Source organism: Argopecten irradians, chromosome 5, assembly GCF_041381155.1.
Source record: "Argopecten irradians isolate NY chromosome 5, Ai_NY, whole genome shotgun sequence".
Taxonomy (NCBI): Eukaryota; Metazoa; Mollusca; class Bivalvia; order Pectinida; family Pectinidae; genus Argopecten; species Argopecten irradians.
In genome coordinates this window covers 7176927-7321105 of record NC_091138.1, presented here as the reverse complement: position 1 = coordinate 7321105, position 144179 = coordinate 7176927, and the positions used below count along the sequence as shown (strand labels likewise).

Here is a 144179-nt window from a genome sequence, read left to right as displayed (position 1 = left end):
TGCGCCCAAAGGAAAATAAATCCTTTTTGATTATATTTGTGTTAATTAGACATATATATACACGCTAAAACACCATTTATTGTTCAAATGATGAATATCATTTATGCTCTGTCGGCGGCATGGAACATATTTTAAATGATAGCGTTGGGCACGAAATCGAAAAATAGTAAAGCATTACGGTTAAGAATGTATAATATATACGCGGTACCAGTACCCGAGCCAATTTCACGTACGTTAACACAATGAAACACAGAACCACTGACTGCGATTTTAGTGAAATTATTTTTTTGGCAGGACAATTTACCTTATAATGTAAAAACACTACTGTAAGAGCGATTTGAGTAGTTCTTGACAGAAACAATTCCACGAGCAACGGCCAGGGTTTGGCATACAAGATGTCCGGATTTCGACTAGCAATGTGTAATGGCGGACAGCGAGCGAGTCTTGAACATTTCTCACACAATTCACCATAATTGGTATAATACAGTAAAAGTGTTAATGTAATTTGCGTTTGTCACCGATATTGAATGGTCCCTTTAAAAATATATCACGGGCAAATAAAAATGAGACACATATTATGTATAAATCATGAAATCTGAATATTCAATCACTAACCTTTGTTATTGGTGAATGTATCTTTGCGGCTTAGGGACAATGTAGTTTAATTATCCTACACATATACCAAGATTGCACTAGGGTAGGCGGTTTGGGGCCCAATATGAACCTTATATTCTATATCATATGGTGTTGCCGGTGGTGTGGTTGAGTTCAACCAGGAAGGCTTTCCTTAGGCACAGATAAACTGGAATACAAAAGGTACCCGCAGTATTATATATTTAAAAATAGTTACTTGCATAACATAGGTAACACAATACATGGCTCATTTAAAAGCCTACTACCTAATCCGAAACGATTTTTTTTTAAACGGGAGTATCAAGCGAGATTGGTGATTTTTGTAAAGCCGCAAAAGTTATCAACTTACCGCTAATACTACACTTATCACCTTGTAAAATATTTGCTTAAAGTAAATAAAATATTAATTTTCATAATACGGGTCGTCCTCACTACTTTGAGTTAGCTGACTATCACTGCGCTATTCACATAACAGTGAAATGAATCTTCTGTGAACATAAGTTGCGCAAGAAGTTTTACATTTATTTGGTGCAAAAACCTCATTTTAGGACTTATATATCAATTTCATTATGTTCTTTTATTATTGTTAAGAGACTTTTCAATTTTTATTTGGAAAGGTGTTGGGCCTTTAAAGAACGGAATCCATTAATAGGTAATCATGTATGATGCAATTTTCATCTCAATAATTGCATTTAAAAGTATTCATTATAATTAGCTTAACATTTTATGACACTTTACAAAATAACTCCAGAATAGTTGTACGGTGAAATCATTTGGTCGCTTAACATTCTAAATGTATGAAGAAATATTTAAAGTGATTAAGATTTATCGACACCCTTAGATTATGCAATGGCCTGTCAGGTATACTTGTTAAGGGATTTCATTAGTCTCTGTTTACATTTTAAATATATGTTAGAATCATTGTTCAATATAGAGAAAACAATGACCAAGTGTGGATAGTTTGATTATATTTGACATCATTCAGAGTAGAAAAATCGCAGGAACTTAATTTCGTCAATGTGAACCGCGGATATTACTAAATTAAATCCTTCGTCTGTGTTTTTCTGGGCTACGCTTTCTGACTGAATACCTTTGCCGTGTCATCTATCTACCTCCCTACTTTATTTAAGCATTAAAAAATGAAAGAAAAAAAGTTTGCTACTTATCGTCGCAGACCCGCGGCTGGTCACACTATACTTCGCTACAATTATACGTGTAGTGTAGTGCGATCAGACGTGGGTCCCTGACGATAGCTACACTTGTATGAATGATTCTAAAAAAGTAGCAAAAATAAAAAAAAATAATTTAAACTCAATGAAATCAGATATGTTTTTTTTGTGTACAATACATTTGATTTTTAAGGTATTTTTTTTCAAAGTAATATGCAACATCAATGTACTATTGTGAACTGATGATAATTGATATTTATTTACAAGATATATATTTGAAATTCCCTGTGTAAACTATGATAACTATCAACGCGCTTTTAACGCGCTTTATCAACTGTGCTGTTTTTTGTTTGTTCAACACTATTCTGGTTTAATTGTGACCAGCATATCCTTGTCGTGTCACCTCTCTGCCACAGTATTTTGTTCTAAGTTTAAGCATCTAGAAGTATAATTTTCAAAATATCATTCGCCTTAAAGTTGTATGTGCTATAACTGGCCGACCATTTTTAAGATCTTTGTTCTTCAGTGATCTATTGAATGTGATTAAGCTGTGAAATCATTCAAATGAACAGAACATAAATGATTCCTTATGTATAACGTTAATTACAATTAAGAATTTATGCATTGTAAAATTCGTGTTTTAATGGTTTGTTTGTTTAGATGAGAGCAAACCTGCAGCAATCACTTTACAATCATTAATAACGAAACACTTTAAAATGAAATGGTATACCACACTTTGGCTTCGTGGTCATGCCTAATGTGCTCATTTCACCGCACTATATATGAAAGTATAATGTTTGTTTGTTGAACAAAGCTTTACAGCACATATTTGAACGGGTAACATTAAAACTTATGGATTGCACGTAGTGTAATACTAAAAATGTTTGGAAATTTTTGGCGTTCAATATCATATTCAAAGCTTTCCTTGATTCGTGCGTATAAAAAATAAGGCACATATAATTTTAAACAAACTTACTTGTTCGTGCAATGAACACAGAGAAAAGGATTTCAAACGATAGTGAATGCAAAGAATCCTGTAAGCATTTAGTTAATCTAAATCGTGGCTATGAATAGCCGCATAAAAGCATAAAAAAAATAATTTCAGCATTTTTTTTTCATTTCGTCTGAAATCGTTTGTACACATCTAGGACAAACTCTTTCTTCTCAGTGTTGGATCATACTGGTACAACAGTACATAAAGCAGTGGCAATAAATATTCATAAACCAAATTAATTGTGAAATCATCAAGACAGACAAGCGGAGGAACGAAAAGAAACGAGAAAGGAACAGAACTATGTCTGACGGTGATTTTACCATTCAGTGTACAGGTTATTTAAGGATATTCAAGTTTATTTTTATCAAACATTATTTTTCTGATTAACTTCTGAATTTGTTATTTGTTTTTTTTGGAAAATCGATCAGATAATTGTGTTTAACTACTTCTGAAGTAAATCTGTTAAAATTTCTTCATAACTGGATCTTTTGTTGTCAATCCTTTGAATTAAAGCTGTTATTTGTTTACTTAAAATTCGATCAGTTAAATTATTTTTAACTTATAAAATAAAGTTATAAATTTTCTTATAATTCATAAACTGTATGCTACAATTTCATTTCACATTTTGACAGTGTTAGTAGCAATCATAAAGTGATTTTGGCAGGAATGTTTTTATCTAAACATACGTAAGGCATAAAAACCACATTTTTACAGTACATAATTAATGTGTTGGAACTATCCTTTATAAGGCATATGAAACCATTTGAATGATTTTCACAGCTTATTCATCAAAACCTTATGGTTTTCAATAGATTAAATGGGAAAACATAATATGCCCTGCAGGTAGGGCGTTATAATTATACCTGCTGCCCCTATTGCATGATCGTAAAAGGCGACTAAGTTTAGGATCTTATCTTTTCTTTTCTTCCTAACTGACTTGATGTTTCCTAATGCCTCCCTTGGCACCGCCTCACTTTTGGCCTGGAGTTGAGCGTTCGCCCCTGTGAGGAAGGCTCTGGGTTCTGTCCCCTTGCCGAGACACACCAAAGTCTATAAAAGTGGTAGTTTCTTCTCCTACTTAGCGCTCAGCATACAGGGAGTGGGACGACTGGTTCGCCCGTTGTCAGTATAATGTGACCGGGTGGGTTATGTCGCTTGGTGTCTTCGGCCGCATGCTTCAGTGATATAGCACTTTAAAAAGGGCGACAGTTCCACTATACAAGAAGACACAACACGAATATACCACAGTCTCCCAAAAAACGCACCTCGCACACATACACGCAACACACCGCATACATGGGAGGCCGTCCTTACATGGCCCTTGCTGTTAATAGGACGTTAATTAATCAAACAAACAAACAAACAAAAAGGGAAAACATAGCATGTCGAAATTTTTAGCCCAGTTACGGCACATGTAACTTTAATGATTACAAAGAGAAAGAAGGCAATATATAGTTTTGAACGGGCAACTACTAGAACATTTACTGATCCATCTTATCTCCTGCCAGTAGAGGCAAGTATATGTACATATGTGGTGTCGAACATAAGCTTAAACCCCATACTTGTCAAGAAGTTATGAAACATATATTACAAAAATCAATATATAATTGTATCCCATGTTTTCTCATTTACATTATTGCAGTATGTTTTTTTTTACAATATCGCAGTAGCCTATTGCATCCTTCCAACTGTGTTTGCTGTAAAGCAGCAAGTGGAAAAAGGAAAGACGACTCTCTCATAGAAACCCTTTTCATCTTTCATAATCAAATAATTATATAGAATGTATTTTGGTTTAATATTCATATTTTGCAGTGAACCTAGTGTAAAATTCAATTATACGTTAAAAGTGAATAAATCGTCCATACAAAAGTTTTTAATTGCACTTTAGGTTGACTTAATCACATGCATATCAATATCTATGAGTTGTCCTTTTAAAAATCCAACTGTATTGATTATGGCAAGAACTGTAGTGCTAAATAAGCGATATTATTACGGTTTACCATTGGTTGACCTGGGAAATATGCAAATAGGAAATCTCTTCTGCGAGTGCGGTAATTCAGGTTATATAACCAAAATGGTTTATAATGTTAATTCTTATAAATCTATCAAATAAGATAGACAATCTTTGTTTGACATCAAAACCTCTTACATACAGTTGTGTGTACTTTTAGATGTTACCATTTTATATTAGGATAAAATCAATGATGAGGGAAAAAGGTAAATTCCTTCAGTCTGTTACCGACACATAACCTCTGTTGCTTGGCTTTCACAAACCAGGATTTTCCATGTAAATAAAAAAAGAGCATTACAATTTGAAATTGCGATATAGACGGGGTCTTAGGAATTGGTTTATACGATTTTGTTCAATGCCACTTCATAACGGCCATATAATATGGTTTTGGTTAAGATCTGGTGTGTCCTCGGAGGTACTTCTTAAAGGACCATTCCTTAACGCTGTAGAATGTCTTGTTGGTTTGGTTTGGGTTTTGTTTTATTGTTTTGTTAACGTTCGTTTGCTGCTGCAATTGCAGCAATAGCCTACCACTCGAATTAAGAAAATAAATATTATAGGGATAGGAGTTACTAACCCACAATTGGATCAATCAAAAGGATATATTACAGAGTAGAGAGGGAGGTGCGGAGGTAGAGGGGTAGGAGAGGGGGTGAGGTGTGAGAGTAGGAGTGAGAGGAGGAGAGAGAGAGAGGTGGGGGAGGGTAAATTAGAATATTTCCTTACCTTGAGGGTAAGACAGAAAAAATCTGTAACCGAGGAGGATCACGACTATCTAACTCGAGGCTTGCCGAGGGTTAGACTGCCGTGAATCTCCTCCAAGGACACAGATTTATCTGCCCTACAATATAGGTAGGAAATAATCTTCTTTTTCTGTCCCTGTAATTTCCAAGAGTTAAAAACTGCCTTAAACAATATTTAACATTTTTTAGTATTACTAAACTCCAATTTGATACAGTATATTAACCAAATTTATGACTTCGCTTTGGTTGAAATCGCGTATTTGCTCCTTCTCGGTAGTGATTTGTCCGTCGTACCTTCAAGGTATGGAAAGAGCATATAAATGTAATGTCCCCGCGACTTTTAGGTTAAAAACCCTGTTTAAACAACTGTCTTATATAACTTCATTGACGATAATGGAACACGTATGATTTAATTTTTACAAAATGAGCTTCATACAGATAAAAGGGTATACAATTATGGAACAAATCGCATTGCTTTAAAAAAATATATCGCTGCAGATCAATTATACTTTTAACATTATCATCTATATTCAGTTAACAACAGAATTGTAATTCCAAAGTTAGTCCTATCTAGCTATAGAGTTGATGATCTTGCATATCTAAGTTGATAAGGCCTAGTTCTTGAGTAACATGCCACAATTATGTATGTAATGGATTGCCTCACTACATAAAATCCCTATAATACCGCAAAAATATCGCCAAACACTGCAATTTGTCATCTGCGAACTTCTTTAAGTGCAAATTTCCTAGTCCCCCGAACCTAACACCACATGGATCACCTTTATTGACTGAGGTATCATTAATATTTATATCACTCTGCTAGGCCTTCAGCCATGCGTAAATAAGCACTAGACAATAGACTATAATTACCTATATACAATGTATTCACTATTCGTCCGTCGGCGTGTCATTTGTTTTTCAGTAGTGTGGGTTTGCGACTTTGATATTAAGTTCAATACACATGGCGTGTGTTTGCGAAGACAAAGAACGTCTCTCCCTGCATATTGCGTAGGTAAATGTAGAACTCTATTGCGTTCTATTTTAAGACATAAAGACAATTCCACTTGGGAATTTCCCGATCTTGTTTCATACGAGAAAAACGTTCAATCTATATTTATGTAACAGGGCGAGAGTAGTATGCCACCAGCTAGGCCCGAACCCACGACCCTGGTTTTACTGGTCCCCCGATTTACCGAGACATTCCCCCTAGCGCGAAGCTAGAAGGCGACCGTATCACTATTACGGTTTAAATTCAAATTAAATTAAAACCCACTACATTGATGGCATAGATGATAGCTGTTGACATGTTTGTTATTACAAATCTAAGAGGATATAATCACTATTTCAGTTGCATCTTTAAAATATACGACATTTATACACATGTATCTAAATTGTTAAGCTACTAAATTGATACAAGCGAATGTATTATGTGTCGGTCACGTTCTAGTCCTATATTATATTATTAGTTGTTTATCTATATTATTGGTTGTTTTTTTTTCTTTAATTTTGTCTAATATATAATATTAGGCAAAAAATAAGAATAGAAATAAAATAAAATGCCTTAAAGTATAGGAAGGTTAAGCAGACCAGTTGCGTTTTTTCTGCGTAATGTAAACGCCGCTGTGCCGCCACGCCCGTTATAACGGCGAAATCGGCACTGGACAAAGATGGAGGCATATGGGGGAACTACTGTATAGGCATAAAGAGTAGAACAATATCTATATGACCACTACTTCTGGCATTCCCTATCGGACTAACATATTATTACAACTCAATCACTTCGAAAAACAAATGATACAATCTCAACAACTTTGAGCTTACTTTTTTTTATTCAAAGTCGACTGAAAGATGTACCTTGAAAAAACCTTAAAATTTTGAACCATATTTATTAAAAAAAATGTATTTGCTTTCTTTTATTTTCGAAATTTGTTATTTTGACGATTTGGGTTGTAACTAGAATGTATTTTGCAAAAGCAATCGAACTAGGCAGTGCTACACATGAAATGCAACAAATACAACATGAAATATTGACAAATCCCACGTCATTGTTAAGTATTTTAAAGATGATCCACCGCTGACAAATGGTATTTTTTCACTATCAAAAACAGGAGCAGACGATTTAGCATTTTTCTTCAGTTACAAAAAATACTTACTTTACACCATTAACGCCGTTGAAAAGGTTGAGCTTCTAATTTTACTTCAAGTTAAAAATATGAAAAATAATTAATTGCATCCCGAAAAAAATCCGTGGTTATATATCCTATATGGAATGATTGCGCCAAAGGAAAATAAATCCTTTTTTATTATATTTGTGTTAATTAGACATATATATACACGCTAAAACACCATTTATTGTTCAAATGATGAATATCATTTATGCTCTGTCGGCGGTGGAACATATTTAAATGATAGCGTTGAAATTCGAAATAGTAAAGCATTACGGTTAAGAATGTATAATATATACGCGGTACCAGTACCCGAGCCAATGTCACGTACGTTAAACAAATGAAACACAGAACCACTGCGGATTTTGTGAAATTATTTTTTGGCAGGACAATTTACCTTATAATGTAAAAACACTACTGTAAGAGCGATTTGAGTAAGTTACTTGACAGAAGTAATTCCACGAGCAACGGCCAGGGTTTGGCATACAAGATGTCCGACTGCAATGTGTAACGGCAGGACAGCGAGCGAGTTTGAACATTCTCACACAATTCACCATAATTGGCTTTCCTGGCATAATACAGTAAAAGTGTTAATGTAAACTTGCGATAGAGTTTGTCACCTGATATTGAATTGTACCCTTTAAAAATTTATCACGGACATAAATTACGGATTGCAAATAAAGACAAATAAAAATGAGACACAAATTAAGTATAAATCATGAAATCCTGAATATATCACCACTAACCTTTGTTTATTGGTGAATGTATCCGTTTGTGGCTGTCGGGACAATGCCGTTTAATTATCCTACATATGACTACCAAGATTCCTCTTCCGCACTAGGTAGGCGGTTTAAAGCCCCATATGAACTTTATATTCTATATCCTATGTTGTTGCCGTGTGGTTGTGTTCCAACCAGGAAGGACTTTACCTTAGGCTCTGATATAATGGTAAACAAAAGATACTCCACCTTAATATATATTTAAAAATAGTTACTTAGATTAATATAGGTAACACAAAACATGCTTCATATATAAAAGTACCCCCCTACTAACGTATCCAAAAACGAATTTTTAAAATAATAAACAAGGGTGAAAAAAAGGGCTGATATTTTGTAAAGCCGACACATGTTAACATACTTACCGCAAAATACTACACTTTATCAATACTCGGAAAACAATTTGCATAAATTCATAAAAAATATTTACTTTTACATAATGCTGGGTACAGTCCTCACTACTTGGAGATTAGCAGACTCATAACTGCGCTCATTCAACACTAACAAGGTGAAATGAATCATGCAGAGAACATAAAGTTACGCATAAAAAGTATTACATTTATTTGGTGCAAAAACCTCATTTTAGGACTTATATATCAATTTCATTATGTTCTTTTGTTTATTGTTAAGACAAGACTTTTCAATTTTTTATTTGGAAAGGTGTTGGGCCTTTAAAGAACGGAATCCATTAATAGTTAATCATAGTCTGATGCAATTTTCATCTCAGTAATTTGCATTTAAAATAATCATTATATATTAAGCTTTAACATTTTATGACACTATAACAAAATAACTCCTATAATAGTTGTAACGTGAAAACATTTGGTCGCTTAAACGTTCCAAATGTATGAAGAAATATTTAAAGCGATTAAGATTTTGATGCCAAATCTATCCCGTGGATCGACACCCTTAGATTTGCAATGACCTGTTAGTCAGGTATTACTTGTTAAGGGAAAAGACTTGACTATTTTTATTAGTCTTATAAGGTGTTGGAAAGTTTGATATAATTTGACAACAATTCCTGAGTAGAAACGAAGAGGCCACATAGGGCCTGAAACGCTCACATCTGGTTTGTAATGCCTAGTAATGGTTCTGATTTAAGTTTTCATTGATTTCTTTTTCTGAAGGAATGTTGAATATCTTCCACTAATTCCTCCTATTGGGCCCCACGTCAGCTCCAGGGGGACAAAGCCATAAAGTTACAACAATTTCCAAAGGAAGTTTCCTGGGCCAAATTAGGTTAAAATCCAAGCCGAACTTTATCGACTGGCGAAAGTTTACCGATGCTATTTATTCCCATATTAGGGCCCTTGCCCCTTCCTCTCCCCCGTGTGGTCAAGCCAAAATTTATACACAAGTACAGTTAACTCTACCACTCCAAGGATCTGTTTCTGGCACAAATTTGGTTACAATTCCCTGCAGAACTCTTGGACAAGTTAAGGGCCCCGATTTTAAACGATTTACCGGCTATGTGGTGGGGGGGGGGGGGGGGGGGGGGGGGGGGGGGGGGGGGTTTTTTTTGTGTGTTTGTTTTTTTGGGTTTGTTTTTTTTGTGGGGTTTTTTTTTGGGGGGGGGGGGGGGGGGGGGGGGGGGGGGGGGGGGGGGGGGGTTTTGTGTTTTTTTTTTCCCCATATTGGGCCCAGCTCATCCTGCCCCCGGTGGGGTCAGAGCCATAAATTCTATACAAGTTCTGTTATCCCTTCCCCCAAACGAATGTTCTTGTGGGCTCCAAATTATGGTTTACAATCACCAATGCAGAACTCTAGGACAAGTAGCGATTTATAGGATTTTACCCGTCTATTTCCCTTATTGGGCACTGCCCCCTCCTGCCCCCGGGGGGTCAGGGAGCCAAAATTTATACAAGTATCTTTCCCCCCCCCTTCTTAGGTATGTGGGATTACACGTTTGTGGCCAAATTTGGTTACAATCCATGCAGAACTCTGGGACAAGTAGCGATTTATAGGATTTACCTCTATTTCCCCTATTGGGCCCCGCCCCTCCTGCCCCCGGGGGTTCAGAGCCAAAATTTGTATACATGAGTTCTGTTTCCCCTTCCCCCAAGGCTGTTTGTGGCCAAATTTGGTTTACAATCCATGCAGAACTCTAGGACATGTAGCGATTTATAGGATTTTCACCTCTATTTCCCCTATTGGGCCCCCGCCCCTCCTGCCCCGGGGGGGTCAGAGCTAAAATTTACTACAAGTTCTGTTCCCCTTTCCCCGGGGATGTTTGTGGCCAAATTTGGTTATTATATACCATGCCAGTAACTGCTAGGAACAAAGTTGCGATTTATAGGATTTACCTCTATATTTCCCCTATTGGGCCCCGCCCCTCCTGCCCCCCAGGGGGTCAGAGCCAAAATTTGTACAAGTCTTTCACCCCTTCCCCATGGATGTTTCGTGGACCAAATTTGGTTACTATCCATGCAGAACTCTGGGTCAAGTCTAGCGTTTATAGGATTAACCTCTACGTTCACATATGGGGCCCCGCCCCTACTGCCCCCGGGGGGTAAGACCCAAATTTTATACACTGTTCTGTCCCTTCACCCAATGGTTGTTTGTGGCCTAAATTTGGTTACAATCATGCAGAAATCTATGATAGTGAGCGATTAAATGAAATGTGACGGTCGGACGACGGTACGGACGCCTGCGACGACATGACATATGCGCTCTCGGCCATTCCGGGGCCAGATGTGAGCCCTGAGCCTAAATATCCATTTTTTGCACCAATATTTAGCATTTAAATTATTTTTATGCATTTCATGTATTTTCAATGTGTGTTAATTTTGTCGATTTTGGGTGGTTGTAAAATAGGAATTGTCTTTTATCAAAAGCAATCGAAGCTAGGCAGCAGTCGACTATCTTGATTTTGAACATTTCCTTATATTAGTTTCTTAAAGGGACTGTTCCTGTCTGGCGTTTTTCTCGATTACACACAATCACGGATTTCTTTTACTTATTATGTGAGATTGGTTTTTTCCATTCCTGAATGTATACAAATAACTTGATAATATGGACATATTCCACGTCAATGTTATGTAAATTTTTATTTTAAATGATAGCGTTGAAATTCGAAATAGTACAGCATTACGATTAAAAAATGTATAATATACACGCGGTACCAGTACTCCGAGCCAAATGTCACGTACGTTAAACAAATGAAACATAGTATAAACACTACTGTAAGTAGCGATTTGAGTAGTTTTTGACCAGAAGCAATTCCACGACCAACGTCAGGATTTGGCAATACAAGATGTTCCGACTACAATGAGTAATGGCGGACATGGCGAGCGAGTATTGAACATTCTTCACACATATTCACCATAATTGGCTTTCCCTGGCTATCAATAACAGTATAAAGTGTTAATGTAATTTGACAATTTTTTTTTTGATTAGAGATTTGTCACCGATATTGAAGTTGTCCCTTAAAAAATATATCACGGACATAAATTAAGGCATTGCAAATAAAGACGAAATCCATCACCCAACTGACGGATCCACACTATATATATGGTAAATAAATCAGGAAATCTGAATAATTCAAACCACTCAAACCTTGTTATTGGTTATATCGTAATCCGTTTGTAGCGCCCTTTGGGTAACAATGTAGTTTATTTATCCTACACCATTGACTACACCAAGTTTCTCCTCTAGCACTCGGGTCTACGCGCCGTGTTTGGGGCCCTATTGGAACCTTGTATTCTATATCTAATATGGTTGCTTTGCCCAGCCCCCCGGTGGTTGGAGTTCATCCAGGATGGCTTTCAGGTAGGACACACAGATAATTGAATAACACAAATAGCTATCACTCCGCCAGTAAGCTATTTTGTCGTGAAACTATAGCCTAGTATCGTGCATTATATAGGTCCTCAACACTATTAAATGGGACTCATTTTAAAAGCTTACTACCTAATCCTATAACGTTTTTTAAATTTTGTAAAAGGGGAGTATAAAGCAGTGTCTGGGTGTATTTCTGATATAATGCGTCATATGTTATCAACTTACCTCGCAAATACTAAACTTATCAACATTCGTCTAAATATTTGCTTTTAAGTATTTTAAAATATATAATTTTTCATAATGCGGGTCGTCATCAATACTCGCCTGAGTTAGCAGGATCGTTCACACTGCGGTATCCTACATTACTTCACTGTGAATTGAAATCTTCTGGGACACTCTTAGTTGCGCAAATAGTTTTACATTTACCCCCTGCGTCTGGTGCACTCGTTATACCTCATTTTTATGGAACCTTTCTCTTTTCTCTACATTTCCATTTTGTCTCTGTTATTATTGACCTAGAAGTAGGCACTTTGCATATTTGTTTTTGGAAAGGTGTTGCGGACTAGGTTTGTGTTAGAAGTTCGGTATCCATTTAATAGTTAATCATGTCTGATGCAATTTTACATTCTCTGTTAATTGCATTAAAAATAATCATTATAATTAGTTTAACTATTTTATGTGACACTACATTGCTACATGTTATACAAAAAACTCCATAATTGTTGTAACGTGAAAAAATTTGGTCGATTAACGTTCAATATGTTTGAAGAAATATTTTATAAAGCGATCTAACGATTTTGATGCAAATCTATCCCGTGGATCGACCACCCCTTAGATTTGCCAATGACCTGTTCAAGTCAGGTATACTTGTTAAGGGAAAAAGACTTGACTATTTTTATTAGTCCTCAATAGAAGGTGTGGATAGTTTGATATATTTGACAACTTTCCGAGTACAACAAGAGGCACAGAAGGGACCTGTATCGCTCACATGTGTTTGTTAATGCCTAGTAATGTTCTGAATACAGGTTCATTGTTTCTTTTCTGAAGGAATTTGAATATATTCACCTCTAATTCAAAACCTATTGGGCCCCACTCTGCTCCAGGGTAAGGTCAAAGCCAAAATTTTACACAAATTCAATGGATGTTTCTGGGCCCTAAAAAATTTGGTTAAAATCCAAGCAGAACTATATGACTAGTAGCGATTTAGGATTTACCCGCTATTTCCCTTATTGGGCCTTGCCCCTCCTCCCCCCGGGTGTCAGAGCCAAAATTTATACACAACTCACATTCCCTTTAACCATGGATGTTTGTGGTTCACATTTGGTTTCAATCCATGCAGAACTCTAGGACACAAGTTGCGAATTTATCAGATTTACCTCTATTTCCCATATTGGGCCCCACCCCTCCTGCCCCCGGGGGAGTCAAGAGCCAATAATTTATACAAGTTCTGTTCCCCTTCCTCACAAGGATGTTTTCTGGCCAAATCTGGTTACAATTCATGCAGAACTCTAGGACAAGTAGCGATGTATAGGATATTACCTCTATTTCCCCATATTTGGCCCTAGCCCCTCCTGTGCCCCCAGGGGGATCTAGAGCCAACCACTTTAGTACAAGTTCTATTCCCCCTTCCCCAAGGATGTTTCTGGCCAAAATTGGTTACTCATATTCATGCAGAACTCTAGGACAAGTAGCGATTTATAGGATTTATCCTCTATTTCCCCTATTGGGCCCCCCTCCCCTCACGCCCCGCCCCTCCCTGCCACCGGGTGGTCAGAAGCCAAAATTTATACAAGTTCTGTTCCCCATCCCCCAAGGATGTTTCTGGCCAAATTTGGTTAAAATTCATGCAGAACTCTAGGAACAAGTAGCGATTTATTGGATAAACCTCTATTTCCCCTATTGGGCCCCCTACCCCTCCTGCCCCCGGGGGGGTCAGAGCCAAAATTTATACAAGTTCAATTTCCCTTCCCCTAAGGATGTTTTTGTTGCCAAATTTGGTTACAATCCATGCAGAACTCTATGACTAGTAGCGATTTAAAGGAAATATTGACGGACGGACGACGGACGCCGCGCCATGGCCATATAGCTAAAAATTGCAGGTACTTAATTTCGTCACAATATGAAACCGCGGATATTACTAAATTAAATCTTCCGTCTGTGTTTTTCTGGGCCCACGGCTTTCCTTGACTGAATTTTTTTTTATACCTTTGCCGCTGTCAATCTATATTAAATTCTTTATTTAAGCATTAAAAAAGTGAAAGAAAATAAAGGATTTGCCCAGAGGGCCTGTTAGTACGTGTAGTGTAGTGCTCACCTGGTTTGTAAAAAAAGTAGCAAAAAAAAAAAAAAAAAAAAAAAAACAAGAGGCCCAGAGGGCCTGCCAAGTAATGTTCTGAATACAGGTTCATTGTTTCTTTTCTGAAGGAATTATAAATTATCCTCTAAATCCCCTATTGGGCCCCACCCCTCCTGCCCCCAGGGGGTCAGAGCCAAAATTTATACAAGTTCTGTTCCCCTTCCCCCAAGGATGTTTATGGCCAAGTTTGGTCACAATCCATGCAGAACTCTAGGACAAGTAGCGATTTATAGGATTTACCTCTATTTCCCCTATTTGGGCCCCACCCCTCCTGCCCCCGGGGGGACCAGAGCCAAAATTTATACAAGTTCTGTTCCCCTTCCAAAAAGGATGTTTGTGGCCAAATTTGGTTACATTCCATGCAGAACTCTATGACTAGTAGCGATTTAAAGGATTTACCTCTATTTCCCCTATTGGGCCCCGCCCCTCCAGCCCCCGGGGGTCCAGAGCCAAAATTTATACAATTTCTGTTCCCCTTCCCCCAAGGATGTTTGTGGCCAAATTTGGTTACATTCCATTCAGAACTCTATGACTAGTAGCGATTTAAAGGATTTATCTCTATTTCCCCTATTGGGCCCCGCCCCTCCTGCCCCCGGGGGACCAGAGCCAAAATTTATACAATTTCTGTTCCCCCTTCCCCAAGGATGTTTGTGGCCAAATTTGGTTACATTCCATTCAGAACTCTATGACTAGTAGCGATTTAAAGGATTTACCTCTATTTCCCCTATTGGGCCCGCCCCTCCTGCCCCCGGGGGGTCAGAGCCAAAATTTATACAAGTTCTGTTCCCCTTCCCCCAAGGATGTTTGTGGCCAAATTTGGTTACATTCCATTCAGAACACTATGACTAGTAGCGATTTAAAGGATTTATCTCTATTTCCCCTATTGGGCCCCGCCCCTCCTGCCCCCGGGGACCAGAGCCAAAATTTATACAAGTTCTGTTCCCCTTCCCCCAAGGATGTTTGTGGCCAAATTTTGGTTACATTCCATTCAGAACACTATGACTAGTAGCGATTTAAAGGATTTATCTCTATTTCCCCTATTGGGCCCCGCCCCTCCTGCCCACGGGGATCAGAGCCAAAATTTATACAAGTTCTTTTCCCCTTTCCCCAAGGATGTTTGTGGCCAATTTTGGTTACAATCCATGCAGAACTCTAGGACAAGTAGCGTTTTAAAGGATTTACCTCTATTTCCCCTATTGGGCCCCGCCCCTCCTGCCCCCGGGGGGGTCAGAGCCAAAATTCATACAAGTTTCTGTTCCCCTTCCCCCAAGGATGTTTTGTGGCCAAATTTGGTTACATTGCATTCAGAACTCTATGACTAGTAGCGATTTAAAGGATTTATCTCTATTTCCCCTAATGGGCCCCGCCCCTCTTGCCCCTGGGGGATCAGAGCCAAAATTTATACAAGTTCTGTTCCCCTTCCCCCAAGGATGTTTGTGGCTAATTTTGGTTACAATCCATGCAGAACTCTAGGACAAGTAGCGTTTTAAAGGATTTTACCTCTATTTTCCCCTATTGGGGCCCCGCCCCTCCTGCCCCCGGGGGGTCAGAGCCAAAATTTATACAAAGTTCTGTTCCCCCTCCCCCAAGGATGTTTGTGGCCAAATTTGGTTACAATCCATGCAGAACTCTAGGACAAGTAGCGATTTATAGGATTTACCTCTATTTCCCCTATTGGGCCCCGCCCCTCCTGCCCCGGGGGGTCAGAGCCAAAATTTATACAAGTTCTGTTCCCCCTCCCCCAAGGATGCTTGTGGCCAAAAATTTGGTTACAATCCATGCAGAACTCTATGACTAGTAGCGATTTAAAGGAAATGTTGACGGACAGACGGACGACGGACGGACGACGGACGACGGACGCCGCGCCATGACATAAGCTCACCGGCCCTTTCGGGCCAGGTGAGCTAAAAAAACTCAATGAAATAAGATATTTTTTTTTGTGTGTACAATACATTTGATTTTTAAGGTATTTTTTTCAAATTAATATGCAACATCAATGTACTATTGTGAACTGATGATAATTAATATTTTATTTCGGATAAACATAATTTTTTTTCAGATATAACACGTCTGTTTTCGTTTTAATTGCATATCGCATTTCCGAAGCTTCTGTCAGCCGTCACAATAACTTTTGACACAAAAAAGAGAGAAATACTTTACTTTCTATACTAAATAAAAACCAATTTAATTTCCGCGTTTTTTATGTATGATGACTTTTAATATCATGTCAACAGACAAATCACTGTACCTTCATGCTACATGCTTATCTGTGTTTTACTTGAAAACTTTTAGCATTTCCAAAACAAAAGTTAAACGTTTAGAAAATCCATATTGGTGACCGAAAATACTTTATAACAGCATATATATTTGATATTCCCTGTGTAAACTTTGTTAATGCATGGTTTTTAACGCGCTTTATTAAACGTGCTGTTTTTTGTTTGTTCAAAACTATTCCTGGTTTGATTGTGACCAGCATATCCTTGTCGTGTCACCTCACTGCCACAGTATGTTGTTCTAAGCTGTAAGCACCTAGAAATTAAATTTTCAAAATATTATTTGCCTTAAAAGTTGTTTGTGCTATAACTCGGCGACCATTTTACAATTGATCTTTGTTCTTCAGTGATCAATTGAATATGTGATTACTTAAAACTGTGAAATCATTAAAATGAAACAGAACATAAATGATTCCTTTTATTATTACGTTAATTATAATTCAGAATTTATGCATTGTAAAAATTCGCGTTTTAATGTTTTTTATGTTTAGATGGGAGCAAACCTGCAGGAATCACTTTACCATTATTAATAAACGTAACACTTTGAAAATGAATATGGTAGACCACACCTCGGCTTCGTGGTCAGGCCTAATGTGTTCATTTCACCGCACTATATATGTAAGTATAAGGATTTTGGCAGTACTGCAAAAAAATCTTTACAGCACATATTTGAACGGGTAAATTAAAACTTATGGATTGTAAGTATGTACTACTAAAACTGTCTGGAAATTTTTGGCGTTGAATATCATATTCAAAGCTTTCCTTTATTCGTGCGTATAAAAAAATAAGGCACATATAACTTTTAACACAACTTACTTACTTGAAACAGTTGAGGATTCGTGCAATGAACACAGAGAAAAGGGATTCAAATGATAAGGAATGCACTCCCACGTATGTCTTGGTATGCACCATTTACTCCAGTTAATCTTCACATCGCAATCTGAATTTCTTAAAGCATACAGAATCCTTATAACCACTCGGACAGCTTTTACAAACTAGTTCGTCCCCAGTCAAGATTCTGGCAGTGCCAATTTAATTGGCCATTTCCAGAGGTCATCCTGACGTGACCCCTAATGGGATGTTGTCAGATCCTCATATCAAACTTCGTGATAATAAGGATCTGTATTTTAATCAGATTGTCTAAATCGTGAATATGAATAGCCGCATAAAAGCATAAAAATTTAATTTCAGCATTTTTTTCTTTTCTATTTCGTCTGAGTATCGTTTAAACACAGCTAGGGCAAACTCTTTCTTCTCAGTGTTGGATCATACTGGTACAACAGTACATAAAGCAGCGGCATTAAGTATTCATAATCCAATTCATTGTGAAATCATCAAGGCAGACAAGCGGAGGAACGAAAAGAAACGAGAAAGGAACATAACTATGTCTGACTGATTTACCATTCATTGTACAGGTTATTTAAGGATATTCAAGTTTATTTTTATCAAACATTATTTTTCTGATTAACTTCTGAAGTTGTTATTTTTTTTTTGTAAAATCAATCAGATAATTGTGTTTAACTACTTCTGAAGTAAATCTGTTAAAATTTCTTCATAACTGGATCTTTTGTTGTCAATCCTCTGAATTAAAGCTGTTATTTGTTTACTTAAAACTCGATCAGTTAAATCATTTTTAACTTATAAAATAAAGTTATAAATTTCCTTATAATTCATTCAGTTCATGTTCAACTTCTGAAGTATTTCTTTTTTTATAAATCTGTGGTAACACTAATCTATATTTTAAATTTGATAATTTTTCTTTCTGACTTGATCAGTTATTTGGTTTTTAACCATTGCTAAGAGTTATTAATTTTGCTTTATAAATCGATTACTTGTTGTAACAGTAATCTATATATTTTTGTGATTTTTCCCTTCTAGATTAACATGGTATAAGATGATATATCTTTATAACTTGATCAGACGTTGTGTAACCACTGAATTGAAGTTGTTCTTTATTTACTTACAATACGATCACTTAATTGTTTTTATCCTCTGAAATGAATTTAAAGTTCTTATAACTCGACAGGTCGTGTTCAACTTCTGATTTTTTTATGAATTGATCATTTGTTGTAAGTTTAATATACATTTTAAATTTGTTATTTTTTCTTTCTACATCGGCCAGTTAATTGGGTTTCTTTCCGAAGTAATGTTGTTAATTTTCTTATAACTCGACAGGTCGTGTTCAACTTCTGATTTTTTTTTTATAAATTGTTCATTTGTTGTAAGTTTAATATACATTTTAAATTTGTTATTTTTTCTTTCTACCTCGGCCAGTTAATTGCGTTTTTTCCGAAGTAATGTTGTTAATTTTCTTATAACTCGACAGGTCGTGTTCAACTTCTGATTTTTTTATGAATTGATCATTTGTTGTAAGTTTAATATACATTTTAAATTTGTTATTTTTTCTTTCTACCTCGGCCAGTTAATTGTTTTTTTTTACCGAAGTAATGTTGTTAATGTTCTTATAACTCGACAGGTCGTGTTCAACTTTTGATTTTTTTTTATAAATTGATCATTTGTTGTAAGTTTAATATACATTTTAAATTTGTTATTTTTTCTTTCTACCTCGGCCAGTTAATTGGTTTTTTTTACCGAAGTAATGTTGTTAATTTTCTTTATAACTCGACAGGTCGGTGTTCAACTTCTGATTTTTTTTATAAATTGATCATATTCTGAGCCCAAACACTATAAATATCCTCATAGTTTTTTTTAACATAATATTGATATGATTGAAAAGGCTCACAATTTATATAATGTAATGTTGAGTATTAAAAGAAATATTATATGTGCTAACTACTTACATCAGATGACACATATACATTTTTGTATGTATTCATTGTTGTATGTATCACTGGACATGGTTATTAGTTGCTTTTTGAAGGATGTTTTCTTAAGGTAAATGACAAATAAATAATGGCATTTTAATCATAAACTTAAATATTCTCTTCAACCCTACAATGTTTGAAACCTTACCAAAAGCAGTGGTTGTTAAATTGTTCAGCACATGAACTGTCAATTGTAAATACATACAAAGGATGTACACCACATTCGCCGTAATTAGCGCCCACGGCGCTTAAATAATTGTACAAGGGGGGGGGGGGGTGCTTATTAATGAACCAAAGTTGTGGACAAGAAAAGGTCAGCCATATTTCTGCACTCATGGTACATTAATCTGTTACAGTAAACATGCATACATATATATGCCTTTTATCCTTTGAGATGCATTATTATATTCAAGACTCACCAGTTCATGTAATATGAGATACAATGCTGATCAATGTTATGATTAAATCCAAGGAAGGGGCGTTTATTACAATTTCAAGTCTTCTCCAGAAAAGGGGAGGGACGCTTATAGGGGACAGGGCGCTAATTACTGCGGCTATAGTACCCGTAATTTATGTGTACACTATGTAACACTCTTGCGTACATTTTGGACAATACCAGTCCATATTTTATCTAATTAATCTCTTCAATATTCAAAATTCATTTTGGGACTCTTTTGTCTATGAAATCATTACGTCGTCATCGCAGTCAATCAGAAGCGACGTTACAAACGACTACTCAATTTGTTCCTTGATAAAGTAAATTTTTAAGCCAATGACAATGCTCGTAAAAACAAAATTGAATCATATTGATATATACATCACATGTACACAATTATGAACTGAAAGTTAAATATGTATTTACAGTACAGAATCACATTGTTCTTCTTTGTCGACACATCAAACTTTTCAGTTGTCATAGAGATTTATATTATCATGTTGTTTTTATTGGCGAATCCTTTACGTTATTTGTTAACAATATGAAAGTACGAAAAAAATAATATAATTGTACGAACATCATAATTATTTACTGTAATACGAGTAGATACTGGTCACCGGTAAATGCGAAGGTGAATCAAACAAATCGTTTGCACTATGAGTAAACACCTTTTACTGTTCGTATGTGTATCCATTTACCGGCAGGCTTTGCATACGTGGTTAAACAAAAATTAAAAAAGTGCAAACAATAAAAAAAACCGATGACCTATGACGTTATTTGAAGATGGCGAGGCGCGAATGCATTCATGCATGTAAATACTGCTTCTTCATTCATGATTAAACGGCGACCGTAATACGCCACTTAAAATAACAATAAATTGAAATATCTGTTATTATCATTCGGGTTAATGTAAAGTCACAGGAATATAGATTGGGATAGTTCGCGAAAGCAAAGTACATGCAAAAGAAAAAAATGGTTAATATACGGTAATGCGATGTTACAAGGTCATTGTAAATACCAATATGAAGGTTAAAAATATTTATATTATTTACAAGTTGTCGATTATGTATTACAAATTGTTATAATGAATACAAGTACAAAACACTGTAAAAACATTTTGTGCTGGTATTGTACGACAAGATCCCTTTCTGAGCGTTTTATTTACAAAATCGATCAACTAAAATAATCGATAAATATTTAATATTCATGAACCATTTTGTTTTTCTCAAAAATAGCGGTGTATATATTCTGGATATCCCGAGTATAATACGTACGATAACTAGTACAGCTATTGAAACGTGTATCTATTATTCATTTCCACGTATACCTTATTTAGCTCTTGAAACAAGAAATTCAATAACATTTCATAATGTTGCAGTTTACTGCAGATAATGGTTCTCTGGTAATACAATTATTGCAGCGTGTGCTATGTCTATATATTTGTCACTCACTATTCTCAGTAGGTGCATTGGTAAAATATAAAAGAAATTGATATCTGGCAGAACTAGTATACTTTTTACAATGACGATTGATAGGAAAGAAAAGGCCAATTGACGTTATGCCAGACAATTGTCGAACTTCCTCTTTCTTGGAGATAAAAAAATCCAATTACGAAACTATGTGGCACAATATGTTCATATGTATATCAAAAAAAGAAAGAAAAAAAACAAGACTTCGTGCAAATGCCATTCTGTCTTTACAAAGCGTCTTCAGGTGAAACCAGTCTTGAGTTTTTTTTCTTTTTGAATATGTATACCTGTTATCAACACCCCATATACTGTATGCGAACATTATAACTTATTGGCGTTAATATTATACATTTGCATGAATACATTGTGCTTCAACTTAGATACCACACACATATTGTTAAACAAATATTAATCAATATAATATAAACAGTGATTTTTTTTTTGTTCCATTGTAGCACAATTATATTTGGCGTGATACCAATCTATTCATTTAGATGTACACTGTATTTGAATTGTATGCCATTAAATGCTACGTCTGTTTTTTAATATTTCTCTTTCAAAATATATCTATTATAATTGTAACACATTTTCTTTCAAATCACTGATAAAATGGTACATTGGAAATCTCTCTCTTTTCTTGTCTTTATTTACTTTTTTAAGATGTTCCACCACTGACAAATGGTATTTTTATCTATCAAAATATTGAGTAGGCGAATTTTTAATCAGTGACAAAGGTTACATACTTTACAATATTACCATCATTGAAAAGTCTCAGCTTCCTATTTTACTTCAAGATAAAAAAAATTTGCGTTTTGAAAAAAAGCACGTGGCAATGTGTCCTATATGGAATGAAGTACTGATTGTGTCTGTTTCAAAAGCAAAATAGATTATTTCATATAGATTTGTATGCAAATAAGACACATATAATACACTAGTAAAAAACAGTTATTGTTCAAATGATGGGTATTGCTTATGCTGTCGGCGGTGAAGCACCTTTAAGTATATGTACATGGAATTGTTATCCTTCAATATGAAAGATTATATTAACTATTTTAAATATCCGTGAGCAATTAGGATTTGAATAAATGTTAAATCTGAATGAATGTATGTGTGAATTTTGATGCTATGTCTAAATATCATGAATGTTTTGAAATTGTTTGAAAGATGAAAAAAATCAAAAAAAGTTGTGGTCCACAATTTGAAATCACATTGGTACAGTGCATTGTTAAAAGTAATTGCAAAGTGATTTTTGTGGGTATTTTTCCATTTTAATGTACAAAAAAGAAGAATGTTTTACATTGCATAATTTTCTGTGTTTGTCACTTATGTTTACTCTCTCGTCTGTCAATTTGAATGATTTTCATAATTTTATTCAAAATTTCAAAATGTTCTACCTTTAATGGCACATAATATAAGTATGACAAATGTATTTTCATAAAATTGAACGTACTTGTTTCCCTTTGTGTTTTTCACTAAAAATTGAAAATAAAAATGTTTTTCCCAAACGCTAATTGGATTTGGTGTTGTATGTCATAAGTAAATTGAAAAATTAATATTTTACAATGACTCGGAACACAATAAGTAGTTAAAGATACTGTTAATCCACTGACTCAGCGTTTTGGACTCCTGTTGTAATGTTTTTGATCTGAAATAGACAAACTGTCAGTTTGCTACTCACCATTAACGACAACACAACACACGTCTATCCTACACACAATATTACCGTAAAAAAATAAATACGAAACCCAAAGATATTCACACAATTTCTACTTAATGGATGAAATGGCTTATAACACCATTTATAATACAATGTATGAAATATATACTATATATAGAACTTACCCCCGGAGAATATCTGTCCTAAGCAACTACCAACCCGGAAGATTAGCCAGGCGTATTTAATCGATTCGCTGTACTGCTATTATTAGATGACTTTGAATATGCATATCTATTGTATGGTTGTCTGTTGTAGCTCTTTATATATCATAAATGTGATATTTTCTGGGTTTTTTTATGGTTGAAACCATACATTTTTACTTTAGGTTTGATATTACAGAGCAGTGATGCTTTGTTTGATAAGATAAAGATCATATTAACAACCATGGTTGTTTAAGGATGTCCAAGTTTTTTATGATACAGAAAAGCCGAGATATGAAGAGAGAAATTGGTTTATATTATTGTTTTTACTATAAACAAACTAGATTCATTTAAAAAGTGCCAAGTGAAGACGGTGATGAGTTCCCGGAGAAAAACCTTCAACCAACCTGCCCACATTGCATTAGCACTCGCGACCTAGAGACGGAGGGCTTGTGTGGTCACTCGGCCACCGCGGTTACTATAACAATACGCTTTATATTATAATAATACTTAGCTGGAATAGAATTCGGCATCAGCCTATTGATGTCAATGGACCAAATATTCAAACTACCGTAAACAAACGTATTTTCGCGACGAGGTTAGTTCGTATGTTCATGCTCAGTGACATAAAGCACTCTAATGTAATAAAAAGTTTTCAAGGCGATTTTTATTTCGCGAATTTTTAATCATCGGTGAAATATTAAAAAGTAATTAGGAGGCGAAAAAATGTTGGTTTACAGTCAATATCTACATAAATATGACATACACATATAGTAAATATAAAAAATCACCTGTTATTGGATCATGAATATCAACTTCCACTTTAACGGGATTAAGTACATTAAATGCTAAGTAATTCCAATGGGTTTAAATAAATAATGAAAAAAAACCCGAAATCGCCTGGTTAAGGGGCACTATAGGCTCACAATATTGTCTCAAAACATACAACTTCGCATAATATTTACACATTAGCAACAATTGAAACACGAGACGCGATCTGATAATGTTAAAAACAATAGGAATGTAGAATATACCTTCCGGATTTTACGAAGTTGTATTTGAACTGGGGCTTTGACTTCATTTCTTTTTAACTATCTAATTCTTGTTAATAATTAAAAATATCACCTTTGATAGCAAAGCGATATAATTGGATTGATGCAATGATACATGTATGTAAAACACACAATATTGTTACCGATGTTATATGGGAGGGGGCGTTGCAAATTAAAGAAAAGAGGTAATCATGACATGGTAACCAATTCAAAATTATTGTATTTTAAAATAAGCGTAATGTTACTATTTTATATAATCACATATAATATACAAGGAAGGATGAATAAATACTAATGAATCAGGCATTAAACAGCGTTTTAGGCAACGTTTGTAACAAACCTAAGTAACCAGACTTTGTTACGGATGAATGACATGTAGCGGCGCTATTAAGTTTTATTTGTATGTCATACTAACAGACCGTTATAACTAACCAATAAATAACATTTATATATACACTCGGGTGTTCAGTGACATATGATATCACACTATATTTGAACAAAGGCATCAGATTCGCTATAGACTTATTATTCACCGTTTGTGGCCATGGTGGAAACTTAGAAAAAAAACCGATATCTAGTTATTCTTCGAACTGCTAAACCTTCAGGTCATGGGTTCGAGTCCCACGGGAGGCGATGCCAGATAGTGACCACAGATAAATTGTTCCATTCAGGATAATATACTTATAAAATCTGGCACGCCAACTAGAGACAATGCGTTCTATTGTGGTCAACGCAACCATGAAGATATTTGACGATTTATTTAGACTATAGGAACAAATTGTCGTATTGTGTTTGTAAAATAGCGATTTATATATTAGTAACTATATAACATAGGATTCCTACAATTGATACATTGGATTAAAAAAGGTCTCTGATTCTTATAGGCTTGAATGTTATGTGGTTTACAATCATTCCTGTTTATATGTTCCATATGTTTTACAATTTTAGAATTTTGTAATAAAATGTACATGAATTTTTTCAAAGCAGGATAAGCATATTAAACATGGTTTATCAACTAACATTCTATACTTAATCATACGAGGTTCATATCGAAAATCCACACGAATTCATCCATGATAAACCCTTACTTTCGATTCAAATCCAAAATTGCCGCCATTACTGTCTATTTGATATTGATAAAGACTTGAAACTTTATGATATAAAATATTGTTCGTGGTGTCAATCTCAACCACGGTGAAATAGCATTCAGTTTTTTTTACGAACTTATCTTGGTGTTCAACATGTTGTTTTACATGCGATTTACTTTCGCGAATTTAGCTATCAAAGTAAATTTACGAATGCTAATCTCCTCGAATCCATATGAACCACGCTTATATTGACATATTTTTGTATTTAATTTTCATATTCTCAAAAATCAATCTTCGCAAACTTGTTTTGAAATTAAAATGGCGAATTTAATAGCCGCGAAAAAAGGTTCACAGTATTCGGACTCACAAACAATTGTGCGGTACGTTGAATATATGTTGATACAATTTTAACAAATTGTGTGTTTTTCATCTCTCAAAAAGTAACATGAAAAATTTGTCAATAGATAGAATAATTAACGTTTAGTCAACGATGCTTATATTTTCCAGAATCCATTGCTCTTTTTGATAAGTTGTATTAAAAGAAATAATACAAATAAAAAATATTCGTACAACAACACAAAATTTCATTGGATAGTCCTCACAATTAAACAATAAATGATAACATATTCTCATTTTCAGTTACAGCTACATATTTTAGCACACACTAATTCAAGTTAGTGTAACATTTTGTATTTTGTAAAATACTTAATTTAAAAAGATAAAAGAGATAATTAAAGTATGCAGATTATGCTTGTGGGCCTACTATCGCTTTATACGATATGATAGAAGCCGATGTTTTAGCTGATGGGAATGCGCAAAAGACCCCGATAACCGTCACACATCTTGTGCAGATAGCAGTTTGATCTGGAAGCAGCATTCGAAGTACAGCAGCATTATAATGGCGTCAAAAAAAGTAGTTCGGGTCAAATCAAAAGACTGGAAGAGGTCATAATCCACTAGTGGAATATCAATGTAATATGACTGAAGACAAGGCCTTAAAGGACGCAGCCTGATGTTTCAGTTACCATTAATTATGCAATGTTAAAAAGTTCAATTTCTGGAAATAATGGAGCCTATTTTTTCTGTTTATTTTTTTAATTCTTATATTCTCACTCTGATTCTTGTCCCAAAATCCACAATTTGGAGAAGAAAATCCACATAAGAGAAAGACGTAATTTTTATTTCTGTAACAAATATAATCCGTTTTGGGTCAGACTGATTCATATTTCACAAGGTTGGTCTATCACTTGAACGCTTGCAAATAACGGAGCCAATTGTCAAATGAGCTTCATGCCGGGATGAAGATTACGTTAAGTCTGACCAAGAAAGAGCGTTTTTTGAGACCGCTTAATTAAATATAAATTGAGTTGACTTCAATAGATTCGCATATCACGCAGATGTAATTATGATTTTACATTGGTTAAAAAATGGCGGACGCAAACTTAAAACTGGTCAATGTTGTAGGATTGAATTATGCAGATTGTGTTTATTTCTTATATTCTTCATGTAATGCTGTTACCTTAGAAGTGCTTAATCCAACACCCATTACATTGATACAATGGTCAGATAGTAGATGCAAATATACATTGACGTTCTGTGGTAGAAAACTAATAACTTTTTCTCCAAAAATATTTATTAAAATGTAAATAACAAAATAACAATATATAATCCTTTCGCATAAGGACTGTCACACCATTTCCAAATTTCATTTTTCATTTAAGACATTTAAGCTTACATCATTTTCTCTTCATGACAAATCATTAATCCGTTCAATATTAATAAATCCAATAAATAATCATATAACTAAGTTAATTAAACTGATCTTCAGCATTTTTAAAAGAAAAAAATAAGAACCAGGTAAGACATTTCTAATCGCCTTCTAGCACACTCATCTGATGAAATATCACATCGTACACTCACATACTCAATACATAGGTCTCACCGTTCTAAAGATGTTTTTTTTTTTTCAAATGAAACGTATGATGATTAACTGATGTGAGTTCAAATAAAACAACATGTCTCTTTTTATTGTAAACGCCTGTCCAAACTTTGATAATCTCCGACGCGCAGACGACGACTTCCTCCCTACTTCACGGTGTTGTATCGTGACCCCAGAGGAATATTTGGTTCAACACTCTATTTAACACCCAAGGTCATTTGAGGACGTATCAGGTTTGTTATTGGAGGTAAGTTTGGAGTACCTAGAAAAATTGAAAACCGTCCTACCAGCTAGCACTTTCCAATAGCCCCATATATAAACCGAATGCAAACCAGAGGTCTAGGGCTTGTGGTCATATGTCGGGGCATCTTATCCACACAGTCACCACACCCACTCATGATTATATTAAGCTCTGATTGATAATATAACATTGTAGAAATATTATCTTTCGATATTTCAGTTCTTATTAAAAATACGTATACGTCTGGCTGGGTAGAGCGGCCACTTGGACGTCATGCGGTTTGATTTGCTTCATCAAGGTTTCATAGTTCACCTTATTGTACATACGTTTGTTATGTTTGAAAAACCCCAAGCCCGGCTACTGCGCGAGGTTAGGCAAATAACTTAATATTTTACATTTAGCATCAACCAGGCTACTGACGGACTATGGTCGTTGACAGTTTATCTGTAAAACCTTCTGGACAGCACTTGACCAACACAGACTTGAAAGACTTAAACGAATATGAGATTATCGTCTGAGTCAGCTTCTAAAAGCTGCAATAACCCTTATCACCACAAGTCAATCATCTTGTGTTTGCCGTTGTAAGGGTGCTGCGTAGTTGCAGCCTTTGATTTCTTATCCTTGCAAAATGTTTCTGTTACCCAGGAAATCATATTCCATGGATTTAAGTTAACCGATTATCTCTTTTAGTGTTTGCTTATTTATAATCTTATTATTAGTTTTTATTAGGTATATACGTATATAAGAGTATAATTACAAATGCTTCCTGTTATGAGTGTTTATATTTTCAATCAAATTACTTCAAAAGATAATTTTAAAGGTCAACAACCTCGGTCATTGATTAATAATGTTAAAAAGCACTTTTATCACAATTAACATTTCATAACGATTATAATCGACCAATTCTGTATAAAAGACTACCTTGCTTAAATAAATATCTGAGTTCGTGCGGTCCTCAAAATGCATGTATAATAACTAACAAATACGACTCACGTGGTACTATACGAGATCACTTGTTTTACATTGACAGTTACTCCTGAATACCTTCGTCATCAATAAAGTTGATTCCAAGTGACAAAAGTTTGTACTGTGACCATCATTGGAAATCTGGGGATATGGAAAAACGTTATATGGCGCGCTGAAACATATAATCTCTACCATAATATATTCCTCTATCAACTTAGAAGGGTATATGTCATGCGTTACGTTGGTATATATAGTGTAGATATTGTGGCCTGCAGTCCCAGTGGATCCGAATGTGACATCATCTTCCTTGTTTTCTATGAAAGTAGCCTCCCGTTATAAGAATTGCAGTATCGACCTTAAGTAAAATATTTGAAAATTAGTATGCCTGTTAATTAGGTATATCATGCAGTAAAAAAACAAAAAATATTACGATAAATAATTTAATTTTATACTTGGCGATTTTGACAGTTGAAAATGAATATATCAAAACAAGTTACCTTTAGACACTGTTATGTTTCAATAGTGTACTTAACAAATTTTATGAAAAACGTAATATTTCATTATTAATTTTATTATTTTAATCATTTTCTGTAACGATGATACAAGAACTGCGCCAATTTATTTTCTACCTAATATTTGTATATTACTTACAAGTGTAGCTAGTAGATTTATCATGACTGCGTGAATTCATCACTGCCCATTAAACTGGTTAAAGACCGCGATCGCCTTTGCATTAAATAAAATTCAATTGCGCAAAAAAATCACGAGGACAATGTTGCACGTATCGTAGCTTTTTACATACCTATAATGCTTGCGATTGACGTAAAAAGCTGCAGATCGGTTCCAGTTTTCGATCCCAAGATCATATTGAATTTCTTCTCGTGGTCCATCAACACGTGAGTCTTTCCATTGATTAAAGTGACCGACAGTTCGTTAAGATCAGTGGATGCCTCGAAAATTAATACCGATTTTTGGTCAGGAATGTCAAAGACGGGTATCCGTCCGAAGTAAAGCCACTTTTATTGATACCTTCCATAAATGTCTACAAGTAGGTCTCAACTGCATCAGGTTATTACAACTGATGAACTGCAGTTCCAGTTTCCCATTCTCGTTGTCCCCTTTATAATGGCACTGTTAACTGCTCTGGACAGGCTGTGAGATTTGGTATCCCTAAAACAAGCAAAAGAGAATTTGTACTTGTAAAAACAATACATTTTTGGTCCTCGGTAATTTTGTTATTTGCTGTTAAGGTATTATTCTTGCACGGTAATAATCAAAATCGAAATACTATATTGCCCTAAAATCCCATTACAATCGATGACAGATATTTTTGTGCTCGTTGTTTTCATCACATACCATTCTCACCTGGAGCTTGTTATATTTAAAGTTGTGCACCATTTTGAAAAATGTAACATCGCCATATTACCCCGTTGTCCACACAACTGGTTGGATGTCAATCTGACTTCCACAGTTAAGCGATGTTATCCACAAACAGCTGACATCAAAGTGAAATCTCCCGTTCAGAAGAGAACTGATTTGGACGGAAAATACCGTTAAGTTTCTGTTTGTAGCTGATGTACGTCTAATGGGTCCTTCACATGAACGTTCCATGTTATCGTCTCATTTTACCTTTTTCCAGACGGAATTTCGATAAGGGTTGGAATCTTTTTTAAAAAGAGTATAGAAATATTGAACGGAAGGAATACATGTATCCGCCATAACGATGAAAATTGGTTCATTTTTACCAGTTCAGCAATCACACTTGTTGTTGATTGTTTGTATATAACCAGAATACGGCCGCGTAGGCCGAGTAGTTAAGTTGTCTCGACATATTACCACAAGCCCGTCCACCTCTAGGTCGCGAGTTTCGACTTCAAGGTGGAGCAGTTGCAAGGTACTGGAGCCACCACTGCTCGGTGGGTTTTCTCCGGAGGTATACTTCTCCAACAACAAACCTTGGTACGTCCTTAAATGAACCCAATGGGCTAGTTTAATAGGGCTATAAACTAATGAAACCAAAACTTATTAAGAAAGTTCTTCTTTCAAATGATATTTTGTAGTTGAATTGTTGTACATTATTATCTAAAATATAGTTCATTCTTGTTTTGAAATCTACATTAAGTATCAAAACCATAAATGTATTTATTGATTAATAATGATGTCTGCAAGCAAATAAGTTCAATTTTCTACAGGATGAATTCTTGTATCTGTAATCCAAATTCATAATATGTAGTGAACATTTTTTAATAATGGATTGTAATTTTAGTATTTGCCCGATCATTTAGAATATGCTAAATATAAATCCATGTTGATATACCATTCATATATTTTTCATTATATATTTTGAATAACCTAGCCGGTGATTTTTTTTCTCAAAACTCATACACAAGGGAAACTACTTAAAATGCTAACCGTCAAATTCCCACAAAACTACTATTTATTATCAAAAATCTCCAAAACACACATTGACTTAAACATAAGGTTGAAAAACTATCTTACTTCTGACATTCACGGACTGTGTCTGAAACGGAGTGTGGTGTGGTAGACTTAAGCGAGTCTGCCGTAGGCTTGCATCCCTAGTTTGTCTGTTCGTATGAAAATTGTCTACAGTCAATGGAATAAGAACAGACGTAATCCAAAAATGCTCAGTAGCATGCCTTCTAGAGTTCTGTCCTGGTACAGTTTTCAGTGGTATATAATAGTGTGCGAAATCTGCTTTGGTAGTTCCAACTCAATAATGTTTGTACCACAACGATGATAACCATTACCGGTATCTTTTACATAGTCTACCTTGTCTGTGCCGTTGGTAATATGGTGTTACTAACTTATATTTATGTTCGTCGCTCTTAAACTGAATATACTGTTTAGGGCACTCATCTTACATAATGTTAATAGGAAGTCAATGGGTCATTATCGATATGCGATATAAATATAAAACCAGTGTTAAGAAGGTTTTCAATTTGCTCATAGAATAACTCAATTTAATTGGAAAAATTCTGCTTTGTTTTTGCCACACAAATTTTTTTTATTATTCACTTACTAACTTGATATGTTCATAGAATAAAGGAACAAAGTTTGTTTTAGGTGGTTTTTTTTTAATTTACAATTATGTTGTTGTAAAAGATCATTTTAATCTCGGTTCCCTTTAACAACCATCATATTAAGATGATATTGTCGTTAGTAACGTCGCTTTCGGAATCTATAGACTGACATAGAAAGAGTGTGTGTTAGTGAATTTTCGAATTTGAAGATATTTATCTTTTGTAGATTAGATTGTACGAATAGTTTTAATTTTTTTATTTTTTTTTAACTGTAAAGACAAACATATTACATGTACTCTCATTACAGATTTGTAAAAGATATTATTTTTATGTCATATAACATGTATTGATCGTTTTCTTTTCATAGAAGAAACATTTCCTCGTTTTTCGTAATGAAGAGAAAAAAATATTCATGTATAAAAAATCTACTTATTTATTTTCTGGTAATTGTACCTTTCATTTTAAGCGACAACCATGTTTCATCAACCTTAGTGTTGTTCTCTTTTGTAAACGTAATTGGTTGATCTTCTTCAACAGCACATTCTGAGGTTCCTTACGGATGATGATCAGGTCGTTCGTTCACCAGGATATGCTATTCCTCGACTATGGTGTCAGTGTCGTGCTTTAAATCAAAGGTAACTGGTCCATCAACCGTTTTTCGAATTTTTTCGCGGACTCCCAAATATGAACCCTGGAGTATTCTCCGTGTAAGGACATACGACTGTGTTGGGAGAAGTCCGGCATTATATCTGTCAAGAAAGCAAAGAAATAATCGGAGTGCAAAGTGCATTGTCTTAATTGGAATAATGTGATATCGCTATTAACATCCTTAAACAAATTTTGTGTTTAATCCATTACTTTAGTAAACAAATAGACATGAAAGCGCTTATTACAGATATTAAAGTATATGTTGTTATTATGGTTCGATTACCTTCCTCCGTCGATGACGTCACATGGTAGATAACCCCAGCAGCGATGGCTAACACCAGCAGGAAACCAACGACTATCGATATCTAAAAAAAGATGTTTAGGATAACAGAATTATATGTTGATTTATCTATATATAGCTTCCCAAATAAGGCATATCTTTCGGGATGCTTAACCGCCGACAGAACATAAATAATTTTTGTATAGTAATTTGTGTTTAATCGTGTGTGTATATGTTTCTATTTAAAACAAAAATGCATATAAAATTATGTGTTTTCACTTCTGGTCTGCGCAATCAATATCTAATTCCATATAAGTCATGGTTTTCTTTCCGGGGTGAATTTAATTAGTTTAAATATCTTATCAGGTAACAGTTCCTTTATACTTACCACAATTCTTCTTTTACAGCCGCACTGTTGAATATGAAAACATTAACCCAATTAACCCGCAACTCATTATATTGACATGACAACAGTGTAAACGGGAAAGCATTGTTATAGATAATTAATCGCTTTGTTTATCAATTATAAAATTTTGTTATTATAATCAGTAATGTACTATTTTTTTTCTTATTTTCAGGTGACTTAAAAGAAATATACAGTATTGTAACAGAGTAATGTTTATAAATAAAAATTGGCTTTGACTTTGGTTTAATTAGTCCTATTAACTTTTAATTTCGTGGCAGGTATGTTGGTGGAGGAATGTCGGAGAAAAGCCACCGAGAAGTAGTGTTAAAACCATTGTAAGTCCGTATTGTTTTCAAAGTGGGTTGTAACAGACCGGTCAGTAGCCGGCAACTACCCGACATGGGATTCGAACAAGCAAAGGAGAAGTGGAAGGCATGTGGTAATATGATATCTTTTTTTAAATCTTTATTACGTAATTTTTTCGTCGGGACATATTAATGACTTATTGTTGTTGTATTACCTCCCATAAAACAACCAATATTCACGATACATGTGAAGACGGTAGATGTGGTCTTATCTCCCCATAAACCACCACTATTACGATACAGTGAGACGATAGATGTGGTCTTTCTTTAACCTCCCCATTAACCACCCTATATCACCGAAATACGAATGAGACCGGTTGATGTGGCCTTACCTCCCCATAAACCACCAATATCCTGATACAGTGTGACGATAGATGTAGTCTAACCTCCCCTCTAAACCACCTATTATTCACGTAACATTGTGACGGTTGCTGAAGTCTTACCTCCCTTATATTCCTCCAATATATCACGGATACTTTCAATGTGACGATAGATGTGGTCTACATGTGACGGTAGATGTGGTCTTACCTCACATTAACCACCAATATCACGATACAGTGTGATGATAGTTTGTGGTCTTACCTCCCCATAAACCACCTATATCACGATACAGTGAGACGATAGATGTGGTCTTACCTCCCCCATAAACCACCTATATCATTGATTCAGTGTGACGATAGATGTGGTTCTTACATCCCCATAAACCACCTATATCACGATACAGTAGTGACCTGATTAGATGTGGTCTTTACCTCCCCCATAAACCACCTATATCACGATACAATGTGACGATAGATGGTGGTCTTACCTCCCATAAACCACCAATATCACGATACAGTGTGACGGCTAGATGTGGTCTTACCCTCCATAAACCACCATTATCTCACGATACAATGTGACGATAGATGTGTGTCTTACCTCCCCATAAACCACCAAATATCACGATACAGTGTGACGATAGAATGTGGTCTTACCTACCGCAAAACCCACCAATAAAACTATACAAGTTGTGACCGGTAGATGTGGTCTTACCTTCCCCATAAAAACCACCAAATCACGATACAATGTGACGATAGATGTGGTCTTTACCTCCCATAAACCACCAATATCACGATACAGTGTGACGATAGATGTGGTCTTACCTCCCCATAAAACCACCCAATATCACGATACAGTGAGACGATAGATGTGTCTTACCGTCCCCATAAACCACCAATATCACGATACAGTGTGACGATAACGATGTGGTCTTACCTCCCCATAAACCACCAATATCACGATACAGTGAGACGATAGATGTGGTCTTACCTCCCCATAAACCAACTCCAATATCACGATACAATGTGACGATAGATGTGGTCTTACCCTCCCATAAACCACCAATTATCACGATACAGTTCGTGACGATAGATGTGGGTCTTACCTCCCCATAAACCACCAATATCACGATACAGTGTGACGATAGATGTGGTCTTACCTCCCCATAAACCTCACCAATATCACGATACAGTGTCGACGATAGATGTGGTCTTACCTCCCCATAAACCACCAATATCACGATACAGTGTGACGATAGATGTGGTCTTACCTCCCCATAAACCACCTATATCACGATACAGTGTGACGATAGATGTGGTCTTACCTCCCCATAAACCACCAATATCACGATACAGTGTGATGATAGATGTGGTCTTACCTCCCCATAAACCACCAATATCACGATACAGTGTGACGATAGATGTGGTCTTACCTCCCCATAAACCACCAATATCACGATACAGTGTGACGATAGATGTGGTCTTACCTCCCCATAAACCACCTATATCACGATACAGTGTGACGATAGATGTGGTCTTACCTCCCCATAAACCACCAATATCACGATACAGTGTGACGATAGATGTGGTCTTACCTCCCCATAAACCACCTATATCACGATACAGTGTGACGATAGATGTGGTCTTACCTCCCCATAAACCACCAATATCACGATACAGTGTGACGGTAGATGTGGTCTTACCTCCCCATAAACCACCAATATCACGATACAGTGTGACGATAGATGTGGTCTTACCTCCCCATAAACCACCAATATCACGATACAGTGTGACGTAGATGTGGTCTTACCTCCCCATAAACCACCAATATCACGATACAGTGTGACGATAGATGTGGTCTTACCTCCCCATAAACCACCAATATCACGATACAGTGTGATGATAGATGTGGTCTTACCTCCCCATAAACCACCAATATCACGATACAGTGTGACGATAGATGTGGTCTTACCTCCCCATAAACCACCAATATCACGATACAGTGTGACGATAGATGTGGTCTTACCTCCCCATAAACCACCTATATCACGATACAGTGTGATGATAGATGTGGTCTTACCTCCCCATAAACCACCTATATCACGATACAGTGTGATGATAGATGTGGTCTTACCTCCCCATAAACCACCAATATCACGATACAGTGTGATGATAGATGTGGTCTTACCTCCCCATAAACCACCAATATCACGATACAGTGTGACGATAGATGTGGTCTTACCTCCCCATAAACCACCAATATCACGATACAATGTGACGATAGATGTGGTCTTACCTCCCCATAAACCACCAATATCACGATACAGTGTGACGGTAGATGTGGTCTTACCTCCCCATAAACCACCTATATCACGATACAGATAGATGTGGTCTTACCTCCCCAAAAACCACCTATATCACGATAGATGATGATAGATGTGGTCTTACCTCCCCATAAACCACCAATATCACGATACAGTGAGACGATAGATGTGGTCTTACCTCCCCATAAACCACCAATATCACGATACAGTGTGACGATAGATGTGGTCTTACCTCCCCATAAACCACCAATATCACGATACAGTGTGACGATAGATGTGGTCTTACCTCCCCATAAACCACCAATATCACGATACAGTGTGACGATAGATGTGGTCTTACCTCCCCATAAACCACCAATATCACGATACAGTGTGACGGTAGATGTGGTCTTACCTCCCCATAAACCACCTATATCACGATACAGTGTGACGATAGATGTGGTCTTACCTCCCCATAAACCACCAATATCACGATACAGTGTGACGATAGATGTGGTCTTACCTCCCCATAAACCACCAATATCACGATACAGTGTGACGATAGATGTGGTCTTACCTCCCCATAAACCACCAATATCACGATACAGTGTGACGATAGATGTGGTCTTACCTCCCCATAAACCACCAATATCACGATACAGTGTGACGATAGATGTGGTCTTACCTCCCCATAAACCACCAATATCACGATACAGTGTGACGATAGATGTGGTCTTACCTCCCCATAAACCACCAATATCACGATACAGTGTGACGATAGATGTGGTCTTACCTCCCCATAAACCACCAATATCACGATACAATGTGACGGTAGATGTGGTCTTACCTCCCCATAAACCACCAATATCACGATACAGTGTGACGATAGATGTGGTCTTACCTCCCCATAAACCACCAATATCACGATACAGTGTGACGATAGATGTGGTCTTACCTCCCCATAAACCACCAATATCACGATACAGTGAGACGATAGATGTGGTCTTACCTCCCCATAAAACACCAATAACACGATACAATGTGACGGTTAAGATGTGGTCTTACCTCCCATAATCCACCCATATTACACCACCAATATGTGGCTCACGATACAACTACCCTATAACGGTAGAATGTGGTCTTACCTCCCCATAAAACACCAATATCACGATACAATGTGACGATAGATGTGGTCTTACCTCCCCATAAACCACCTATATCACGATACAGTGTGATGATAGATGTGGTCTTACCTACCCCATAAACCACCAATATCCGATACAGTGTTGACGATAGATGTGGTCTTACCTCCCCATGAAACCACCACCAATATCACGATACAGTGTGAACGGGTAGATGTGGTCTTACCTCCCCATAAACCACCAATATCACGATACAGTGTGACGGTAGATGTGGTCTTACCTCCCCATAAACCACCAATATCACGACCCTACAGTGTGACGATAGATGTGGTCTTACCTCCCCATAAACCACCAATATCACGATACAGTGTGACGGTAGATGTGGTCTTACCTCCCCATAAACCACCAATATCACGATACAGTGTGACGATAGATGTGGTCTTACCTCCCCATAAACCACCGATATCACGATACAGTGTGACGACGTGATGTGGACTTACCTCCCCTAATACCACCAATATCACGTTACAGTTGTGACGGTAAGATGTGGTCTTACCTCCCCATAAAACCACCAATATCACGATACAGTGTGACGATAGATGTGGTCTTACCTCCCCATAAACCACCAATATCACGATACAGTGTGACGGTAGATGTGGTCTTACCTCCCCAAATAAACATCCAATATCACGATACAGGGTGTGACGGTAGATGTGCGTCTTTACCCATCCCATAAACCACCTAATTATCACGATACAGTGTGACGATAGATGTGGTCTTCACACATTCCCATAAACCCACCAATATCACGATACAGTGAGACGGTAGATGTGGTCTTACCTCCCCATAAACCACCAAATATCACGATACAGTGTGACGATAGATGTGTCTTACCTTTGATCCGTCTTACCTCCCCATAAACCACCTATATCGACGATACAGGTGTGATGACGCCACATATAGATGTGACCTCCCCATAAACCACCAATATCACGATACAATGATGTGGTCTTACCTCCTCCCATAAAACCACCATATCACGAACAGTGTGACGATAGATGTGGTCTTACCTCCCCATAAACCCACCCAATATCACGATACAGTGTGATGGATAGAGTGTGGTCTTACCTCCCCATAAAAACACCATGTGATGGTAATCACGATACAGTGTGACCGATAGATGTGGTCTTACCTACCCCATAAAACAGTGTGACCAATATCACGATACAGTGTGATGATAGATGTGGTTCTTTCTTACCACTCCCCATAACGACCTTACCTCCATATATAAATCACGATACAGTGTGATGATAGATGTGGTCTTACCTCCCCATAAACCACCAATATCACGATACAGTGTGGTCTTTCCTCCCCATTTATCACCCGATAGATGTGGTAGACCGATAGTGTTACTTACTCCCCATAAACCACCAATATCACGATACAGTGTGACGATAGATGTGGTCTTACCTCCCCAATAAACCCAATCATCACATTACATATGTTGAAACCACCAATAAACACACCTATATCACGATACAGTGTGATGGTAGATGTGGTCTTACCTCCCCATAAACCACCAATATTCACGATACAGTGAGACGATAGATGTGGTCTTACCTCCCCATAAACCACCAAATATCACGATACAGTGAGACGATAGATTTGTGGTCTTACCCTCCCCATAAACCACCAATATCACGATTTACAGTGTGACGGTAGATGTGGTCTTACCTCCCCATAAACCACCAATATCACGATACAATGTTGACGGATAAGATTGTGGTCTTACCTCCCCATAAACAACCTAAACTCAATATCACGATACAGTGTGACGATAGATGTGGTCTTACCTCCCCATAAAAACACCAAATATCACGATACAGTGTCTGACGGTAGATGTGGTCTTACCTCCCCATAAACTCACCAATATCACGATAAACAGTGTGATAGATGTGGTCTTACCTCCCCATAAAACACCAATATCACGATAACAGTGATAGACGATAGATGTGGTCTTACCTCCCCATAAACCACCAATATCACGATACAGTGTGATGATAGATGTGGTCTTACCTCCCTATAAACCACCAATATCACGATACAGTGTGTGACGATAGATGTGGTCTTAAACCTCCCCCATAAACCCACCAATATCACCGATACAGTGAGACGATAGATGTGGTCTTACCTCCCCCATAAACTTAATACCACCAATATCACGGTAGATACATAAACCACCAATAATCACTATACAGTGTGACGGTAGATGTGGTCTTACCTCCCCATAAAACCACCAATATCACGATACAGTGAGACGGAATGTGACGATGTGGTCTTACCTCCCCATAAACCACCAATATCACGATACAGTGTGACGGTTAGATGTGTCTCTCTACCTCCCCATAGTGATAGATGTGGTCTTTACCTCCCCATAAACCACCAATATCACGATACAGTGTGATGATAGATGTGGTCTTACCTCCCCATAAACCACCAATATCACGATACAGTGTGACGATAGATGTGGTCTTACCTCCCCATAAACCACCAATATCACGATACAGTGTGACGATAGATGTGGTCTTACCTCCCCATAAACCACCAATATCACGATACAGTGAGACGATAGATGTGGTCTTACCTCCCCATAAACCACCAATATCACGATACAGTGTGACGATAGATGTGGTCTTACCTCCCCATAAACCACCAATATCACGATACAGTGTGACGATAGATGTGGTCTTACCTCCCCATAAACCACCAATATCACGATACAGTGTGACGATAGATGTGGTCTTACCTCCCCATAAACCACCAATATCACGATACAGTGTGATGATGATAGATGGTCCATACTCCCCATAAACCACCAATATCACGATATCAGTGAGACGATGTGATGTGGTGGTCTTACCTCCCCATAAACCACCAATATCACGATACAGTGTGACGGTAGATGTGGTCTTACCTCCCCATAAACCACCTATATCACGATACAGTGAGACGTGGTCTTATAGATGTGGTCTTACCTCCCCATAAACCACCAATATCACGATACAGTGTGGTGATGATAGATGTGGTCTGGTCTTACCCCATCCCCCTAATATCCACGAGTATATTAACCCCTCCAATATCACGATACAGTGTGATACGATAGATGTGGTTTCTTACCTCCCCATAAACCACCAATATTCACGATACAGTGTGATGTGAGATGTGGTCTTACCTCCCCCATAAACCACCAATAATACACGAATACAGTGATCACAGTGACGATAGATGTGGTCTTACCTCCCCATGAAACACCATATACCACCAATATCAAATATCGATACAGTGTGATGATAGAGTGGTCCTTACCTCCCCATAAACCACCAATATCACGATACAGTGAGACGATAGATGTGGTCTTACCTCCCCATAAACCACCAATATCACGATACACGTGTGACGTACCTCCCCATAGATAGATGTGGTCTTACCTCCCACCCATTAAACCACCAATATCACGATACAGTGTGACGATATGTGATAGATGTGGTCTTACCCTCCCCATAAAACCACCAATATCAATAAACGATACAGTGTGGACGGTTATAGATGTGGTCTTACCTCCCCATAAACCACCAATATCACGATACAGTGTGACGATAGATGTGGTCTTACCTCCCCATTTACAGTGAAACCACCAATATCACGATACAGTATGACGGTAGATGTGGTCTTACCTCCCCACCATAAAACACCACCAATATCACGATACAGTGTGACGATAGATGTGGTCTTACCTCCCCATAAACCACCTATATCACGATACAGTGTGACGATAGATGTGGTCTTACCTCCCCATAAACCACCTATATCACGATACAGTGAGACGGTAGATGTGGTCTTACCTCCCCATAAACCACCGATATCACGATACAGTGTGACGGTAGATGTGGTCTTACCTCCCCATAATAAACCACCTCCCCATATATCACGATACAGTGTGATGACGATATGTGGTCTTACCTCCCCATAAACCACCAATATCACGATACAGATGTGACGAGTAGATGTGGTCTTACCTCCCCCATAAACCACCAATATCACGATACAGTGAGATACAGTGACGGTAGATATCACGTGTAGGTCTTACCTCCCCATAAACCACCAATATCACGATACAGTGTGACGGTAGATGTGGTCTTACCTCCCCAATAAACCAAACCAATATCACGATACAGTGTGACGGTAGATGTGGTCTTAACCTCCCCCATAAACCACCAATATCACGAGTACAGTGTGACGGTAGATGTGGTCTTACCTCCCCATAAACCACCCAATATCACGATACAGTGTGACGATAGATGTGGTACTTACCTCCCCATAAAACCACCAATATCACGATACAGTGTGACGATATGGGTCTTAGATGTGGTCTTTACCTCCCCCATAAACCACCAATATCATGATACCAGTGTTGACGATAGATGTGACGTCTTACCTCCGCCCATAAACCACCGATATACGATACCTCCCTCCCTATAAACCACCAATATCACGATACAATGTGACGGTAGATGTGGTTCTTACCTCCCCATGAAACCACCAATATCACGATACAGTGTGACGGTAGATGGTGGTCTTACCTCCCCATAAACCACCAATATCACGCTACAGTGTGGACGATAGATGTGGTCTTACCTCCCCATAAACCTCGGCAATATCACGATACAATGTGTGACGGTAGATAGTGGTCTTAACCTCACCATAAAACCACCACATATCACGATTACAGTGTGACGATAGATGTGTGTCTTACCTCCCCATAAACCACCCCTAATATCACGATACAGTGTGACGGTAGATGTGGTCTTACCTCCCCATAAACCACCAATATCACGATACAGTGTGACGATAGATGTGGTCTTACCTCCCCATAAACCACCTATATCACGATACAGTGTGACGATAGATGTGGTCTTACCTCCCCATAAACCACCAATATCACGATACAGTGAGACGGTTAGATGTGGTCTCCTACCTCCCATAAACCACCAATATTCACGATACAGTGTGACGGTTTAGAATGTGGTCTTACCCTCCACCATAAACCACCAATATCACGATACAAAGTGAGACGGTAGATGTGGGTCGTTACCTCCCCTTAAAATCACACCAATATCACGATACAGTGGTGACGGTAGATGTGGTCTTACCTCCCCATAAACCACCAATATCACGATACAGTGTGTCGGTAGATGTGGTCTTACCTCCCCATAAACCACCTATATCACGATACAGTGTGATGATAGATGTGGTCTTACCTCCCCATAAACCACCAATATCACGATACAGTGTGACGGTAGATGTGGTCTTACCTCCCCATAAACCACCAATATCACGATACAGTGTGACGATAGATGTGGTCTTACCTCCCCATAAACCACCAATATCACGATACAGTGTGACGATAGATGTGGTCTTACCTCCCCATAAACCACCAATATCACGATACAGTGTGACGATAGATGTGGTCTTACCTCCCCATAAACCACCTATATCACGATACAGTGAGACGGTAGATGTGGTCTTACCTCCCCATAAACCACCGATATCACGATACAGTGTGACGATAGATGTGGTCTTACCTCCCCATAAACCACCAATATCACGTTACAGGTGTGACGGTAGATGTGGCTCCTAACCTCCCCATAAACCACCAATATCACCTCCCCCATACACCAATGTGACGGTAGATGTGGGTCTATAGGCCTCCCATATAAACCACCAATATCACGATACAATGTGACGATAGATGTGTGTCTAACCTCCCCATAAACCACCAATATCACGATACAGTGTGACGATAGATGTGGTCTTACCTCCCCATAAACCACCAATATCACGATACAGTGTGACGATAGATGTGGTCTTACCTCCCCATAAACCACCAATATCACGATACAGTGTGACGATAGATGTGGTCTTACCTCCCTCATAAACCACCAATATCACGATACAGTGTGATGATAGATGTGGTCTTACCTCCTCCATAAACCACCTAATAACACGATTACAGTGTGACGGTAGATGTGGCTCCCCATAAACCACACAATATACAGCCGATACAGTTGTGACGGTAGGATGTAGTCTTACCTCCCAATAAAACCACCAATATCACGATACAGTGTGATGATAGATGTGGTCTTACCTCCCCATAAACCACCAATATCACGATACCAGTGTGTGATGGTAGATGTGGCTCCCCTATAACCACCAATATCACGATACAGTGTTACGATTAGATGTAGTCTTACCTCCCCATAAAACACACCAATATCACGATACAGTGTGGATGGTAGATGTGGTTACTACCTCCCCATAAACCACCAATATTCACGATACAGTGAGACGATAGATGTGGTCTTACCTCCCAATAAACCACCTAAACACGAAACAATGTGACGTAATGTGGACTTACCTCCTCAATAAACCATGTGTATGAGTATGTTACGTGTTGTGTACATGTATATGAAGTGAGTGTGTGTTTTGGGGAGACTGTGTTATGTTCGGGTTGTGTACATGTATATGAAGTGAGGTGTGTCTTTTGAGAAAAACTGTAGTTGTTTCGTGTTTTTTTGTACATGTATATGAAGTGAAGTGTGTGTGTTTTGGGAAACTGTAGTATGTTCGTGTTTGTGTACATGTATATGAAGTGAGTGTGTGTTTTTTGGGAGGACTGTAGTATGTTCGTGTTGTGTACATGTATATGAAGTGAGTGTTGTGTGTTTGGGGAGGACTGTAGTATGTTCGTGTTGTGTACATGTATATGAAGTGAATGTGTTCTTTTTGGGAAACTGTAGTATGTTCGTGTTGTGTACATGTATATGAAGTGAGTATGTCTGTTTTGGGAGACTGTAGTATGTTCGTGTTGTTGTACATGTATATGAAGTGAGTATGTCTTTTGGGAGACTGTAGGTATGTTCGTGTTGTGTACATGTATATGAAGTGAGTGTGTGTGTTTTGGGAAACTGTAGTACTGTAGTATGTTCGTGTTGTGTACTGTATATGAAGTGAGTGTGTGTCTTTTGGGGGAACTGTGTAGTATGTTCGTGTTGTGTACATGTATATGAAGTGAGTGTGTGTCTTTTGGGGGACTGTAGGTATGTTCGTGTTGTGTACATGTATATGAAGTGAGTGTGTGTGTTTTGGGGATACTGTAGTATGTTCGTGTTGTGTACATGTATATGAAGTGAGTTGTGTGGGAAACTGTTTTCGTGTTGTATGGGTATATTGAAGTGAGTGTTGTGTTTTGGGAGACTGTAGAATGTTCGTGTTGTGTACATGTATATGAAGTGAGTGTGTGTGTTTTGGGAGACTGTAGTATGTTCGTGTTGTGTACATGTATATGAAGTGAGTGTGTCTTTTGGGAAACTGTAGTATGTTCGTGTTGTGTACATGTATAAGAATGTGTAGTGTCTTTGTGACTGTGTATGTTTGTGGGTGACTGTGGTAAGTTCGTGGAAACTGTATGTTCGTGTTTTGTACATGTATATGAAGTGAGTGTGTGTCTTTTGGGAAACTGTAGTATGTTCGTGTTGTGTACATGTATATGAAGTGAGTGTGTGTGTTTTGGGAGACTGTAGTATGTTCGTGTTGTGTACATGTATATGAAGTGAGTGTGTCTTTTGGGAAACTGTAGTATGTTCGTGTTGTGTACATGTATATGAAGTGAGTGTGTGTGTTTTGGGAAACTGTAGTATGTTCGTGTTGTGTACATGTATATGAAGTGAGTGTGTGTGTTTTGGGAGACTGTAGTATGTTCGTGTTGTGTACATGTATATGAAGTGAGTGTGTCTTTTGGGAGACTGTAGTATTTTCGTGTTGTGTACATGTATATGAAGTGAGTATGTCTTTTGGGAAACTGTAGTATGTTCGTGTTGTGTACATGTATATGGAGTGAGTGTGTGTGTTTTGGGAGACTGTAGTATGTTCGTGTTGTGTACATGTATATGAAGTGAGTGTGTGTGTTTTGGGAGACTGTAGTATGTTCGTGTTGTGTACATGTATATGAAGTGAGTAGTGTGTGTTTTGGGAGACTGTAGTGTTTGAGTGTGTTGTGTACATGTATATGAAGTGAGTGTGTGTGTTTTGGGGAACTGTAGTATGTTCGTGTTGTGTACATGTATATGAAGTGAGTGTGTGTGTTTTGGGAGACTGTAGTATGTTCGTGTTTGTGTACATGTATATGAAGTGAGTGTGTGTCTTTTGGGGAGACTGTAGTATGTTCGTGTTGTGTACATGTATATGAAGTGAGTGTGTGTGTTTTGGAGCTGTAGTATGTTCGTGTTGTGTACATGTATATGAAGTGAGTGTGTGTTTTGGGAGACTGTAGTATGTTCGTGTTGTGTACATGTATATGAAGTGAGTGTGTGTGTTTTGGGAGACTGTAGTATGTTCGTGTTGTGTACATGTATATGAAGTGAGTGTGTGTGTTTTTGGGAGACTGTAGTATGTTCGTGTTGTGTACATGTATATGAAGTGAGTGTGTGTGTTTTGGGAGACTGTAGTATGTTCGTGTTGTGTACATGTATATGAAGTGAGTGTGTGTGTTTTGGGAGACTGTAGTATGTTCGTGTTGTGTACATGTATATGAAGTGAGTGTGTCTTTTGGGAAACTGTAGAATGTTCGTGTTGTGTACATGTATATGAAGTGAGTGTGTGTCTTTTGGGAAACTGTAGTATGTTCGTGTTGTGTACATGTATATGAAGTGAGTGTGTGTGTTTTGGGAGACTGTGGTATGTTCGTGTTGTGTACATGTATATGAAGTGAGTGTGTGTGTTTTGGGAGACTGTAGTATGTTCGTGTTGTGTACATGTATATGAAGTGAGTGTGTGTGTTTTGGGAAACTGTAGTATGTTCGTGTTGTGTACATGTATATGAAGTGAGTGTGTGTGTTTTGGGAAACTGTAGTATGTTCGTGTTGTGTACATGTATATGAAGTGAGTGTGTGTGTTTTTGGAGACTGTAGCATGTTCGTGTTGTGTACATGTATATGAAGTGAGTGTGTGTGTTTTGGGAGACTGTAGTATGTTCGTGTTGTGTACATGTATATGAAGTGAGTGTGTGTGTTTTGGGAGACTGTAGTATGTTCGTGGTTGTGTACATGTATATGAAGTGAGTGTGTGTGTTTTGGGAGACTGTAGTATGTTCGTGTTGTGTACATGTATATGAAGTGAGTGTGTGTGTTTTGGGAGACTGTAGTATGTTCGTGTTGTGTACATGTATATGAAGTGAGTGTGTGTGTTTTGGGAGACTGTAGTATGTTCGTGTTGTGTACATGTATATGAAGTGAGTGAGTGTGTCTTTTGGGAAACTGTAGTATGTTCGTGTTGTGTACATGTATATGAAGTGAGTGTGTCTTTTGGGAAACTGTAGTATGTTCGTGTTGTGTACATGTATATGAAGTGAGTGTGTGTTTTGGGAAACTGTAGTATGTTCGTGTTGTGTACATGTATATGAAGTGAGTGTGTGTGTTTTGGAGACTGTAGTATGTTCGTGTTGTGTACATGTATATGAAGTGAGTGTGTGTGTTTTGGGAGACTGTAGTATGTTCGTGTTGTGTACATGTATATGAAGTGAGTGTGTGTGTTTGGGAGACTGTAGTATGTTCGTGTTGTGTACATGTATATGAAGTGAGTGTGTGTTTTGGGAGACTGTAGTATGTTCGTGTTGTGTACATGTATATGAAGTGAGTGTGTGTGTTTTGGGAAACTGTAGTATGTTCGTGTTGTGTACATGTATATGAAGTGAGTGTGTGTGTTTTGGGAGACTGTGGTATGTTCGTGTTGTGTACATGTATATGAAGTGAGTGTGTGTGTTTTGGGAGACTGTGGTATGTTCGTGTTGTGTACATGTATATGAAGTGAGTGTGTCTTTTGGGAGACTGTAGTATGTTCGTGTTGTGTACATGTATATGAAGTGAGTGTGTGTGTTTTGGGAGACTGTAGTATGTTCGTGTTGTGTACATGTATATGAAGTGAGTGTGTCTTTTGGGAAACTGTAGTATGTTCGTGTTGTGTACATGTATATGAAGTGAGTGTGTGTGTTTTGGGAGACTGTAGTATGTTCGTGTTGTGTACATGTATATGAAGTGAGTGTGTGTGTTTTGGGAAACTGTAGTATGTTCGTGTTGTGTACATGTATATGAAGTGAGTGTGTGTGTTTTGGGAAACTGTAGTATGTTCGTGTTGTGTACATGTATATGAAGTGAGTGTGTGTGTTTTGGGAGACTGTAGTATGTTCGTGTTGTGTACATGTATATGAAGTGAGTGTGTGTGTTTTGGGAGACTGTGGTATGTTCGTGTTGTGTACATGTATATGAAGTGAGTGTGTGTGTTTTGGGAGACTGTAGTATGTTCGTGTTGTGTACATGTATATGAAGTGAGACTGTGTGTTGTTCATTTTGGGAAACTGTAGTATGTTTCGTGTTGTGTACATGTATATGAAGTGAGTGTGTGTCTTTTGGGAAACTGTAGTATGTTCGTGTTGTGTACATGTATATGAAGTGAGTGTGTGTGTTTTGGGAGACTGTAGTATGTTCGTGTTGTGTACATGTATATGAAGTGAGTGTGTGTGTTTTGGGAGACTGTAGTATGTTCGTGTTGTGTACATGTATATGAAGTGAGTGTGTCTTTTGGGAAACTGTAGTATGTTCGTGTTGTGTACATGTATATGAAGTGAGTGTGTCTTTTGGGAAACTGTAGTTATGTTCGTGTTGTGTACATGTATATGAAGTGAGTGTGTGTTTGGAGTAGATGTGTGTGTACTTTTGTGAAGTGGTGTGTCTTTTGGGAAACTGTAGAATGTTCGTGTTTTGTACATGTATATGAAGTGAGTGTGTGTCTTTTGGGAAACTGTAGTATGTTCGTGTTGTGTACATGTATATGAAGTGAGTGTGTGTGTTTTGGGAGACTGTAGTATGTTCGTGTTGTGTACATGTATATGAAGTGAGTGTGTGTGTTTTGGGAGACTGTAGTATGTTCGTGTTGTGTACATGTATATGAAGTGAGTGTGTGTGTTTTGGGAGGACTGTAGTATGTTCGTGTTGTGTACATGTATATGAAGTGAGTGTGTCTTTTGGGAAACTGTAGTATGTTCGTGTTGTGTACATGTATATGAAGTGAGTGTGTGTGTTTTGGGAGACTGTAGTATGTTCGTGTTGTGTACATGTATATGAAGTGAGTGTGTGTGTTTTGGGAGACTGTAGTATGTTCGTGTTGTGTACATGTATATGAAGTGAGTGTGTCTTTTGGGAAACTGTAGTATGTTCGTGTTGTGTACATGTATATGAAGTGAGTGTGTGTTTTTGGGAAACTGTAGTATGTTCGTGTTGTGTACATGTATATGAAGTGAGTGTGTCTTTTGGGAAACTGTAGTATGTTCGTGTTGTGTACATGTATATGAAGTGAGTGTGTGTGTTTTGGGAAACTGTAGTATGTTCGTGTTGTGTACATGTATATGAAGTGAGTGTGTGTCTTTTGGGAAACTGTAGTATGTTCGTGTTGTGTACATGTATATGAAGTGAGTGTGTCTTTTGGGAGACTGTAGTATGTTCGTGTTGTGTACATGTATATGAAGTGAGTGTGTGTCTTTTGGGAAACTGTAGTATGTTCGTGTTGTGTACATGTATATGAAGTGAGTGTGTGTGTTTTTGGAGACTGTGGTATGTTCGTGTTGTGTACATGTATATGAAGTGAGTGTGTGTTTTTTGGGAGACTGTAGTATGTTCGTGTTGTGTAACATGTATATGAAGTGAGTGTGTCTTTTGGGAAACTGTAGTATGTTCGTGTTGTGTACATGTATATGAAGTGAGTGTGTGTGTTTTGGGAAACTGTAGTATGTTCGTGTTGTGTACATGTATATGAAGTGAGTGTGTCTTTTGGGAAACTGTAGTATGTTCGTGTTGTGTACATGTATATGAAGTGAGTGTGTCTTTTGGGAAACTGTAGTATGTTCGTGTTGTGTACATGTATATGAAGTGAGTGTGTGTGTTTTGGGAGACTGTAGTATGTTCGTGTTGTGTACATGTATATGAAGTGAGTGTGTGTGTTTTGGGAAACTGTAGTATGTTCGTGTTGTGTACATGTATATGAAGTGAGTGTGTGTTTTTGGGAACTGTAGTATGTTCGTGTTGTGTACATGTATATGAAGTGAGTGTGTGTGTTTTGGGAGACTGTAGTATGTTCGTGTTGTGTACATGTATATGAAGTGAGTGTGTGTGTTTTGGGATACTGTGGTATGTTCGTGTTGTGTACATGTATATGAAGTGAGTGTGTGTGTTTTGGGAGACTGTAGTATTTTCATGTTGTGTACATGTATATGAAGTGAGTGTGTGTGTTTTTTGGAGACTGTAGTATGTTCGTGTTGTGTACATGTATATGAAGTGAGTGTGTGTGTTTTGGGAGACTGTAGTATGTTCGTGTTGTGTACATGTATATGAGTGAGTGTGTGGAACTGTAGTATTTCGTGTTGTGTACATGTATATGAAGTGAGTGTATGTGTTCTGTAGTATGTTCGTGTTGTGTACATGTATATGAAGTGAGTGTGTGTGTTTTGGGAGACTGTAGTATGTTCGTGTTGTGTACATGTATATGAAGTGAGTGTGTGTGTTTTGGGAGACTGTAGTATGTTCGTGTTGTTGGTACATGTATATGAAGTGAGTGTGTGTGTTTTGGGAAACTGTAGTATGTTCGTGTTGTGTACATGTATATGAAGTGAGTGTGTGTGTTTTGGGAGACTGTAGTATGTTCGTGTTGTGTACATGTATATGAAGTGAGTGTGTCTTTTGGGAAACTGTAGTATGTTCGTGTTGTGTACATGTATATGAAGTGAGTGTGTGTCTTTTGGGAAACTGTAGTATGTTCGTGTTGTGTACATGTATATGAAGTGAGTGTGTGTTTTTGGGAAACTGTAGTATGTTCGTGTTGTGTACATGTATATGAAGTGAGTGTGTCTTTTGGGAGACTGTAGTATGTTCGTGTTGTGTACATGTATATGAAGTGAGTGTGTCTTTTGGGAAACTGTAGTATGTTCGTGTTGTGTACATGTATATGAAGTGAGTGTGTGTTTTTGGGACTGTAGTATGTTCGTGTTGTGTACATGTATATGAAGTGAGTGTGTGTGTTTTTGGGAGACTGTAGTATGTTCGTGTTGTGTACATGTATATGAAGTGAGTGTGTGTTTTGGGAAATGTAGTATGTTCGTGTTGTGTACATGTATATGAAGTGAGTGTGTCTTTTGGGAAACTGTAGAATGTTCGTGTTTTGTACATGTATATGAAGTGAGTGTGTCTTTTGGGAAACTGTAGTATGTTCGTGTTGTGTACATGTATATGAAGTGAGTGTGTGTGTTTTTGGGAACTGTAGTATGTTCGTGTTGTGTACATGTATATGAAGTGAGTGTGTGTGTTTTTGGGAGACTGTAGTATGTTCGTGTTGTGTACATGTATATGAAGTGAGTGTGTGTGTTTTTTGGGAGACTGTAGTATGTTCGTGTTGTTGTGTACATGTATATGAAGTGAATGTGTCTTTTGGGAAACTGTAGTATGTTCGTGTTGTGTACATGTATATGAAGTGAGTGTGTCTTTTGGGAAACTGTAGTATGTTCGTGTTTTGTACATGTATATGAAGTGAGTGTGTGTCTTTTGGGAAACTGTAGTATGTTCGTGTTGTGTACATGTATATGAAGTGAGTGTGTGTGTTTTGGGAGACTGTAGTATGTTCGTGTTGTGTACATGTATATGAAGTGAGTGTGTGTGTTTGGGAGACTGTGTATGTTCGTGTTGTGTACATGTATATGAGTGAGTGTGTGTTTTTGGGAGACTGTAGTATGTTCGTGTTGTGTACATGTATATGAAGTGAGTATGTCTTTTGGGAAACTGTAGTATGTTCGTGTTGTGTACATGTATATGAAGTGAGTGTGTGTGTTTTGGGAGACTGTAGTATGTTCGTGTTGTGTACATGTATATGAAGTGAGTGTGTGTGTTTTGGGAGACTGTAGTATGTTCGTGTTGTGTACATGTATATGAAGTGAGTGTGTGTGTCTTTTGGGAAACTGTAGTATGTTCGTGTTGTGTACATGTATATGAAGTGAGTGTGTGTGTTTTGGGAGACTGTAGTATGTTCGTGTTGTGTACATGTATATGAAGTGAGTGTGTCTTTTGGGAAACTGTAGTATGTTCGTGTTGTGTACATGTATATGGAGTGAGTGTGTCTTTTGGGAGACTGTAGTATGTTCGTGTTGTGTACATGTATATGAAGTGAGTATGTGTGTTTTTGGGAGACTGTAGTATGTTCGTGTTGTGTACATGTATATGAAGTGAGTGTGTGTGTTTTGGGAGACTGTAGTATGTTTGGGTTGTGTACATGTATATGAAGTGAGTGTGTGTGTTTTGGGATACTGTAGTATGTTCGTGTTGTGTACATGTATATGAAGTGAGTGTGTGTGTTTTTGGGAGACTGTAGTATGTTCGTGTTGTGTACATGTATATGAAGTGAGTGTGTGTGTTTTGGGAGACTGTAGTATGTTCGTGTTGTGTACATGTATATGAAGTGAGTGTGTGTGTTTTGGGAGACTGTAGTAGTATGTTCGGGTTGTGTACATGTATATGAAGTGAGTGTGTGTGTTTTGGGAGACTGTAGTATGTTCGGGTTGTGTACATGTATATGAAGTGAGTGTGTGTGTTTTGGGAGACTGTAGTATGTTCGGGTTGTGTACATGTATATGAAGTGAGTGTGTGTGTTTTGGGAGACTGTAGTATGTTCGGGTTGTGTACATGTATATGAAGTGAGTGTGTGTGTTTTGGGAGACTGTAGTATGTTCGGGTTGTGTACATATATATGAAGTGAGTGTGTGTGTTTTGGGAGACTGTAGTATGTTCAGGTTGTGTACATGTATATGAAGTGAGTGTGTGTGTTTTGGGAGACTGTAGTATGTTCGTGTTGTGTACATGTATATGAAGTTAGTGTTTTTGGGAGACTGCAGTATGTTCGTGTTGTGTACATGTATATGAAATGAGTGTGTGTTTCTGTAGTATGTTCGTGTTGTGCCTTTTATTTAGTCGAACTTCTCTCGTTTTTGAAAGTGCCTTCTTTCTGAAGCCAGTATGCCTATAGAGACACAGAACAAACACATCCCACCTGGTCAAATTATACACATTAACAACGGACGAACCAGTCGTCCCACTTCCTTTATAGTATGCTGAACGCTAAAGAGAAGCTTACACAACCATTTTTTAGACTATGCTGTCTCTCGACCAGGTAACATAACCTAGCTTTATTCATGGCTACATATGAGGCGGTACTATGGGAGACGCTTGAAAAAAGAAAGTAAAATAAAAGATAATATCTCAAATTTGGTCGCCTTTTATGATTATGCAATGAGGCAGTAATTCTAACTCCATGTCTAGATTGAAAGGACAAATTGGTGCCGAATAACAATGGAAAACAAAGTTGCTGAAGTCGAGAGGTACACTTAATACATTATGCGACAAATGCATATGTAAGAAGAGTAAGATATCATTTCTAACAGATACACGGAGTATAGTACAGATTAACATAATAAGTAAGTGATGGTTCTAATGGTAGGTTTTGGTATGATTGACATGTATCGTGTCTAATTAAATTGATTTGAAGAGGTAGCACCACCGGTCAATAACACACAAATTTAATCGTGTGTCTATTCGTGACAAAAGAATATATTTTGTAACAAGGGGGTCAAATGATATATCTAAAATATGACTTATTACGTGCGATAATTTGTGTAAAAATTATTTATGACGACAATTTGTAGATTGGAGAATCAGCTTGCTGATATATATTACATAGAAGAATGCGCTCTGGGCCCTCCCGCATACCTTTCTGTGTGTAGATAGCGATCCACCTTGTCGCCAGTACGCTCGCATGAGCGGTAATTATTTTAGATATCTTTGGCCTGGATTGAAGATATTAGATTATCTTTCAATAATGAAATGTAATATACCTTAACAGAGCTTGGCTTACAATGACTATATTATCTATATCTCTGATTGGCAGGTGTTTGGTACTGGATATCAAAACAGTTCTAACCGAATATGATCTATTGTTTGTTGTAGATGCATGGTATTCCATAGCTAAAGATAAAGTAAATATTGTTTGAGAATGACACGAAATGCATGGTTATTCAAAGAAAATATGGTTTTGAATAAGACGATATAACCAGGGAAAATAACGTTTTAAAACAGAAAATATTACCGTTTTTTTACTGCTCAGTTTATTTTCGATATCATGTGGTTTTTCTACTATTATTTTTATTTTATTGAAAAAATAACATTTTTTTTTTACTTTCTAACCTATTTCTTTTTAGATATATCAAAATTTTACTTTACAACCTATTCCCGTATAGTAGGAGGGGCAATTTATTTTATGACATAACACGTTTCTTTATCCAGAAAGAAATATGTGCTTTTAAGTTATCCATAGAGAAAATTAACGTCATTTACAGAGAAAACGTTTTTACCGCCCATCATTGTTTCTTATCTGCATTTATCTCCAAATTGGCAGGGAAAACGATGAAGTCATCTAGCGTATTCACGTGTTTATGAGTTGAAAGTTAGATAAGGAACAACGAAAGACTTCGAACTTAACCAAATCTGCATGTTCAAATTATATATATAGTGTATAGAAAACATAGCAGTTAATACGCATACATTCTCAATGAAAACTCCTTTTTATTTCATGCTAATTTATATTTTGAGAGACTTTTTCAACTAATGCAGTATTTCACATAATGAGGCATACTCTTAATTTGAGGAAATTAGATAAAGCCACCATTTGATGTTAGGATATGTTCGAGTTAAGCTAGATATTCAATAAAAAAACACCAACGATGTGATAAAGGTATAACCCTCTTACTCTCAGCCGTGTTATCTAATTGGCTGGGTATTATCGGATCATGCAATCAGTAAGTGAGAATAGCAATCTTCTGAGATATACATACTACTCAATATATCCGATATCCTATATATCATTAATGCGATACACACCAAAACGTAAAACATGCATGCTTATTACGGGGCATTATACACCTAACTCATCTTCATAACTCATATCTCAAAGGAATTTCTGAGCATGTCAACTATATAATATGTGCCTTGAAAAGACGCAGCTATCTAAGGTAGATCCTGGAGATCGTCTTACATTTCGATTTAAAGACGATAAATATAACACGTAATTTTATCATATTTATATGAAGGTATATTTAATTCTTGTCACGCATCATAAATGCATAGCATACATTATCACTTGAGAAGAAGTATTTTATCACGGCATGGAGATTGTATAAAGTTTAGGTAAATATGTACATTAGTTTTACGGTGAACGCTAATAATACCTTTCCCCAGTTTTCTAAGGCCTGTTTGTTAAGGTAAAAACAATCCAATACTTATCCGTTTAGGTTTACAACCATTTTTGCACTGTTATGGCAAACCCATGTGTCATTGTTAGCATGTGTTAATCATTTCAATATCTTACATATGATTGAGCTGAAGACGCTCTTTATCCAAAACAATTGCATTATTTCCATGGACTCTATATTAAATAAGTGGCTTTATTACCTTATTGTAGTATTCATCGTTTTCGCTATGCTAGAAATACCATTGACAGAAGATGGTTTGATAAAGAACACACACTAGACGTTTGTTAGCCCACCATTTTGATGGTCATCAGCCATCTTGTTCTTATTTGACATATGGTCTGCAATATTGAAATAGGAATCAGTCTACTATACCATACAACATCGATGTGATTTTAGTTTGTGTCAGTAATACAAAACCAACTATAAATAAGTTTTTGCTGAATCGACGCAGTAAAAAGGTGCTCGCCATTCTAAATAACGCCAGGTAAATTTGCCGTGGGTATGTTTCCTCTTACACACATAGCGATCTCCGTATCCTCTGGGACGCTGCCATACAGAGATGTGATGGAGCGCCACCACATTTGTTACACACGACGTGCCGGTGACAACAAATTGGCTCTGGACACCCACGGACCTTTTGATGTTAAACCTCTAACATTGCATCATTTAAGCCAAGCTCCTGTGTATTTAGCCGTATTCTGTTCATGATTTAGTGAATTTACGACCTTTGCGTTTTTGCATCGAAGGTTAACTACTCCCGCTAAATGTTTTTGTAATTTCAAACAGCTTCTTTACCACAGTCGCATGCAAACGCAACAATTTTTTTGAATGCTGTAAAAAGAATGTGATTGGTGTTTTAAATAAAAATTGCAATGCTATGTACTTTTAGCATATGAATGCAAACTTAAATGAGAAAAAAATATATGTTTATTAATATCTTATATGGAAAAGCATTAATCTGTAAGAATTGTTTATTGTTTTGATTCCTAGTAATTCAGCCCGAAAGGTTTCAATATTTACAGAGATATTAGCTATCGGCGTTTGTATTTACATTAAACAAACCAGGACGGCAACAAACACATGTTTACAATTTCTATTTATTACGTATACGATTTACCACACAGGTAACTATACCTATGATACATTGACCGCTCCTGGTGGTCTATATATATATATCCGTAAGCTTGACCTCAAGGCATCAAAGAAATTCTGCATATAATTAAAATATATTAATATGCCTATTTTCGTTTTATGGTTTTTTTTTCATATTATCACAATTACAGCATAATTTTGATCCTGGAGTTATGAACACTTTGTAAAGCTGAAGGAGTTACACAGCCCTGAAGTAAAACATCAAAACTGATATAACTAACGACAGGAGTCAGAAGCCGTGTACGTGTAGTCAGCCGCCCTGCCCGTAAGCCAACATTCTTACGTCTCTTGGAAAAAATAAGTGCCGTTCTGTTATCTGGATTCATATACTATTTCTTTTGTGAAAACATTAATGAGATAATTAGCCAATCGAGAGTAATCCATCTAATTGCTTAAAAATAGGCCGACAAACAGCATTCTAATTCCTATTATAGTTAAAGGTAATTTGATTAATACGTGATTTGCTCCTTTCAATTTTTATTGTTATTCTATCACATATTTGTAATTTTTACTTGTTTACTTGAAGTTCATCAAATCGTCTATCATACCCAACACAGACGAGTTCTCAATACAGCTGTATGGAATAGTCAAAATAAATCCTATTGGTCTTTCAGGATGTAAAATTTTCAAAACCAAAGCACATGTTGGTGCAATACTGTAAGAAGGTTTGGTGTTTATCAATACTCCCATATTTTTTGTGTATGAATACTAAATATCATTACTGTTCAATGTTCAATGTCATACCATTTAACAAGGATCAATCCAATTTATCTATCTCGCGATTATCCACATTACATATTTAAGAGGGATTTATTAGACCGCTTAATTGTCAAACTGTGAATGGGTTCGTATTCCTGTTAGTATCAATTTTCTCAATATTTGGTATTCCAACTTCAGGAAAAAAGCTATAAGGAATTTAAAAATAATAAATATTCAATGTAATGTAGTGAAAAAAGAATGAATAATTCGATCAAATGGTCTCCAAAAGCAGATTGTTTTAATCCATGTTTTTCTCGTTAACCGAGTGCATTCTTTCCATCCTACAATCACTACACAGACAGAAAAAGGGTTTTTGTCACTACAACTGAACAGTTGAAACAAAGGAACAGTCGTCGGATATGTACATACGTTAACGTAGTGATTTTCGCGGGGGGTAAATTTAGCGATTTTTTAGTAAATTATAGGTGTTTAAACACGATGCAAAATATTACGCATGTGGGAATTTGCGTGATCCAGTGAATTCCGCATAACTGTCCCCTTTGCGTAAAATTCCACGTTTACAATATCATATGCATCGTTTCTAATAAAAAATATGGTAGTCATATTCTTCTTCGTCATGGATTTAAAAAGGACCTCTTTGCTTATGGAGTATTGATTTGTGATTTGATCAGTAAGACAAACTTTTATACATTTAATTGCTATGCAGACAAATTCGAAATTCCTATTCCAAAGTACAAAGCACCAAAGGGACACAGACGTCAGGCAGAGGTCAGCTGTAATACTGATATTGTTTATTAAGTCTCCTACTGAATCTATATATGGGGTAACCTCATACTTGACACAAATACCTGTGGAATAGGTTTAGTACAAGTATCCAGGTGTTCAACACTATTTCATGCGTGAAATGGCTAATCTACTCTAGTTTAAATACTACCTAACCGTCTTTAATTACTTCAGAAAACATTATCGTTAGGTGCCTATCGATATAAGCCTAGGGTAAGTTAAGCCTATCATGGTAGCCCAGCTGTTACTTGTAGTCCTGTCGCTCTCTACGGTGCGTGATTGACGTACTGAGACTTTAAATTACTGTATCGATATCGGATTAGGATAAAATGTTCAGTTTGTGTGAAATAAAGACCTAACACGCGATTTAAAGAAAGTCAACATAGTTGTCACTTTAGCAAATTAATTATATAAAAAGTTTGTCGCACCTACACACAGGTAGTACCAATATTGGTTTTATCAAATCTGATACAAGCCGAGAGGTAACGTAGAGCACTTGTTGATTAATCAAATCTCTTATCTCAATCCGTGGTGATTTCAACAATTCAATGTAAAATACATGGCAGGGTACTTTATGTCATAGTATGATATGTGTATAAGAGACTGGATATTGAATATTTATATTTTCGATATTTGTGCTAAACTTAAATATTGAATACATTCTTGCTATCTAGGAAGTTTCTAGCGGTATAAAATGTATTTAAAATAACTGTTATAATATATCTCTCTGTTTTATATTTATTATATTATTTACAACTTACTGGATCGAAGGCATATTGTATTTGCTCTTATGTATTTTGATTGTTACAAGATTACATATTTTGAAATAAAAAAGTGCAAAGTGTTTCATTAAGGGTATCCTATTACAACGATGTATGTATGTTGGCTGCAATACAGAGCAATATTGGTACAAAGGTCAACACCGGCGTCACCCCAGTAGATTATAAAGACCGAATGTTCAGGACAAGTAGGTACATTATTTCGTCAATCGCCTCATTCGAAATCAAGCCACAAAAGTTTGTCTGATCCTAATAAACATTGTAGTGGGAATTCCGGGTTGGTCTCATTTCCGATCTAATGCCTTCATTAAGGTTCCTTTTGCGTTGTAATTAAGTTGATATGCCGAATCATTATGATGACAAATGCATTGTAAGATTACAGCCTATCGTGATGAAATTGTGGAAATGAACATTTTTTTTTTATAAAATTTGATATATGTTAAATGACATATGATTTGATGTTTCTTTTACAGAATTATATTATACGAATGCCTAGTATGTTATGGTGATTGTGAAACTTTTTGACAACATACAGTAAATAACAAATATGACAGAAAGTGCAAGTATTATAATAGAGACCTCACAAACGACGATGTGTGTACTTTATACAGTACATTGAAGAATTATGAACCCTGTTATATCTTTACCAAATACGGTGAAGATATACCCTGTCTGTCCGATCGGAAACGTTCAGCAGGTAGCTGATGGTTCACTAATAGATCAAAAGAGACAGTTGATAAAAAAAATCAAATAATTGCTTAATGGGTCACGAAATGTTCACACCGGTTAGTTTGTGTGGTACATAATTATTAGCTCAGATCCCACAGACAGAGCTAGGTTAGTGTCCTCTGACGTTCACAATTGGTGGTTTAGAGAGAATTCTTACCAGATGATTTCTTGTTCACACAAACTATTGATAATTCATGCTTCATTAAAAACAAAAAAGAAAAGCTGTTCCTAAAACGATGTCAGATTGATCTTTGGGCGATGTATATCTGACCCTGATCAGACGTAATAGGCTCATTAACATGCCATTTTTACAGATAGAACACCTGTGCTTCTACAATCATATAAACAAGAACAATACCACCAAAACTGTCGCTAGCAGCAGAAAAGTTATGATGCAGATTGCACAAACAACTGAGGATGAAAGATACCAACTATTATCGGAATCTAGTAATGTTTAAATCTTAACCTTTTATAGCCCATGGCGACCATCCTACATGCACAGAAACACATAAAGAACAGAATGCACACCTACTTATGCGTAAAAAGTGCTTGGTCGGTATACCAAAGACATTTGTCACATGGTAGTAATAGATGTTTCCGGCAAAATGCATTCTTGATAATCCAGGTGTCGATCAAGTTTTAAATGATTTCACTCTGCACCCTACAACCTATGTAACGACTGTTGTATGGGTTGGATTGACCTCCCTTATAGTTAAGTAAAGGGTTATAAATAACATTATAGTTTCAATTTTGGCTTTATATACTTGTTCAGAATTAAGTTTACATTTGACACGAATCTAGATACGTACCTTTTTAGGATTGTAGGAATGATTAAATATAGATTATATTTTCTTTAATATCTTTTATTTGCTGTTGACACAGACTTTGACGAATCCGACTACATCACCTATTGAGATTATGCTTGTCATAGAATAAGGAAGGCTTATTCGACCCTGTGGAACAAGAGGTCAGAGACACAGACTCTTACAGGTCTCCATTTGATCATTTATTTCAGCTTACACAATGATATCGATTTCATATTCTTGAATGATTTTTTATGGAGTTAGAATTTATCATATACCAGCAAGATTCGTCGATGAAATATCAAAAGCTTAAGTTCTGGAGTAGCTGGTTCTGTTTTCCACCTGTTATCCATACGTATTGGTATCTGTAAACAGTCTGCTCACACTTTCTCTTGGTTTCATATTGCATTCATGGAGTAATATCAGTGAGTGACGTTACAACATTTCAGATTTACTTATAACAATGCATATCTAAACCCATATGTTATAGACAAAAGCGCTTTGGTTGGCTATTCTAGTGTTGTTTCTTTGATACTGTATGTTCTCTTTTGTGTGTTAGTTTGTTCTTTTATTTATTGTTTCTTTGTTTACCGTGTTCCAGTGCTTCATAAAACAATCATAACGTGAATTTTTGTACCAGTGCTTCATAAAACAATCATAACGTGAATTTTTGTACCAGTGCTTCATAAAACAATCATAACGTGAATTTTTGTACCAGTGCTTCATAATTAATTTTTCTTTGTTTTCATACCAAATCTGGCTTTCTGATTGGCCAATATTTGTTTTGCATACCACTATGAAAAAAAAATCCGAGAATGGCGCGAAACCCCGACGTTATCGTGACGTCACAATAGAGACATTGACGTTGCGTATTGATTCGGAAAAAAGAGTCTCTTGAAAAACCACTGTAATGTTACATTTAAACATACTTCATTTTATCAAATAGAGTATAAAATTAATTATAAGTATTGATGTCACTTTTTTTTAATTTTATCGGGTTATGAAAAGAAAAATTGTTTGCAAACTTTTGTGAGAATCCGCTACGCGGATTCACACAGTTTGCAAACAATTTTTTTTCATACCCCGATAAAATTAAAAAATAGTGACATCAATGCTTAAATAAAACAATCATAACGTGAATTTTTGTACCAGTGCTTCATAAAACAATCATAACGTGAATTTTTGTATCAGTGCTTCATAAAACAATAATCATAACGTGAATTTTTGTACCAGTGCTTCATAAAACAATCATAACGTGAATTTTTGTACCAGTGCTTCGATGTGGTCTTCCATCACCTATGTGCTGTTAACTGCGTTAGAACAGATATTTTAATGAAGAAATTCAATCACAGCCGGCAAGAAGGTATGGCCCAATAAACAGGACACTATTTATGTAGGTTAATCACGCGCGTCTCGTTAATTAATTAAGACGACCCGCGCGTATAACCACTCTGATCCAAATCGACCAAGGTACAAATTCCTCAGCGGATAGTGTAATGACTAAGATCCAACAACAACCGTGATCGGGATCCAATTACCCCAACATCATCCCCTGCAAGCGTTCTTGGCAATGATTCTTCTGTTACGTAAGCGTATGATATAAAAGTTTAATGAGTTATAGGACAAACAGCCGTTAGACATGTAAACAATCCAGGATCAGTGATAGATATTTACCAATCATCCCCACTTTGGTGAGGTATATACACAGTTTGGTGGGAATTAGAGGATCAAACTCCCCAAAAGCAATTATTAACGTTACATATTGCACTTTACGAATACAAGTAAAACATATCTACAGAAATCACACAACAATGCTTAAAGGTTAACATAATTAAAGCTAATAATCATTTGCTACCTCGACAATCATGTCTATCGAACATCGATAATTAAGAAGCATCTCTCTAACATAACTAACACCAATGTTTGACCTACACTTGATGAATTTCATAAAAGCCATGCAATGTATGTTTTTAATATATAATTCGAAGGTAGTATAATAATACTTCGGCCTGTTATTTCGACACATGTTCTATTTCTTGCTGGAACACCCGAACAACCAGCAGCTAATGTTTACCAAGGTTTTTATAACGTTAGAACTAATACTTCTACGTTTTAATTAAATCTTATTAATATGAATTTATTTCAAATGCACATGAACATACTGAATTTCTATTAACGCTGGCGCCCGTTACGGGGCTGCCTCGACTTCAGGTCACCATATTTGGAAAAGCTAAATACGTGCATAAAAATAAACGTTTTGTATAGTCACTTGCATTCCTTATACTATATACAAGTGTGACTGAGCCGGTTTCAGATTACACAAAGCTTAAAACATGAAGCATTTTGTCGTAGACTTTGGCACACACCCCATCGCGGGTTAAGTATTAAAAGGGTCAGAATGTATAAGATCGTTATCTTCGCAAATAACGAAATACATACCAAGGCGTATTGGCGTCACCGGAATCAAAATTATATACAATTTTAGATTGAAGGTGAAAAAATTGATGAATTTTATAGTTGCCAACTCAGAATGATATTCATATTGGACTGGGAATTATTGCTGGTAAAAAGGCAGCTTGTATTTGAAGACAACCATTATCACAGTATTAATATTTTCAAATTAAAACCAAAATGTTTGTTTGCTTCTCTGTTACTTTCAAGATTCTCTCGTTTACCTACAGTATAAATAATATGAACAATATATTTGGAATATCATTTATTCTTTTTTACATAATTTACTTTCACCTTCCTAACTTAGCCTTGAATTATGTGCTCAATCATATAAGGAAGGCTTTGGGTTATTTCCCATCGTCGAGACACATCATAATGTATTAAGTGGTAGTTTCTGCTCCTGCATATCGCTCAGCATAAGCGGAGTGGAACGACTGGTTTTCCCGTTATCGTTATAAGACCAGATTATGTGCATTGTTTGTTGTATTTGCTGTTAAAGTGCTCAGTATAAAGGTGGACAGCAGGTGTATTTGGTGACATGTTTAAGTGAGATAACACTAAAACCAACAATATCCAACTATTGCACGGATACACATCACGAATATATCGCATACAGTCAAATACATACACAACACCTTCACTGACTTTTTGGGGTTAAGTTTGGGGTAAATGTCCCTCCGATAGAAATTTTGCTGTATTTTCCCAATTGCACTTGAATTGTTTCCTATTTCAAGAAACAAGTGTTTTAAATATACCTCTTGAAGGAAGAAAAATGTACTCTTTACCTTATTCAAAAGGCATATGAGATTATCAAGCATGAAAATCACTTGCGTACCTACAGAAAAAGACGTCTTTTAATGACAATGCCTTGTAATAGCCTAATCAACTAACTGACCAATCAAATGCATTGTTAAGTTACGAGAGGGAATACTTTAGGAATTATACCCTCCTTCTCAAATCTTTAACATTTATTTTCTGTTTTTACACATAAAGCCGCTTCTAAAACGTTTTGTAATCAGTTTGTTCTTTCAAACTATCATATATGTATTGCCACACATTACGATGTTAAGATGACAGGATAATCAAAACTACTTTGGCGTTTGAGAAGCACAACAAAATCGGATCCCAATAGTCTAACGTTAAGTTTCCTTTAATCAAACATGTTTGCTACAGAGCACAGACGCCGTGATTGGCGATACAACAAATCCAATGTTATGAGAGTACATCAATTTATCCGCGGAAGGAAGGCACACCAAAGAATGCTTGTACATAGCACCTGGATTCATTCCGACAATACTTCAGTAGTTACCCGAACAAAGTTATACGAACCATCTAATGTTAGGATCGAATACCTTCGCCTCTTCCGGCTATCAAGCAACGTAGACTCGCGGACTAATGTAAAATGTTATAAGCCCTGTGCGTTAAGAGTGTCACACAGAGACATCATAAAGACTCACTTGTTATAAAATATCTCTTTTTTATATTCATACGTATAATATCGTGCACCTGCTTTTAATAATGCACTTCTTAATCTACGGTCACACTCCTGCCATTCTGTGATAGAATAAGACTGCAAAATGAAAATATATCAAAATAAAAGATTTGTGTCATTTTTTTTCTTTTTTTTTCGGCTGTTGTTATATGTGCGCTTGTCGGATTTGATGTTCAAACCATTTTATTTAGTGTAAGGACCAAATTCATTGTGTGTAAATAAAGACTTGAGTTTAAGTGGTAAATCCAAACTGGCCATGAGTGTAGCGCTCTGATGGTAACCAACAGTTGTCACTAGTGAGAGCTCCCTTGTGATAAAACCACAGTATCCTTGAATGTTCTGGCTTGTGAACCTGTTTTAACCATGAATGTTGTGCCCTACAAATTATCTCCACTTTCGGCCAATAACACGAATAAGGAAGGTTTCCCCACAGTGTCCTATATAGAACAGAGTCAGCAGGAAGGTGGTGTAGACAAAACACATGCTCCTGCCATGTCTAGAACTGTTGTCTCTTTACCTCATACACTTCAGTTTTAAAAGTGACCCTTCACCACGTGTTAAACAAACATGCACGACATGTCCTAATTCTACCTATATACGATGGCTTAGTAGTAACGTTTACAACTAATTTTTCCTCTGTCTGGAGTCTTTATGGCGGAAAATGGATTTACAAGGCTGAGATAAAGCACATCTAATTGTCCAATCTACGTATTCTGCTACCCTTCCTTTTTAACAAAGACTACATCGACGGATGGATTAAAATAGAACGTTCTTCGTATCTTTGAGAGATATGTTTCCAGTTGTATTATTTTAATATTAATATAATCCATATAATGGATTTGTAAAATGAAGCCAAACCAAACTTAATAGATATATAAGCTCGTCTTCCCGGCAATACACAAACCTGTTATTTCTTACTTATGTCACCATTTAATGGTAGAGTCAGATAACTTTAATGATTATGTAACTTCTAACATAGCTATTACTGGAAACACACCAACATGTATATATTTTTATGGAGAAGACTTTCGTGACATCAGTTTTTAGAATGCACATGTGTAAAGTGATAATGGTACAAACAGGTCTGTTGACAATACCGACTGTCTATGTAACTATTGCCCGCCTAAACGACGTCAGCAGCTATAGGACTTTTACGGTATATTCAAGCTTTGTTGTTAGCTGATAGTATGATCTAAGGTTTAATTTATAGTATTCTTACAACATATCTCGGAGTAGCAAAACGAACAAACCACAAGCACCACACAAAACATATTGGAAGGAAAGGGAGGAGGGGGTCGTCTTGTCTTGTCGTTTGGTTATACAGTTGTATAGATTAAGGTTACAACCTCGGGCCTATATCCCTCCTCTTTTTGCAACATAGGCTTGGCACCACCTGAAGCGAAGTTGAAGAAGTAGATGGCACCAGCTGTTAATGCCCAGTCCACAAACCACACCAACTTCGGGGATCAAAACTATGAACAGTGTATGTCTAGTCCTGAGGACTAGATGTTCATTATAAAGAAGGGAGGAAGTCATTTGGAAGTCAAATCCTCTCTGTAGGTTCATTCCCACACGGCACGTGTTGCCTGACTTTCATAATGTTACATTTAGAAGAAGAGTAAAATCCATTCTGCAAGATCATTGCCACACGGCACGTGTTGACTGATAACATAATGTTACATGCCTCATATTATGATGTACATCAAGTTAATACAGCATTTAATCTATTATCACACACCTGTATGAACTTCTTTGAGGACAACAGCAGTTTATGTGCATTAATCTGAAATTGTCACAGTACAAATGCATATATAAGCATGCGTGGAAGGGATTCCCACGACACAAAAAGCATTATTTTGGGAGAGAATGTCACTGAGGAAATAATAATACGTGTTATTGAAATCAGACAGTGTCTATAAAAATTATATAACTTTCAAAGCATTAAATTAAACATAACAATGTGTTTGTTACCAAGTTAAGTTTAGCCTTAACACCCACGTAAATATTCTGGTGTATGTAAATGCGTATCAGGATGGAAATATGTTGATGCTTTTTACACGTGTGTTAGGTGACATGTACACAACTGTTGTCTAGAGCTCCTGTTACATTCAAAATACCCGAATATAACAAACGATGAACATCCTAAATAATCATTATTTACCTAATTCACCAGCAGTCTCACCTACTGAGTTACATAAAAAGAGGGCGTATTTTCCTGATCCCGGATAAGTACTCCGACTCCTGAATTAGAATATGATAATCTGATATTAAATACTGCACATAAAGTCGGCGTTAATCCTATACCAACTGATACGATATCAGTTAAATACACAATGGATGCGGCACTCTTATATCTTTATGATTCATATATAGATACACTCACACAAAATATGCTTTATCATCTGCTCAAGGGACAAAATCTTATCAATGCGTTTTATAAATAAAGAACATTTTCAGAAAAAAAGTTTTCTGTATGATTTTTAATTCAGAATAAAGATTATTATTCATGGTCATATAATTTTAATGATAAATTGCGTCGAAGTTCCGATATTATCTACGCCTCCTTTCTGTGCCTGTATATGAAGGACGCGATCTGGTACATTTTTTGAGTTTAATATTCTATTACAGGTAAATTTCAGCATCACAATGTGACATTGGAAGTATTGTAATTGTTTGGTGATTTCAGAATCTGTCGACCATTAACTCCACTACATACTTACATACCTAGTGTTATATATATTAAACAACGCTGTCTGTCATGCGAGAAAGGCTTTGACAGTTGACCACTAGTCAAAGACAGGTTCATCTCCAACAATATAGACAGTTATAACATCGGCTCTATGTCAATAATTCAATTATTTACCCGCATAACATCGTCTTCACTGCTTCGCTCCACCGAAGAGATTGTTCAGAGATTCACTTTATTTTTACAAGGCACTCTATAATCACATTTTTCGAATATATATTATAACAAGGTTTCAATTTTGGTTGTTTTCAATACAAGATGCAATTTTGGTGCCGATGAAAGAGATATACCTGTTTGTTAAATAAATATGAGTGTTTTAGACTTTCAGGTGAAACATTGTCTTGCTGCCATCAGTCATATGATTCAGTACTTTAGGTTTTATCAAATAAATACTTTATTATATGGACTTGATTTTTCTTGCCATGAGTTGTAGAATCCGCTTATATGTAAAACTGCTTGATGAATTCCCTCGAATCCATTCCTTATATTCCTATAGACAATGCATTAATTGAGATCTACAAAGTTGACCCGTATTTTGAAGTAAAATGTTGAATACATATCCCGTAAGCTTGTATAGCAAACTTAGTATCAACCAAAGGGACAATATGTTATTTACATTAGATAATTTGCCCACACAATCTAACATGCATGAAGATGCATGCGGCGATTACATAATGCGTGGAGATTTGTTGAAAGTCAATAGGTTGTATGTTAGCTAATAGATACTGATGGCAAACGTTTATGCCGACCATTCACAATGCACGTCAGAATATCATGGGTCACAACTTATAAAATATATATACCTACACCTAATGCACGAGAGGAGATTTCACCATTGGTCTGTGGTTTACAACCCGCCCCCCTACTCTAACTTCTCGCCAAGTCAGGTTATCGTCGGGATCAACTCTATAGTTTGTGTATCTGTCTGTTATAGGTGTATATGTGCCTCACCTGTACAACTTACCTGTCCGCTTTACCTGCACACCGAAAAAGCCATGTTACCTGGATTTACGCTGTTGCTGTGACATACGACGTTCGATTTATCGATATAGGTGATCAGTTATGAATTAATTACTCAGCGTCCAAATGTGAGGTTGGTCCAGCGCGGGAAAACAAGGAGGATTCCGGACCGTCCGACGGTTCATCTCAGGGAACAGATTCACAGGTGTTAGCCAAAAGGTCTCCAGTTTCCTTGTGAAATTCATGAATATACGTTTTACATAAAATGCATTTGATATCGGTGATAGGGGTTTTAGTGACCCTATGGGGTGCTTGTGCCGGACTGAGAGGAAGTGGCCGGAATGTGAAACTGACCCATGCTGACCGAGCCATGCTAATTAATTACCACAATGACCTTAGACGAGAGGTCCATGCTTCCAATATGCAAGAATTGGTAAGTAACTACCATCCACGTATCTACCCATGTCAGGCGATTTATTCATGTCATTATAAATAAAGAAATGAGGAGTTTTAAAATGAGTTTTTTACGTGAAAGTTTGATTTGAGTTGGTACACGGCATTTACTCATATGTGGCGTCACTTTAAATCTTGTGGTTTAATGGGAAATTTGAAAATTGTCCAAATGGTACTCTTAAGCAATAAGACACTAAATAGTACTTAAAAATTCTAATGTGATTAAGCTTATATATGGGATTAAAACACATGACCTCAAATATCAATACCAAGTATTTAATCAGACTATCATTTATAATTCCAAAACGCCTTATCATTGCTCTGAGGAGGGCAATTCTAATTTACTCTCAGACGGAAGAACATCCTGTGTATTTCCATTTGACTAGGACTATCTACATACTTCTGTATTTCACAAAAGTGTTAGATAACATGCTATTGTCTGACATTATCTACATACTCCAGTAGTTCACAAAAATGTTAGAAAACATACCATTGTAGAATTTCAAAACATTGTGATGACTATGAATTTACGTTTTACAGAGCTCTTTCCTCTATAACTATAGGAGTAACTTCAGCTCTTTTGAAGTTATGTATAGTGGTTTATCTAGGGTTATATTTTCCATTACTCTCGTCTTGTAGTTAAAAGGTCTGTTTGTTTAACAGGTACAGAGGTAATACACAGTTTATAGTGGTGCATGTTTAGTTAGCATGCTGTAAATATTGAATACTAGGCAGAGTTCTCTGTGAATTTAGGGTAGGATTTATGGACATGCACAAAAGAGGACACATTTACATGCTACATGACACACATACACGTTTTTATTTTTTTGTTTCCTTTTTGCTATAACTGCAACATTTAAATGATTCATTAACAGTGTTCAAGGCATGTATGAAATAAATCTTTCTTTATGCCGTTTTAACTGGACTTTTTAACTTTTTAAATGCACAATGTTGTCAGCGGCAGATTCATCATAAACCTAATTTAAATAAGGAAAGACATGGTGCATATCTCTTACCCCAGACAGATTGGTCTAAAAACGTAGATATTTACTGCTGCCAAATACAGCACTCCGTTGCATCAATATTTACACAAGAATTTGCTGAGTGTGTCAAACAAAATGGACACAGGACATTGACAGTCGAAGCGTCTGGACGACCACGACAACAGGCCTAGATAACACACGGGTAATGAGAAGACAATGTTTCAGTAACATTACGACTGCAGCCGCAGACGCCTTATATAAAAAACAACATATTACCGTCTAGGCTGACAATCAGAGACAAATCATGATTTGCGAAAAAAAACACGACTATGGTCACTGACAAATTACATTTTGTGTGATAGCTCCCATCCGTATTATTAACGCTGAAAACACAGTACTATGACATGTATTATGCATCATTTTATCCTTTTCTGGTCTGAATTTCCTGATAGTATTAAACATATGTACTGTCTGATGACACCTGATTTGATGTATAATCTTGTCAAGTTCGAGTAAAATAGTATGGATTGATATCTAGTAGAGGTCAATCCGTCAAAATGTCGACGTCCGTTTTTCGGCCGATTCGGTCGGAATATACCATGGGTATATCAGCGGGTATTAGGTGTTTCACTTGTTGTAGATCAAACATCATCTTTCACCAGCAGATATTAGTCGGTTCGAGATATATGCTTAATATGCAATTGTACTAAAGACGATTTCAAATCCTTTTTCTTGCCTTGCTAGGGAGTGTTAGGCGTGTGATTATTTGCCAGTCTGTGACCAGGCGTGTGATTATTTGCCAGGCTGTGACCAGGCGTGTGATTATTTGCCAGGCTGTGACCAGGCGTGTGATTATTTGCCAGTCTGTGACCTGGCGTGTGATTATTTGCCAGTCTGTGACCAGGCGTGTGATTTGCTTGCCTTTTGCCAGGGAGTGACCAGGCGTGTGATTATTTGCCAGGCTGTGACCAGGCGTGTGATTATTTGCCAGGCTGTGACCAGGCGTGTGATTATTTGCCAGTCTGTGACCAGGCGTGTGATTATTTGCCAGTCTGTGACCAGGCGTGTGATATTTGCCAGTCTGTGACCAGGTTGGGTGTGCCGTTCGGTGTCTTTAGTAGTATGCTTCAGATTTCATGTTACGTCAAGGAAACAACAACACCAATATATGTCATGCCCTCACTAAACATACACTACCATGAAGATCAGTCTAAGGCGACTTTAAATGTCACCATGAAACTGCATGGGACTAAATGATGCCAGTTTCTATAGATTTATATTTTTGTATGTTGGCTTTTCTTACTTTACTTGATTTCCATGTAAGCATCCCATAATATCTATATAATTATTTGTTTTCGTCATATGTGGACATCCCAATACGAACTTGGATAGATAAAACACAATACTAGTTAATTGACTGTTCCCTTCACTGTGGATTTGTAAAATGTTTCGTTCTGGGTGGAATGTATCACGACATCCTTGATAAGAACATTGATCCCTGTATGTTTGATATAAAATATGTAGCTGTTTGATATATCCAGATGGGTTTTGTGGATAACTTCTCAATGGCTGTAATGCTTTGACAAAGACCACAATCAAAATAGGCAACAAATTATTCGTATATACTACAGTGCTAACATGTAATGTGGAGACCAACGGAAATGTACGAAAATGCAAAATAAAAAGTGTATATAATTTCTATTGCAAAACTTTCCTTTTAAATACGTGGCAAACGTGGTCACTACATAAATGTAACTTTGCCTATACAGAAGTGAAGCGGAATAGAGACCTATAAACCATGCAATAAAACGAATATATAAAAATTGCTACAATTTAGTTTAATATATCATTTTAAAGTTTTGTAAAACATATCAGAAGTTTGTATTTATCAAAATATTTCTATATGATAATTAATTTGCATTCTATTTGATAAGAATAAAACTTGCGATTATTATCTTTAAACTATATTATATTTCATTTTATAATCTTAATACTAATAAAACCGATAGGTTTGGCGACCTGTGCAATAAAATTTCGACTTAAAGGAGCCCCATCTTGCTGTTTTGTAACTTGTAAATCTGTTTTAGTACTTGGTGTCTACCCGCTCCACAGAAAACATTCTGATTACGGAATACCTTCATATTCATAAAGATGTATGTTATAACTACACGCCATATGTATTATATTTTCATAAATATCGCTATCACCGGTCTCCTAATTCCCAAATTTACCTTCAGCATGCATGAGTAATTTTACACATGATGAAAGAGAAATCAACTATTAGATATTAGCTTTATTTCACATAAAACTGTGTTTTGATCATGATTCCCGACAATGTTAGGACTATTGACGTCTTATTAGGTAATTTTTTATTATGTTTTTGATAAAATAGAACAGGTTACCGTCACTTTTTAGTCTGATTCACAGGGCTATATGTACCTTTAATACTCTACCGGTAAATTATCGGAATTGGCCAAATTAACATTTTATAATTCAGCCATGTATTCGTACTACCATTCGTTTGTCTACATTCTGAATCAAGTGCGACATCCAGTATTACAAACAGTTTAACACCTACAAGTATACCTCAACCTCTGTTCTGTACAAATATATGGACTGTCGTACATCATCAATGCTCTGAAAATATCTGTTTTGTATGGGAATACTTACTGTTATTGTTCAATAAAGTATGTCACCACCGAAAACAACGAACCTTACCCAAAATAAATGTCGGTCACGGATATATATGTAACAAACAAACGGATTTGTCAACTAAAACGTAAAAATAGAAGGTTTAAAACATGACGTCACTGATGGTAAGATGAGTTGGCCTGTCCCCTTTGCGGGTCGTTACCCTAATCATCAGGGCGGAAAAATGATGAATGACGGCCTTGACCTCCTGTAATTTGTATGTAAGAAGTGTGCATCCAAGGTCATACGCCCCCTCCTGCAGCCTATTGGCTTTGTAAGTTTATTTACCTACCACTAACGGATGTTAAACGGTGAATCCAATTCCTCCTGTTAAACCACGGTCTTCATTAGTATTAATTAAACTCACATGTCCGTCTTGTTATCGCACTACTAAAGGAGATGTTGACAGTAGCCTGAAACGTTTAACACAAATGACACATTTATACACCAAAACCTGCAACAACTGATGTAATTATACTATATATACTTGGTGCGGATGTCGTTATTACCTTACTGAATGCCTATTGTGTGCAACATTGTCAAGTAAGTCAGCAGCAACTATCAATCCCCTGGACAATATTCCTGGCATTAAGTAGTTCCTCAGAAATGGCACATGTCGCTATGTTTGACTTAACAGGAGAATTATTTCAACTTCATTTATTCATATAAATCTGCCACTTCATATACTATGTATTCCTATATATATATATCCTATCTAAAGATCTCATTATCCAAACTAAAATAGATACGTGCAACACAACACGAGTCTTCAAAGAGAGGGTTTATATAGAAGTTACTTATATAGGATAGCCTGGTGTATAGTCGTGTGTGATTACAAAAAAATCGATTCAAATGAGAGAACTTACGAGAGAAAATACGAATCTTATCAAGCAACTATCACATTTGGACGTTGATAGTCTTCAACATTCAGAGATCGCATGTATTTGAGATTGATTATTAACCAACGTTAAGCTATAGTTGAAAATATTCATGTATTCTTCAACTCATTCTTAGATATTTCTAATTTATAAAGTTTTGCAAAAAAAAATGTGTTTTGTAAACAATTGTAATTACCACTTGTAATAATGATATACCGTGTAATTATTCGTAACATATTTGCTAATGATTTGTGCATTGCCAATTACAAAACATGAGAATGGCGCGATTTGAATTGTAAATTTATCTCTATGTTGATAACAATAGGTTTGATTCTTTAAGAACTACCGACAATCTCAAGCACCTATTCTCCGTTACAGTGCAGTAGGTACTTGTAATAAGGATTCAGTCGTTCCTGTGTTGTTGCCAACAACAGATAAGGATATTACATGGGTGCATCTGTAGTACAAGGTATTTTTTATATCAGGTAAATACCAGACATTCCTAATTTATGAGTGTGTATGGATCCTGTTGGTATGCATAATCAATTAAGATGCTAAGAAGAATAATTACACTATACATTCAATAGTGTAGACTTAAGTTATCTATTAGAATGACATAAGACTTATATACATTGTTATAATTCCAGTACATTCCATACATAACCCAAGCACCAGTTAGCATGGTAAACATTAATATTACAATATACGATTTAACGATATGTATCTCATTACAAATTTATGTAAAGTTGTTACGCTTCGAGGTTTTATATACATTTGTATTTAAATATTTACTTATAAATCTCTGGCATGAGTATACCCCGAAATAAGGTTAATCCAATACAATACTCAGATTAGTAAAAGAGATTACGTTGCATAATCCAAACAGTGTATAATGTTGTTGTGTATTAAAGAACGGAAACAAAGACTTGGATTCATAACATCTATACGTTATTTACATACCCTGTCCCAACGTTCACGACCCTCTGATGGTAATCCGTGTCTTCGGTGGCATGTTTCAGTAATAGCACTATAAGAAGGGAAAGAGTTCCTCTATTACAATGAGACACAACACGTATATAACACAGCCTCAAAAAACACACAGACATTCACACACTAATTCAATTTCAATTTCAACAAATTTTATTTGAAATATTATTTTACTAATTACATTCTACACATGGATACCGTCCTTGAATGACCCTAAATGTTAATAAGATAAATAAAATCCAAACGAAAATTACCTTATCTCCACGTTTATGATGGTGGTATTCTTAGGATCTTCCTAACCCTTACCATGACTTTCCAGATAAATAACTACGACTAAAGAGTAAAATTAAACAACTAAGAGGTTCCTATGATGCATTTTGATGAAAACTGTAGATAAGTTTTACAGTGGGCATCATACTTATATACTGAATACAATAAGGATATGACATAGTTGTCCAGATTTGGTTTTATTGTGACTGATGTTTCCATTAACACCATCAGGGTGTTAGCCCAATTTTTACGGTAGGTGTTGGCACTGATGTAGTGAACGGTCTTAAAGTGAACAGTCGGGCAAGGATGGCTAAAGTCGGTAAAAATGGTGTGAATGTATCCAGTATAATTTCTTATGTAATGGAAAAATAAAATCTCTCGTCAAAATCTGTCTGCGTACGAAGAAATTAATTTAAAGTATGGAAATTCTAAAACGTCCTCCCGGCTCACTATGTCCGTGGTTACATTTCCACGCAGCCTCGCTTTCAAAGCTTTCAACTTTTCTTTACTTAAATGGTCAGAACTGGGAAACTAAGCAGAACTTGACCGTCGTATTAATATGTGAGAACTTTTGGAAGGCCAATGAACGCATTTAGACTGGTTTTCTTTGCCCGACTATTCACTTTAACTTTCGTTTAAATTGATTTGCCTGACTATTCACTTTAACTTTCGTTTAAATTGATGTGTCCATTTATAACTCTTATATTTTGAGTCTGCATTGTTGTGCATTATCTTGGTGTTCGTGATTTTGGACAGTTTGTGTTTCTGCCGATAACATCGTTATATCTTCTTATAGTAATAATAATCCAACGACAAATGTTGCATCCAGTTCATAAGTTTGCTCTGTTACTTAGACCACCATTTTTTATGAACATAAATGGTGTTTCTTAGTTTAAAGTTCTCAGATATATGCATAAAAGTTTATTTCTAGAATAATATTGATCAATAACAATTATGGTAATAGTAACAATAATTAGGTTACAGTGAGTTGATGTGAGGGAAGTGAATAGGTAATTATTGAGGAGATTAAATATCCAGGTATTGGACATATTGTTTGGATACATTTCATTGTTTTGATAAAAATCATTAATACACAATACATCCGCGGAAACAGAAATGATTATTTTGTGTTTGCTTACAAGGTATCAATTGGTTTATGTCTTAAGAAATGAAATCTGTTTTCGAAATTAACACTTTATTTTCTAAACGATTAAGAACAGCATACAAGCTTAATCAATGCGCATGGTGATGATGATGATGATGTAATTGATGATGATGATGATGGTGATGTTATGATGTTGATGATAATGATGGTGATGATAATGATGGTGGTGGTGATGATGATGGTGGTGATGGTGATGATGATGGTGGTGATGGTGATGATGAAGATGATGATGATGGTGAGGTAACACGAATGATAAGCTGATTGATATTACTAACTCCTATTACACCGTGTTTCATTTTGAACATTGGCAAGCAGTCACGGGATGTTTTATGAATCAAACTCGATGGCAATGATTGAAAGGTCTGGAGGACTAATCGGGTTATATTTAGGTCAAATCTGCCAATGAATTTTACTTTCTATTCAAACATCAGGTGAGTCCTGCTGTGGTTGTGAAGTGACGCCGGGTTTACCCCTGTGTGCCAACAAAGTGTGACCACCGCCTTAAATATGCTAATTTTTGTTTCAACTTATTTTTATATGCGGCATTAAACAGCGATTTTATACATTCGTCCATACCATAACGTGGATTGAAATAAAGGGATCTGGTTTTAAATTTATATCAGATTTATATGATGTCATCAACGCATTGCTATTGTGGTCAATTAATTTTTTGTATCTAGTGTTGGAAAGACGAATACCACAGTTCTCAATCAATCACTAGTGAAATATGACGTGTTCGTGCATTATCATATTAATCCATTATAGTGTATATATTCGCGAAACATTCCGTAATAAGTTGCATGATCAGTTTCGTTTTTTCTAATACTCTACACACATGTCCGACCAACGACCTTTCCGATCATTTTGACAAGTAAATCTAGCAAACTTATCGTAGATAGTCGATACAATACGTATATGCATTCTAAAGAGTATACGCATCAATCGGGGATCATTCTTCATCAGTATTCATCCGTTATCAGGGTCTGGCTTGTTTCCACGCTACAATCTTACACACAAAGACCAATGTAGAAACACAGTTATGTTGAGTACCGATTAAATAGGCTTTGTCGGTGACACTTAGGTTTTACTAACCTTTTTTGTCAACTTTTAAAGTGATGATGGCCGCTAAGGTCGACGAGGCTGCTATTTGTAGCGAAGGTAAATATTAATGTGGGGACCCCTGCAGATAACGTTACCAACACATTTAACAAACATTTGTTACAATAACGATATTTGTTAGCGAAATCGAGTTTCTTATCTTTCAATGTTCAAATTTAATGTTGAATGATTAAAATAACGATTCTTTATCATTTTGCCTTAGTATTATTTGCAAGGAGGTTATCAGCATGATAAATGATGTGAAAACGTGTTGTCTTTGAGGGGCCGAGTGGTTAAGATGTACCGAAAAAAAAAGATGTACCGACATATTACCACATGCCCTCCACCTCTGGGTCGCAAGTTCGAATCCCATGTGGAGCAGTTGCCAGGTACTAGCCGCTGGTCGGTGGTTTTTCTCCGGGTACTCCGACTTTCCTCCACCAACAAACCTGGCATGTCCTTAAATGACCCTGGCTGTTAATAGGACATTAAACTAATCAAACCCAAACCTGTTGTCTTTGAGGAACATTTTAGCTTTTTCATCGGATTTAAGACATTTGTTTTAGCATCTGCATGTTCTGCTTTGAGTATTGAACAACACTTTCTATAAATATACCTCTGTATAACATAAAGAGTAAAATCATTTAATATGAAAATGTTCAGGCTGATGACCATTACAGCAGTATGAATTGTTGAGTCATTCATGACAAGATCCTGATAAAACTGTGTAAGATTTTAGTCACCAAGCCCTTCAAATGAGTGAAACATATACAGGTTAAATGTGAAATATTACTTTGGGCGTCAACAGCCACGCAACAGATATATATTGAGCAAAGTTTAAAGCAACTGGGTAAAACTTTTGTCAAACAAAAACTGTCCTTCATGTGTTTGACACCAATGATATTAAATTCATGACAATGACTTCTTGTTTCGTTCTAAAGTACAGCGGTCATACGACGGTTATCAGGCTCTGTAGAAGTCTAATGGAATTCTGTTTCACTGTGCCGTATCATGTTTCAAATACACCTGACCCTGAGGGTGAGGTTATTTGTACGGTCCGAACCCGAGGGTGGGGATGATGTATACGCTGTGACTGTACTTTTACACAACAGTAGAATAGTGTTCTGATCAATATGGTAAAATGAACTTTGTACTTTACGGTAGCCTTAAGCTTGCTTTTATGTGACCTCGATATTAATTGCAAGAATCCTGCATAGTGTAATTTCACTGTTAAGTCTTTATCTTGTAAATATATCAATAATATACATAGTAGATATTCAAAGCACTGAATTAAAAAATAGGGGGAAAAACGCTTAATGTGACCAATCGATTACAAAACTAACTAATAAACGTGATAGAAATAATCAATACATTTGAAAGAAAATAGATTTAAATTCAATATTATGGGATCATTCATCCTAACTTCTGAAAATACTCTCACGCCTAAAACTCTCCTTTCCATCACTAGGACAACTGGGGGCGAAATAAACGTAAAACATGGTATTCATATCGCCATCGCTGAGGAGCATCCCTGAAAGCTAATGAAAGGTTACGGGAGAATAGATCATTCTGAACACCTTTGATATTAACTTAAACGTTTATAATTGAAGTTTAATGTACGTTTGATGGCTATCCGCCCCTCCTCTAGATCTACGATAAACCAGTTTTATATACTAAGGTAGTGGCCACAACAATGGTATAACGATTATCACCGCCATGGATATTACGTAACCAGATAAATAGCCACGCGGAGTCTCTATAGGGCTCTGTTGTGTGTTAATGCTAAAAGTAAACCGAGAAAGATCCGTGTAAATTTTACATTATATGTTTCGTGTTCAAATATGTTATTAACCGAAATCTGGTTAAAATAAAACTACGTGAAAACTAACGTTTAGATGTTATATTTACGACTCTGTATACACACGGAATTTCCTTATAATTACTCATGTATTGATCATACCTGTATAGTGTGTATCACTGAAGCGTACTCTAAATATACAAATTGGCAATTTTTTAATGAAAAAGATGAAGAAGAAATATTGAAATGTTTTAGGTTCATTATCTGTAAGATACATTTTGTTCAATAGAGAACTAAATAAGGTGAAGTAAGTAGGTGTAATTAGGTAATCTGTCTACCAAAATGAATCACTTTGCGGATGATGCTTATCATGTTCCAGACAGCATTCTATTTGACGTATCACACTTATTGTAGGTATATATATATATATATAAAAAGCTGAATTTTGTGTTTTACAAGTATACTGAGTGAAGAATAGTATGGTTCTAAATTTGCTACAAAACCATGTAGTGAGATTGTCAATGTGTTCTAGATTTCGGTAAAGCTGAATGGTAATGTTTCCTATCCACCCACACAGCATCAAACACAACTTCCATGGGATACCCGAGAAAAAGGATTTAATAGGACTGAAACATATTGTAATACTCGGTTAAAAGGGTGTGTAGAAATTGCTGAAGTGTTTCTGTAAATGCCGTGGGATTATTTAAAGAACTGGAGTATATGCACTTAATACAAATATGAAGTTAATCAGGCTCGAGGCTGTGGAAAATAGATTTAGTATCGATACCTTAATAAGACTACATACCCTGCTGAAGTGGTTTGGACAAATATCCAATACGACAGCCACAGGGTTTTAAGACTATTTGGTACAAAAGATCATGAAATGTTTAACGGTAGTCGAATTTGTAATGTAAATATATCACTTTGATTTAAAATCAACGTCAAATATTTACAAAAGGTTGACTAAATTATTCTATTTATATATACTTAAATGCATTACGTCATATTGTCGTTCACACAATCTGTGACATACACGACTGTATTGACACAGCAAACCAATGCCCCTGATGTTAGGGGAGAAGACAGATCAATCTAGAGGGGCTGTCTACACCAATCGTCCGGCCTAGCACCCAATCGTTAGATCTGGTGTAATGTGCAGTGTCCGCTTTGATGTGTAGCGGATTCACGTCATGTTCACTTAGCTTCCGTTACAACTCCATACCAATAAACCCGTGTGTATAAAATAAGGTATAATTTTACAGGTAGGCAGCGAAGGTAATCAACATTCTTAGGTCATCTTCTGTAATTTACATTGGTACCTAAACATCGTACCTGTTGTATGCCACTTATTATTATATCTGTTTTGTAATGGGATTCACATTTATTATCTGAATAAATACAGTCACAGCGTATACATCATCCCCACCCTCGGGTTCGGACCGTACAAATAACCTCACCCTCAGGGTCATCTATTATCGCAGCAGCCATCGATAGATGTTTCAAAACTGTCTGATATATCTAACAAATGTACTTTTTTTACCAAAGTTGGTCATTTGGTATAAGGAAGACTTCATACTGCTTGTTTAGATAATAATTCGTTATTTACATTGAAATCAATTATCAACAAAATGAGCGCCATATGGTAGGATATCAAGACCATAGAAGATAATAGGTCATCATTATCTTGCTATAAGTAAGTGAAATATAAATGTAATGGTGTCTATTTTTTCGGACACCCTTTTCCAAACAAATCCTTTAACGGTATCACAATTAGCAGGCTTTTGCCTGCAAGAATAGCATCCGATGCCACTTTACCAAATTATTATTGTCATACATAGTCATGAGACAAAGTCAGATTAAGGCTGTGATGGTGTATATGTCCTTAGTAAATTTATTAAAAGGTGAGCTTAGATTATAATTGTGTTCGTGTTTTCTATTTAGCATGTTGGAGCCGAAGAATCCACAAGTTTTATAGGATCATATCACTAACCAACACCGTGATGTAAGACAGGGATTCGTTCTCTGTCTCCTTACATATATAGTATTTGGTTCTATGTAAGACACTGTGATGTAAGACAGGGATTCGTTCTCTGTCTCCTTACATATATAGTATTTGGTTCTATGTAAGACACTGTGATGTAAGACAGGGATTCGTTCTCTGTCTCCTTACATATATAGTATTTGGTTCTATGTAAGACACTGTGATGTAAGACAGGGATTCGTTCTCTGTCTCCTTACATATATAGTATTTTGTTCTATGTAAGACACTGTGATGTAAGACAGGGATTCGTTCTCTGTCTCCTTACATATATAGTATTTGGTTCTATGTAAGACACTGTGATGTAAGACAGGGATTCGTTCTCTGTCTCCTTACATATATAGTATTTGGTTCTATGTAAGACACTTGATGTAAGACAGGGATTCGTTCTCTGTCTCCTTACATATATAGTATTTGGTTCTATGTAAGACACTGTGATGTAAGACAGGGATTCGTTCTCTGTCTCCTTACATATATAGTATTTGGTTCTATGTAAGACACTGTGATGTAAGACAGGGATTCGTTCTCTGTCTCCTTACATATATGGTATTTGGTTCTATGTAAGACACTGTGATGTAAGACAGGGATTCGTTCTCTGTCTCCTTACATATATAGTATTTGGTTCTATGTAAGACACTGTGATGTAAGACAGGGATTCGTTCTCTGTCTCCTTACATATATAGTATTTGGTTCTATGTAAGACACTGTGATGTAAGACAGGGATTCGTTCTCTGTCTCCTTACATATATAGTATTTGGTTCTATGTAAGACACTGTGATGTAAGACAGGGATTCGTTCTCTGTCTCCTTACATATATGGTATTTGGTTCTATGTAAGACACTGTGATGTAAGACAGGGATTCGTTCTCTGTCTCCTTACATATATGGTATTTGGTTCTATGTAAGACACTGTGATGTAAGACAGGGATTCGTTCACTGTCTCCTTACATATATGGTATTTGGTTCTATGTAAGACACTGTGATGTAAGACAGGGATTCGTTCTCTGTCTCCTTACATATATGGTATTTGGTTCTATGTAAGACACTGTGATGTAAGACAGGGATTCGTTCTCTGTCTCCTTACATATATAGTATTTGGTTCTATGTAAGACACTGTGATGTAAGACAGGGATTCGTTCTCTGTCTCCTTACATATATAGTATTTGGTTCTATGTAAGACACCTGTGATGTAAGACAGGGATTCGTTCTCTGTCTCCTTACATATATAGTATTTGGTTCTATGTAAGACACTGTGATGTAAGACAGGGATTCGTTCTCTGTCTCCTTACATATATAGTATTTGGTTCTATGTAAGACACTGTGATGTAAGACAGGGATTCGTTCTCTGTCTCCTTACATATATGGTATTTGGTTCTATGTAAGACACTGTGATGTAAGACAGGGATTCGTTCTCTGTCTCCTTACTTATATAGTATTTGGTTCTATGTAAGACACTGTGATGTAAGACAGGGATTCGTTCTCTGTCTCCTTACATATATGGTATTTGGTTCTATGTAAGACACTGTGATGTAAGACAGGGATTCGTTCTCTGTCTCCTTACATATATAGTATTTGGTTCTATGTAAGACACTGTGATGTAAGACAGGGATTCGTTCTCTGTCTCCTTACATATATAGTATTTGGTTCTATGTAAGACACTGTGATGTAAGACAGGGATTCGTTCTCTGTCTCCTTACATATATAGTATTTTTTCTATGTAAGACACTGTGATGTAAGACAGGGATTCGTTCTCTGTCTCCTTACATATATAGTATTTGGTTCTATGTAAGACACCGTGATGTAAGACAGGGATTCGTTCTCTGTCTCCTTACATATATAGTATTTGGTTCTATGTAAGACACTGTGATGTAAGACAGGGATTCGTTCTCTGTCTCCTTACATATATAGTATTTGGTTCTATGTAAGACACTGTGATGTAAGACAGGGATTCGTTCTCTGTCTCCTTACATATATAGTATTTGGTTCTATGTAAGACACTGTGATGTAAGACAGGGATTCGTTCTCTGTCTCCTTACATATATAGTATTTGGTTCTATGTAAGACACTGTGATGTAAGACAGGGATTCGTTCTCTGTCTCCTTACATATATAGTATTTGGTTCTATGTAAGACATTGATGTAAGACAGGGATTCGTTCTCTGTCTCTAATATATTGGTTCTATGTAAACATGTAAGACAGGGATTCGTTCTCTGTCTCCTTACATATATGGTATTTGGTTCTATGTAAGACACCTGTGATGTAAGACAGGGATTCGTTCTCTGTCTCCTTACATATATAGTATTTGGTTCTATGTAAGACACTGTGATGTAAGACAGGGATTCGTTCTCTGTCTCCTTACATATATGGTATTTGGTTCTATGTAAGACACTGTGATGTAAGACAGGGATTCGTTCTCTGTCTCCTTACATATATGGTATTTTGTTCTATGTAAGACACTGTGATGTAAGACAGGGATTCGTTCTCTGTCTCCTTACATATATAGTATTTGGTTCTATGTAAGACACTGTGATGTAAGACAGGGATTCGTTCTCTGTCTCCTTACATATATGGTATTTGGTTCTATGTAAGACACTGTGATGTAAGACAGGGATTCGTTCTCTGTCTCCTTACATATATGTATTTGGTTCTATGTAAGACACTGTGATGTAAGACAGGGATTCGTTCTCTGTCTCCTTACATATATAGTATTTGGTTCTATGTAAGACACTGTGATGTAAGACAGGGATTCGTTCTCTGTCTCCTTACATATATGGTATTTGGTTCTATGTAAGACACTGTGATGTAAGACAGGGATTCGTTCTCTGTCTCCTTACATATATAGTTTGTTTTGTTCTAAGTAAGACACTGTGATTCGTAAGACAGGGATTCGTTTCTCTGTCTCCTTACATATATGGTATTTGGTTCTATGTAAGACACTGTGATGTAAGACAGGGATTCGTTCTCTGTCTCCTTACATATATAGGTATTTGGTTCTATGTAAGACACTGTGATGTAAGACAGGGATTCGTTCTCTGTCTCCTTACATATATAGTATTTGGTTCTATGTAAGACACTGTGATGTAAGACAGGGATTCGTTCTCTGTCTCCTTACTATATATGGTATTTGGTTCTATGTAAGACACTGTGATGTAAGACAGGGATTCGTTCTCTGTCTCCTTACATATATGGTATTTGGTTCTATGTAAGACACTGTGATGTAAGACAGGGATTCGTTCTCTGTCTCCTTACATATATAGTATTGATTCTATGTAAGACACTGTGATGTAAGACAGGGATTCGTTCTCTGTCTCCTTACATATATGGTATTTGGTTCTATGTAAGACACTGTGATGTAAGACAGGGATTCGTTCTCTGTCTCCTTACATATATAGTATTTGGTTCTATGTAAGACACTGTGATGTAAGACAGGGATTCGTTCTCTGTCTCCTTACATATATAGTATTTGGTTCTATGTAAGACACTCTGATGTAAGACAGGGATTCGTTCTCTGTCTCCTTACATATATAGTATTTGGTTCTATGTAAGACACTGTGATGTAAGACAGGGATTCGTTCTCTGTCTCCTTACATATATGGTATTTGGTTCTATGTAAGACACTGTGATGTAAGACAGGGATTCGTTCTCTGTCTCCTTACATATATAGTATTTGGTTCTATGTAAGACACTGTGATGTAAGACAGGGATTCGTTCTCTGTCTCCTTACATATATGGTATTTGGTTCTATGTAAGACACTGTGATGTAAGACAGGGATTCGTTCTCTGTCTCCTTACATATATAGTATTTGGTTCTATGTAAGACACTGTGATGTAAGACAGGGATTCGTTCTCTGTCTCCTTACATATATGGTATTTGGTTCTATGTAAGACACTCTGATGTAAGACAGGGATTCGTTCTCTGTCTCCTTACTTACATAGTATTTGGTTCTATGTAAGACACTGTGATGTAAGACAGGGATTCGTTCTCTGTCTCCTTACATATATAGTATTTGGTTCTATGTAAGACACTTTGATGTAAGACAGGGATTCGTTCTCTGTCTCCTTACATATATAGTATTTGGTTCTATGTAAGACACTGTGATGTAAGACAGGGATTCGTTCTCTGTCTCCTTACATATATAGTATTTGGTTCTATGTAAGACACTGTGATGTAAGACAGGGATTCGTTCTCTGTCTCATTACATATATGGTATTTGGTTCTATGTAAGACACTGTGATGTAAGACAGGGATTCGTTCTCTGTCTCATTACATATATAGTATTTGGTTCTATGTAAGACACTGTGATGTAAGACAGGGATTCGTTCTCTGTCTCATTACATATATGGTATTTGGTTCTATGTAAGACACTGTGATGTAAGACAGGGATTCGTTCTCTGTCTCCATGACATAAGATGGTATTTGGTTCTATGTAAGACACTCTGATGTTAGACAGGGATTCGTTCTCTGTCTCATTACATATATGGTATTTGGTTCTATGTAAGACACTGTGATGTAAGACAGGGATTCGTTCTCTGTCTCCATACATATATGGTATTTGGTTCTATGTAAGACACTGTGATGTAAGACAGGGATTCGTTCTCTGTCTCCTTACATATATGGTATTTGGTTCTATGTAAGACACTGTGATGTAAGACAGGGATTCGTTCTCTGTCTCCTTACATATATGGTATTTGGTTCTATGTAAGACACTGTGATGTAAGACAGGGATTCGTTCTCTGTCTCCTTACATATATGGTATTTGGTTCTATGTAAGACACTGTGATGTAAGACAGGGATTCGTTCTCTGTCTCCTTACATATATGGTATTTGGTTCTATGTAAGACACTGTGATGTAAGACAGGGATTCGTTCTCTGTCTCCTTACTTATATAGTATTTGGTTCTATGTAAGACACTGTGATGTAAGACAGGGAATTCGTTCTCTGTCTCCTTACATATATAGTATTTGGTTCTATGTAAGACACTGTGATGTAAGACAGGGATTCGTTCTCTGTCTCCTTACATATATAGTATTTGGTTCTATGTAAGACACTGTGATGTAAGACAGGGATTCGTTCTCTGTCTCCTTACATATATAGTATTTGGTTCTATGTAAGACACTGTGATGTAAGACAGGGATTCGTTCTCTGTCTCCTTACATATATATGGTATTTGGTTCTATGTAAGACACTGTGATGTAAGACAGGGATTCGTTCTCTGTCTCCTTACATATATGGTATTTGGTTCTATGTAAGACACTGTGATGTAAGACAGGGATTCGTTCTCTGTCTCCTTACATATATGGTATTTGGTTCTATGTAAGACACTGTGATGTAAGAAGGGATTCGTTCTCTGTCTCCTTACATATATAGTATTTGGTTCTATGTAAGACACTGTGATGTAAGACAGGGATTCGTTCTCTGTCTCCTTACATATATAGTATTTGGTTCTATGTAAGACACTGTGATGTAAGACAGGGATTCGTTCTCTGTCTCCTTACATATATGGTATTTGGTTCTATGTAAGACACTGTGATGTAAGACAGGGATTCGTTCTCTGTCTCCTTACATATATAGTATTTTGGTTCTATGTAAGACACTGTGATGTAAGACAGGGATTCGTTCTCTGTCTCCTTACTAATGTATTTGGTTCTATGTAAGACACTTGATGTAAGACAGGGATTCGTTCTCTGTCTCCTTACATTAATGTATTTGGTTCTATGTAAGACACTGTGATGTAAGACAGGGATTCGTTCTCTGTCTCTTCCCTTAATATATGTATTTGGTTCTATGTAAGACACTGTGATGTAAGACAGGGATTCGTTCTCTGTCTCCTTACATATATGTTATTTGGTTCTATGTAAGACACTGTGATGTAAGACAGGGATTCGTTCTCTGTCTCCTTACATATATGGTATTTGGTTCTATGTAAGACACTGTGATGTAAGACAGGGATTCGTTCTCTGTCTCCTTCCATATATGGTATTTTGTTCTATGTAAGACACTGTGATGTAAGACAGAGATTCGTTCTCTGTCTCCTTCCATATATGGTATTTGGTTCTATGTAAGACACTGTGATGTAAGACAGGGATTCGTTCTCTGTCTCCTTCCATATATGGTATTTGGTTCTATGTAAGACACTGTGATGTAAGACAGGGATTCGTTCTCTGTCTCCTTCCATATATAGTTTTTGGTTCTATGTAAGACACTGTGATATAAGACAGGGATTCGTTCTCGGTCTCCTTACTTATATAGTATTTGGTTCTATGTAAGACACTGTGATGTATGAGAGGGATTCGTTCTCTGTCTCCTTACAGATATAGTTTTTGGTTCTATGTTAGACTCTGGTATATGAGAGGGATTCGTTCTTTGTCTCCTTACTTATATAGTATTGGTTCTATGTAAGACAATGTGATGTAAGACAGGGATTCATTCTCTGTCACCTTACAGATATAATATTTGGTTCTATGTTAGACTGTGGTGTATGACAGGGATTCGTTCTCTGTCTCCTTACATATATAGTATTTGGTTCTGGTTTTATTTTCGATGTCAATTCGGCAACTGGTTTATGATATATAAGATGCATCAGCATTAAATGAGATAGAAAATCAACACTATCATATACAATACATATATAACATGCATCGACATTAAATTAGATAGTAAATCAACATCATAATATATAATATACATTACAATACAACTTATATTGCAGCTATTTAGTCCCTCATGATATCAACAAGATATTACACCCTAATGTAAATACTTATATTGTCTGAGCGGAACTGCTTACAGCTTGATAACGAAACGAACCTTTGTCACTTTGATATCTGTATATAAAATCTGTAGTAAGGGATGTCTAGACGAATGTTGATTTAAAACACCTTTTAGCAAACGAAAAATAGGGAAGGAATTTCTTAAAGCGATGCCGTTAGGATTGGTATCGGGTCATCAGGGCCAGAGATAAGTATTTCTCAACAGAGTGGTGTCTGTCCTTGTTAAAACTTTACAAACTGCACGAATCTAAGTGATACGTAAATGTCCTTTTCAGTTTTAAAAGGAGGATATTAATTCGGGAAATAAGGTCGTAGTTCCAACATTCCTCGTGGGAGAGCATGAAATATTCATGTAACACAAATTTCATTACTATATAGAAAAGAATGCAGAAAATCGTAATTAGTAATGGATGATTTCAAAGTAACCTGAATTTTCATTAATCAAAGACTCAAATGGTATTCCTCTGTAGCAAAAACACTACATTGCTAAAACTGGCTATAATTTGAAGTGATACAATAGGCATATACAATTATGTGCAAAGTTCTTAAAATCCATGATTTTGATGTAAGATGCCATCGCAGATACGCTGACGATATTATTTGTGTATGAACATCACCATAAAGTATTATATTCATTTCTAGTACATTTGTATATAATCAATGGTTACAATTTCAACATACGTCTGGTATCCAAACGCATGGCTGTTCTATTCAGATGAAAAGACTTAAAATAGCTGATAGAAAAGAATGTTGCTTTTCTAATTATATTATGTAAATTATCCTTAGCTCAAACGTATTCAGATAAATCCTTGAATGAAAATTAATATGAATAAGGTTAATTTATCATTTTGAAGTTGCCACTAGAAATTCATACCCCTATGCACATTTGGAGATGTAGACTCATTTTGACATTCGTGCATGTTTTGATATTAAGGAAATACATGTGCTGCTGTAAATTACTTAATTAAATAATATTTCCTTATAAGTTAATGAATGCATACCTCTAACAGTCGGTTTCCATGCTTCACCTCAAGAACATACTACATCGTGTCGTCCACAGCGTCAGGATGATTGAAAGACTCACATCATTCCATTTCCGTGTAAGGTGTCACACCAATGCCATTCCTTGTTGTCTTTATCACTGTACATTACTTATTTTATACAATCGGTCCCACGCCTAAAGTTATCTAGGTATTATAATTACCTACAAAGAGAAAACACACTATTTCTTCACTCTTTAGGTTATATAATAGATCTATAGGTTTAATGCTAGGGTTGCAAGCATTTCCTCAAAAATAAATATATAGCTAATTGTTAAATCATACTGAATTTATAATAGACATTTGCTTAGGTATTAAATGTAACATGCTAAATTATCCCATCAGAAACTTTGTTAATTGTATATAGGAAACATTTTAACATGTACTTGTACACTATGTATTTTTATTTGCTTTAAAGTATGAAACATGCACATTTTAATAATGATTTATATGCAATATATAAAAAGCACCTGTTCGTCCATTTTACGTGCATATAATTCACTGGGAGATATATATAATTATGTTAGTGGGAGGTTACAAATCATTACTTTAATTTCCATAGCTATGACCGTTATGTTCATTAATAGAAATTCCGCACATTGTGCATTATGTAAATGCTGGAAGGCAGTCTAGCGTTCTGTACCGGCTGTCACTGTATGTGTGTGACCATTGGATTTGGTGTGTGGTATATAATAATGTAATAGAATTCCATTAACCAATTTACATCTTACCGTTGTAAGTTACACTGGTTTTTAACAAGGAGTTCTGGGGTACCACTCTGGGTTTTGTAAATTGATACATTGTTGACCTCTATTTAAACACAGACCTGTAAGCTGGGTGATGTCAATATAATTCAATTTTGCTTGTTACGAGCATTTTCCTTGGCTTAAAAATTTACTTTATCAGCCCATAAAGGAAAAAATGGCGTCGCCGTTTGTGACGTTGCTACTGATTGGCTGAGATGATTTTAAGTATTGAAGAGATTATCTTTAGTAAATTGAATTATAAGGATTAATTTGAATAAATTTTTATGTTATGGAGATATAACACAAAAATCTGAGTGTACTCTCATCATAAACCGCTTCGTGGTTAATTTAGAGTACACTCAGATTTTTGTGTTATATCTTCATGGCATAAAAAATCTATTCAAGTTAATCCTTAAACAACATAAAAAAACGAAGTAATTTCTTCTTCAGGAGCGTATGGTCTCCTAATCACTTAAGGGTCTCGGTCTGAATTCATCAGTTTAGTTTCAGTCTTGTTTGTTCTTACCTACCTTTTCTCTGTTGATATCAATTAATACAGAAACCATACAACTTCGGTAAATAATGTATCTAAAAGCGATAAATGTTCCTTAAAATAATAAATATAATTTACGCGAAATTAGTGTACCTAAATAATATAGATAATCATAAGCTAAAATAAGGAAATAATAAACATAACAATCTATCGATATATTATACTTATAAAAGTAGATAATCCCTGTGAAATAGGGTTTCTAATATATGTATATAGGATCCTACATGAGTGTTCATATCATATGAGACTTTAAGAAACGAGTCTTAGAAGTGTTTATTTTTTCGAGCTTTGGCAAGCAAAAATTAAAACTTCGAGACGAATTTCATAAAATCTCATCTGAAATAAACAAACATTTAAGATTCTTTTAATCAGATATCTAAAAATACCTACCTAACAAAGAATTTCACGTCAAAATGTATTAAGAATATCCAGCAGAGGCCGCCATTTTGTCCCACTGTCCTCGTAATACACGGGCGACATTGGATATCAGGCGGATTATGTGATGAAACTCCATTTACAGCGCATGTTTGTATGTACATTATATTATTTTGTGAAAGTGTATTGTACAAAATGGATATAGAAATTCAAACTTTGATGATTAGAAATGTATATTTTCAAAGTATTGATCATATGTGTGTATTATGTAATTGTAAATAACGTATATATCAAAAAGCCAGCATCATCTGTTGGGTGTAAATAATTCGTGTACAATTATGCATTAATTTGAACTTGTTTTAAAGATGTATTTAAATCTTTGCACACTAAGTAAGATAACGTATACATTAAAACACGTTTATAACGAACATGCTTACATGAGTTCATGATTATAACGTAGTTATAACGTTCCTGAAAGATGTCTGTAATAAGTGTATAACGTAGTGATTTTCATTCCCCGCCAATGTTCCTGAAAGATGTCTGTAATAAGTGTATAACGTAGTGATTTTCATTCCCCGTCAATGTTCCTGAAAGATGTCTGTAATAAGTGTATAACGTAGTGATTTTAATTCCCCGCCAATGTTCCTGAAAGATGTCTGTAATAAGTGTATAACGTAGTGATTTTCATTCCCCGTCAATGTTCCTGAAAGATGTCTGTAATAAGTGTATAACGTAGTGATTAGATTTTTATTCCCCGTCAATGTTCCTGAAAGATGTCTGTAATAAGTGTATAACGTAGTGATTTTCATTCCCCGTCAATGTTCCTGAAAGATGTCTGTAATAAGTGTATAACGTAGTGATTTTCATTCCCCGTCAATGTTCCTGAAAGATGTCTGTAATAAGTGTATAACGTAGTGATTTTCATTCCCCGTCAATGTTCCTGAAAGATGTCTGTAATAAGTGTATAACGTAGTGATTTTCATTCCCCGTCAATGTTCCTGAAAGATGTCTGTAATAAGTGTATAACGTAGTGATTTTCATTCCCGTCAATGTTCCTGAAAGATGTCTGTAATAAGTGTATAACGTAGTGATTTTCATTCCCCGTCAATGTTCCTGAAAGATGTCTGTAATAAGTGTATAACGTAGTGATTTTCATTCCCCGTCAATGTTCCTGAAAGATGTCTGTAATAAGTGTATAACGTAGTGATTTTCATTCCCCGTCAATGTTCCTGAAAGATGTCTGTAATAAGTGTATATTTTCCCGCAATGTTCCTGAAAGATGTCTGTAATAAGTGTATAACTAGTGATTTTCATTCCCGTCAAAAGATGTCTGAAAGATGTCTGTTCCTGAAAGAGTCTGTATAAAGTGTATAACGTAGTGATTTTCATTCCCCGTCAATGTTCCTGAAAGATGTCTGTAATAAGTGTATAACGTAGTGATTTTCATTCCCCGTCAATGTTCCTGAAAGATGTCTGTAATAAGTGTATAACGTAGTGATTTTCATTCCCCGTCAATGTTCCTGAAAGATGTCTGTAATAAGTGTATAACGTAGTGATTTTCATTCCCCGTCAATGTTCCTGAAAGATGTCTGTAATAAGTGTATAACGTAGTGATTTTCATTCCCCGTCAATGTTCCTGAAAGATGTCTGTAATAAAATTGTATGACGTAGTGATTTTAATTCCCCGTCAATGTTCCTGAAAGATGTCTGTAATAAGTGTATAACGTAGTGATTTTCATTCCCCGTCAATGTTCCTGAAAGATGTCTGTAATAAGTGTATAACGTAGTGATTTTCATTCCCCGTCAATGTTCCTGAAAGATGTCTGTAATAAGTGTATAACGTAGTGATTTTCATTCCCCGTCAATGTTCCTGAAAGATGTCTGTAATAAGTGTATAACGTAGTGATTTTCATTCCCCGTCAATGTTCCTGAAAGATGTCTGTAATAAGTGTATAACGTAGTGATTTTCATTCCCCGTCAATGTTCCTGAAAGATGTCTGTAATAAGTGTATAACGTAGTGATTTTCATTCCCGTCAATGTTCCTGAAAGATGTCTGTAATAAGTGTATAACGTAGTGATTTTCATTCCTCGTCAAGTTCCTGAAAGATGTCTGTAATAAGTGTATAACGTAGTGATTTTAATTCCCCGCCAATGTTCCTGAAAGATGTCTGTAATAAGTGTATAACGTAGTGATTAGATGTCTGTAATAAGTGTATAACGAACTATGTTTATAACGAGGTGATTTCGTTTGTCCCTAGAGATTCGTTATAACCGTGTTTTACTGCAGTACATTTAACATTCTTTTAAAATATGCTACGACTTTTTATATGACTCTTTGTACAGTATATATACTCTAACAATGAATGTTGTCATCCAAAGTCATTTTGACCGCTGGTAAACGGCTTTACACAGTACAAAAATATAGCTTGTTCTGTGAATGAAATCCCTGGCTCAACTAATTACACATTCTAGTTGTGATTTATGATGTACAATGGATTTAAGCTCCGACGTTTGTTTATAATTACATAACGTCTGTCAAATTTGATATCAATATCATCATGAAACGAAAATAATGACTTGCCCAAGTAAATGAATGCGATGCGTAAGAGATGCTTTTATCAGAATTGAATGGACATGTCATCATTATAGGACTATCATGGTTGTGACAAGATGTGCTTTAAGGACTTCAACCATATGCGATTTATCAGTTTGTGGTTGCCTTTGTCCTAAAGCTGTAAAGATATGTCCATAGTAAACAAAATAATACTGATGAGATAAAATCCTAATATCTATGACTATATCATATATGTGAAGTAGGGATTGATATTCTTGAACAAGAAATTTCTTAGTATTTTGTTATATTTTTTCTGATATATCCATGTATTCTTGCCGATGTTAGTGTATGTAAACGGCCTAAGAGTTAATTGTATTAATTTCAGAAATGTTATAATTGTGTGTATTTTTGTAGATTATTCCCTGTATATTTATAACTGATTTCTTTCACCACCAATAGACTAAATCCATGATTAATATGTTAAAAATGTTTCTTTACTTGATATAATTGAACTGTCTAAGTTTTACATTTTGTTGACAATATTATCAAAAAAGTAATATGATTAGATTGTGATGATTGTTAAACTGCATAATAATTCTTAGAAAAAATCCTTTCCACTAACTACACGTTCCTTGTAACCCCCGACATCTTTCGAACTTGGGACCCATTAGTGAAGGACCACTACTGTTAACAACACATATTGGTGTTGTCTAAATGGCGAATGATATTTTTTAGAAGTCACTCGTCTGTTCGTAAGACTTCCTTTCTCGTACGGAATATGATGTTTGATTAATTTTTAAATGATTATAACTTACATTTTTTAATATTTCCAGAGTTGGGATAGAGAAGCTGCTCGCGCAGCCAGGAAGTGGGGCCGGATGTGCAACTATGATCGCCCTAGGAATGACGGGTACGGCGAGAATATCTTCTACAACAACCATGACAGCAGTGAACCCACAAGTGAAGTTACCATGGACGCACTCGGAGTCTGGTCAAGGGAAAAGAACGCTTTCGACTCAAAAAAGAGTTGTGCTAAAACACGGTCATGCGAATATCTGAAAGTAGGTATCATAGCTAGCCTGTCTGATAAGTATATTTAACATTTTACAGGAATAATAATTTGCTGACATTGATATGTATTTTTGTGGGATGCGGTTCTAGGAACATTACTCTGCGATCCAATAAACCCCAGTATATACTTTTATGTAGGCACAAATTTGCGGTATCTTAATTTCGTTCTTACTTTGGACAGATGGTGACAGCTAATGTAGAGAGTGTTGGGTGTGCAGTGACCACGTGTTCCGTTCTCAACATTGGAAGAAGACGACAGGCACGAAACGTCAACTTCGTCACCTGTTTCTACACGCCATAGTACGTCATACGGTAGATTGGTGCTACAGCTATGTTATGAATTCATCCTACATGGTTATATGTGTCCTATATTGCTGAAGTTGGATTTGCTGTCACTGCTACAATGCCATTTTGAATTTTGAAATAGCTGAACACATACATCAAAACATTTAGCCATTGCAAAATACTAAATCGAAGTATCAATTCAATTTGGACGACAAATATATATAATTGCCCAATTTAAACATTAATTTGATTGTAAAGAAGTATATTCCAAAAACAGACAACAAAATAATACAGTTTGTCCATGCATTATAGATAATGTGCACATGAAATAATAATATTAAAATTTGTAGATAAGCGCTAATAAATGATAGTTGTAATACTGCAGTTCTGTCTAGTGTCCAAGTGTTTTGATATTTCGTTTTTGATTATTTGGATGTTGTATATTAGTGAGTGATCATTGTCTCCTCTTTATAACTTACACAGTATAGATGTTACTCGGACGGAGCCGTACATGCCTGGATCTCCATGTACTTACTGCAGGACGGGCTACAGCTGTAGAAGAGGTCTATGTTCGCGTAAGTTTTCAACTTTTGTGTAAAGAACATGTCATAGTATGTCAACATCCCTTCCTAGTCTGTGCAATTATGTGATACAATACAACGTTAGAGCATTCGGTTTTATATTTGTCGCACTGATTGGGTGCTTTGCGGTAGAGAAGCACATGCATGTATTAAGTGTTTTGTGAGATATGGTAGGCATACAGGGAACATTAGAATACATAAAGTTACCCAATTAATATTATTCAAATTATGGAAGGTCAGAAGTGTTTGAAGCTAGCATTGCATTATAATCCTAAAAGTCGTCATTGACTCTATATTTGTACTTTTTATTTCATATCAATATAATCACATTGATTCATATTTCATGATGATTCATTTACAATACATTTGTTTTATCATTTCAGCTCCAATTATAACTATACCCAATACGGTGATAGAATTCGGGGAGGAGTACGATAAAGACCGAGAATCCCGAGTGAACCATATAATCCCAGGTAACCCCTTATCTAACACAATCGGCACTAAGGACAAGGCTACTGTAGACAACCATGTGTCTGACAGTGAGAGACTCGGGGAGGTGGCAGAGCTGAGGAGGGGCAGGATAGAGACCAGGACCTACCGAGGACGAGGCCATTCCAGTAACACGGATAGGTTACAGGAGCAGAGGTCATCAAGGGGTAGGCGACACACAATAATAAGATACATATCAATAACTAGGCTAGACTAATTTAATTCTAGTTAATAAGGTATGGTTCTGTATTTTGAAGGGTATTAACCAACATGAAATAAAGCATCAAAAGTGATAAATAACAGTTCATCGCGAATAATAAATTATAACTTGCTTGATTTTTTGTGGTTTGTTTTTGCTGATAACTGACAGATTTTTGTATGAATTTTAACTATAATTAAAGTTCCTAACATGCATGATAACAAATCTTTCGAAAAAAACCCAAGAGCATAAACGAAACGTTGTTATTGGTCAATATTGTGTTTTTAGTTAAATCTAAATATAATAATATAATGCTAACTTTGATGATAACCTACAATGTATCCAAATTTTCGGATCTTTAACAGATTGAGCACAGCGTCAGTCTTTGCCAATGTGCCGTTTAGACATAATGAGACAATTAAATAATTTCCCTGATATCAAAATCTTGCAAATTCGCGGTAAAAATACAAACAAATGTCCAGATTTGGATTAACATGAAATAAAAGGCGCGGTGAAAATTGCCTGATATAATGGCTAAACACTTTCAGATGAATTAGCGTCGACCACAGTAATTATCCGAAAATTTGGAATGAAACAAATGATTGTATAATAATAATACATGCTTGACGTTGGATATTTGGAATGTTTGTACGTGTATGTGTTTAATGTCCGTTTTTCAAATTAACGCTCCTCCCTAACAGTTAGGCGGCAGGCTACCCAATATAGGTCCCGCTACGATAGGTACGCCGCCGAACGTCGGCTTCGTCAGGAGCAGGAACGTCGACGACAGTACGAAATGAGGCGAAAACGACAAGAGGAGGAACAGCGACGTAGACGGGAAGAGGAACGACGACGACGGAATAGAAACAACGACCGACGGGACGGCCAGGGTCAGGGGCCTGTCGAACAACGACTTGCAGGCAAGATAACTGCTGTATTACACAGGAGGATGTAGTCTTCTTTTTATATAAATCTCTACTGATATGTACACTTAGTATGTCTAGTTACTTGGTATGTGTATGTTGCATAAAGAGATAGAATTGTATAGTTAATGCATGCTTACATCTATGTATGATTATTTTCTATTTGATTATGTGCATTGTTTGATCGCTTTAAGCCCACTGGAAGCCACAGATGAAAAACACGTAAACATTTGCTTTTGCTTTTAGACATATGCGGATTCTGGTATTCTTGATGGTGTGTGTTCCTTCAGAAAAAAAATTATAACTATGAGAACAAATCCATCCTAACTGAAGCTTTACAAATACGTTTTAGAAGTTTTGTTTTGAACTTATAAAACATTTGTTATCTGTTGTTTCTTATTACACTTAACATAACATCTAATAATGAGTTCTAAATTGGCCAATTGAGAGTGTTTTCATTGTTGGCAATCCCTCTACCATCGCTTTACTGCAGACGTGGTTATTTCTGCGAGAGATATTTTCGCAATTAGAGCACGTACAGTAATGTGGATGTTTCTCCAAATATACAGCATAACACGTGTGACGGCTTCCAGACCGATCATGTCTTTCTAATAGAACTTTTCACTCTCACATAAATCTCCACGTATGCAGACTAGTTTTTTGTAGTAAACCTTTGCTTTTAGATGCATGTGTAGTATTTACAGTATCTCGTGTTTATTCTTGCGTTCGCTATTTGTTTAGTATAGTACACTTAAATACCAGGTAGCATACACACATTCCCTTAAAGGGTCAGTTGTTTTCTAGCTCCTATGACAGAGATTTTGACTGAACTTGGCGACGGCGATGTCCTTGATATTGTGTATGAAAATGAGACTAAAGATGGGACCGACGACAGCAGTACGACCAAGGACAGTACGGAGATATTGATTGAGGATGTGACGAAGATACTAGCTGAGGATGACAGGGAGGAAGCTAGCACAGACGAAATTTCTAACGACATCCCTCCGGCTGACCTGTATGAAGAGGAGCAACGTCTACTTGCTTTAGAACGAGCATTGTATGCGAAAATTGCAGAAATCAGAAAGAAGCACATGGCGATACGAGCACAGCGCATACGAAAGGAAAAAGAAAACGTCAACGGAACAGGCAAGGCGTTAGAGCGATGGTTTAATAACCGGGTTAAAAGCATTTTTACGTTTCTATTATAATTTGATAAACTCATTTTTTCCTAAACGAGAAATTGTGATAAGTTTGGATGCCATATTGTGTCGCTCTTTCAACACAATAAATTGTATTGCCAAACGTTGATGTCTATTTTAAAGACATGTTTTTATTGTTTTGGGTGAGAATAGGGGGTAGGTTCACTTCAGAGATTATAATAAGGATAATAATAACCTTCACGTTAAAATGATACAGGAAATATACTTCTCATACAGAGTTTTAAGTTTTCCAATCAAATCTATCGTATTAGTGGATCATTTATAGCTTTTGAAACAAATACATAAACCGATTTCTTATTAAAACTGTCAATTCGGTTAAGGTGTATTATAGAACAAAAGGACTAGACTCCTGATTAGACAGACTACTGTAGATACACATGGTTAGTATCTGTGAGCTATAGTGGAGAGATATATGACTCATATCGCCGATGATACAGAGAACTGTAATGTTGGTAACAATGACCTGGACCCTCTACCACACATTACGTGACTCGTCTGAACACATTAACTCATTAAAATCTTTACGTGCGGCAAAGTATATGGCGGAATACTATTGCTGCTAGAGACGCCGTAGCTCCAAGGTTTGTCCGTGTATTGTGACGGGAGGTAAGAGTTGCTACTATTGCATGCTTAGCTTTTTATCTGTTGACACGCTTGGCTTAAGTTTGATCCTCTTTGGCATGCTTTCATAGACACGCATAGAACATATCGCCTTGCTTTAGATGCTAATAAAACACAACAGCTAGTTTTAGAATAATAGCTTACAATAATAAAGTGTACCGCCATCATGATGTGGTGATGGTGATAACATTACAATGTTACAGATTAAATTTAACACCTTAATCTTTTTCATTTTAAATAAAGTAACAAAATAATAAATTTTGTTTTCTAATCAATGTCTTGTAAACATTGATTTAAAATCTTGTTCGCCAAGCTTTAACAAGTTATGGCCCCTGTACCATTAAATTGAGGACAAGGATTACCTCCCTTCTACCACTCCACCACTTGATCCTTAATATTTCCTAAATTCATTTCCGTTTTGTATAACACTGATTCAGTAAACAATACACGTAATTCAATTTTGTTTAAACAGAAAATATATGTGAAAAGAAGAGTGTATTGAGACTTTTTCCTTAAGGGTACTTATTTTTAATCATACCTGTCTGGTATACCTTGATCAGTGTGGCGGGTTTTCCGTAGCACGTAGATTGACTTGACGGATTATCCATTACCAGATTAGACGGATGGGTGGGTTTATAGAAATAGATAAATATAACGCCGTATGTTAGTATTTATTTGTTTTATTTGTTTTGTAGGTGAACTGTCAGGCAACGATGAGTATTACTTACTACAAATGCATAACAACATTAGAACTTCAGGCATACCTAAACTGGTAAATACGTCATCAATCTTATTTATGTATATACTTCTTACAATACAATTTGGCCGAAGATGAACATCTACCTTCATTCATGATTTCTTGTTCAACATAAAGCTACATATATCGTAAGAATGTTCAAAATAAAGACAATATAGATTAATCAAAGAATAAATACTAGTTTATTGATATTTGTTTTCAATATGAATTCTTAAAAAATCAAATAGACTCCTCTTACAAAATACTCAATATCTAATAAAAAAATTATCATATCAATAAATAGTGATTTTGTTGAAGAAATTTTATCTTAATCTTATTAACGAGAATGATGTTTAAATCACACACTACAACACATATTACACAAAATCTGAATGTATTCTAAATAAATCACAAAGAGGTTTATGCTGAGAGTACATTAAGATTTTTGGGTTATATCTCCATAACATAAAAATTGATATTTAGAATTAATCCTTATAATTCAATTTACTAAAGATAATCTATTCAAAATTCCGAATTCATTTTTGGGCTCTTCTATCAGCCAATTAAAAGCGATACTACAAACGGCGACGCTATTTTTTCCTTTATGGGCTGATAAGGTAAGCCAATGAAAATGATTGATACATTGTAAGCAAAATTGAATGATGTCATTATGTTGCTACTGTTATGACGTAGTTTTGTTTTACAGGAATGGAGTAAGAGGCTGGAGAAGTGGGCCAGATACGTCATTCGCTGTGACATCGAGTATCCAGGACCGGCATTCTGCTTCACTAATTTCGGAAAAGTTGACACGGTAACACCTACAAAGTCAGCAATAGATAACAATCTCTGGATGAAATCATCCCCATTTCGATAAGGATTATGTTTCGAGTTCTAAACAAGTTCTGCGTTATTGGCCCTTCAACACAGAGCAAGTACCGTGTAGCCATTTATTTCGGCGTAAAAGCTTTTTCAAGATTTCGCGAGACATTAAAGTTTTATCCGCGAAATATATTAGAGCAACGGGGGACTCCTAAAGATCCTGAATGCCAGATCGCGTAAATCTAAAACTGCTCAAATTCACATTGTTTTCCTTCCGTATTTGTATATTATTGCATCAAATAGTGCCGTGAAATCACAAGTCACAGCACTCATATTAGGTGATGTAAATAAGGGAATTGATGTTAACGTGACAAATTGTTGTAAGCTCTTTCTTGTTTACAAATAACTTTTTTTCTTTTTATGAAAAGATTCTCACTATTGAATATAGATTCTCCGATGATTTGAATTTATTATGTTTAGCCGATAGTAACTCAAGGGAATGTTTTGTTTGCTTGTTTTTTTGTTCCTTTATCTATCTATTTCTAGCATTTTATAATATATTCCGGTATTGTTGTAGATCTGTTACGACTTATATTTGATCTATTTAGAGTTTTGTTTGCAACATTCATGTTGGACCGATTCCGATTTTGAGCTTACATCTTTCGAGCTTGGAAGGCTTTGAAATGAAAACTAGTTGTATGGTACTTTGTAATTCCATCTAATTAAATTACATAACTTTACATTTCAGGATCGTCCTATCTACAACATCGTTTATGACTGGAACGCTGAAGGCACAGACCTGTCTAACAAACTAGAGACGGGGTGTAGGACGCCTTATGACAGAGCTCTATGTAACCATCATCTAGTGGTAAGTGTTGCTGCTTGATTCAAGGTCAACTCAATCTCATTAATTTGATGGTAGTGAATTAGTTCCGAAACCACAATATTTCGAATATTAATTAAGGTATAAGTGTCTAAATGCTACGTTTTGGTAAGTCTTACAAATGTATGCAGCATTACAAGTTTGCTCGAAAATGAAGGCCAACAACTTCAATAAGTCTAGAACTGTATCTGTTTCCGTATTGTTTGTGAAATAAAATAAAAGTTATTTTGATTAATATCTTACTGTTACAGATGAATAACAGAGACATACGAGAAATGGCGTGTGCGTCCTTGGACTGTGGTAGCCAACGACAAGTCACCTGCATATATCAGTGAAATACGTCATTTCAGAACGTCGATGCTACAGGGCGATCCGGACTTATAACCGGGTGTAATTCAGAAGCAGATTTTGATGGAATCATCTTGTAGCATAAAAGCAGTTATATCATGGCAAGAATGTGAGGAATCAGGACAGCATTATCGAGGTGTACAGAGTGCGATTGATGGCGATATTGGTATAAACAATAATAAAACGTGGCGGTGTACAGAGTGTGTCAGTGTGTATAAAGTGGCCAAACGAACTTTGACTGAGAACCATATGATGAACTGAGAACCATGATGAAATACGAAACATTCCAAACTATGAGAGGATTCTTGGCTGTCAATTAGCCTATACATCTAATGTAACACTATTATTATGAGTTCAATAAGTTAATGTTTACTTATGAAGTGTATATTACGTATACCAAATGCCCGTGTATAGTGCTTTTGTGTATGTATGACAATATGCAATAAAAGCAAAACATGAATACTTTACTAAACTTTGTTAATTAGAAAGCAAATGATAGTTGGTAAAAGATAAGGCCAGTTAGTACTCTTGATAACCATATCAGTCCACTTCATCAATTAGAAATACAACTCGCAATGAACTATGAAATCAATATACCTCGACACTAACCCTTTGTGTCTGCATGATATTGTTTAGATATACTACTTATAAATACTTGTAGATAATTGTTTTCCCTTTTCTCCATAGCAAAGTATGTATCCTTTGTTTTCCTTATAGATATGCTCGTATAGACCTTAGTTATTTGCATTCTGTATATTGTATATTTGACTTTAGTTTTACAAGAAAATGGTGCCGACTTGAAGGAGTCTTGTATGTCAAATCGCTTAGTAGTAATGGCAGATTAGCTGTGTTTATAAAGATTTTATGTCATTATAATTTCTACATTAGATAATGAGCCTATAGGATTGGACATTGTTATGTGGTGAGATGTTTGAATGACACGAACATTATATCGTTTACAGAAAAATACAATTAAAAAATAAATAGTAGGATACTAAACCGATACTAAACCAATGTCTGGTCTGTGCTTAACCTGACAAAGTTAAAAACCACATGCGTCGCTCCCGAGCGTAAAGATGCTGTGTATCATTATGTGTGTTTTATGTACATATATATATAATAATATAGCTAATATCATACCTGTTATAAAATTAGCCACGTGTGTCTAAGGTAAATGTAAGATGGTACATGCTGCAAAACCTGTGTTGTGTAACACCCAGTAAGTATGGGCGGTATGTTTACCGGCAGTGTGTACCTGGCATATAATTTTTCAAGTGGGATGTTAATATATTTTATATTTGTATCAGTTTTAAAAATTACTAATGTATGTATATCTATTTGATGACGTAAACTATTTTTGAGACATACCATCTTTGATGGATGTAAAGCCTAATAAATGCATATTGTTTAAGAAATAAAATAATTTGATATGCTATCGATGTAAATGTTTTTGTGTTGTCGTTATAAATATTGCTTCAACCAAATACTCGCATGTCTACATCTGTATACCTAGTGTTGAAAACTTGAATGGCACGACAGTATTGAAACACATGTGTGCACTACAGACAACACCAACAAGATCAATTGCTAATCATCATTAACAATTTACCAAGGAACACTTTATTAGGAAGTTGTAATGTCACATGTCCTTTAACTCGAACCCGCGTTCCTCAAATACCCCCCATTCGTCGAACTGATCACATTGTCCCGACCGTATCCCTATATATACTTCATATAACAAAAATCTTCGAACAGAGAATACACCTTAATATAAGAGAAATATATCCCCGTTTCATAAAAACATAGTATTAAACCATGTATTCATCGGAAAGGTGTTCGATCCCTGAGAAATTATCAAAAGCTCATTTTTATGTAATACATACGTATTCAATTTGATATTGCTATCATAAACCACTTTCATAAAAATTCAAAATGCTGAAAATCACGGTAATTGCCATTGATATACATTGTATTTGTTGCAGCGATTTTTATATCAAATAAATTGAACAGAAATGTCATTTTATTTGTTTCACCTGATTGAAGACTCCCAGACTTCATTATACGATATACATCCTGTATAGATAGTATTTATAATACGATAAGTAATTAACTCCACACTTTACATAATTAAACAAAGCGAAGTTAATCTTATTTGATGCCATATCAGTATCATTCATTTTCCTATATTTGGGAATTCAGCTGTCGTATATAGAGGCTTTAAATGCGGTAATGTGATTTCTTAAAATGACGTTCGGGATAGATTACTTACCTCATACAATCTTAACAACCATGGCTAGATGTTTATAAAATTGTATACTTTTCTCACTCATTTCAGTTGTAATTAATTAAGAAACATAGTTATCCTTACAAAGTGGTTCATATTTGAGTTATGGAAAAGACTGTTAAAACACTGATTTTACATTAATAGTTTGGATACGACACGATGTGTATTAAGTTGATAGGCTGACTTTGTAATTTAGTCAGCATTACCTTACGGCAATACATGTCTTTCTTAAACCGAATGTATTGACATAATTTAAAATGAACCAACTCAGGTGAAACAGCTATTATTGCATGCCACTCTTTCTAAGGACAATTTCACGAGTAGGTCGCTGTGTAATACATTAAAATTTTTGCTTTCGATAGTCGTTATGCAGAGAATGTTTTTAAATTAGTATTTTATTGGAAGTTTGCAAGAAAGAAAGAATTCATTATAACATATAATGTGAATTGAGTTGCTACATCGGATTCGATCCAGTCGTTTATCTGGCGTTTTAACATTATCACCACTACACGATCGGTAGGATTGTAAACAGGCGGGTGCCTCCATTTGAGTTGTTTACAAGGAAGAAAATACAACAGTGTTATATGATAGGGCTTGACCTACTTCGGGATTTTATTAACTATATCCAAAAATAAGTCGATTTACCACACAGTCCATTGTTTGAGAGGGTACATGATTAAGGTCGGTCCTAACTGTTGGTACATGGAAACAACATGGAGATATTAGGAATACTCTATCTTCTGGTGACCATATCTACAGGTAAGTTGTTATCTACCTGTACTATAACGATTATACAGTTGTGTACCATTCGGTTGCACATGCACATGATTAGAAAGATCGGTATGTGAGTAGTAAGAAAGGATATGTTATACAGGTAACGTTGTCGTTAAAGGTGAAATGGTTATAAAACTGAACAATAAAACACTTGTACCTTCCCTATCCCATTTAAATGGTTATTGTGGCCTGTAGCCTTACTGTTTGTTCTACTTTCACATTGTGCTCACACTACACATGTTCTAAACCAAGGGAGATAACATCAGCTGATAATAACTTATAAACTCATAAATCTTTTCTGATTGCTTAAGCTTTAGCCATAACGAAAAATATTGTAAAAATAATCCGATTCACCTTTGATACATATATAGTCAAAACTCGCTATATTTCGCTCAAGTATGCCACCTTTGAAAAGTTCCGATCATGTAACAAATTCTTCATTTTTATTTATTCTATTCTGTTTCTTATTTCTATTGTCGAACTTTTTATGGAGATATAAATTGGAGTGAAATACTATTTTCCCGTAGGTTTGTATTCATTATATACATGTATATTCAAGTTTATATACATTTTGACCTAATATTATTAAGAACAACGATGTACGTCTTTTGTTTTTATTGTTTTAGGAAATTTAGTCCGAGGTCTTATTTACACATCTGGGATTGGAACATGGGACACAATGAGAAATACGTGCCAACTCATTAGCTCTAGTCACCTGTGTGACGGTATCCCAGATATGTGTGATGTGAAGGTTCAGTTACCGGCCGGACAGTTTTGGGTAGGAGCCTACGTCGATGCTACTACAATCATCCAGTACTCAGGTATGGTGTCAACATAATAAAGGTAATGATTAGGTTGTGGTTTATCGTAGCTTTTGAAATGCACAATAAATCAAGGTTGAATGGAGTACAGATACTACCTTCGTCACGGTCTGTTACCTGTGTTTGATGTCAACATTACTGAGACTTTATACATCTACGAAAAATGTAACAGCTTTACCTAATAAAGTTCCGAGTTCCGAGTTCGGCAACTCGGAACCAGTGTAAAACGGAACTCATTTTTTTAAGGATTTTGTTTTTTAAACAAAATTCAAAAAAAAATTCAATTTATGTAATTTGAACATATTAAAATTATGGAAATTTGTATAGAGCTTTTTGCGTTTTTTAACATTATTTTTTAAGTAAAACGGAACTCGGAACCAGTTCCGAGTTCCAAGGAAATTCTCTATTTCTTTTTAGATAAAAGTTGTCAATGTGCTTTGGACATATTAGAAATGTTGCCTGTTGTCTTTTTTCATGGGTTACTAGTGATGAATCCACTTTAATTTAGTTTTCGATCAACACCTATTTCCCAGTTCCGTTTAAGTAAAACGGAACTAGGAACCAGTTCAGAGTTCCGTTTAAGGAAATTTTCCATCATTTTAGATAAAATCATTCAATATGCCTAAGACATATGAACAATGTTGCCTGTTGTCTTTTTTCGTCGGTTACAAGTGAGGAATCCACTTTAATTTAGGTTTCGATCAACTCTTATTTCCCAGTTCCGTTTAAGTAAAACGGAACTCGGAACCAGTTCCGAGTTCCGTTTATTGAAATTTTCTTTCATTTTGGATAAAATCATTCTATATGCCTAAGACATATGAGAAATGTTGCCAGTTGTCTTTTTTCGTGGGTTTCTAGTGATGGATCTACTTTAATTCAGTTTTTGATCAACTCCTATCTCCCAGTTCCGTTTAAGTAAAACGGAACTCGGAACCAGTTCCGAGTTCCGTTTAAGGAATTTTTCCATCTATTTAAGTAAAACGGAACTCGGAACCAGTTCCGAATTCCGTTTAAGGAAATTTTCTATCATTTTAGATAAAATTATTCAATATGCCTAAGACATATGAATAATGTTGCCAGTTGTCATTTCTTATGGGTTACTAGTGGCAAATCCACTTTATTTCAGTTTTCGATCGACTTCCATTTCCCAGTTCCGTTTAAGTAAAACGGAACTCGGAACCAGTTCCGAGTTCCGTTTAAGGAAATTTTCTATCATTTTGGATAAAATCATTCTATATGCCTAAGACATATGAGAAATGTTGCCAGTTGTCTTTTTTCATGGGTTTCTAGTGATGGATCTACTTTAATTCAGTTTTTGATCAACTCCTATCTTCCAGTTCCGTTTAAGTAAAACGGAACTCGGAACCAGTTCCGAGTTCCGTTTAAGGAAATTTTCTATCATTTTAGATAAAATCATTCAATATGCCTAAGACATATGAATAATGTTTCCTGTTGTCATTTTTCATGGGTTACTAGTGGCAAATCCACTTTAATTTAGTTTTCGATCGACTTCCATTTCCGAGTTCCGTTTAAGTAAAACGGAACTCGGAACCAGTTCCGAGTTCCGTTTAAGGAAATTTTCTATCATTTTAGATAAAATCATTCAATATGCCTAAGACATATGAACAATGTTGCCTGTTGTCTTTTTTCGTCGGTTACAAGTGAGGAATCCACTTTAATTTAGGTTTCGATCAATTCTTATCTCTCAGTTCCGTTTAAGTAAAACGGAACTCGGAACCAGTTCCGAGTTCCGTTTAATGAAATTTTCTATCATTTTGGATAAAATCATTCTATATGCCTAAGACATATGAGAAATGTTGCCTGTTGTCTTTTTTCATGGGTTACAAGTGATGGATCTACTTTAATTCAGTTTTTGATCAACTCTTATCTCCCAGTTCCGTATAAGTAAAACGGAACTCGGAACCAGTTCCGAGTTCCGTTTAAGGAAATTTTCTATCATTTTAGATAAAATCATTCTATATGCCTAAGACATATGAGAAATGTTGCCAGTTGTCTTTTTTCATGGGTTACTAGTGATGAATCCACTTTAATTCAGTTTTCGATCAACTCCTATTTCCCAGTTCCGTTTAAGTAAAACGGAACTCGGAACCAGTTCCGAGTTCCGTTTAAGGAAATTTTCCATCATTTTAGATAAAATCATTCAATATGCCTAAGACATATGAACAATGTTGCCTGTTGTCTTTTTTCATGGTTACAGTGAGAATCCACTTTATTTAGTTTTCGATCAACTCTATTTCCCAGTTCCGTTTAAGTAAAACGGAACTCGGAACCAGTTCCGAGTTCCGTTTAAGGAAATTTTCTATCATTTTAGATAAAATCATTCATATATGCCTAAGACATATGAGAAATGTTGCCAGTTGTCTTTTTTCGTGGGTTACTAGTGATGATCTACTTTAATTTAGTTTTCGATCAACTCCTATTCCCAGTTCCGTTTAAGTAAAACGGAACTCGGAACCAGTTCCGAGTTCCGTTTAAGGAAATTTTCCATCATTTTAGATAAAATCATTCAATATGCCTAAGACATATGAGAAATGTTGCCTGTTGTCTTTTTTCATGGGTTACTAGTGATGAATCCACTTTAATTTAGTTTTCGATCAACTCCTATTTCCCAGTTCCGTTTAAGTAAAACGGAACTCGGAACCAGTTCCGAGTTCCGTTTAAGGAAATTTTCCATCATTTTAGATAAAATCATTCAATATGCCTAAGACATATGAACAATGTTGCCTGTTGTCTTTTTTCGTCGTTACAAGTGAGGAATCCACTTTAATTTAGTTTTCGATCAACTCTTTTCCCAGTTCCGTTTAAGTAAAACGGAACTCGGAACCAGTTCCGAGTTCCGTTTAAGAAATTTTCTATCATTTTTAGATAAAATCATTCTATATGCCTAAGACATATGAGAAATGTTGCCAGTTGTCTTTTTTCGTGGGTTTCTAGTGATGGATCCACTTTAATTCAGTTTTCGATCAACTCCTATTTCCCAGTTCCGTTTAAGTAAAACGGAACTCGGAACCAGTTCCGAGTTCCGTTTAAGGAAATTTTCCATCTATTTAGATAAAATCATTCTATATGCCTAAGACATATGAGAAATGTTGCCATTGTCTTTTTTCATGGGTTACTAGTGATGGAATCTACTTTAATTCAGTTTTTGATCAACTCCTATCTCCCAGTTCCGTTTAAGTAAAACGGAACTCGGAACCAGTTCCGAGTTCCGTTTAAGGAAATTTTCCATCTATTTTAGATAAAATCATTCAATATGCCTAAGACATATGAGAAATGTTGCCTGTTGTCATTTTTCATGGGTTACTAGTGATGAATCCACTTTAATTCAGTTTTCGATCAACTCCCATTTCCGAGTTCCGTTTAAGTAAAACGGAACTCGGAACCAGTTCCGAGTTCCGTTTAAGGAAATTTTCTATCATTTTAGATAAAATCATTCAATATGCCTAAGACATATGAAATAATGTTGCCAGTTGTCATTTTTTCATGGGTTACTAGTGAGAAATCCACTTTAATTCAGTTTTCGATCGACTTCCATTTCCAGTTCCGTTTAAGTAAAACGGAACTCGGAACCAGTTCCGAGTTCCGTTTAAGGAAATTTTCTATCATTTTAGATAAAATCATTCAATATGCCTAAGACATATGAATAATGTTGCCAGTTGTCATTTTTCATGGGTTACTAGTGGCAAATCCACTTTAATTTAGTTTTCGATCGACTTCCATTTCCCAGTTCCGTTTAAGTAAAACGGAACTCGGAACCAGTTCCGAGTTCCGTTTAAGGAAATTTTCTATCATTTTAGATAAAATCATTCAATATGCCTAAGACATATGAAAAATGTTGCCTGTTGTCATTTTTCATGGGTTACTAGTGGCAAATCCACTTTAATTTAGTTTTCGATCGACTCATTTCCCATTCCGTTTAAGTAAAACGGAACTCGGAACCAGTTCCGAGTTCCGTTTAAGGAAATTTTCTATCATTTTGATAAAATCATTCTATATGCCTAAGACATATGAGAAATGTTGCCAGTTGTCTTTTTTCATGGGTTTCTAGTGATGGAATCCACTTTAATTCAGTTTTTGATCAACTCCTATTTCCAGTTCCGTTTAAGTAAAACGGAACTCGGAACCAGTTCCGAGTTCCGTTTAAGGAAATTCTCTATCTTTTTAGATAAAAGTTGTCAATGTGCTTTGGACATATTAGAAATGTTGCCTGTTGTCTTTTTTCATGGGTTACTAGTGATGAATCCACTTTAATTTAGTTTTCGATCAACACCTATTTCCCAGTTCCGTTTAAGTAAAACGGAACTCGGAACCAGTTCCGAGTTCCGTTTAAGGAAATTTTCCATCATTTTAGATAAAATCATTCAATATGCCTAAGACATATGAACAATGTTGCCTGTTGTCTTTTTTCGTCGGTTACAAGTGAGGAATCCACTTTAATTTAGGTTTCGATCAACTCTTATTTCCCAGTTCCGTTTAAGTAAAACGGAACTCGGAACCAGTTCCGAGTTCCGTTTAATGAAATTTTCTATCATTTTGGATAAAATCATTCTATATGCCTAAGACATATGAGAAATGTTGCCAGTTGTCTTTTTTTCGTGGGTTTCTAGTGATGGATCTACTTTAATTCAGTTTTTGATCAACTCCCTATCTCCCAGTTCCGTTTAAGTAAAACGGAACTCGGAACCAGTTCGGAGTTCCGTTTAAGGAAATTTTCCATCTATTTAGATGAAATCATTCTATATGCCTAAGACATATGAGAAATGTTGCCTGTTGTCTTTTTTCATGGGTTACTAGTGATGAATCCACTTTAATTCAGTTTTCGATCAACTCTCCTATTTCCCAGTTCCGTTTAAGTAAAACGGAACTAGGAACCAGTTTCGAGTTCCGTTTAAGGAAATTCTCTATCATTTTAGATGAAAACAGTCAATGTGCTTTGGACATATTAGAAATGTTGTCTGTTGGCTTTTTTCATGGATTACTATTGGTGGATCCACATTGATTTAGTTTTCGATCGACTTCCAGTTCCGAGTTCCGTTTAAGTAAAACGGAACTAGGAACCAGACCCGAGTCCGTTTAACACGAATACTTTGCAACGAGCCGAGTTCCGTTTAATAGGTTTCCTACCTCTAATTGCATGTTTAATTACATATATTATATTGGAATCGAACTCTGGATTTTGCTGCAATCATACAACTCAGAATTAATCACTTTAGCACATAATATATTTTCTGAAACATATCTAACACCCATACCCCAGTTCCGTTTAAGCTTAAACGTAACTCGGAACTAGACCCGAGTTCCGTTTAACCTCATGCTTGCATCCTTGATCAGCGAGCGGGGTTCTGTTTATTATTAATTCTACTTATGATAAGATGCGTAATTACAAATGTAATCAATTAATTGTAATTGAAGCATTTATCATCGATAAACAGTGGAAATCTCTATAGCGTTGAGTTTTTAAACGAAGCTGACACACAAACCTGAGTTTCGTTGAACCTTTTACTAAACTAGAAACCAAACCCGAGTTTCGTGCAACAGCTCACCTGACCCGAAGGGCCGGTGAGCTTATGTTATACCGCGGCCTCCGGTTTCCGTTGTCAGTCCTTCGTCTGTCAACTTTTTCACAAAAATCTCTACTAGTCCTGAATTGCTTAATGAATTTTGACGAAAATTCCGCTGAAGCTTCCTTGTGTGAACGGTGGCCCTGGCCCCCAGGAGGCCTGAGGAGCGAGGACTAGTAGTGGAAGTATTGCAAATTCTTTAAAATCCATTTTCTTCTGTAGGAATGAAGAAAAGTTTTAATTTAGTCTAAAGCTTCATTGGAGAGATGTGGAACCATTTTTTTTATAAACGGGGGGTCTGAACCCAAGGACGTCAGCCACACCATTTGCATAATTTTGAATCCCCATCCAATAAAGATGCTACCATTGCAATATGACATATATCCCGTGCTTAGATTCAGAAAAGAAGTCTTTCATATGTACATTTGAGGTGTATCAATGTAAAACCACTCTTCAAGATATACAGTAATATTAACCAATCTTTGTCCAATCTTTGTAGCCTTGACAAAAATAAGATTTGTGAACCCCGTTACCCTACCGTACCTTATCTCGTATTTGACGAGAGTAACATAGAGTGGTATCCCTTCTTCTAAAATCTTTATGTAGCCATAAGAGGAAAATGACTGAGAAGGAAAGGTGATAAACTACTGTGGGACCCCATAAAGTATTACATTGTGAAAATTGGTTTTTCACTGAAAAATCTCAATTTCAGTTCAGCAATACGCTACCACAACTTTAGTATACGAAAGCGTCTTTCCGTAGTAGAGAGTCCGAAGCAAGTCAGCCTAGTCAAATGGCAAATTAACCCCCGAAGGAAAGGAATACAAAATGGATATACCTCCTTGTGAAAAGAGGTGCACCATTGTGAAACCTGCTCGTATACAGTTAAAAACCACAAATGTATATAATGTCTACTGAGGAGGAGCAGTCAGAGACTGAGTCACCACAACCGCACCCAAGGAAATCTGCCCATCTGATTGGGAGGACAGAGACAGTGAAGGTCAGTGAAAGCAGACTGACCACGTCAACCGGCAGATGATGTCATGGAACAAGGACCCATCGAGGAGAAACGACATGATAAGTGAGAATGGTAATGGCAGAGGTATCTCTAGCCCAACGAAGGCGCGAAGAGCGAATAGGCAATGCATATATATCACTATCACTCCCGCGGCATCAGGCATGAGTAAGAAGGAACACAGTCTTAAACGTTACAAACATTATGGTGCCCCCATAACACGTGTTCTATGTTCCACTGTGGAGCTAACTACTGTACCATATGCCTGTCGAGACTGAACCCCCAAATCAAGGCAGACAAAGAAATGGAAGTTTCTACCTCTGGTCTACCATTAAAAGTACACTGGCAGTATATGTGTATCTGTGCGATAGTCTGCAATACTACCAGGGACAGGATGGCGCTCACTAGTCGACAAGAATAAGGAAACTCGCAAGCAGCTGGGCAGAGGCCATGACCGGATCAATGTTTCTGAAGATACACCACTCACAGAAGATCTTTCATCGTGACTGGTAGATGGCAGAAGAGGAAGACCTAATTGATCGGGCGATACGAGCTGACATATCCGAATAAAAGCCTGTCTGAGAGAGGACTCATGAAAAAACTTCCATGAGTGAAGGTAGAGGATCTCAGGACGTCAATGTAACGTCTCGGGCCTAGGCTTGCGCAGGAGAATGATTCTGGGTGGGAAAACCAGAGAACATCCACCACAAACGACAAGAGCTCCGGAAACCAGTGTTGTCTCGGACACAGTGGCGCTATCGGAAGGAGGGACAATGATGCTTTCGATATGTAGAACCCTGTCCACCAAGTTGAATGACGGGGATACATAAGCATGCATTGACGGGACTGCATAAGCATGCAATTCCTACCAATTCAGAGATAGTGCGTCCACAGCCCAAGCCATTTGGTTTGGCACTGAGAGACAAAGGTTGGCAACTGGTTATTCAGGAAAGTGGCAAAAAGGTTTATGTGAGGCATTTTCCAAGCATGACAAATGACCTCGAAGATCGAAGGATTTAGCTGCCGTTCTGTTAGAACCGGCCAGTGGCGCCTGGAGAGATTATCCGCCAGATCATTCAACCTTCCTGGAAGATGCTTGTCTAAAATAGTCAACTGCATTTCCTACAGATGGGAAGAATACGGAAATACGGATAGCGAGGGCACAAAGGACGTGATATCGTATCTCTCTTTCTCTCTATATACGCGACATCTATAGAGTTGTTCGTAGTCACACAAACCCCCCTTGTAATGCAGAATCTTCTGTTAAGCATGCAGAGCAAACAGAAAAGCCATCATCTCCAGCATGTCGTTGTGCTCTGTCAAGGTAAGCCAACAACCTTCACATGAACGCATCCGTGAACATGGTCATGGTTTAAATTGCCTTTCAGAGTACACCACCGAAAAATCCATGCGTTGATATAACACAAAACACTGAAACCAACGAATATGGACGTTGGACCAGCCGAGATGAAAGTAAGAGGCATTTTCGAATTTTTCCAAAGGTGGAAGGACAATACCCTGAATTGTGTTGAAACGGTTTCTGAAGACAAAGTCCTGGAAGGGTACATCTCGGAGTCTTGAAGGAATGAAGTCGACTTTGATCAAACGTTTCAGGACCAGACGGGTGTTCCGCTCCATAGAATAGATGTGAACATGTCTTCCCCGTAGTGCAGAAATCCCGTAAAAACTAGCAGCTTCTGATGGGACGCTCCCAACTTCTTGTGGATAAGAAACATTCTTGAATAGAAGCCGGATGTATATTCTACCATAGGTACCTTCTCGACCGCACCCTTTTAAAGCGTGGTCCTTACTTCCTCCTGAATGGCAAGTGCCGTTTTACTTAAACGGAACTGGGAGATAGGAGTTGTTTGAAAACTGAATTAAAGTGGATTCATCACTAGTAACCCATGGAAAAAGACAACTGGCAACATTTCTCATATGTCTTAGGCATATAGAATGATTTTATCTAAATAAATAGAAAATTTCCTTAAACGGAACTCGGAACCAGTTCCGAGTTCCGTTTTACTTAAACGGAACTGGGAAATAGGTGTTGATCGAAAACCAAATTAAAGTGGATTCATCACTAGTAACCCATGAAAAAAGACAACAGGCAACATTTCTCATATGTCTTAGGCATATAGAATGATTTCATCTAAATAGATGGAAAATTTCCTTAAACGGAACTCGGAACTGGTTCCGAGTTCCGTTTTACTTAAACGGAACTGGGAGATAGGAGTTGATCAAAAACTGAATTAAAGTAGATCCATCACTAGTAGCCCATGAAAAAAGACAACTGGCAACATTTCTCATATGTCTTAGGTATATAGAATGATTTTATCTAAATAGATAGAAAATTTCCTTAAACGGAACTCGGAACTGGTTCCGAGTTCCGTTTTACTTAAACGGAACTGGGAAATGGAAGTCGATCGAAAACTAAATTAAAGTAGATTAGCCACTAGTAACCCATGAAAAATGACAACAGGCAACATTATTCATATGTCTTAGGCATATTGAATGACTTTATCTAAAATGATAGAAAATTTCCTTAAACGGAACTCGGAACTGGTTCCGAGTTCCGTTTTACTTAAACGGAACTGGGAGATAGGAGTTGATCGAAAACTGAATTAAAGTGGATTCATCACTAGTAACCCATGGAAAAAGACAACTGGCAACATTTCTCATATGTCTTAGGCATATAGAATGATTTTATCTAAATAAATAGAAAATTTCCTTAAACGGAACTCGGAACCAGTTCCGAGTTCCGTTTTACTTAAACGGAACTGGGAAATAGGTGTTGATCGAAAACCAAATTAAAGTGGATTCATCACTAGTAACCCATGAAAAAAGACAACAGGCAACATTTCTCATATGTCTTAGGCATATAGAATGATTTCATCTAAATAGATGGAAAATTTCCTTAAACGGAACTCGGAACTGGTTCCGAGTTCCGTTTTACTTAAACGGAACTGGGAGATAGGAGTTGATCAAAAACTGAATTAAAGTAGATCCATCACTAGTAGCCCATGAAAAAAGACAACTGGCAACATTTCTCATATGTCTTAGGTATATAGAATGATTTTATCTAAATAGATAGAAAATTTCCTTAAACGGAACTCGGAACTGGTTCCGAGTTCCGTTTTACTTAAACGGAACTGGGAAATGGGAGTCGATCGAAAACTAAATTAAAGTAGATTAGCCACTAGTAACCCATGGAAAATGACAACAGGCAACATTATTCATATGTCTTAGGCATATTGAATGACTTTATCTAAAATGATAGAAAATTTCCTTAAACGGAACTCGGAACTGGTTCCGAGTTCCGTTTTACTTAAACGGAACTGGGAGATAGGAGTTGATCGAAAACTGAATTAAAGTGGATTCATCACTAGTAACCCATGAAAAAAGACAACTGGCAACATTTCTCATATGTCTTAGGCATATAGAATGATTTTATCTAAATAGATAGAAAATTTCCTTAAACGGAACTCGGAACCAGTTCCGAGTTCCGTTTTACTTAAACGGAACTGGGAAATAGGTGTTGATCGAAAACCAAATTAAAGTGGATTCATCACTAGTAACCCATGAAAAAAGACAACAGGCAACATTTCTCATATGTCTTAGGCATATAGAATGATTTCATCTAAATAGATGGAAAATTTCCTTAAACGGAACTCGGAACTGGTTCCGAGTTCCGTTTTACTTAAACGGAACTGGGAGATAGGAGTTGATCAAAAACTGAATTAAAGTGGATCCATCACTAGTAACCCATGAAAAAAGACAACTGGCAACATTTCTCATATGTCTTAGGCATATAGAATGATTTTATCTAAATAGATAGAAAATTTCCTTAAACGGAACTCGGAACTGGTTCCGAGTTCCGTTTTACTTAAACGGAACTGGGAAATGGAAGTCGATCGAAAACTAAATTAAAGTAGATTAGCCACTAGTAACCCATGAAAAATGACAACAGGCAACATTATTCATATGTCTTAGGCATATTGAATGACTTTATCTAAAATGATAGAAAATTTCCTTAAACGGAACTCGGAACTGGTTCCGAGTTCCGTTTTACTTAAACGGAACTGGGAGATAGGAGTTGATCGAAAACTGAATTAAAGTAGATTCATCACTAGTAACCCATGAAAAAAGACAACTGGCAACATTTCTCATATGTCTTAGGCATATAGAATGATTTTATCCAAAATGATAGAAAATTTCATTAAACGGAACTCGGAACTGGTTCCGAGTTCCGTTTTACTTAAATGGAACTGGGAAATAAGAGTTGATCGAAACCTAAATTAAAGTGGATTCCTCACTTGTAAGCGACGAAAAAAGACAACAGGCAACATTGTTCATATGTCTTAGGCATATTGAATGATTTTATCTAAAATGATGGAAAATTTCCTTAAACGGAACTCGGAACTGGTTCCGAGTTCCGTTTTACTTAAACGGAACTGGGAGATAGGAGTTGATCGAAAACTGAATTAAAGTGGATTCATCACTAGTAACCCATGAAAAAAGACAACAGGCAACATTTCTCATATGTCTTAGGCATATAGAATGATTTTATCTAAATAGATGGAAAATTTCCTTAAACGGAACTCGGAACTGGTTCCGAGTTCCGTTTTACTTAAACGGAACTGGGAAATAGGAGTTGATCGAAAACCAAATTAAAGTGGATTCATCACTAGTAACCCATGAAAAAAGACAACAGGCAACATTTCTCATATGTCTTAGGCATATTGAATGATTTTATCTAAAATGATAGAAAATTTCCTTAAACGGAACTCGGAACTGGTTCCGAGTTCCGTTTTACTTAAACGGAACTGGGAAATGGAAGTCGATCGAAAACTAAATTAAAGTGGATTTGCCACTAGTAACCCATGAAAAAAGACAACAGGCAACATTTTCATATGTCTTAGGCATATTGAATGATTTTATCTAAATATGATAGAAAATTTCCTTAAACGGAACTCGGAACTGGTTCCGAGTTCCGTTTTACTTAAACGGAACTGGGAAATGGAAGTTGATCGAAAACTGAATTAAAGTGGATTGCACTAGTAACCCATGAAAAAGACAACAGGCAACATTTCTCATATGTCTTAGGCATATAGAATGATTTTATCTAAAAAATAGAAAATTTCCTTAAACGGAACTCGGAACTGGTTCCGAGTTCCGTTTTACTTAAACGGAACTGGGAAATGAAGTGATCGAAAACTAAATTAAAGTGGATTTGCCACTAGTAACCCATGAAAAAAGACAACAGGCAACATTTTTCATATGTCTTAGGCATATTGAATGATTTTATCTAAAATGATAGAAAATTTCCTTAAACGGAACTCGGAACTGGTTCCGAGTTCCGTTTTACTTAAACGGAACTGGGAAATGGAAGTCGATCGAAAACTAAATTAAAGTGGATTTGCCACTAGTAACCCATGAAAAATGACAACAGGCAACATTTCTCATATGTCTTTGGCATATTGAATGATTTTATCTAAAATGATAGAAAATTTCCTTAAACGGAACTCGGAACTGGTTCCGAGTTCCGTTTTACTTAAACGGAACTGGGAAATGGAAGTCGATCGAAAACTAAATTAAAGTGGATTTGCCACTAGTAACCCATGAAAAATGACAACAGGCAACATTATTCATATGTCTTAGGCATATTGAATGATTTTATCTAAAATGATAGAAAATTTCCTTAAACGGAACTCGGAACTGGTTCCGAGTTCCGTTTTACTTAAACGGAACTGGGAAATGAAAGTCGATCGAAAACTAAATTAAAGTGGATTTGCCACTAGTAACCCATGAAAAATGACAACAGGCAACATTATTCATATGTCTTAGGCATATTGAATGATTTTATCTAAAATGATAGAAAATTTCCTTAAACGGAACTCGGAACTGGTTCCGAGTTCCGTTTTACTTAAACGGAACTGGGAAATGGAAGTATATCGAAAACTAAATTAAAGTGGATTTACCACTAGTAACCCATGAAAAATGACAACAGGCAACATTCTTCATATGTCTTAGGCATATTGAATGATTTGATCTAAAATGATAGAAAATTTCCTTAAACGGAACTCGGAACTGGTTCCGAGTTCCGTTTTACTTAAACGGAACTGGGAAATGAAAGTCGATCGAAAACTAAATTAAAGTGGATTTGCCACTAGTAACCCATGAAAATGACAACAGGCAACATTTCTCATATGTCTTTGGCATATTGAATGATTTTATCTAAAATGATAGAAAATTTCCTTAAACGGAACTCGGAACTGGTTCCGAGTTCCGTTTTACTTAAACGGAACTGGGAAATGAAAGTCGATCGAAAACTAAATTAAAGTGGAATTGCCACTAGTAACCCATGGAAAAATGACAACAGGCAACATTATTCATATGTCTTAGGCATATTGAATGATTTTATCTAAAATGATAGAAAATTTCCTTAAACGGAACTCGGAACTGGTTCCGAGTTCCGTTTTACTTAAACGGAACTGGGAAATGAAAGTCGATCGAAAACTAAATTAAAGTGGATTTGCCACTAGTAACCCATGAAAAATGACAACAGGCAACATTTCTCATATGTCTTTGGCATATTGAATGATTTTATCTAAAATGATAGAAAATTTCCTTAAACGGAACTCGAACTGGTTCCGAGTTCCGTTTTACTTAAACGGAACTGGGAAATGAAAGTCGATCGAAAACTAAAATTAAAGTGGATTTGCCACTAGTAACCCATGAAAAATGACAACAGGCAACATTTCTCATATGTCTTTGGCATATTGAATGATTTTATCTAAAATGATAGAAAATTTCCTTAAACGGAACTCGGAACTGGTTCCGAGTTCCGTTTTACTTAAACGGAACTGGGAAATGAAAGTCGATCGAAAACTAAATTAAAGTGGATTTGCCACTAGTAACCCATGAAAAATGACAACAGGCAACATTATTCATATGTCTTAGGCATATTGAATGATTTTATCTAAAATGATAGAAAATTTCCTTAAACGGAACTCTGAACTGGTTCCGAGTTCCGTTTTACTTAAACGGAACTGGGAAATGAAAGTCGATCGAAAACTAAATTAAAGTGGATTTGCCACTAGTAACCCATGAAAAATGACAACCGGGAACATTTCTCATATGTCTTTGGCATATTGAATGATTTTATCTAAAATGATAGAAAATTTCCTTAAACGGAACTCGGAACTGGTTCCGAGTTCAGTTTTACTTAAACGGAACTGGGAAATGAAAGTCGATCGAAAACTAAATTAAAGTGGATTTGCCACTAGTAACCCATGAAAAATGACAACAGGCAACATTTATTCATATGTCTTAGGCATATTGAATGATTTTTTCAAAAATGATAGAAAATTTACTTAAACGGAACTCGGAACTGGTTCCGAGTTCCGTTTTACTTAAACGGAACTGGGAAATGAAAGTCGATCGAAAACTAAATTAAAGTGATTTTGCCACTAGTAACCCATGAAAAATGACAACAGGCAACATTCTTCATATGTCTTAAGCATATTGAATGATTTTATCTAAAATGATAGAAAATTTCCTTAAACGGAACTCGGAACTGGTTCCGAGTTCCGTTTTACTTAAACGGAACTGGGAAATGAAAGTCGATCGAAAACTAAATTAAAGTGGATTTGCCACTAGTAACCCATGAAAAATGACAACAGGCAACATTATTTATATGTCTTTGGCATATTGAATGATTTTATCTAAAATGATAGAAAATTTCCTTAAACGGAACTCGGAACTGGTTCCGAGTTCCGTTTTACTTAAACGGAACTGGGAAATGGAAGTATATCGAAAACTAAATTAAAGTGGATTTGCCACTAGTAACCCATGAAAAATGACAACAGGCAACATTTCTCATATGTCTTTGGCATATTGAATGATTTTATCTAAAATGATAGAAAATTTCCTTAAACGGAACTCGGAACTGGTTCCGAGTTCCGTTTTACTTAAACGGAACTGGGAAATGAAAGTCGATCGAAAACTAAATTAAAGTGGATTTGCCACTAGTAACCCATGAAAAATGACAACAGGCAACATTATTCATATGTCTTAGGCATATTGAATGATTTTATCTAAAATGATAGAAAATTTCCTTAAACGGAACTCGGAACTGGTTCCGAGTTCCGTTTTACTTAAACGGAACTGGGAAATGAAAGTCGATCGAAAACTAAATTAAAGTGGATTTGCCACTAGTAACCCATGAAAAATGACAACAGGCAACATTATTCATATGTCTTTGGCATATTGAATGATTTTATCTAAAATGATAGAAAATTTCCTTAAACGGAACTCGGAACTGGTTCCGAGTTCCGTTTTACTTAAACGGAACTGGGAAATGGAAGTATATCGAAAACTAAATTAAAGTGGATTTGCCACTAGTAACCCATGAAAAATGACAACAGGCAACATTCTTCATATGTCTTAGGCATATTGAATGATTTGATCTAAAATGATAGAAAATTTCCTTAAACAGAACTCGGAACTGGTTCCGAGTTCCGTTTTACTTAAACGGAACTGGGAAATGAAAGTCGATCGAAAACTAAATTAAAGTGGATTTACCAATATAAATCCATTAAAAAAGCCAACAGGCAACATTTCTCATATGTCTTTGGCATATTGAATGATTTTGATCTAAAATGATAGAAAATTTCCTTAAACGGAACTCGGAACCAGTTCCGAGTTCCGTTTTACTTAAACGGAACTGGGAAATGGAAGTCGATCGAAAACTAAATTAAAGTGGAATTGCCACTAGTAACCCATGAAAAATGACAACAGGCAACATTATTCATATGTCTTAGGCATATTGAATGATTTTTTCAAAAATGATAGAAAATTTACTTAAACGGAACTCGGAACTGGTTCCGAGTTCCGTTTTACTTAAACGGAACTGGGAAATGAAAGTCGATCGAAAACTAAATTAAAGTGATTTTGCCGCTAGTAACCCATGAAAAATGACAACAGGCAACATTATTCATATGTCTTAGGCATATTGAATGATTTTATCTAAAATGATAGAAAATTTCCTTAAACGGAACTCGGAACTGGGAAATGAAAGTCGATCGAAAACTAAATTAAAGTGGATTTGCCACTAGTAGCCCATGAAAAATGACAACAGGCAACATTATTCATATGTCTTAGGCATATTGAATGATTTTATCTAAAATGATAGAAAATTTCCTTAAACGGAACTCTGAACTGGTTCCGAGTTCCGTTTTACTTAAACGGAACTGGGAAATGAAAGTCGATCGAAAACTAAATTAAAGTGGATTTGCCACTAGTAACCCATGAAAAATGACAACAGGCAACATTTCTCATATGTCTTTGGCATATTGAATGATTTTATCTAAAATGATAGAAAATTTCCTTAAACGGAACTCGGAACTGGTTCCGAGTTCCGTTTTACTTAAACGGAACTGGGAAATGAAAGTCGATCGAAAACTAAATTAAAGTGGATTTGCCACTAGTAACCCATGAAAAATGACAACAGGCAACATTTCTCATATGTCTTAGGCATATTGAATGATTTTATCAAAAATGATAGAAAATTTACTTAAACGGAACTCGGAACTGGTTCCGAGTTCCGTTTTACTTAAACGGAACTGGGAAATGAAAGTCGATCGAAAACTAAATTAAAGTGATTTTGCCGCTAGTAACCCATGAAAAATGACAACAGGCAACATTATTCATATGTCTTTGGCATATTGAATGATTTTATCTAAAATGATAGAAAATTTCCTTAAACGGAACTCGGAACTGGTTCCGAGTTCCGTTTTACTTAAACGGAACTGGGAAATGAAAGTCGATCGAAAACTAAATTAAAGTGGATTTGCCACTAGTAACCCATGAAAAATGACAACAGGCAACATTATTCATATGTCTTAGGCATATTGAATGATTTTATCTAAAATGATAGAAAATTTCCTTAAACGGAACTCGGAACTGGTTCCGAGTTCCGTTTTACTTAAACGGAACTGGGAAATGAAAGTCGATCGAAAACTAAATTAAAGTGGATTTGCCACTAGTAACCCATAAAAAATGACAACAGGCAACATTATTCATATGTCTTTGGCATATTGAATGATTTTATCTAAAATGATAGAAAATTTCCTTAAACGGAACTCGGAACTGGTTCCGAGTTCCGTTTTGCTGAAACGGAACTCGGAACTGGTTCCGAGTTCCGTTTAGCTTAAACGGAACTCGGAACTCGGAACTCGGAACCAACTTCAGCCTCCCGACGGAGCATGCTTCTTTGGCTGAGTCGGTAGAGCCGTAGATTTCCACTCCGGAGACCCGGGTTCGATTCCTGGTCGGGGCACTCGTCAGGAATGTGTATTTTCCCTGTTCTTCTACACTATAAACGGCATGTTTCATTTTTTAGCTTATAAATTAAAAGTATCATTATTGCTGGGTTTTTTTGTTTTTTTTTTGCCAAAGTCAGCACATGAAAACACAGAAATATGTTCTACCTTATGAATTTATTTTAACACTGGTAGTGTACTTGTTCACTACGTAGTTGATATGTTTATGTTTGGTTGAATCTGTCTCACCTGATTATATTACACGGCCTAGGTAATGATACTGTTAATGGTACTATATTAGCAAATAATTCACATGCAGGTGAATAGTAAAAGTCTATCTTTTTGTTTTCGAAATACACATATTCGACATATTTATGCGTGACAATACTGCATATTTGTGAAAAATAGTTTCTTTTATTCCATTGTTGATTATATAATTATTTGGTGTGTTAATGTGTGGTAATCTTTTGTAGGCTGCAAGCGTATTACTGGTTCACTGAGTCCAGATTTTACCTCAGCGAATATAACACTAAAAGACTGCACACAGACATGTCATACTATGTACCAACAAAATCACAACGTGGATACTATTGGACTTCAAGTAAGTTTGCCACGCATAGAGCCAATAAAATCCTACAAACGTAACGCTTTTATATAAAGGTAAAACAACATACGTTGATGTTAAACAATACAAAGCAATGAATGGTACAAGACAAAATGACAACCTCATTAATATGTAAGAAAAATTCCATGAAATACAATCATTAGTAAGAACCATATTGAGGAGAATTATACAATGTTTTACAGATTGATTCCTGTTATTGTACAACACGTATGAGACAGGAATCAGATGAATATGGATGTGACAGCCCTTGTACTGGTGACAGCGGTACTATATGTGGCAGTACACAGTATATGTCTACATACGAGTTTAACCCGGGTAGGTTATCTACGATCTACGTGTGATAGCAGGGTAGGTATTTTACTGTCTACATATGGCAGCTGGGTAGGTAATCTACTGTTTACGCGTGACAGCTAGGTAGATAATCTACTGTCTACGTGTGACAGCTGGGTATGTAATGTACTGTCTATGTGTGACAGCTGGGTATGTAATGTACTGTCTATGTGTGACAGCTGGGTAGGTAATCTACTGTCTATGTGTGACAGCTGGGTATGTAATGTACTGTCTATGTGTGACAGCTGGGTATGTAATGTACTGTCTACGTGTGACAGCTGGGTATGTAATGTACTGTCTACGTGTGACAGCTGGGTAGATAATCTACTGTCTATGTGTGACAGCTGGGTATGTAATGTACTGTCTACGTGTGACAGCTGGGTAGGTAATCTACTGTCTACGTGTGACAGCTGGGTAGGTAATCTACTGTCTACGTGTGACAGCTGGGTATGTAATGTACTGTCTACGTGTGACAGCTGGGTAGGTAATCTACTGTCTATGTGTGACAGCTGGGTATGTAATGTACTGTCTATGTGTGACAGCTGGGTAGGTAATCTACTGTCTATGTGTGACAGCTGGGTATGTAATGTACTGTCTATGTGTGACAGCTGGGTAGGTAATCTACTGTCTATGTGTGACAGCTGGGTAGGTAATCTACTGTCTATGTGTGACAGCTGGGTAGGTAATCTACTGTCTATGTGTGACAGCTGGGTATGTAATGTACTGTCTACGTGTGACAGCTGGGTAGGTAATCTACTGTCTATGTGTGACAGCTGGGTAGGTAATCTACTGTCTATGTGTGACAGCTGGGTAGGTAATCTACTGTCTATGTGTGACAGCTGGGTAGATAATCTACTGTCTATGTGTGACAGCTGGGTAGGTAATCTACTGTCTATGTGTGACAACTGGGTAGATAATCTACTGTCTACATGTGACAGATGGGTAGGTAATCTACTGTCTACATGTGACAGCTAGTAAGGTAATCTACTGTCTACTTGTGACAGCTGATAAGGTAATGTACTTCTACGAAACTGTGACAGCTTACAAATTAAGGCGAAGACTCGAACATATTTCTTAGTTCAATAAAAAGTTGCCATGTAATGATTGCCAACGTGATTTTTAACTCGTTTATATACCTATTATAACTGGCATTTTATGTTTTATATTGATATTTCGGTTTTGAAGACATCGTGAACACAGTAACATATTGAATGATACTAAATTAAATTCAAACTCTCTTAAAGCTGACAGTGCAAGTTAAAATTATTAAAATGATTTTTTTAAAAATAAGTATACTCTTTGTTCAAGAATCGTTTATGAGACGTTCCCCGGTTGAGGACAGCCATTTTTGTTTTACATTCCGACGACTCGCCGACCCCTATATAAAGCGCGTGAATCGACACACGTGCGCTCATTCATGTACCTATACACCTAGCATTCCACAGTATATATCATCTACAAATAGGTAAACAAAACCCTCACCTGTAAAACTATATGGGACCTTTTTTTAGCGATTAACATGTCAACTCCTCTTAGTTGTCATTTAGATGTTTCTCAAAATAAAATTTCAACGCAAGTGAATAGAAATCCAAACAATAATCCGTCCACATATCTCCACGTATGTCATCGTACCCGATGCACTCAACTGACCGTATACACGTGACTACGTACCTGACCCAAACGAGCGACAACTATCAAGGACACACACGTGTCGATGTACATGTACGTGTAAAACTTGGTGTATATTGAAGTGTTTTATTAGTTCGTATTGGACATATGTTGGGATATAGCTGACAACACATTCATCTATTACTTCAATGAAATATTGGCAGGTTAGTGCAATGTTTATTTTCAATTTGACATTGTTATTTCCAATATCGGGGCATGTGTATCTGAGACAAGACATGTTTAGAATGACACACGTGTGTCAAGTGTACCGTGCTTTATATAGGGGGTTGGCCAGTGAAGGTTACTAGGCAGAGCAAAAGAAAACTGGCTGCCACTTCCTTAGATACCACACTGTCATAACTAGGGGATGTCTCAGAAACAATTTTTGAAAAAAAATATTTCGTTAATAATTTTTTTTTAAATTTCAAATGCATGTTTTTAACTTGCATTGTCAGCTTTAAGCAAAAGCGTTGTTTTGAAATGGAATATGAGCACATGCTTAAGATACATCGTGGTCCTGCTATTTCTAAAAATTAAAACTGTTTAACAACAAAAATAAACACTAATTGTTATTATTGCAGTTTTAAGTACACAAAGAGGCGGTTCTCTCTCCTTTACACCTCAGTGTGGTGTATGGAATAACAGATTCAGGGATTGCCAGGAACGTCGCAAAGCTGTTTGTTTAAGTAAGTGAACGAGATGTCTCACCATTATGTTTTACTTGTATGCTTAGCATTTAATTCCTCCCCAAAAATGATAATAATAACGATTTTGCTCAATTATGATCAATTGCGTATGGATGTCTTTAATTTCAATAATGGTGAACGTCGTCACATAATGAAGGCATATATGGATTTCATTGTTTCAAATAATGGTAGTGCTTTGGTTTTTTGTTTTACAATGAATATTTGGAATTCCACATGATCTTTTAATCAAAAAAGAACTTTTTACATTTTCAAATGCTTAAAGTCGGCTTTTTGCTCTTTTGCCTCAAAATCACCATGCTGGATTGCCTTCTTGTACATTTCCATGCAGATGATTTAAGGTCTTCCACTACCATGACGTGGTCTGAGGCCAATAAATGGTGTCAGGATAACAATTCGCAGCTCAGTATAACCAGTCTACAGATCACATTCCCCAACAATATGGAGCCCTGGATCAATCTCGTCAAACACCGATTTGTTAAATGGACGGATGGTCAGTTTTGAACTTTTTCACGAGAATTTTATAACATTACACTGAAGTTCGGTATTAAACGTGATAGAATTGATTAGATATTTAAATGACTTATAGGCCGAAAGTGATAAAACATTTTAATTCAAAATGAATAGTTGATATAAACTCTTTAATTTATAATATAAAATGTACATGATGGGGATGGGAAATATATATAGTGTCACGTTACGGTATATATCTCTGTAAAATCAAAACATATATCTGTTAATTCAAAATAAAAAAAATCAATGCTATTAGTTGAGACAACTGCCGTTGAACCATTCTAGACCTAATTGTGTTTTGTTACCAGAGGCCCTTCCTGTAGATGTTACCAACTGTGTGTCACTTCTGTGCGAGGACGACGATGGATTGTGTTCATTTGTCTCTGAGAAATGTTCCAGACAGTTTCCTGGTCTTTGCTGGAGGACGCACGGTTTGTAAACTATTCCTGTTCCTACTCCACTTTAGTACCATACTGTATCACTGTATTGTGGTTGTGACTTATGGTACCTTATAAATGACCAATGTAAGGCTTGTCCAGGGTCATGCACATAATTCACAAATCCCCCTACGGGTTGAAATGTTGTTGTCACATCCCCAAAGTAGGGAAAAATGTTTTTTCTCTAACGCCTTAAAGAGGTTAACAGATATATATATAACTGCCAAAACCAGCTACATGGCAGGAGTCTGTAAAATCATAAGTATGTCGCGTTTACGAAGGTTTTAGATTATAGTCGCTAATGCTGTGATATTTGTTTTAGATTCTGATAAAACGTTTTGTTCAAATGACTGCTGTTGTGTTATATTTCCATTGCACTCATTATATAAGGGTTTTGTCAAGATTTGATACTTACACTGTGCGTTATCCATCATTCACTGTATTAAATAACTTTCTGTTCCTCATTCCTTAGATGTAAACAGCCCGATCCATGATTCCAAAATAACTAATTCCTCTCCCACAAGTGTGATGCCGCCGGAGCCACCACTACCAACCTCGTCCGAAAAGTATAACTCTTCTATTCCAGCTGTCGGTATTTCCCACTCAGAGGATGCTGGTGACGACGGAATGCTGGGTAATATTTTATTTCGTTTTCCAGAACATGTCTTCTTTAGCAGTTTTTTTTTTAATTAACGAAGATTTTGATATTTTAAGAAATTTCAGTGCAAGTCGATGGTTTGTTTGCGTGTTTCCGAAATATAGGATTGTAGTCATGTTCTCTTAGACAAAATATAAAGCATTTAAAGCCATTTCAGAAAGGAGGATTTTTTTTTCAAAACCATGTGCTTTTTAACAACGTGTTTCAAAAGGCGTCTTGTAAATAAGACGTATTCTTCAATGGATTTGTATGTTGTCTCTGTCACATAAAATGGAGCAACGCTATGTTTGCTGTACAATCTACACAATAATAATCAAGACCGTCATGTGTTGATGACCTCTCCCAATTTCAAGTTTTTATATATAACATAATAATTCAAGTATGCTTTTAATGAGCATTTTCATAGGATTACAATTTACTTGATCTTCTCATAAATGAAAATGGCATCGACGTTTGTAACGTTGCTTCTGATTTGATAAGATATCGGCGTACTGATTTTATAGAAAGAGAAAAGGAGTTTGAAATTTAATTTAAAATTTTGAAGAGATTATCTCTAGCAAATTTAATTAAAGGGATTAATTTGAATATATTTTATGTTATGGAGATATAACACAAAAATCGTAATTTTTATTTAAATTAAACTCGGATTTTTGTGTTTGATCTCCATATTTAAGTTAATTCTTAAGCAATGTTATTGACATACATCAATTAAACAAGATTTGAGAAAACATATTTAACTTCAACAGCAAAGGTAGGGTACAATATAAGCATAAACAAGTACACATCTATGTATCATATATCAGTACAAAACAATAGAAGATTGGCATCAAATACGAAAAATAAATCGTGTATCTGATCCCAATGCTGATTATTTACATCTTGTTTAAAGAGTGGTAATACAGAATTAGACTGAAAAAATCATTCTAGGTTAAAGTTAGACCAGAAATTTCATTCTCGTCATTCGGATTGAAATAGCCAGTTGACTTCATTGAGTCAGGCAACATGTAATAATGTGCCACATGTGTCTGTACAGGTCAACAACGAAAACGCACACTCACAACACACAAATGCGTTTATGATTTGTTTTCATGCTCTATTTATGAAAAATGGTATTTTAAAACAACATATAAAAATAACCCTGATTAGCAATATTCTGTAGACAGAAATTATTATTGTTTGATTTCAGTATATATCCTGGTGGCTGTAGCTGTGGTCGTTGTCATAATCATTACTGTCCTGATTGCCTGCAGGTTCTGTCGTAAAGGGTAAATATGCATTAAAATGTATCGATGATTATACCAGTGAAATGTACTTTGATTAATAAACCATCTTTGTTATTATGGTTTAATCTGCATTAGGGAGTATTCAATTCATGGTTGTTGTTGGGTTTGTTTTTTGTATTTTGAAATTGGTGTTGATTATATTATCACCATTCTTGTCCTCTTCTCTTGTTTTGATTATTCTATATAATTTACTGTTAATTTGTAATATTTCAGAAAAATGAATCCTAGCAAAGCGTCGTCCACATCTAGCCCGAACAGTATCGAGGAACCAGCCCTGCCTCTAATTGAACAGTCTATCATCGAAAACAGAGGAAGCAAAAACTACGATCAGGTAGAGAGTGATTACGACAAAGTTCGTGAAGACGACAAAGGCAATGGTATATACGACAGAATCAAGAGTGACTATGACCCTGATTACGCCCGTGTCGAGAGTTTTGCGTTACAGAATGAACCGGAAGTAGGTGAGGACGTGCCATTAACCGTACGTGATATTGATGACTACGATCTGCTAAGAAACACCAAACGACCGGAACGGGAAATAGACAGTACATACGATCACCTACCAGCCGAAACGGAGGATGATACATATAATGTTTTACAGTCTCAGGAGGACTTGAACAAGGACAAAATCGGCGATTTTATGTATGACGTCACTTCCGCTATAAATGGTTTAGGCAATTATGATACGTTTTCCACAAATAGAAATGAGGACTTGAGTGGGGAGTATGACACGACAGAATCAATATTAAACTCCAACTCATAGTATTAGTACGATCTGAAATGATGATTAAATTGTGCCATACATGATAACTCTATGAAAATCAATAACAAATATTATGTGTAGAAGTGAAACATACTTAGTCATGCATGTCATGTATCAACCACATTCCCTCAAATATTTTGTATTAATGTTTGTAAAAGAAATCAATTAATAATTCGTTATTAGTTTTATCATTAGTTTTATGCTCCAATTTGTATGCTTACAACTGGTACTACGGGGCACCGTTTGGGACTTTATTTCTTTTTAATCAAATTCGATTTTGTGTACACAAAATTGATTTCTGTCATAACGAAATCATTTTCTTCTAACTAAATTATCTTTCAGAAGACAAAATTAATTTTTGTCTCCACAAAATTTATTTCTGTCATGACAAAATTCTTTTTTTGTGGACAAAATTGAGTTGCGTTAGACAAAAATGAAAATTGAACAAAAAAATCATTTCTGTCATGGCTAAATTCATTTTTGTGGACAAAATTGAGTTGTGTTAGACAAAAGTGAAAATTGAACAAAAAATTGGATATAGTGACCGTTGGTATAGTAGTATGTAATAAATTTTGTTAATCTGGACTCATTTTTGTTGAACAAAATTCATTTTTGTCTACACAAAATTGGATTTCGTGTACAAAATCACAAGTTTCCCACTTGGCGCCCCGTAGGTACTGTATTAAGACGCTTTTCGTTTTAAGTAAAACAATATAGGCCTAGAGATTAATTACGAAATTAGCTGGTCAGTATAACAAGTAAAGTTTTGTTTCTATTTGTATTGTAAGTAGATCTTCGTTATTTTGTTACCCTTTATTTTTCTAGATGTAATATATTGCCTTGTTATTCAGTAATGGTGCAAATCAATGACATTTTTGCTAACGTAATCGTGCATTGAACAATCAACTGCGCTAAGGAACGGCTGTATATTGACTGCTATTCTTGGGGAGATACGTATGACACAAAATACCAGGACTCGTGCAACTGTGTCAGATTGTAGTCAGTGATGCTAACGTCCTTATGACTATACGACTATATATAGACTTAAATATAAGGTACCGGTACCGGTAAAAGGATATATTTAAGGCGACTAAAACAATACATAAATAGGTTATATGATTAGACAAGGGTCAATACTTTCGATAGAAAGAAAAAAGTACCTATAAGTCAAGATTCTAGAGTTTACATTTGTGCCATCCTTTTCAATATTTGTAATTGATGTGTTTGACTCTCCTTTTCTATTTGATGCATGCTCTTTATAGTGTCAAACAAAGCGATGTCAAGTGTTATCAAGTCAAAAGTAATCGATCGGAAGACTACCCAGTTGAAGCTGAAATCGGTCCATCCTACTCCAAGTGTAGGGACTGTTTGTGTAATACATGTAATAATCATGGGACTCTCCAAAGTCTTTGTGTTTACCAAATTTCGACTATTATATGCCTTGAATAGCTATTTCTATAAGTGATACAAAACACAAAATTGTAATCAACATAAGTTTTATTACTTAGCAAAACAAATTTAAAATAAGATTAAAGCAGAATCATGCATTTGAAGAATAACACAGTGTTGCTTCTATTGTCACGTGACTCAACATACAGTTCGTCTGAGATATTTGGAAATGTAATTTTTATTAAATGACAAGTAACATGGCAGACATGATAACAACAATGTCAGCCATGCTGCATAAACATATATACATGTACATCATAAATAATATCTTATAACCATAAATACGGAGCATCAAAACGCTGATTTATGTCCACGCTAACAGTAATAACGGAGCATCAAAACGCTGATTTATGTCCACGCTAACAGTAAATACGGAGCATCAAAACGCTGATTTATGTCCACGCTAACAGCTCATAATTTATACTTTTATTTGAAATTTTCGGTAAGACTTGACTGCGCTGAAATAAGTATGTTTACAGCACATACACATGTAAATGTATTAAATCCGGTTTTCATTCCTTGTTTAACATTAAAATATTCTATTGATTAATGAAGAAGCAGATCGCAGAAATAGTGATATTTTCATAGATAAATACATGTGTACAATAATTAATGTTTGCGCTTATTTTCTATTTATATATCTATTTTTGTATATATGTATCTGTTACATTTTCACATCGACACATAAGGTTTCATCATGAACATATAAGTGGTATTATTCACTCGAATGAAAATGACTTTTTAAATTTTCACTTAGTTCAGATTGCGTCAGGCGAGGGACTCATCCCGATCTTGGGAAAGCATTGATGCGGAGTTATGGCTCACCTGTCTAAGCACTGGCTTTTCTACTGTTCCTCAGAATAAAGGTTTCCAAAATACCCATACCAGCAAGGGATCTGTCAGTGTAGGCCTTGTAATTTTGCATATATCTGTATGTGTTGCGGGGGTTTGCATCCCAGTTCAAACTGTCCAATCAAACATTAAGGTTGAAGTTTTGAAGCAAAAATTATCATTGTATCCTTTGCAAAAGGTAGCAGAGGAAATAGTCAATTTCAAAATGTCTGCTACATTTCAGAGTCTAGTAGGCTGACAAATTCTGACTTGCAGTTATAAAGTGATAACCAGGAAATGCGAACCTGGGTTGTGGAGCTATTTTAGGTAAACAATGACTTACTCTAGCATGGCATGGCCTATGGAATGGAAAGACTGCGATATCATGCGTGATATCACATTTTTGTGAATTTGTGCCAATAGTTCTAGCCTTGCATATGTGGTCTGATGTGTTACGCAACAACAAAGTGGTTTTTCATTGTGACAATTCTGCCGTTGTGAATGTGTTGAACAACAAAACTTGAAAGTCAGATTGTTCGTCCACTAATCATGTTTGCCTTAAAAGATGTCCAATTTAAGGCTCGGATGTTCAGGTAGTCTGCAACTCTGTTGCTGATGCTTTTTCTCGATTTCAGTGGCGCAGATTCCGACAACTGGCATCTTGGTCCTGTCCAGCGCCTTGTACAGTTCCTAAGAAGTGTTGGAACAGTTTCGAGTTAAATTTCAGCATCCTTAGCAGAAAATACAAAATTTGCTAACGAGGTTCTAGGATTTTTGTTTTCAATTTGAGTTAAATAGTGTATGGCAACCACCTCTAGCAACAAATGCATAGCCCCTTCGACAGTTAGGACATATATTGCTGGTCTCAGTTTTTATAGCAAATGTTTTGAAGGTGAGAATCACACCAATTATTTTTGTTGAAGAAAATATCGGAAGGCATGAGAGGTACTGTGTCATCAATGTTAAGGAGTCCCATATCATTGGATATGCTTAAGAAACTGTTCTTTGCCTTGCAGCAAATCTGCAGTTCACATTTTGAATCCAAGTTATTTTTTGCTTCAGTTTATTGGCATTTTTTTTGTTTATTATGAGTCATCGAAATGGTAGTGTGTAGGGGAAATTGTGGATCAGTAATACAAATTGGGGGCATTTCTTTGAATTCTAATATAGTAGAATTCAACATCCGTTTTTCAAAAACATAGCCCCTTTGATAGTTATGACATATATAATGCTGGTCTCACATTTTATAGCAAATGTTTTGAAGTTGAGGATTACACCCATTATGTTTTGTTAAAGAAAATATTAGAAGGCATTAGACGAACTGTGTCATCTTTGTTTGTCGTTCTTTAGGCGCCTCTCGTGTTATCACGTTGGCGATCGTTTCCTTGTCTTGGTTCTAGAAAATGAAACCATTTGGCGGAACTTCGACAAACCAGAATCATGGTATTCGGATTGTGACCTGTTGTGGAGAGCCTCGGGCATATCAGTATTGAACTATTTGTGATTAAGGGCCTGTTGTGGTGAGTCTCGGGCATACCATTATTTGAAGTATTTGTGATAACGGGCCTGTTGGGGAGAGCCTCAGGCATATCTATAATTAGTGAACTGTTTGTGAAAAATGGCCTTTTTGAGAGCCTCGGGCACACAAAAAATCATAGATAATTAAAGAAAAGAAATGATATCAGATTATACTGAAATCAAAATCAAGAAAGTTTTCTGAAACGGGAAGGTGATGTAACCGGAAGTGACAATATGCCGGAAGTGATATTCCGGAAGTAGGTATGACAATTTGAGATATTGTTGTTGAGTTAACTTCTGGAGGAAGTAGTTTGAGAATTAATTGTTGTATTTCGACATTGCCATTAATGCTTTGTCAATAAAACCGTGTCCATGTACATGTACTGTCTCTTGGTGTGTCTGTTATCTTTTATCATTATCTCCATTACACAAAATGTTCGGCCGCCATATCATCCCACAAACAAAACCAATGTGGGGCAATGGTAGCAAGTCAACATCAAGATGGTCATTCGGTGTGCGTGGGATGAGTGTAACGTGGACGAAAGATATCCTGAAAAGGCTATATGGAGGACGATTTATATTGTTTCCGAAACCCAAAACATAAATGCGTGCGGCAGACCACCCGAACAGCTGAATGCAGACCGCATTAACAAAGACAAAGCCGTGTGCTCAAAGGTACGTAAACCGACATAATTTGCACATGTGCCGATATCTATTTCGGTCAGTTTGTTTAAGCGTGATGAAGTCTGTTTACTTATAGTCTATATTTATGGAATATGACTGAAGGCAAGGTAGTTTCCCTCTTTTATTTCTAAAGGAGATAAAGGACTCGATTTCGTCCATTCTATAACCTTTAGTTAATTATTTTCTAGGTTGACTTCAATACGATAGCATCATAATGCAAGTCAAACTCTGTTTTAGCTATCTGCTCTTGAAACAGCGTGTTTAGATCTATTGGGACGGGTTGTCATCAGTAATATGTTCAGTACTATGTCGTGACGTCGTTCTACTTTAAATACATCTGAAACAAAATATACCTATAATATTGCCGTTATCATAGTAATGCTTCAGCTATGACAATTCTTTCTTTACGCAATCACAATAGTTAGTGGAAGATCCTGTCCAAACCGTTCATCCATGGAAACTGATTCTGACTGAACCTACAAAAAAACAAAAACAAAAAACAGATTTTCTATTTTAACTTTATATTATATGTCAAATATCGCACATCTATGTAAGACATATGTTCGTATTCCATCAGAACAATGTATTGTATACCTCAGATATCTTAACGCTAAAAAATGGTTTTCTACGAGGGAAAGACGTTTAACGTTTAAGTAAAAATACATGTTGCAAATACTATATATGCATTAATAAAATGGCATTTCGAAAATGATTTCCTTCTCAGTCTATTCGATTCTTATCAGAAAAAAATGAAATGAGCATGTGTGGCATAATATCTTTTGTATAAAGACCACAAAGCAAAAATATTTGTAAGCAAACCCCAATATAATGTAGATTTTTGCTTTTCTATCACACAACATATAAACGCCTGAAATGTCTGATGCTGAAATGCTATAAACTTTTAACGCGTTAAATATTAACGCGTTAAACATTTTGTAAATTTTACGCGTTAAATATTGCATATATTTTTAACGCGTTAAAGTTGAAAAACTAAGCTAACCAATCAGAGACGTCGTTTCATGAGTTCGTCATATCAACAATCAGCAGCAGACCACAGATCATAAAATTAGCCATCTTAGTGGGCATGTTATATGATGCTGACAAAAAAGCACGCTTAATTCAAATACATCACATATTTGTTTAAACTGTATAGAAACCAGACGTCGAATCACAGCTTCAGGCGCTGGACATATACAGAGACATACAAAATGTATATAACGCACAATATTCGGTCACTTTTACGTCACGCCGGAATTCACTGGAAAAAGCGTTGAACAGTTAAATAATATAAGTGCAATTCTATTTTTTTTTAATTGAAAAATAGAATGGATATATTTATTCAATTACGGCAGGATTTTTATCAAAATGTCTGTAATATTTTTTCTTTTATTCATGCGTTTTTGGTGAGAAAATAATTTTTTTGTCGCGACAGATGTAACACGCATCTCTATGCGGTTTTAGTCAAAGTGTCTCTGAGGTCAAACTGAACACCACATGACGGTAAAATTTGACACAGAGATTCCCCGAAAACGTACTATTATGGAGTCTTTACGTTATAATGAATTGTGACGTCATACTTCAAAATGGTGCACTTTACAGACTTGCCGATTAACAGATCCGAAGAGAAAAGATACCAAGAGAAAAATCACAAATACACACAGTACAAAACGGTGCAAATTCATGACATAGAGACATGAATTGTTAATATAAAAATACATTTTTTCTATTTTAATAACATGTGAGAAAATATAGTCTACGACGTCGTTTTTCTTTTTATAGAACAAAACCTTTGACTTTCAGAAATGACACAAAATGCAATTTTTTGATTGACTGCTCTATCACGCAAGTTCACGACGTTGAAAAATGACTTTATATTAGAAATAATACTTTCTATTCAGAATAAAAAATACGTTTTTGCTCAAATATACGTGTGCGAAATTTCTACTGAAAATTCACAAAAGTATTCGAAAAATTGCGTTTTTTCTTTGTCTAGCAGGTTTGTAGAATATCGGAAATGACGTCAATTGCGGTCGTCACCAATAAAAAAATGACGTTTTTTACATTCAATGACGTGACATAAAAGTGACCGAACATTATGCGCAACGTCATTGTTATATTTTAGTTGAGTCATTGTACGATGACAATGACGTCATCAATAAAGAGAATAACTCTACATCTACCGTGTCCATCTCTTTAGACCTAATATTCGTTTGAATGATCAGGGTTTTTTTTCCATTTTATGTCGATGGTTTATAAATAATTACAATTATAGCGTTGCATTTTATGTTCTGGTATCTAAAATTTCATAACGAATCAGAAATTTAAAAAAAAAATGCAATATATGACTAGTGAAATCCATTCCCAACGATGGGCAAATAATAAACATGTACAACAATATTTTGTATACTGTATATTGCGAAGATTGATAACACACACTTCCTTAAATTGATTCTAAAATTGCATTCATTACGGTACTTTAGATATATAAGATATTAATCATCATGTAATATATATGCTTTTGTAACTTGTATTTCATCTGACATGACGCCCTCTCACTATAGATGTAACATTTACAAACATAACAGTCCAGATCGACGTACACGTCATGTGAATATTTATCAATGCCATGTTAATTATTTTAAATGTACGTATAACATAAAATACAGTCGAGGTTTTCCAATACTATAATATCTATTATCTGAATTGTATAAATTAATTTACATCATTTTTTTCTTAAGACGAAAACTGTGAAGTTATAATTGTCTTCCTCTCAACGTTTTGCTTGGTTTGTTTTGGTTTTGTTTTCGTACAGCATTTCAAAGTCGACCATTAAGTTCTTATGAAGGCACGGCCTTTCTCAAAATGAAAACATGAATTTTGAAAAATATGGCCGTTATAATCGTATGTATATATGTAGATAATGACTATAATATAAAACTAATAACTCTTTCATAACAACAGAGTTCCGATAACAGATAAGATACATACGTTAAAATATATATATACTTAAACGAATGTGTCAAAGACAAATAATTAAGATTTGATACGCAAACCTTTCCTCGAACCAACTTCAGCTACAATAATTTTCCTAGTTCTAAGTTTATTGATACATGTAAAACAAAAACAAAAACAAAAAAAAGCGTTCCACGGCATTCCGAAATAATTTATTAATATTTTTTCTCCATTAGCAATCTCTATCTCACTTCCATATTTAATTTTTGTTTCTGAAGAATTCGATTTTGGTTTAGAAATACGAGGCCAATAAATCATACGGAGACAAAAAGCGAAACCAAAAATCTCTAAACCACAATTCAAACCACAGATCGCTCTCTCCCTCTCTATCCGTCATGGAGTTTGTAAGAAAAAATGGAAATGTACTTTGTATGTTTAAAACTACTACGTTAATTCTATGTTTATATTGATTTTGAGTATGCATGAGATTTCGTTTCTGAAAAATGTTTTAAGTCTGCCATCTTCAAATGTTGATTATGTATATATGTGATATTGTTGGAGAGGGCTTGATATAAGTTGAAATAATTTGTGCCCAATCCTTTTGTTTCAATAAAATATGTTTAAACTAATTAAACCACATAACATATTGGCCAAATTAATAAAATGACTTAAGTGAAGCTAATTTCTTCTCCTCAAAAAGTACGAAGCACGAAGAAAATAATGCAAGAATGACGCATCGTCGGGAACCCATAATCATCGATATAGTTGTAGTGTTCACCACAGGGATCTGAGAATTAGTTACAGATTAAATCATTGACCCACCAGCGTACTAGTACTATGCAGAGTATGATTTTTAACGGTTTTTCTTTCTATATCTAGATCTATAAAACGTCTAAAATGGTCTAAGGGCACCCTAGCTGGTGGGCCCATGATCATATAATCTGTAACTAATTCTCGTATCCATGTGCTGTTCACAAGTGGCTGTGGGTTTTCGACCATATTAGTCTATATATGGGAAGGCGAAAAGCGCACTTTCCTATATGCCAACATAACGACGATTCTGATTGGTTGTCAAGTTTAAGCTCCTGGTGGTGTAATAATCCTAGACAAATGCCACCAGGCTTTGTTCCAAACTTCAAACTGACAAATCTACGGTGGCTGATTTATGCCATTTCGTCTTTTCGTCTTTTCGAAATTAAATATCTTAATTCTCGTCTTTTCGCCCCGAAAAGACGAAAAGACGAAAATTAACAAATTTAAATTTAGTCTTTTCGCGGCGAAAAGACGAAAAGTCAAACACGAAAAGACGAAAGTGATACACGCTAATTAGCGCCTTTAATTTTCGTCTTTTCGCCTTCAAAAATCTCGTCTTTTCGTCTTCCAAAACAAATTCGTCTTTTCGTCTTTTTCGTCTTTTCGCCTTTTCGCTCCGAAAAATTACAAATTACAGATATACTTTGTAATCTTTCATATACGATGGAGATTATAAGTGTAATTTCTTATGTACAATTATGATGAAGACCATGTCATGTATGTAGTCAAATTGTCTTTTCAAATAATACACAGTACATTGTACCTACTGATTGACTGTTATAATTAACTGGATTTGAGCAATTTCTTGGTACAAGTCCTTCCTTTAAACTAAAAGTCTTCACGAGTTGTCTTTCATAAAAAATATTTTGTTAACAAGTTGATCCGTGGTTCAAACGCTTTCAAATATTACCCGCCGACAACTTTTTTTTCAAGTTGTGTAGGGGAGGCAACTCCTGTAAGTACTATGTTTAGCATCTTAAGTTCATTATGTCCTAACATATACACGGCAATGTTTTGATAAGCGTAATTGCTAAATAGGGCGATTAGAACACAAAAAATAAGATATTAATGAATTTTAGAAAATGTATCAATCACGCTAAAAGATTTGCGGAATGATGAATCTGTTAGTGGCACGTGGCATATGCCACGTGTGAGAAATCTACGTAACTGCTGTAAATATACATGTTGACTTATGTTTTAAAACTTCTAATCTTAGTTATTGATGAAGATACTTGTAATAATATCAATTTAATAAATCGATTGTTATCATAAACTACTTTGATGCTTCCATATTGAACAATTAAGTCAATATTAAGATAAAAAGATTTCAAAATGACTTCCACACCGGACCGGAAGGCGAAAAGACGAAAGACGAAAATGAAATTTGTTAATTTTCGTCTTTTCGCCGAAAAGATGAAATTTAAGGTTTGTTAATTTTCGTCTTTTCGGGGCGAAAAGACGAAAACAAGAAAATTAAGGTTTGTTAAATTTCGTCTTTTCGGGGCGAAAAGACGAAAAGACGAGAATTTTGAAGGCGAAAAGACGAGAATCAAAGTCGCTAATTAGCGTGTATCGCTTTCGTCTTTTCGTGTTTGACTTTTCGTCTTTTCGTCTTTTCGCCGCGAAAAGACGAAATTTAAATTTGATAAATTTCGTCTTTTCGGGGCGAAAAGACGAAAAGACGAAAATTAAGGTTTCTTAATTCTCGTCTTTTCGGGGCGAAAAGACGAAAAGACGAAAAGACGAAATGGCACAAATCAGCCACCGTACTATATAGACATGTTCCTCTCTATTATATATATATAATACCGTGACACAATATTGCCTATATTAAGAGATAGAGATAAAAATATCTATAAAGCCAAACGCCCGTGCTTTATACCGTATCGTTGTACAACCCTTCGCTTGTTCCGTCCAGCCACCGAATATGATCGACCGCTATCATTTATTTACCGAAAGGATATATTTCGGTGGCCGACCGTCTGATTTGCCGGTATCATTTTAAGTTTCTTATACATTTTAGAGTCATACAAATGTGCGAATACGGTATGTTCAAGGTATTTTCGTAGAGTACATGCAAGACATATGTATACATGTACAGTTGACGTCACGAAGAATAAATGTTGTTTGGTTTTCTGTTTGGAATAAAATGTCATTTGAGACGATACATTTTTTTTATTTCAACGATTCATATCATTCAATTTAAAAACTTCCGTTCAAATATCTAAAAATAGACATATAGTACATGAACTTAAACGCTACATCAACAGTTTCGGGTCAAAAGTCTTTCCGCATTGTAAAATTTTCCGCTATATTTGTTTTATTTTCATTTTATCTTTGAATTTCTCTGATCTCTCTATTAGTGGATTTTTACTTAATTCATCTAAATGTTCAGCTCATTATATTTGCATAGTTTTCCAATGTTTATTTTCTTAGATATGATTATTTTTGTGCACAGCTCAAAGCTGTCACATTCCTTTCCTTGTTATGCTAAACATAGCGTTGAAGATGTTTTCTTCTTTATAAAACATGGTTTTTTTCTGAAAAGAATCAGTGACGAGAAACTATGCAAATATCATGAGCAGAAAGAGTAGAACATTTCCCATGCGTATGTCAAATTTGGTAAAAATTCATTTGACTAGGAATTGTTCACAAACATGTACCTTTATTAGTTGTGCACAACAATATCCGTTTTGTGACGAGAGGACTTCCAGGCTTGCCGTGATAATGACGTGACGTCATCGCTGGGTCTATTGTTCAATTGTACTACGTCATATTTTTTCAAATCACATTTTGATCGAAACACGGCTTGGCACTCTCTAAGAGGAATCCTGTGGCACTCAAAGGGTTAAATTATCTCGTTTCTGACATGAAAGGCCTTTCATAATCTACTTGATTTCTATGATGTCACGTATCGCTGGCGTAGTGATGACGTCATGACATGTTGTGATGACGTTATGGATTCAAAGGTTGCCAAAATCCATCGATATGAGAGCCATTGAGTTCAGAAACACTGCGAATTTTTTAAAATCTTTCTTATCATAATGTGTAACTTTGTCAAATGCTATAGCAAAGTCCATGGTGTTGTGTTTCATATGATCGGGACGCTCTGAATCCGTGTTGTAAATCATAGGTAGATCTAATGCTATTGCTTTCGAGGTGTTTCATTGTAGAGCTTGTTATGAAATCATGATATGTTCCATGAGTTTGCATGAGATTGAGATGAGTGAGACTGGTCTATAATTGGTAGGGTTTTGTTCGTCTCCTAGCTCGCCTCTCTCCAAGAGTGGGCTTGTGGAATCACTCTGGCGTTGGCATCATACCCCAAATACACATTATATATTTGGGAATTACAAAACTCCTGGAAAATATCAACCCGTATACAGCTACAGCGCCAGATCAAATACAAGGGGAAATACTCAACGAAGACGTTCAACACCTATTCTCGCAAAAATATTGACGGTATATAACTACCACTTGTCTGGAAGCATCCACACGCTCACACTCTAAGTTTGAGAACAGCAAAGGTCGCCTTTGGCAGCCATAAATGACCTTAGAACTTATTATGGATGTCATGTTTCCCATTGGGCCTCTTAAAATTATCAAGATCCTGTGTTTACCCTAAAAGTGAAAGCCTATATCCATGACAATTATTGACATATGTAATCCTAAGCCCCAAACATGTAATGTGTATTTGGGGTATAATGTAGTGTGGTGGTTGACCTATTGTCATCATACTTCGTCCGTCGTCGTCATCCGTGCGCCGTGTGCCGTGTGCCGTGCGCCGTGCGTCGTGCGTAATCTTTTCGTTCGAACGACTTCTTCTCAACCGAAAAGCCTAGGGTATTGATATTTAGCCTGTAACATGCTGAGATGAAGGGCTACCAAGTTTGTTCGAATGAATGATAATGACCTTCATTCATGGCCACAGTGGTCGAAAAGGATAAAATCTATAAACGACCTTTTCTCAAGAACCGAAAGGCCAAGGGTACTCATATTGGGCCAGCGGCATGCTGGAATGACCTCGCACTTCATTCAAGGTCACAAGGGTCTAAAAGGCTAAAATATTTAAACGACTTCTTCTCATTAACCGAAAGGCCCATGGTACTGATATTAGGCATTCATCATGCTGGGATGAAGGGCTACCAAGTTTGTTCGAATGAATAACCTTGAACTTCATGCATGATCAAAGGGGTTGAAAAGGCTTAAATCTTTAAACGGCTTCTTTTCAAAAACCGAAAAGCCCAGGGTACTTATATTGGGCATGCAGCATTCTGGGATAAACGGCTACCAAGTTTGTTCGAATGAATGACCTTGTCCTTCATTCAAGGTCACAGGGGTCAAAAAGGCTAAAATCTGTAAATGACTTGTGTAGAACAAAGGAAACTAATGTTAAAGACCTGTGTTAAGACTGAAGCATGCTGGGATGAAGTGCCACCATGTTTGTTTAAACGAATGACTTTGACCTCCATTTAAGATCACAGGGGTCAAAAAGGCTAAAATCTTTAAGCGTACAACTCACTGTGTATTTCAGTTCAACTCTATAATTATATTGTAGTAATGTTCAGATGACGTTAAGGCCCATTGGGCCTCTTGTTTGATATGTTATGATTATGTTCAGTTTTGAATGCTTTTTAAAATTATTGTTTTGTTGATTTAGGACATTTGCGTTTGCAATGGTGTCTTTTATGACATGACCATCTTTACGTAGGGTGATATATCAGTGTGTTCTCTAGTTGTCTACTTGACCCTGACGACAACATAAAATGGTGCTAACTTATGCATATCTTTACATTTCATATTCGTTTAAAATGGCACATCCACAGAGTCTATTTAACAAAACATTCTGTAATTAGGAAAAGACTTGGATTCATTCAATTTGAAAAAAAAATATTTCAACAGCAACAACAAATTGATGGGCATATTTTGTACTGAATGTCGTGTTGAAAGCCTGGTACATGAATATAGTAAAAACATGAATATAGAATAAAGAGAGGAGTGGCAACGCAGAACAGTTACATCGCAGGATAACCACGGACCTGACACAGAACACAGCATTCCAAGTCCAGTGTATTTCGCTGATTATCTTAAACCTGGGGACCACATCACCTGGCATCGACCGTATATGATTTGGCATCATGCGATTGTGACAAAAAAAATAATACAGAAAAGAATACCATAGGAGTGATACACTGGGCGAAGGAAGGTAATGGATTTAAAATAATTCACGAGGTAAGAGATGTAGGGACAGAGCCTATGTACCGCATAAACTACACTGAGGCCATTAACGAGGGCAAGCCTAACGAATTAGTTATAGCAAGAGCTCGCTCAAGGATTGGTGATACTGGATAGGCCTGTTTTCTGACAACTGCTAGTCATTTGCAACATTTTGCGAATGTGGTGTAATGAAATCTCACCAGATCGCATGGTTTAACATCAAAGTCAACGAGGTTTTGGGAGAAAGCATACTTGCTGGCGCAAAGTCTTTAACAAAGCATTCTGCTTCAGCAATCAAAAGGAATATAGAAAAGTTTGCGCGAAAGATTCCGAGAGCTTCTGCGAGTCTTCCTTCAGCAGAAACGATCGAAGGGGTTGTTAAAGGCAGCAACAGTGTCGGTGCAGGAATAGAAATTGGAATAATCATCTGGGACTTGAGCAAGGCATATGAAGCAATACAAAACGGGGACATTACACGGCACGATTTCATATACAAGATCGTACACCGCGTTATTGAGGGTTTGTTTACTTCTGCTTCCATTACAATCGGGTCACTTGGGCCTAAATATGTTAAATATAGCATTGGATCGTCATTTGGACCACTAGGAGTCTTCATCGGGGCAAATGTTGGTGGTGTAGTTGGTGGTATTGTCGGGAAAGTCGCTGCTTCTCTTGTAGGAAACATAGTCGGACCAATAATTTCTGGCCTATTTAAATAGAACGATCGGTATATAACATCAGTGGGAAAGCTTCGTCCGGGAGACCACGTCGTTTTATATAAATGGTTCCTCCATCCCCGATGTCACGCCATTGTGGTAGGTCATGATGATCGAAAGATTCTCGTCATACGCAACACTTACGACAGAGGTGTAGTCAAGGAATGGGTGGCATTCCAGGAACCGTTGTATAGAGTGGAGTACATGCCTGATCAATGTTACATAGCTCGAATGGTGCTAGATAATGCGGAATCACGGCTTGGAGAAGACTATTATGATTTGGCAATATACAACTGCAAAACATTCGCAAGGGTGTGTAAAACGTGGTATTAATGAAGAGAAAGATTATGTAATTTCCACAGTAAATAAATCGAAAACATTTATATATTCCGTCAATAATGACACAGTCTAAAAGTAGATGAAGATATCGGAGTTGTCCTACTCACTAAGGCATGGTATAGGTAGTATGCTTGATGTATCTATTTGTTTTATTTCCATTTGTCTATTTTTAATCTTTTCATCCAATTCACTTTTTATTCCTTAAACATGGGATCCATCAATCACATTCACATTTCGACATTTTTCTAGAAGATATTTATTTCCAGTGAAGCTTAAACACATATTCTTATGTCATGTGGTTTCGCTTTTCTGTGTACATGTAGTATACCTATACTTATTTAGTGTTTACTCAATTCTTTGGTTCCATCAAACTTCTGTGTTTCCAAATTAGCATGACATTCTACAGAAGGGACTTTCCAGTGCATTATCGACGCCATGTTACAAAGTTATTTTGATTAAAATCCTGGTTGGTATTGTGTTTCTCCTAACTGCTACATGAACAAGATTTTGGTCCAAATCACTTACTCTTTATATGAAAAAACATCAATACCGTGTTCAAAACTACATGCAGAGCTAAAATGTATATGATCCTCCACATCGAACAGTGAACACTTTAGTGAGTAGGTTATATGATGCAATTATAGCATATACATGTAGTAAGGCATTTTCAATCATCTCAAATACGTCTAATGAACACTAAACATAAAAACATGAAACGAAGGGTTTTGAAAAAAATGATCAGATGTTTTATTGGGAGGGCAAAACATGCAGATTTTGTGAAAATGCACATAAACTCTTAAATTCAACGTTTTTTCTTAAAAACATTATTCTCACTTTGTTCAGATGACATTATCACATTGAATATGTACATTGGTATCTATTGGAACGTCCCATCTATATGTCATTTTTGCATTTTTATAATCAACAGCCGCCATTTTCCTGTCAAAAAAGACTTGATGTGCATGCCTTTGTAAAGTAGAATCTGGTCAAACCAGCGCTCCTACTACATGCTATAAAGACTTGTTTACATAATGGAATGGTTATTTGGTGACAGAAATATATACTGAACCCTGTGGACTGTAATTTTTTTGCATATTTGCCACAATATACAGTTAAAGTATGGGGTTGAGGGATATAGCAAGTTTCTGGTTTCCCGAGACTTGTCTATTTCCCGAGGCGGAGCCGAGGGAAATAGGCAAGTTCGAGGGAAACCGGAAACTTGATATATCACTCAATCCCATACTTTAACTGTTTTAATATACCGATACATACAAAAGCTATGATTACACTAAAAATGTATTTCTTTCATACGCTATATATTCCTGTCGCGTACGGCAATGGTCATTGGAGATTGAGATAATTGTAATCGATCAACGTAATCTTATCTTCAAACATACAAATTATTCCGAGATGATAACTGTGATTACATGTCCGTTTTGTTTTGCTTCTATTCAAACCGCAGGTTAAAATTTGATTCAGCTATGATTTCTCGATATTTCAACATTTATACCACTAGGCATAATACTAAATCTGGATTTAAGCCATGTTTCTTTTGCAAAGGATTCTCAGAGCTAGAAAAAAAGGAAGTATCCCTGCAAAATTAAGATAAAATGAAAATAAAAGACAAAATCAAATAAAACATTTCAATAGTACAAAAATTCCAATATACCGTCCACGGTGTGGACATTTCCACATCGACCATTTAAGTGAGAAAACTTTAAAAGTTATTTGTTTGACTAAACGTTGTTTTTGGACATATTCATGAGTAATACAAATGTATATAGGTTCAGAGACTTTCAATATGCCAAACAACAACAGTTTTGTGACTTTTATCATACTAACGTGGGGTTTACGGGTAGTAGTTTTTGGCGTAAGTTACATTGTACGTACGGTTTTTGACGTTAAATAGTAAGTCATATTTATATATTTCCATTCTACTTTCAGTTTCCCGTTTAATTTATGTT

The 144179-nt window shown here is 36.1% G+C and overlaps 5 protein-coding genes across 6 annotated transcripts; all 5 read left to right on the top strand.

Moving 5' to 3' along the window:
* Positions 1-34923: 34923 nt before the first annotated feature.
* LOC138324238 (uncharacterized) lies at positions 34924-35628 on the top strand. The gene has a single exon (XM_069269315.1). It carries the CDS (start codon positions 34924-34926, stop codon positions 35626-35628), a length of 705 nt encoding a protein of 234 aa, XP_069125416.1.
* Positions 35629-36259: 631 nt separating this feature from the next.
* On the top strand, positions 36260-37207 carry LOC138324237 (uncharacterized). The gene has a single exon (XM_069269314.1). The coding sequence runs from the start codon at positions 36260-36262 to the stop codon at positions 37205-37207; it is 948 nt and encodes a 315-aa protein (XP_069125415.1).
* Positions 37208-37374: 167 nt separating this feature from the next.
* Positions 37375-37764, top strand: LOC138324236 (uncharacterized). The gene has a single exon (XM_069269313.1). The coding sequence runs from the start codon at positions 37375-37377 to the stop codon at positions 37762-37764; it is 390 nt and encodes a 129-aa protein (XP_069125414.1).
* A 29453-nt stretch (positions 37765-67217) lies between these two features.
* LOC138322749 (uncharacterized) lies at positions 67218-101353 on the top strand. 2 transcript variants are annotated; one of them, XM_069266834.1, is made up of 11 exons: positions 67218-67772; positions 92573-92800; positions 92992-93110; positions 93579-93670; positions 94060-94332; positions 95066-95284; positions 96092-96433; positions 97824-97900; positions 98571-98675; positions 99432-99551; positions 99818-101353. In XM_069266834.1, the coding sequence occupies exons 1-11, from the start codon at positions 67605-67607 to the stop codon at positions 99899-99901; spliced, it is 1827 nt and encodes a 608-aa protein (XP_069122935.1). In that variant the 5' UTR covers positions 67218-67604; the 3' UTR covers positions 99902-101353. The 2 variants fall into 2 exon arrangements, with proteins under 2 accessions (XP_069122935.1, XP_069122934.1); XM_069266833.1 differs by lacking the exon at positions 96092-96433 and having other exon boundaries at positions 67224-67772.
* Positions 101354-102542: 1189 nt separating this feature from the next.
* On the top strand, positions 102543-131857 carry LOC138322748 (uncharacterized). Its single transcript, XM_069266832.1, has 10 exons — positions 102543-102957; positions 103599-103793; positions 121189-121316; positions 121523-121655; positions 123920-124024; positions 124374-124535; positions 124864-124986; positions 125465-125626; positions 126837-126915; positions 127147-131857. The coding sequence occupies exons 1-10, from the start codon at positions 102912-102914 to the stop codon at positions 127694-127696; spliced, it is 1683 nt and encodes a 560-aa protein (XP_069122933.1). The 5' UTR covers positions 102543-102911; the 3' UTR covers positions 127697-131857.
* Positions 131858-144179: the final 12322 nt, after the last annotated feature.

Coding starts and splice junctions, on each gene's coding strand:
- LOC138324238 (XM_069269315.1), top strand. CDS start 34,924: ATGTGGGTCTTACCTCCCCATAAACCACCAATATCACGATACAGTGTG.
- LOC138324237 (XM_069269314.1), top strand. CDS start 36,260: ATGATAGATGTGGTCTTACCTCCCCATAAACCACCAATATCACGATAC.
- LOC138324236 (XM_069269313.1), top strand. CDS start 37,375: ATGTGGTCTTACCTACCCCATAAACCACCAATATCCGATACAGTGTTG.
- LOC138322749 (XM_069266834.1), top strand. CDS start 67,605: ATGCATTTGATATCGGTGATAGGGGTTTTAGTGACCCTATGGGGTGCT. Junction 97,901..98,570: donor CTTCAGGCATACCTAAACTG/GTAAATACGTCA, acceptor TTTGTTTTACAG/GAATGGAGTAAGAGGCTGGA. Junction 99,552..99,817: donor TATGTAACCATCATCTAGTG/GTAAGTGTTGCT, acceptor TTACTGTTACAG/ATGAATAACAGAGACATACG.
- LOC138322748 (XM_069266832.1), top strand. CDS start 102,912: ATGGAGATATTAGGAATACTCTATCTTCTGGTGACCATATCTACAG. Junction 124,987..125,464: donor TCTTTGCTGGAGGACGCACG/GTTTGTAAACTA, acceptor CTCATTCCTTAG/ATGTAAACAGCCCGATCCAT. Junction 126,916..127,146: donor TGCAGGTTCTGTCGTAAAGG/GTAAATATGCAT, acceptor GTAATATTTCAG/AAAAATGAATCCTAGCAAAG.